Source organism: Chroicocephalus ridibundus, chromosome 5 (genome assembly GCF_963924245.1).
Source record: "Chroicocephalus ridibundus chromosome 5, bChrRid1.1, whole genome shotgun sequence".
In the NCBI taxonomy this organism is placed as follows: domain Eukaryota; kingdom Metazoa; phylum Chordata; class Aves; order Charadriiformes; family Laridae; genus Chroicocephalus; species Chroicocephalus ridibundus.
Window position 1 is genome coordinate 44,014,109 of NC_086288.1, and position 143,017 is coordinate 44,157,125.

Genomic DNA, 143,017 nt, shown 5'->3' on the forward strand with positions numbered 1-143,017 from the left:
TGCCGCCTGGGTGCTATTGCGCCGGATAGAACTACGTCCCTACGTCAAAAGCTTTGCAATTAACACGTCATTGGCACAAGCCAGGGCCTGATTTTTAAATATTCCTTTTCCAAAGATATTTGCAGCCATGAGGGACACCTGCATTTTAGATTCTCCTCTGGAATTAACACGTTAATCAATTGCTTTGATTAATCAGTCGTTTTGGGGGAAGCGAAAGCAGGCACGGCTGGTCAGGCCCGGCTCTCTCTGAAAATCTTCCGCAGCAATGGCCTTTTTTAAAATTCCTCTCCAATTTTCATTTCAAGTGACATTTTATTGGAAAGGATTTTAGCATATTACATCTCAGACTGAGTAAGTCTCTGGATATTGTTAGAAAATTAATAAAGAATGTGAACAGCTTCCTGTATGATGTGTAAGCGATAAACATTCAGAAAACCCTTCCTCCTCCCCTCTCTGCCTGTGAATTGCTCTTCTAAAAATAAAGGGTATGACAGAATTTCTGTATTGTATGACAAGAGGAGCCCTTCAGTCATTTGCAGCAGAGAAAAGCAAATGGCAAGCTTTCTCACAGATGACATTTGGAACTGTTATTAGCGCTACAACGTACGGGCTAAATTCTGCTCTCCCTCGTACCACTGCAATTAGGGGAAAATGGCACTGAAATTAAATGGGCTCTTCCTCGTACTTCCCAGGGAAAGCAAGCAAGGAACCTCGGCTTCTTGCAGCAGTATTTACTTTTTTTTTGCTGCCTCTTCTCTTCCTCACCCAGTCACCCCAGGCACGCACCCCGATACGTGATATTTTCTTAAGTCTCACTTGTAAATTATTAGGTGATGATTTTGGGGATGTGCATAAACAAGGACCTAGGATAGGCGGAGACGAGCAAATTTAATTGCATTTGTAATAGGAGATGGGTTCGGATATAAAGCAGCATTTTCTTGTCAGCATTGTAATTATTTTAAGGAATGTTTGCCTTGACGTACTTTAGTGTTCTGATTTATCTAGTGCTGAAAAATAACACCCAATTCACTGCAGAATCAACGCAGACAAAAATGAACATACACTGCCTTTTGGGAGATGTTACATTGGATACATGGCAGATAATGGCTATGAGGAGAATAAATAACACAGGAGACAAAAATTGTTATGGAGGTGCCTTTATTTTTCAGTCTACTTCAGCTTCCCTCTGCTTAATAGAGAATGAAAACTGGTGCAGTTATTTATTGTCTCACATGCAGAGAGGTGGACAGTCTGGAGCTATATTCATATGCACAGCTGGATATATTGCTTATATCAACACCAGAAAAGCTTAATTGCTTTTGAGAAGGAGCTCAGTAACTTTATGAAAGATTAAATGATGTTTTGCCTCTGAAAAACGGATCGTGAAGCTGCAGTCAATGACCCTGGAGGCTCCTCTCACTCCTCCATGCCTCTCGAGCTGTGGGGGAAAGACTGTCAGTACTGTGCCAGATCAATGATCTGCATCTTCTGCTGCTCCACCTTCAACTGTCACCTGCTCTTGCTGCTTTAGAGGAAGGGTAAGTAAATAAAATACAGCCAGACCACTGTGTTTTTAGGGGGAAACTCCTTCCTTGCCCTTGCCAACTAGCTGAAACATAAAATATCATTACAGTCAGTACTTCTACTGAATGCCTCAGGGAGACCATTACGGCTGTGACAGGGAAAATGTGGAGCTCCTCCTTCCTTCATAGCACCCAAAGGGAAGCAAGGAACGATTGCGGGGGGCCTACCAACACCCAGGCCTTTGCAGGGGTTCACCTCAACTTTTCTGCCTGCCCAGGTGGCAGAGGATCTCCCCCAAACTTGAGGCCTGTCCTTTTGCCAACCAGACTGGGAAAATGGTCCCTGACAGACCACCACAGACAGACCGCCTCTCCTGGTGGAGAGTTTTGAGTGAGCTGAACAGACTTCCCCCCCCCCCCCGCCCCGAAAATCACATCTCATTCCCCAACACTATCTCAAAATGTCTGCCACCAGATTTTACTGTACGCTCCTCACCAAGCCCCAAAGCTCTCCATGATCAGGCATCACCTCTCTGCAAGCGGGCTGGCAGAGAAGAGCAGGGGCAACGGCTCCCTGTCACGGCAAAAGCACACAGCCACCGCGCTCATTTGGAAAAAAAAACCAAAAACCCTCTCACGGACAGAAATTTCCCCTCGGTGTCCACCTAATTACAGCTCACTCGGACCCGGCGGGCGGCTGCGAGAGCCGGGAAGGAAACGTTTGGGACTGGAAGTCGGTTTGTGTGAGACTTCCCATCCGGGCACTCGCCGCCGCGCCGCCCGCCAAAACGCCAGCGCGCGCCCCCTCAGCCGCCGCTCTGCGGCGCCCGCCCCGCCCCTCCACGCCCTCCAACGGCCGCTGGCACCGCGCGCAGGGGGCGGTGCCTCCCCTCCCGACCCCCGCGCATGCGCGGGGCTGGAGCGAGTCCCTAGCGACGGGGCGGGTTGGCAGGGCGGCGGCGCGTGCGCGGCAGGGCGGGGCGGGCTCGCGCTGGCCCGCGGCGGGCGCTGTGAGGAGAAAGGGGCGCGCGCGCGCGCTATGGAGCCCCCAGAAGAGGAGGTGGGGGAAGAGGAAGAGGAGCGGGTTCCTGTGAGTACGGGGTCTGCGGAGGTGCTCGGGCAGGCGGCCTGTGGGGGTAACGTGTCAGGGAGGCGGTGGCAGCTCTGAGCAGCCCCTCAGCCCGCCTCCGGCCTTGGGGAGGGGGGTGTGGCAGGCTGGTCCAGTTGCGTTTCGTGTTCCCCTCACGGTGTGTGTGTGGAAACTGGCCTGATCTCGCCTTCTGCCCCGCGAAGGGGCTATCACTGGCTGGCTCTTCTCCCCCAGAAGGGGGGATGCAAGTGTCCTGAGCCCTCCCTGCCCATCTTCTCCTGCCCTGGAGAAAAAGGGGCCTGTAACTGGTCTGATTGCTCCTCCCCTCCTGAGATAAGCGTGTGTGTGTAATTGTCCTGTTTCCTTTGTGCTTTAGTCTGCCTTAGAAAGGGGTGGGTACAGTTGGCTTGACCGGTGCAGTTGGCTTGGTCACTAGCCCTCCTAAGAATTCATAGCCAGTGGGGCTGGAGTGGTCTCATGGACCCATTCATGCCCTGGAAAGGGCTCATACGTGGCTCTGTGTGCTTTGCTGTGTTTATATCAATGCTGGAGGTGGGAAGAGGAGATCTCTGGAGATCATGGGTATCACATCACATCCTAATACCCCCATATTCTGGAATCAATGTCTTCCTGAACTTGCCCCTTGTGAGAACATTGGTAAGCTTCCTTCCTGTAGTATTGCACTGTTCTGGCACCCAGTCTTAGCTGTCCTGGTCTTTTCATGGTGTTTTCCAGAAGTGTAAAGAGCTTGCAGCACCTGCACAAGTTTGGACTCTTGCAAACTGTTGGGAAGCATCTTTGTGCAGGGTAATTGAACAGCTGATGTTGGACACTTGGGTCTGGAGATGTTTATGGATGTCACGTTCACAGTTGTCTATTAGGAAAGGTATAAGAGGGCAATCCAAAATGAAAAGTTATAAGATGGTGATCACTCCAGAGCTCTGAAGGAACTCAGAGGCACAACAGCCAAATGGCAACCAGTGGTGGATGCCATATAAATTTTTGTAAACATTCCCTGGGAAGAATAATGGTTTGGTATATGTTTCAGTCTTATCAGGAAAAACAACAGAAACTAAAAAAAAGAATGGAAACAGCCATGTGAATAAATATGACATGTTAAAGGCAAGTCTAGCCTTAAGAACATGTGAAGATAAGAACTTACTGTAGTCTTCATTTTCCAAAAGCCTTCAGCAGAGGAACCTTAACCGTGTATTTTCAGGAAGGCTAATTTGACACAGAATAGAAGGGAAGGTTCTTGCATTACTGTGTATTCTTGTATATATTTCAGTAGAAATGAAGTTCATTTGAATGCTGATTTACAGGCAAATTTCACAGGTTAACTTTATGATTCTAAGTTGTATGTGATATTATAGACCAGTGAAGTTGCCTCCTACTTTTTGTTATACCTTCATGGTGTTCATCACAGGTCAGTTTATTTTGATCCTTCTTGTGTGTCAAATTTTGTTGTTTTATGGCGGCCATTGCTTCCTTCTCTGCATTTGTTTTGCACTGTGGTTTAATTGCTGCTCTGACAACCGGAGCTCAGCTCTGGGAGTACCAGATGGAGCTGAGCCAAGCTTGTTGCTAGTGTACTGCTGCTCTTCTGGATCAAGGGGATGCAGGTGCAGATAGACAGTAGGCCAGGCAAATCTTCTGTCTCTTGTAGTGTGGCTGCTCTTACACCTTTATTGTATGTTTCTGTTGCAAGAGATTATTTTAGCTATGACCTCAGTTGACAGAGAATAACTCTGAAAACCTATATTTGTAACTTGTAAACACGCAAGGCTGTGGTTTCATGAGTTCCATATAAATCAGAAAGCCCCACCTCACCTGTCAAAAGAAGTGACCTGTCCTGCTGTGCCCTGATTACTTCTTGTTGCCTGTGTTGTTTTGTCACATACTCCAACAGACAACAAACCAGCGCAGCTAGGCAGTGGACTGTTAACTGCAGTTAAAAATGGCTTAAGAAACATCTACTCAACTTTTATCTCAAGTTTTTTTTACTGAAGAGAGACTAGGACTGTATCTTCCATGCGAAGTGCCAGCTTATGATAATTTAAAGGCATTATGGAACTTTTGGCCTTAGTCTGTAAGAGTGAGAAGAAATTATGTAAGCAACATAGTGATACATTTTACTGTTTATGTTATTTTTTGTTTCATCAGTGAAAACACTTTGTCTGTTTCCTCTTTTAGTTTACTTTTGATTATGAGGATGACTTAGCACTGTCCTGCAAAGTTTTTGATTCTACATTTAGCTAAGCATAGCTATTACGAACAGGATCCAGTAGGATCGAGTCTTTGGTTCTCATTCTTAAATGCTGCAAATTGATAGCTACATTCCCAAAATTCCATCATTAATAAATTTTTTTTCTTTCTCCCCCCCCTTTTTTTAAAGCTAAGTCGAAACATCAAACTAAGGTACTTCTGACAGAGGTACCTTCTATTTCAATGGTAACAGTGTGGAAAAGATAAAGGAATGAGTGTTTTTGTAAAAGTCGAAGGACAGTACAATACAAATCATAGCTCCTGTAACTACGATCTAAAAAAAGCAAACAAAAATCTTAAAATCAGGTGATACTCATTGCTTTTTCAGTGTTTCAAAGCTAAGAATGTAAAGAAGTGGCTGACCTTCTCATTACATAAAAGCGTTCAGAAATGCTATTAAACGTTCATATTGCAGTTTTGATTTGGACAGCAAGCTGTTATGGGATTTTTTTGTCACAGGAATGAAAACAAGATGTCTAAGCTACCTTGTGTGAAACTAAATTTTGTCTTAATTTGCAATAAGTAGAGAAGTGGTTGATGCTTGGAGGAAAGTTAATAGTTTTGATTATTAGCTGTTAGATTGCTGAAGTGGCTGTAGCAGTGTTAACATATTGTGAATTTAGTATGTTCTTCCAATTAGAAATTTGGCTCTCATCTAGGCTCCCTCTCCCACAAGAGGTTGGCCCAGGTGATCTTTTGAGGTCCCTTCCAACTGAGCTAATCTATAATTCTGTGAAACCCAAAATAATTACTTCTGAATTAATAGAACAGGAATCCAGCTTCAGTTCCAAAGAAATGTGATAGACCTGTGGTTTCATTTAAATCTTTCTTCTCACTCTGTGTGCTTAGTAGAAGAGCTTGTGGGTGATAGGTAGTGCCTGGGGTAGTGGGGGCTTAAGAAAGTGACTACTTAGGTAAACTGGACATACCCAAGTCCATAGGGCTGGACAGGGTGTATCTGCGGATGGTGCTGGAGCTGGCTGGTGTCGCAAACGGCCTCCCTATATCAAGGCTGAGATATTTTTGATAACTAGAAAAAGATTAATGTTATGCCCCTTTTTTTTCAAGAAGGGCAGGAAAGAGGACCTGAAGAACTACTAACTAGTTAGCCTAGTCATCTGTTCAAAATCTAACTTGTGGTGTTCCTCAGGGGTCAGTCCTTGGGCTAATGCTGTGTAATGTCATCAGTGGTTACCTATGTGGATAGGATGAGTGCACTCACATCGAGTTTGTGGATGACAGAGGGTTGGAGGGAGTGGGTGATATGCTGGAGGACAGGGCTGCCATTCAGAGGGACCTTGGCAAGCTGTGTTAAATGGCCCAAAAGGAATCTCATGAGCTTTAGCTATGAAAAATGTGGAGTCTTTCTTGCTGAGAAAGAAAATCCCTGTACATCAGTACTGACTGGTGGCTCTTCAGAGAAGAGCCTGCGGACCTGGTGGACAGCAAGTTGAATGGGACTTGACAGCTTGCTCTTTGCAGCAATGAAGGCCTGCCGTGCGTTGGGCTGCATTAATGCTCCCAGAGCATAACTGATAGCTGAAGGGAACTGAATATTACCTCTTCTTGGCCACAGCTGTATCCTGTCTCCTGTTGGTAGAATCATGGGGTTGGAAGGAACCTTCAGAGATCATCTAGTCCAACCTCCCTGCGAAAGCAGGTTCACCTACAGCAGGTTGTGCAAGATTGCATTCAGGTGGGTTTTTAATATCTCCAGAGAAGGTGACTCCATAACCTCTCTGGGCAGCCTGTTCCAGTACTCTGTCACCCTCAAAGAAGTTTTTTTTTCCCATGGTCAGATGGAACTTCCTGTATTCCAGATTGTGCCCATTGCACTTTGTCCTGTCACTGGGCACCACTGAAAAGACTCAGGCCTCATCCTCTTGACATGCACCCTTTAGATATGTATAAGCATTGATAAGATCCCCTCTCAGTCTTCTCTTCTTCAGGCTAAATGGATCCAGGTCTCAGCCTTACCTCCTAATGCTCCATTTCCCAGATCATCTTTGTAGCCTTCTGGTGGACTCTCTCCAGTAGTTCTTTGTCTTTCTTGAACTGGACACAGATGTGTCCTCATCAGGGCAGAGTAGAGGGGGGACAATGACCTCCCACAACCTGCTGGCCACACTCTTTTTAATGCAGGATATCATTTGCCTTCTTGGCCACAAGGGCACATTGCTAGCCTATGATCAACTTCTTGTCTACCAGATCTCCCAGGTCCTTTTCTGCAGAGCTGCTTTCCAGCAGGTCAGCCCCTAACCTGTACTGGTGCATGGGGTTATTCCTCCCTAGGTGTAGGACCCTATGCTTGCCTTTGTCAGGTTGCTCTCCACCCAGCCCTCTAGCCTGTCCAGGTCTCACTGAATGGCAGCACAGCCTTTGGGTGTATCAGCCTCCCAGTTTTGTGTCATCAGCAAAGTTGCTGAGGGTACACTCTGTCCCCTCATCCAGGTCATTGATGAGTATGTTGAACAGGACTGGACCCAGTACTGAGCCCTGAGGAACACTGCTAGTTACAGGCCTCCAAATGGACCCTGTGCCACTGATCACAACCCTCTGAGCTCTGCCATTCAGCCGGTTCTCAGTCCACCTCGCTGTCCACTCATCTAACCCACACTTCCTACACTTACCTATGAGGATGTTACGGGAGACAGCATTCTGGGCTGCCAGGACGAGAGGTCAACAAAGTGGCCTGCATCAGGTGGAGGCCACCAAGACACTCAGGAGACTGGAGCATGTGCTGCATGAGGAGAAGCTGCAGAGGCTGGGTTTGTTTGGCCTGAGGAGGAGGAGGTTGAAGGTGAGGATCTGGCAGTGGTGCTTCCCTGCCAGAAGGAGGGCTTAGAGAAAGAAAGAGGAAGACTCTTCTTGGAGGTGCACAGTGACAGGACAAGCAGCAGTGGTGATGTTACAGTAAGGAGAAATTCTAACTGGAGACAAGGAAATCACTTTTTTTATGAAGAGGATGGTGAAGGGCAGACCAGGACCCGCAAAGGTGGTTGAATCTCCATCGTTGGAAATAGTCACAAGTTGACAGGATGAAGCCTGCGCAACCTGATCTAGCCTTGAAGTGAGCCCTGCTTCAAGCAAAAGGTTGGACTAGGTGACCTTCAGAGGTTCTGCCAACGTAAGTTACACTGTGATTACATGAATAAAACTTCTGCTTCAGGCATTAAGGTGTATTACACTAATCAGCTTTCAGATTGCTTTACAGTGCCCATGGCTGAGGTCTGACTGTGAACAGGGAGTGTGCTGTCAGCCTTGGAAGCCTTATTTTCGTAGGAAACTGAGCAAAAAATAGGCAGACTTGTTGCAGATCAGCAATGATTAATTTTCCACTTGCCGTTTTAGGACACTCCATAAAGCTATTGATGTTATGAACTTGACAGTGGAAACTATTATTTTTGAAAGATTCAAAACGATGCATTAGCAATCTTTGCAATGTCAGTGTATATTGTGTAAATATACAGGTTGCCTTTCTGTAATGCTTTTAGTGCATCCCCAACAGTTTACTGTGTCATGAATCTTCACTTGTTGTACTTGAGATCTGCTGGGCTGGTTCTGATCTCTTGTGGCCATTTGAGAGTCCAACATGGGTTGCATGAAAGTAATAAAACTGTTCTGCATTTACACAGCGCCTGATGGTACTGGTTGGTTGTGCCTTCATGCCAGGAGGGAATGGTGTGGGTCTGAAAAGTACTGCTAGCTAGCATGCCAGTCCTTATTGAAAAAACAAGGTACAGCTTAAATACTTTGTGTTTCTCACACCTGACAGCACCAAATCATTGTTACATTTTTCTGAATAATATTTTTGAAGTCAATATTATTTACTGGTATGTTCATAGATGAACTTCTAGTGCTGAACTATTTGCAGACAATGTGAATTTTGTTACTCATTTCAGTAGCTGGATTTAACTGCTAACCATTTTCATACAACTTCTGGTACTGGGCTTCTGACCGAAAAATTGTTTTTGATGTAAAAACTTATTCTGCATTTGAATGAGACTTTTTTTTTTTTTAAAACTTTGTGTTCTGACACACAAAGTAAGGTTGGTACGGACTATAAAGCCATGATAAATGAAATTGTTGGGTTATTGTGAAATGGAGTTGCATTTTATGTAGCATTAAGGGAATTCTGAATTTGCATGTAGCCTTTGAAGTGCTTTTGCATGATGATTGCTTTGCTTTTCCTTGACTGTTCATTACAAGCTGGTAATTGTGCCATGAAAGGAACGAGTAAGTATGAGACGGTGTGACCTACATTCTTTGTGTTCTAGCAAAATTGGTTCTTTAATCATCAGGGACACAGTGGTCAATTGCATGTTTTAGCAGGTAAATATGCGTCTGTTTCGCCATGTTCCTTTGTTCCTTCCTCACAGCTGGGGAAGACCTTGCCCTGCAGCAGTGGGTTGCTGACTCCAAGTGGCGTGAGGCTTGCACTGCACTGTCGTTACAGGTGATGGGAGGGAACTCGCACCTTAGCTTTCTTTGTAAGGCTTCACAGACCGGAGATAAAGTCATGCTACAGGCTAGGAAGCTTGATTTAAGTATTATTTGTGACAACCTTTTATAGCTTTTTAAAAGTTATTACCGCATAAAATTTGAATATAAACTAGTGGACAAATAAGAACAATAACTTTTTAGTATGTAGTACAAGCTGTGCAGCTATGAAGAAACCTCCAGTGAAGGGATTTCCATCATACATCCTTTGGGTCCAGTTATTCAGCAAATGTGCCTGGGGTTTGTAGTATGGGGACGTTTCTGCATCTGTATTCAAAACTAATTGTGTATATAGACAGACAAATTCATGATTGTCTGAAATATAAAATGTTGTTTATTTAATTATTCATTAATTGTGGGTTTTATATTGTATGCTTGTTTATCCACTAGGAGTAGGCAATAAAGGCACAGAAATGCAAGAATTTAGAACAAAGTATTTGAAACCACTTGAAATAAATTGTTAAGAAAATACCCAGTGTGACTTTGTTAAGGACATTTGATTTCAAACACATTTATGATCATCTTTGAGAGGCTAAGTGATCTAGTAAAAAAAAAAAAAAAATATGCAGCAAGTTTGGAAGGCATTTCAGGTACAGCTTTTGATTATTTTTCCTGGCTCATTCCTGTTAAGTGTTTTCATTGATAAATTGCATGATTAGTAGATCGTGTAGTCATTGCATGATTAGTAGAATCTAGTGAGACCTAGAAAATAAGTAGATACGGTTATGCCGGGGAAAGTGATTAATACTTTAGAAAATGGTATCGGAATCAGGAATGTTCTTGACCAAATGGGGAAAAATAAGTCCTGAAGTTTGCAGAACGAAATCCATCAAAAGCAAGTTCAGAGTGGGATCACTTCTAGCACTATTACATGATCACCTTACTTTGGTGTAAATGCTTGCTTATGTTGGAAGAGTTGGTCCTGAACTCCACTGCCTGTTTTTGCAGGGTTGATGATTTTCCAGCAGCATGTTCAGACAGATAAGGAAACTGAAACACAGATTTGTACTGAATTAAGCTGGCCATGTACCTCTGACTTTTAGGAGAGAGAAATGAGATGAAGTGTTTGGAAGAAATGATAGTGTATTTCTGAAGTTTTGGGAAGATCAGATTGTTAGAATTACTCATCTAGGGAGTCCTTTCCCATATCTCTCTAGGTCTTTTACTTTGTTATGCTGTGTTCTATTGTATGATATTTTTATTGAGACCCACTGAAAATATCCCAGTAAAGTAAGAAGAGCTAAGCCTGGATATTCAAACTTTCAATGGTTCAAAACTGAGAAATGTTCGTATTTCTTTCTATGAAATGTAGCATCAATTAAGAATGCCGAATGAATGTTGCTGTTCCTCCCATTTAAGTTAATGGCACTATGTTGTGTGGGGGTGGTTGTAGTTGTTCAGCTTTATTTTTGTCTTTTCCTCTCATTATGTATTTAGCAGCAAAAGCTAACTTTTGATCTATTAGATTTCAGGAAGAAAAACCTTGTTAAATTTTCTTCATCCGAGTTTAATTATATGGAAACCCTCAGAGATGATTATACTCGTTTAGTAAATCCTAATTTATTTCTTGCTTGCAACTGCTTTGTTATGTACCCTGGTACACACAGTGCTAATATGTGGCAGATCTCTTCCATTGCGCTGTTTCTTTAATATTGCTTTTTGGTATAAGGATTAAAAATGAAATAATGAAACAGAATGTTCTGTTGCCTGTTTCCTTTGCTTCCTTCCAGCTGCTAACCTACAAGGTCCTAGTGACTTGGCTCCCTTTTGAAAAGGAGAGATTACTTCCCTCATGGTGTTTTGTTAATGAAGTGTCAGGCTCCTTTAAAGAGCAATTCTAAATGCACAGCACAGCCTTATGTATGCACCATGAGAAGCTACAGCTGATGAGTATGTGGGCCTTAAGTCCTTCGAGCCATGGTATTTGTTATTTGAAAACACAAATCAGGCTTGGGTGCTAGCAGGAGAATCCTACTTGTGTGGGAAGTATTTGACTTCAGGAAGTGATCATCTTTCCTTAAGGTCCTTCTGTTACTTCAGTACCTCAAGCATGCTTGGCTTTTGATTCCATTTGATTTCAGAGCATAAAATTTGGATATAAGCAGTTGTGGATTTATGCAGTTGTGTAAAGCTTGCCTTTTTTTTGTTTGTTTTCTTTGAAGGAAACTTTGAAAGAGCAAATTCCAAAGAAGTCTTAGGCTTTTGTGGGAAGATTTTATGAAATGCATTGGTATAACTAATACAATTTGTGAGAATCATGGGCATGGCTCTTGTGATGTATGAGAGTTGAACGATTTAAGTAGTGGTATTAGAATGGGTAAATGTATTGGTTTCACTGAGCATTTGCTAGGTGGGCTGCTCTGAAGCTGGGGAGGTATTGCTTCTTGATTTATAGAGCTTTTTATTTATTGACTGGCTGTTTTTTCAGGATGGTTGCCTTCCTGGCAGAATCAGTCATTGGTGGTAATTTTTTCTTTCACATGAGGTTTCTTGGGTTGAACACTACTGGTGTTTCTGAGGGGCGTGTTTCAGTGGAGAATTCCTGACTAATTGTATCGCTTTTTCGGGGGTCCTGTTTCATCTCCCTTCCATCCCACCCCACACCCCAAATCAAATCTGCTTCCACTCCCACCCCCCAGTAGCACTGCAGACAGATCAATAGCTTATGGGCATTTTGATAAGAAATGTTGACAAACAGTGAGCTGGAAATCAGAACTGATAAACCTGGATGGAATTGGAAGACTAACAATGAGTGTTTCTTGCTTTTCCGTCATTGTATTTTTGCCTGCTTGCTTAAACAAAAAAGAATCACAGAATCTTCAGAGTTGGAAGGGACCTCTAGAGATCATCTAGTCCAACTCCCCTGCTAGAGCAGGATTGCCTAAAGCACATCCCTCAGGGCTGCATCCAGGCAGGTCTTGAAAGTCTCCAGAGAAGGGGACTCCACAACCTCCCTGGGCAGCCTGTTCCAGTGCTCTGTCACCCTCACCGTAAAGAAGTTTTTCCGTGTATTTGAGCGGAACTTCCTATGTTCCAACTTGTGCCCATTGCCCCTCGTCCTGTCACTGGGAACCATTGAAAAGCGTCTGGCACCATCCTCCTTCAACCCACCCTTTAGATACTTGTATGCCATAATAAGGTCTCCCCCCAGCCTTCTCTTCTCCAGGCTAGAGAGTCCCAGCTCTTTCAGCCTTTCCTCATAAGGGAGATGCTCTAGTCCCTCAATCATCTTAGTTGCCCTTTGCTGGACTCGCTCCAGCAGTTCGCTGTCCCTCTTGAACTGGGGAGCCCAAAACTGGACGCGGTATTCCAGTTGTGGCCTCACCAGTGCAGGGTAGAGAGGGAGAATGACCTCCTCTGACCTACTGGCCACACTCTTCCCTATGCAGCCCAGGATTCCATTGGCCTTTTTGGCAACAAGGGCACATTGTTGGCTCATGGATAATTTACTGTCCACCAGGACCCCCAGATATTTCTCCTCAGAACTACTTCCCAGCAGGTCCACCACTAACCTATACTGGTGCTTAGCATTCTTCCTCCCCAGGCGCGGGACCTTGCACTTGCTTTTGTTGAACCTCATTACGTTCTTCTCTGCCCAGCTCTCCAGCCTGTCCAGGTCATGCTGGATGGCAGCACGGCCCTCTGGAGTGTCAGCCACCCCTCCCAGTTTGGTATCATCAGCAAACTTGCTGAGGATACACTGTCCCATCATCCAGGTCATTAATGAATATACTGAACAAAATTGGACCAAGTATTGACTCGTTTCTTTTTTATATGAGGGAGGTGCATGCTGCAAAATCATTTGAATTATGTTTTAACAGGAATTGACTCTCTAAATATCTTTTCTCTACAGTTCTGCCGCTTTATTCTAGTCTGCCACTTTGCAGATCACTTCCTGTGTTTATGATACTATAGCATCACTGTGACAATGACAGCAGCTATTTACATGAAATATTAATATAGGTAAAGGATATCATATTATCTATTTGTGATACTAACATTTATTTCATATCATATTTCATGTTTTCATTCATGCTTTAATCTCTTTGGCTTGTGATGCTGTAGGTGTTGTTCTTTTTGACTTTCTCTCATAATCTACAGGCAGACAGATGAAATTTTAGAGCATCAAATAAGAGATGTGCGTTATAGTCAGACTACTTGGGGAATGAGCTGTGCCGCTGACTTGCCATATTGTTGTACACTAAGTTCTCTGTGCCTAGTAAAAGGAGGATAAATATTTATCATGCATATTCTAAAGTAGTTCTATGAATCAGTGTGTTGAAACATTTTTGGGTCTTTGCATGGAAGGCACTGTGTAAGTAGTCTTAGCAATAGTAATACCACTTTGATTCCTTCCTCTTCTCAGTGACTGAGTATTTGAGCCTTTGGTTGCTCTGGATATAATTGTACTCCGAATCTTCTAGAATATTGCTATTTGTAGTAATTGCATCATAACTCATTAGCATTTCTCCACCAATTTCTTCTTGAGAAATCTCCATGTGATACATCTCTGGCTCTGTTTTCCCAAAATAAGACTGGTCGAACCTATTCCAAATTCTGATGTGAAATGAATGGGTTTTGAAAACTGTTAAGTGCCAAGGGAGCATTTGTGAGGAGGAAGTACTTGTGGGAAAGAAATTTCCACAAAGTGGAAGCTCATCTGTACTTTGTTCTTCTATATTTTTATTTTATACCCGTTTGCCCAAGACTTGCTCAAGTTAAATTTTCTGAGGAAGATTCTTGCTGACTTCATTTGATAGTGAATTGTGGTGCGTCTCTTTTTTTTTTTTTTTTTGTTTCATTCTGTAATAAAATATTTTGGTAAAAGATTAAGATATGAAGCTACAGGTAGGAGGAACCAGTTCAGATCATGTTTTTCGTGCCTTTTTTTTTTAGTGTTGTGACAATGAATATGTCACTCCAGGTGCATTGAAACTATGGAAAAATTCAAAGTTTGGCTGTAAGATTTAGTGAAATTATTATCTTGGTCGTATTTTCTTTAGGTTGCCAGTCAACTTTTTATTTATTTGTTCTGAAAGTAAGTTAATCAGTAGGTTTTGGGAACTGAAGAGTTCTCTTCATGAAAAGTGGTTCCTCTGGCATGCTGGTGGGTAGAGGGAAGTCTGTGATACAGCTCCTGTAGCATAGAAAAAAGATTTTAATTTAAGTGGATGACAGATATACAAGTAATTAAATGATTTTGAGAGGAATTGCTCACCATAGGCTAAAGAAGGTCATTTTAAAGGGAAGAATGAAGAATAACATGCACAATTCAGTTGTTTAGTCTTTTGTTCATTGTGTGCATCTTGTCATTACTCATCCATTTTAGTATGTTCTGGAATACCCACTTAATTAGCTATGCTCAACATATCTAAATAAAATCAGTACCCTTTTTTTTTAATTAGTTTTCTAATCACGGTATGGGTCCCTTACCTAATGCTATTAATTTCCAGTACCATACACTATTAATTTCCATTTGGATTAATAAAATTACCCTTTTCTGAAGATGTGTATTGTAAAACCAAAATTTCAATAATAGGCCTTAATTAAATTACCAAATGGCTACTGGAATGCTTTGCCTTCAGAGCTATTGTCACGTACACTTCAGTGCTGCTTCTTCTAGTGACTTGATTAGTGTGAACAATAGGAACTAGGGGAATGTGATAGGGATTGTGTATATGCATAGAGGCTACAATTATTATCTTTAGTGCGGATACAAAGCCCAAACAAACTTATTTTGTGCAGTGAATTAATTTGGAAGAGTAGTTTCTGCCTGGCTGAGTCCTAGTTTCATAGGTGTGATCTATGCATGATCCGTAATTAACATTTTCCTTTTGAGTGCTATAGGTTTTTTAAACTTAGGCAAAAATATTCTTGCCATTGCAATTAATTTACTTTACAGTGCTGGCCTGCATAGAAAGCTGTATCGTGTTTTTATTTCAGTGACGCTATTTTGTGGAAGGATTTAAGATGACATATGGCACTGAAATTCTGGAATTTTATGAGATAACTATGTAGAATTGAGGTTTTTGTAACTGTGCCTGAAAAATGCAGAGGTGTTGCCCCAATGATGTTCTTTAGTTTGCAGTTGGACATTTGAGTAAGTGGCTTATTTTAAAGGGGAAAAACTGGACATTTAAGGGGTAAAAGGAAAAGTCCTGAACTGGAACCTCATCTTACAAATGAAGTGGGCTGTATTTTCCAGGCAGGAAGAATTTAAGAGTTACATGGGCATAATTGGGGCTGAAACTAACTGGAGTCCGTGTGGTGCTTTGCCAGTGGGTCTTGGCAGTCCCCTGACCAAATGCTCTTTAAAGGCAAGAGAAGTTCAGCCTGTCTTCAGCTCTGCACGTTCTCAGGCTTCTTAAGGGTGAAAATAAGCTATTCACAGGAAGCTTGGATGCCTGGTAATTGGGAATTAGAGGGGAAGGCCCAAGCTCTCTCTCTGTAGATGACAATCAAGCCACTGGATGGTGATTATTACAGGTTAGTCAAAATTGAAGGGGTTTTCCTCAGTTTATCTTGGAAATTTGTAAATCCACTGTCTCTGTGGCAGAATTAATGGCTTCTTAGGAACATAAAAGATGGAGAAAGATTCATTTGTGATGGCTGTAATTTATTTTTTGTAGATGGATTGAAGATGTTGGTATGCTTTGTGTAAGAATCACAATCAACTGAGGTGCCATAAATAGTCAAGAGTGAACTCACCTTTCCTAAGTTCCAATATGGACTAGCAGTCCTGTAACAAATTAAAAAAAAACAAACAAAACAAAAACAACTTAAACTTTCATTCACATCCTTTCCAGCTTTTTGGTGCGTTAAGAAGAATGAAACAGAATTTAGGTTTCAGTTTAGCTAATCTAGTAGGTGGTATTCACATTTAAAGAAAGCAATCTCAAATGCTGAATTTTGTGTGTTTCTTTTACATTGAAACAGGTCTATGTTCTGGACTTTTCTCTAAGTTTGTGTCTGATCTCTTCTCTTAGAATGTAATTAATGTCTTTATGCAAGCTCTTATGGCTGGCTTTTTTAATGATAAAAGCTGTATTGTAGTTTCAGCTGGGATGAAGTTGACTTTCTCACTAGTGGCTGGTATAGTGCTACGTTTTGGATTTGGGATGAAAATAGTCAAGGCCTTTTCTGCTCCTCATATCGCCCTGCCAGCAAGCAGGCTGGGGTAGCACAAAAAGCTGGGAGGAGACACAGCCAGGACAGCTGACCCCAACTGACCAAAGGGATATCCCATACCATGTGACATCATGCTCAGTGTATAAAGCTGGGGGAAGAAGAAGGAAGGGGGGGGGTGTGCGTGTTTGGAGTTATGACGTTTGTCTTACCAGGTAACTGTTATACATGATGGAGCCCTGCTTTCCTGGAGATGGCTGAACACCTGACCATGGGAAGTAGTGAATGAATTTCTTGTTTTGCTTTGCTCGCATATGTGTGGCTTTTGTTTTACTTATTAAACTATCTTTATTTCAACCCACGAGTTTAGTTTTTTTTCACTTTTACTCTTCCTGTTCTCTCCCCATTCAAACTGTGGGAGTGAGTGAGTGGCTGCGTGGTTCAAGCTGATGACTGGCGTTAAACCGTGACAGGTTGCAAATGGTATGCTTAGTCCATAGAATCGCAGAATCATTGAGGTTGAAAAAGACCTTTAAGATCATCAAGTCCAACCGCTAAACTAGCACTACCAAGTCCTAAACCATGTACCTAAGTACCACATCTACATGTCTTAAATACCGCCAGGGACGGTCACTCACCCACTTCCTTGGGCAGCCTGCTCCAATGCTTGACAAGCCTTTTGTGAAGAACCTTTTCCTAATATCCAATCTGAAACCTCCCCTGGCACAACGTGAGGCCATTTCCTCTTGTCCTATTGCTTGCTACTTGGGAAAAGAGACCAGCACTCACTTTGCTACAGCCTCCTTTCAGGTAGTTGTAAAGAGTCACAATGTCTTCTCCCCTCAGCCTCCTTTTCTCCAGACTAAACCACCCCAGTTCCCTCAGCTGCTCCTTATAACACTTGTGCTCTAGACCCTTCACCAGCTTCGTTGCCCTTCTCTGGACCCACTCCAGCACCTCAATGTCTTTCTTGTAGTGACAGACCCAAAGCTGAACACAGTACTCGAGGTGTGGCCTCACCAGTGCCGAGTACAGGGGGATAATCGTTTCCCTAGTCCTTGTTGCCACACAATTTCTCATACAGGCCAGGATGCTATTGGCCTTCTTGGCCACTTGGGCACACTGCTGGCTCATATTTAGCCAGCTGTCGACCAACACCCCCAGGCCCTTTTTCACTGGGCAGCTTTCCAGCCACTCTTCCTCAAGCCTGTAGTGTTGTGTGGGGTTGCTGTGACCCAAGTGCAGGACCCATCGCTTTTTGAACCTCATACAATTGGCCTTGTCCTATCAATCCAGCCTGTTGAGATCACTCTGTAGAGCTTTCCTAATCTCAAGGAGATTGACACTCATGCCCAACTTGGTGTTGTCTGCAAACTTACTGTGGGTGCACTTGATCCCCTTGAACAGATTGTTGATGAAGATATTAAAGAAAATGGACCCCAGTACTGAGCCCTGGGGAACACCACTTGTGACCAGCTGCTGACTGGAGTTAACTCCATTCACCACAACTCTTTGGGCCCAGTCATCCAGCCAGTTTTTCAACCAGTGAAGAGTATGCTTGTCCAAGCCATAAGCAGCCAGTTTCTCCAGGAGAATGCAGTGGGAAACGGTGTCAAAGACTTTACTAAAGTCTAGATAGACAACATCCAAGTCTTTCCCTCGTCCACTAAGCGGCTCACCTTGTCATAGAATAAGATCAGTTTAGTCAAGCAGGACCTGCCTTTCATAAACCTCTGCCATTTGCTGTCTTGGAGACTAAAAATACCTCCAAGCGTAGCTTGGCTTTTAAAAAATATTATTATTAGTGAGTTAAACTGGAACTAGAGTCAACATGAGGAAGAGGATGAGGGCAAGGAGGGGTATTAAAGAGATGGGGGAGCTACATGTCCTTTTTCTGGTTGAGGCCTCATGTTATATTGCTGCGTTAATATTACCTGATGTTCTCCAGTGGTAGTCCCCACTTTTTTTTTTTAAGCTGGTAACTACTTTCCTGGAACATTTTTGTTTGGGCTGAATCTTGGTGTTCCAGAAATGTCTCTTTTTGCCATTATATACCATTGTGTTTGAACCTGGCTGTCTGTATTGTCTGGGGAAAGCTGTTACAGTCGTTGTGACCTCCAGCATGAGATATTATAGAAGAGAAATTCTGTTCTGACTGCAGAACAGCTTTCTCTGTTACCTTGTGGGGGAAAAAAATGTTACATCTGCTTTTCCAGGCTGAAGTCAAATTTAACTTCAGTTCATGCCCTCAAAGCCTGTCAGGTATTGCTAAATTATAATTTAGAAATCAACCTAGACTTGCTTTAAGATATTTACATAAGATGCCTTTTAAAATTTAGGTTACAACGTTGATACAAGTAAAAAACTTCTTTGTTAATATAATTACTTTTTAAAAAAACCCAACAACCACTGTTAATAAACCAGACAGGACAAATGCTAAACCTGACTTTGATCAAGGTGATGAGTCTTTTTGGTATTTTGTGATTTATTTAGAACTGCATATACGTGGATTGGAAATGAGAAATAAATTTCTGGCCCTCAGAAATGATTGGCTAATGTGCAGAAGCTCATGTTCACTGTTTCTTGCGATCTGAAGTGGCAAATGAACCTACCCCTTCTTGTTAAGTTTTGGAACTCTGGATTGAATTTAGGTCACTGCCTAAGTATGTTGAGGCATGTGCCTCACTTCGGGTGTTGGGGATGGCTTGAATATTTTATATATTTTGTTGTCCATTACTTAAATATATACACATGTTGAAATACCAAGAAATTATTTTCTATTTTAAAAACACATATCGTTTCTTTTAGCCTATTGCAACAACTCCACCACATTGTGGCCGGAAGGAGGAATCCTTAAGCCGCAGCAGTAGTGAAACCCAGGCATCCGTTACCAGTGGGATCTCCCTAGGAGAAGCAATACGTCAGAAAACTGCCATTAATTGGGTATTTGTACTGTGCTTTGTTTTGTTTGTGGTTGAAGGATAATTACAAGGATGAAAATAATATAAAGTGCTTTATCTGTATAATTTAGACCTCCACCTTCCCGCCCTGTAAAGATCTGTGTTTCTTGGACCTGCAGAAAAATAGGACTGTTGTGAACTTTGTCAAGTCATCTAGTCTAGTCTTGATTCAAGTGCTACAAACCTTTTTGACACGTTCAAAACTGAATCCCTAGTAGTTCAGGGATTTTTTTTTTTTTTTAACACCCCCCCCCTTCTGTTTTCTGGTTATAAACCTAGTATATTTTCCAGTGTAATGTTTTCTTCTTTGCAACACTATCTTTGATATATATGCAGTTTGTAATTAGCTCTAATCCTGGTCCTGCTACTGCCTTTAAATTACCAGATCTGTCTACTTCAAAATAGATGATTTACATGTTACCACGTGAACTAAAGCATGTCTCTGTGCTATCTAACTACTTTTAGACTTAGTTTTAATGATGTGTTCCATATGTGATGAAGGAAAACTGTACTCACATCGTGATACAGTCATAGTAGTTCTAGCTGATGGATATGCTTCCAAATATTTAATTACTCTGAGAATTTCATAAGATCACAGGTGTTTTGAAAAGACGGATTGTATAAAAAATTTTATTTCCAAATGGTTATAAGAATCTTGTGCAAAAATTATAGTTTATATAGCAAAATGCTAAAGTGAAAAGTAGCTTTTAATATGTTAGTAGTGTTTCAAAAGGCAGAAGAGCTTGCAGCTATTAAGTAGGGATAGTACTGTACCTCTGCCAATTCACTGGAACACTTAACGTATATGTAATTATAAGTTACATATGCTGATGATGGTTTCCCTTATAAGTGATAGATAGTCTTAATTCTCTACGCTGAAGACTGGTCTGTGCCTTTTCCATAATTAAAATGTATCTGTTTAATTATTTCCCCAGTAATCCCAATGCAAATTCGTTAATGAGGTATCTGAACTAAAGATGCTCTTCCCCATTTGAACATGAACTGAAAGTCTTTTTCTTAAAATATACCAAAGAGTTGACTGGGATTCTCAAGGCATTATCTGTGTGACCTCAGATTTCTGTAACTAGAGACTTCCTTTAAAGACAAACCAGAAGCTGTTCTGCTTGTTACTCCCCCAATTGTACGATGCAAACCATGTTTACTACACAGTGTCAGGAACTGAATTGGCCCAGCATCCTACTGAAGGATTTTTCTTTCTAAGTGAGAGATTTCATTCTGGTTTGTAAAAAGCCTTCTGTGGTGGCAGGATTTGGAGATGAAGCTCAGTTTCGGACAAGTGATGGAAGAGTGGGGATCAGATAATAAGCAATAACAACTTAAGCAGTAGTGAGAACTGACTGTGAACTTCATCAGTTCATAGTGCATCATAATTCTTTTACATTAAAAACTGAGTATTCGTATAGGAAATACAATTCAGAAGCAATGATTCCATTGTTTCATAACTTAGTCTTTATTTCCTTGGGAAATATGCCTTATAAAACTTTCTTGAGTTTGAGCACTTTTTTTGCCCACCTGTTCTTAGGGTATCGAGTCATGGTATCAGCTTCCAGCAGAAGTGGATGCCAGCCATTTAACTGCTGCCTCGGAGACAAAGCTTGGCCTGACTTGTGGTAGAAATGACCTGACAGAGTTCCCTACTCTGGAGGAAGGAGTGTTGCCTTCAGCAGAAGCATCTAGAAAGCAGTCTCCTGGAGATACAGCACACGGCTTACTGCTGGGTATGTTCAAAGTTGCCTTTTGTTCAACTGCTAAACAATTAGGATTTTACTTTTAAATTAATTCCTAACCTGGGTTTGACTTCTTTTAGTGAAAACTGGTGTTTAAAAATGCATTCTGTGTAATTTTATTGTCAACGCCCATCTTCAAAATGAGATAGAAGGCTTGTGTACCTTTCTTGGGTCCTTTAACAGGTGAATTGATTATCTTTGGTCTCAGGTAAAACTGTAGTCTTGTTTTCCTTTAGAATTAATAGTAAACCTGAGTAAAGTTAGAAATTTTTGGTGTTGCATCTAGGTGAGGTGATAGTTCTCTGTGTCCTCAAAATCTGTATTAATTCGTTAGTCAAAAATCTTTGTTAATTTCAAAACAGTGGATAGAATAGTAGATGTAATCGTATTGATAACACGAAAAACTGTGTGGCAAGAGTGTGTGCATGCTTGCACTCCTTTTTCATGAATTCAAACTACTGTGTACTGTTCCTGTGTTTCACTGCATCTTATAGGATTTCTTTATACACAAAGTAATCTCCGAATACAGTTTTAAAAGGTTTTCAATAGCCCTTTACAAAGGTATCTTATAAGTGTTACTGCTCTTTAATTAATCGGTATATGTATTCCTTTTCAGATAAGAGGAAAAACTGAGGCATTATAGCTAGAAGTACTGTACTACTGCAAGATTTAACCCATATAAAGGAATTTCCTTATGTAGGAAGTTAGCATAACAAAGACTACATGGAAGAGAAAGGTGGTAATTATTTACAGAATGTCTCAGTAAGTTGATGTTTACACACTTACACGGTTGTACTCACAAGCACCAGCTCTTGTTTTTATTTCCCAAGTAGTCTAGCTTGCCTGTAACATGGCAGCCTGGGATGGTGCTTTGCTGTACTCTGCTGTACTTAACAACTCACTGTTGAGCTAACAGGAAAAGGAGCTGTGTATATGAAATGCAGCAACCTTGTTGTTAATGTCCCATTGTCAGAGCACAGGACCTTCTGCTAACGAGTCCTCTCTACTGGCGCTTAACCACAAGTTTATGCACACATTCTTACTTCATTCATATCAATAGTAATGTATTTGTTACAAGTCCTTACATTTCTCTCTGGGTTTGGACAATGGCTATATTGTAATGTACCACATTAATGTGGATATTGATTCTTTCCAATATATTGGTCATCTTGGCCTCAGAATGCGTTTGCAATTGGTATGCTATCTTCAGTATTGATCATAGCGCTAAGATGTGAAAACCTGTGTGCAGTGTATTGGTATATTACAAGTGTTATCATTAACAACACAATTTGAAATACAAAAAAGCCTGCAGAGTGTTAAAAAACTAATTGTAATACAGCTGTGAGCATCCTTTAAGAATAGTATACCAGTGGTGAATAGTTAGGGTTTCTGCATCGCTTAATTATAACTTCTCATCCTTTAGCTGCTGCTTCTATTTATTGTGATTCACCAATAAGTTTGTTCCAGCCATACTAATCCCAGTGTAGCACACTTCCACATTATATAATTCTGATTAGCAAATGCACGATATGGATGGACACTGTATATGTTTCATCCTCGATATATACAAGAAGGTTGTTACTGTTTTTTCTATGTGGGGTTCAGTTTTATGATGTGATCCCCACCAGACCAGATACAGGGAAAGAACATGCATGCAGCTGTTTCCAGAATCATAGCCGAGAAAAGCGTTAACTGATAATTGGTATTTGCGTGCAAGTAGTTGTTGCTGCATTGAAGTACAGTGTTCTTCAGGTTGCTTTCATGTAGAACAGATGAATTTGTTACACCTCCATTTTTCATAAGGCGTTTTTAGCTCCATTAATACACCATTAGTGATGCATCAAGTTCTTAACTTTAGATATCCAAAGTGATTGATGGATTATTTTCGGTAATGCTAGTGGGGTTTGTGCATCTATTATTTGGCAGTCATCTTTATTTTTGACATAAAATATCCTGGGTTTTATTTCTCCTAATGACATGGTTGTATTTGTTCCATGCCTAGTACTTACACCAGTCTAGACAGTGTTGTTTTGGTCTTCCCTCCTCCCCCCAACTGTTCAGATTATTTACATTTTTGTGGCAAAACCCCCCTACTTATAGTGTTTAATATTCTATTAGTAGTCCTTATTGCTAGTGCTTGTGTTTGGGTGCCATTTATATTACTGCCAGTAATATTTTCCAGTTCTAACACCACTTCAGAAAAGCTAAGCATTTCTGTTGCTTCCTTTCACATCTAATCATTGCAGTTTAGTTAAAGATTGGTTTGAGAAGTTCCAAGATTTAATATTTCACCTTTATCCATCCTTGGTTACATTCACTTTCATCCATGTGGAGTCAGAGTATTCTGTTCTGGTGATATAGTTTTTTTAGTCCATTGGTAGTAGTACATCTTTGAAAAAGAAAACTTCTTTTTATAATGCAGCATTATTCTCTGCGTCTTAAGACACGAACCATGTTACTGATTCATTGTAATAATGTCTAATAATCCTCAAAATAATGGAAACAGAGACGCTCACTTTCTTCACTCATTGCTCTTAATCATAAGAAATATATCTGTCCTCAACAAGATAAACTTGTTTCTCTTGGAAATAAAGCCAACTTTTGTCAGATCCATTTTTCTTTTACCTTTATTTGCTCATATTTTCTTTTTGTTTTTTAACTTCAGGCTTCAGCTGTGACAATTAATCTGTAAGGAATATCTTTCACTTTTTGTAAGTGTGCATTTAACAAAACCAAAAACAGCAAAAGCAGAGCTAAGCAATGTATAGTTAACAATACTTATATGGCTGAAGTGGTTTGCTTTCTCTTCTGTGCTATCTATGGAAGATAAACCTAGACAAGACTGTTATTGATAGCTGTTTTAATTATCCAAGCTGGAATATTGTCCTTGCTTGCCTTACTTTAGTTGCGTTCTTTACATTTATTGCATTTCTGCTTCCTTATGCGTCCAAGTTACTATGCTAAACAACTGTTCACCAGACCCCCAGACATGACTGTTATCCATTGATTCCACTCTTAAATTAGCAGTTGTTGCATTTAGGTATAGATTTCTATTTTTTTTTTTTTTCAACTCTTAAATGCTAGTTGTGACATCAAATTTGATCATGCACTGTGCGTTAACTTTTGGCTTTCAAAGTGTTGTGGTTTAACCCCATCTGGCAACTAAGCACCACGTAGCTGCTCGCTCACTCCCCCCCATGGTGGGACTGGGGTGAGAATCAGAAGAGTAGAATTGAGAAAACTTGTGGGTTGAGATAAAGACAGTTTAATCAGTAAAGCAAAAGCTGCGCACATGCAAGCAAAACAGAACAAGGAATTCATTAACTACTTCCCGTTGGCAGGCAGGTGTTCAGCCATCTCCAGGAAAGCAGGGCTCCATCATGCATAATGGTTCCTTGGTAAGACAAATGTCATCACTCTGAACGTCCCCCCCTTCCTCCTTCTTCCCCCAGCTTTATAAACTGCTCATGACATCACATGGTATGGGATATCCCTTTGGTCAGTTGGGGTCAGCTGTCCTGGCTGTGTCTCCTCCCAGCTTTGTGGGTGCCCTCCACCTCCATGTTGGCCCGTATGAGAAGATGAAAAGTCCTGGATGCCGTAGCAACAACTAAAATATTAGTCTGTTATCAACATTATTCTCATGCTAAATCCAAACCACAGCAGTATACCATCTGCTAGTAAGAACATTAACTCTATCCCAGCCGAAACCGGGATGCAAAGTTATCTCTGTCTTGATTTCAATTGAATTGTTAATTTTTCCTGTGCAAACATTTGTGTATGTATATTGTAACTTACTGTTATGTCATTTGTTAACTGCTTCTTACCTGATGATAAAGCCTGTTTTTCTTTACTTTTATGACACTCCACCTAGACTCCTTTTATGCATATACTTTCATACACTTCCTTGGAAACGCATAACTTAACAATGCTGTTACTAAGCCCAAAGTATTTCTTTTTGTATTGATATCCCTTAGAGGATCACTCTGGAAAATCAAATATTACCCCCTCCCATTAGATTATTATATTTGTGACTCACTTTTCCAGGATGTTACTGAAATTGCTGAATAAAGATGCTTCTAAGGCTGGTTTCACAACGTCATTGTGCTAGGTTTTTCCACAAACAAAATTATTATGGGGAAATAACATGATTGCTTGTGATATTTTAAAATAAACCTGTGTTGCATCCAGTTAACTGCAAGTTCAACTTGCAATTTGCTATTCCTATAACAACTGGCGTAATCTTACTTGTTGGTTTTTGTTTGTTCTGAAGTTAAGCTTAAGGGGATGGAGTTGAAATTGCCTTGGGAATAGCCTGGTAAACATTCATGGCAGCTCCTGAGGGTTTTATGAGTTTAGCTATTATTACCATTTGCTCATTTTCATCAGTTTGTGGTTATTTTGATAATGCTTTGATCCATCCTTTGTGAAGGAGCCTGTAAGAGGAGAGAGAACATCTGTCTGGTGGATCTGTATCCAGAGGTTCTGAACCCCTCTGAGGCTCAAGGTTCCATGCCTTCCACTGTAGGTCTCGCACTGATGGCTGCAACTATTCTTTGTGTTTCGTGGTATGCTTTCTTCGGAGATCGAACTCGGTTTTGGTAACTTGGATTATCTGGTTCAAAAAATTGCTGTTTCTCTGCTTGAACCTTTTGTTTACTTGTTCAGGGGTTCTCTGCTACACGGTTCTCTGTCAGCTTTATGGTGGTGAATATACATGGATTTCTATGAGGGAAAACAAGACAGAAGATGACTTCTATCTGTAAAGGCAGAATCTGGGATTAGGTTAGTTTTTGTAGAGGTAATACATCTGCTGAAGAAACTTTTAAAATCCTGTGTATGATACAAAAGCATTAAAGGAAAGACCAGTGCTTTTTTTGGTTTCTTAGAAACTTCAGGTACTTTACTGGAAATCCCAAATGTTTGCCAATATAGACTTAATATGTTGCTTTAGTCTACACTGAACACTAAGCACTGTCCCTTGCTGCCATGAGGCTTTTTTTTTTTTTTTTTTTTTTAAGACAATGTGTTAGGAAGATGAAGTGAGATTCTATTCTGGCATAACAACACAGGCAGACAAAGCTTGGTACGGCTGAATCAATTGCTGGTTGCTGTGGATTTGGAGCTACTTCTGAGATGTTTTTGCAGAAGTTTTCTCCTTTATGAAATAAAAAGCACTCTTGACTGCCTCGTCTTTGGGCCTATGGACAGCTTTGTAATTAAAAGCCATGTGTACATCACGGTGAGTTGCTGTCTGGCTGCATTTGGTTAATACTGAATATTTTGTTTTACCATATAGGAAATTCTGGTTTAAGACAGATATTAAAAAGTGGAAGGACATGGCAGGTTAGGCATGCTTTGTTTTTGCTTACATCTTCTATATAGAATTGTTGTATTTAGTATATTTTATAGCATTTTGTCAACATTATTGTGGTTTGCAGAACTGGAATCCATTTTGTCAAGAAAAATTTCCTGATATTTGTCAAGGTTTGTGTTTTAAATGCAACTGGAATTAAAGAGAAAGCATAAGGTTTTTTAATAAGATGCAAAGCTATAAGAATTCTGTATAGTGCTGGTATTTTATTTGTTGTTCTCTAGTGAGTGTGCCAGTAGCTACAGCCTTTTTTTATATGCACTTAAATTTCCAGATATGGGAGGAAAGGTGAGAGGGAAGCGAGAAACATAAGCTGTAATACTAATCTATTCCTTCTTCTCTTCAAAAAGTGTTTTGAATTTCATTTGGGGAGAAGGGGGGGGAACTCACAATGACAGTTGTATTGCAATTGCTCCTGCTACATTGTGGAACAGATTGATAAAGCCAAGAAGGTTTTGTTTTTGTTTTGCCTTCCTTTTTTATCTTCCACAAATGGCAATTTGACTCTGGCATTCAGAATTGTCAGCAGGCTGTAAGATAAAGTAGCACACCCAGCTTTGCTTGTTCAGTGAATTCAACTGTGAGGAAGCTTTTGACCTTCAGAGTGACAGCGGGAAGAATTACTGTTTTGACACAAGATGCTCGAAGAGTGTTGTACTGACGTCACTTGCTGCTTTAAGCATCGAGCACCTGCTTCTCTGCCTGAAAACCTAGGTTATGTCTGAGTGTAATGAGCCCCTAAATCACTGTAAGCATCCAAAATATGATAGTGATGATCTTTCTGCCTCCTGCAGAAAATAAGTTACTGAAAACATTAGAGTTCATGTGCTGTAAGATTAGAAAACGTTCAAAAAGGCCAGATGAGGGGGAACATGTGACATGGCTGGAGTTACATTTTATATATATGAAAAAATTAGTTTTGTAGCCCAGTTAAATGTTATCTATTGCACTCCATAAGAATGCTTTTACAGGTCATCTCTGCAGGCTGCTGCAGGGGGAAAGCTGGAAGAGAGGGTTTCTACTGAGGATGTGGCTGCAGTGAATGTCAACTATTCTCATTCCTCCTTTTTTTTTTTTTTTCTCTTTTTCTGTTCCCTTTTTTCCTCACTCTTCTTTCGTGGCCTTGTCAGTCATCTGCTGCTTCAAGTCAGTGATCACCACCACAGTTCCTCTGACTGGAAACCTCTGGGGAAGGCAGGGTACTGTCAGCCTAAGGCAGATTTCTGCTACATGGCAGAACCAGAACGTTCTTTGGAGAACTCAGGGGAGCAAGACTGCCTGAAATGGAAGCTAGTCTAAGGATGTAGATTTGCAATATATTTAGTCAGCTAAAGACTGCTACTGAAAAGGAAGGGTCTGGCTTTTCCTCGTCCTGCATACTTATTCCTGCTGCATCCTCTCTGCTAAACCCACTGTGTGAATTGGTGCAATCAGATGAGCTCGCTGTTCAGACTGAAATGTAATGATAGGGTTGGAAAATGGAAATGGTTACATTTCAGCTGGATCAGAATTCTCTTGCCTGTGCAAAAAAAGGAGGGGGAAACACATCTCTGGGCTGGAGCGGAGAGATTAGGGCTATCCCTTCTCCTGAGGTGTAGTCATACAGCTTCAAGTGGAGATGGAGAACTCAGGGGCTCTTGTTCAGGACTACATCTACGAGGCTGAGGAGGGAGGGAAGAGAGAACTGAAGTAAGACTTGTGTGTGCTGTTCACATAACTGTTGAAGCCATTAATGATCTATCTAAACTGCCTTACACATTCTGTAGAGAGACAGACATTTTGTAGAGAGACAGTTAAGTTGTCATATTGTGTCAATGCACTTGGAAGTGTCTTATTTGTCACCTAGGTTTGCATAGCTTCAGTGTTTTACATTGGATTCTTGTTATATAGTATCTGAACTGAAATGCTGTTAATGACCACATTTCTGTTGCATACGTACATACAAATGTAATCAAGTCACTCTTTTCTTTGATTACACTAAACAGATTTAGTTGTAGGAGGCTCTTGTGATGAGGCATGTTGCTTCATCTTTTAGACGTTTTCTCTGATCCTCCTGTGATAGTTATGTCATCAGATGTTATGGTCATCAGAAAACTGCGAATTCTGTTTCAACAGTAGTTTCAGTACAAGATTGGAAAGAATAGTCCTTGTTACTACTTATTCATTATTCTTGCTTTTACATATGTATGAAAAATTTGCTTGCCGTTTTGGATACAGTATTTCACTGGCCTCCTGTCAGTGGTTTGTTCGCCATGACCCTAAGTCCTCCTCCAAGTTGTTGCTTTCTGAGGTAGTCCTTGACTCTGTTAGATTTGCTTAGGTGCTTCTTTCCCACTCCTACCCAACGTATTGCTGGACTTCAGTTATACCAAAACTTGTATCCTTTGCCATGCTGTGATGACAGGTGACCCAGACTGCCCTGTATCAATGGTCTGTGCAGTGAGATATATATTATTGGCAAATATCTTCCTCATCTGTGTGCCTTCTCTGTAAGAACTTAGGGGTTTCTGAAGTTTCAAATAGGGCAGGGACAAGAACAGCTCTTGAAGGGGTTCACTAGGTGCAGTGAGGATTTCCTGTTTATAATTCTTGGAGAATGCTAAGTCATTCTTCATCTGTTTGTGTGCTGGGTTGACTTTCTTGGTACAAATGTTGAGTGGTACTTAAATTTTTGTTGATATAATTTATCTTTAAAGCATTGATTTATCAGCCAAATGTTGTGACTTACGTTGTGAGTGTGTGTATGTATGTGTGTATACACATTTATTTTATCAATACATGTGTAGATGCATTAAAAAAAAAAATGTATGGCAAGATCTATTTTTGACAGCATTTGACAGCTTTTTTACCCAATTATTTTTGGTTCCCTCCCTCAGTCTTTTGTTTCTTCATTTACAAAGACAGCACACCCAGTCTTCATTGTTCAGCAAAGCTCTATCTTTAATTACTCCTGATTTTCAATTTAACATTTAGCTTGAAAACACGTTTTCACTCAAAGTGAAGAAGTTAAGCTGAAAATCAGGAAAACTTATTTTCCTCTTGTATGAATAAAAATGAGCTGCCAGTTCTGAAAACATGAAGTGTATCATGATGTGAGATGACAAGTCTAATTCAATAACTGCAATTACTATTGCCTTTCTTCACTAATATAATTTTAAATGTAAAACAAGACTTGGGAGGAAAAAAAGTACATCTAACATAGTTTAGATTCCAACTTGCTTAATGTTTCTTAAAATACATATTTTTGCATCTTTAATGCAATTCTGTATCCAAGCTAACTATGGTCAATCTAGTCAGTATTTTCAAGTATAATAACAAAAAATTGAGTACACTAAACAGAATAAATGTTTGAGCAAATGCATTGTAAATACTGTCTACTCCCATATAGTGGTTGTGAATAGGGCATCTAATGTGCAAGCTGTGTTCCGTTTTGTCAGTACCTGCCACTGAAAGCAAACCTCTTTGTTTTCTGTAAGTACATTTTAAATAAGTGCTACGGAGATTAGAGTGAATTAGATCAGTCCCTGTTCTGTGATTTTTAATCATGATTCAAATTGTGATTAAAATCACATAAATACCAATCAGTCTGGTACATTACACCACAATTTTGGCTGTGCCCTATAATGTAATAGAGCCCTGAGGCACTGTTATGTTATAAATGAGACATCCCTGACCTTGTTCCTTATTTTCTTAGCTGATGCTCCCTCTATGCTGATGCTGCCAGCCTTGAGTTTTCTCCTTTACTTTTTTTTACACTTCCATGTGTGTTGTAATTTTTTTCATCCAGCTTTGCACAGATGCTCACCAGTCTACATTGGAGCCTCTTCTGAATGCCCTCTTTTGTCAAGTTGCTTAGGAGTTGCTTAGCTATTCATACCTATTTTATTAAGATGCATATCATCTCCTTTCCTATAGACTTCCAAGAAAGCAGATGGCTTTTTTTACTTTTCATTCATGTTTGGTATTGCAGATAGTTAAGACAAGAGTGAAATGGAGTGGTGACCAGTGCAATGCATTTATGTAACAAAGTAAGGTAGAGAGTGTAGCTTTAAAGAGGTAATGGCTGCTAGAAAAACAAAGATTCCACTTAAGTTGATGTAGCATGTTTGTGCCATCTGTCCTACAGATGCTAAAGTATAAATTCGGCTTCCTCTAGGAGACATTAGGCTGGCCATGTGGTGGAGACAGCTGCTGAGATAGAAGGGAATCTTTGAAACTGTATAGCAATCATATTATTATTTTTCTAGCTGCTGATGGGGTGGGACTAGGGGGCGTCCAAATTTTGAGCCAGTTTTGCTGTGTGCTGTAGAATTACTTCTATCCATATAATTATCCTCTCACTACATAGTGTTCTAAAGTAATTAAAAAAATGATAATTGGAAGCATTAAATTAAAAATGAATCAGAAAGGTCATCTTGTGGTTCAATACCACTCATCAGCTGATGTAATACAGGCTGTAGAAAGCCTCAGGATAAAGCTGACGTAATGTAAACTTGTTTCTTTGTATGTAATGGCCATCTCATCTGATGATTATGCTTCTGTATAGAATATAGCTTGTCTGAGGTGGTTGAAAACTAATGAACCTAAATTAAATGAATGTGAATTCTGGTTCTGAAAGCCACACTCTTGATGACAAATAGCTTTTTTGCTTTAAAAACCCCCAACTTATTAAAGTATAGGGATTTTTTTTTTTTGCATCAAAATGTGTATGTAGTGATTTACACTTATCAGATACCAGCTTATAGTTGTTTTTATTGTTGTGTTATAAAACATTTCTGTTTGATTTTGTAAGCAGTGAACTGAAAAAAGAAGTGACAACTACCTCAGAGAACAAAGAAATACATGACAGAAACTAAAATTTATTGATACAGTAGTAGACAGTGGTACTAGTATAATTGTGATCACTGTTTTATTATACTTGCAGAAAAAAATCTGCATCTTTTGCTATAATAAAAATTTATGGAAAAATCGAGACTGGGGAAGACATCAGTGGGGATTCTTGGTTTTTAAAGAAGTAAATGGTGATCTGGATAGAAGCCCTGTGGATGTTTTCTGACATGTATAGACTGTGTGGAAATCACGAGGAGAGATGCTGACTAGTGAGTGGAAAAGGACACGGATGTGTGCAAAAAGAATTTTAAGAGGCTAAGTTAGAGATGTCAGTGTCAAGTAGCATTTTGACATTGGCGAGAAGAAACCTGAATTTCATAAGCGATAAGAAAGTTGAATTTAATACATGAAGGAACATGCTTCAGCAGAGGATTTAAATGATGGGATTACATAATTTTCACTGCAGTTGGCATGTTTTTTAATTTTGAAGGCTGTATTAGTTGGCAGGGCAGTTTAAAGAGGGATTGCCTGGCATGCTTTTATTACTGTGTTATTGTTATTTTTAACAGATATTCAGGACAGTCAGTTCTCTCCCTGTCTTCCACTGCTGATGTATTCAACACAAGGTCAAAGATTTTCAGATGAGACGCTTCTCCAGCAGTCAGAAATGGATTTTATTCCCTTAAGGTAGGATAAAGTTACCTGGTGTCATGACAGAACACAAGTCTGAGTGTCACTTTTCCTGAGTGGCCATGAGTTGTCCTATATTTGATAACTAAATAATTACAGTTTTATGCTCACAGAAATAAGACAAAGGTGTAGTTTACTCTTTGTTTGTTTTGTATAGAGAGAAGGCATTGTCAGAGTTCTACTCATCTTCTTATGTTGCCTTCAAAAGAGTTTGAACAAGGGAAAACTGGAACAAGCCTCTTCTGAATTTATCATCCTTAATGTACCTGAAGAAAATGGGAAAATGAGGAACTCTACCCTCTCAGACATCTTTTTAGTTTTCTTAGACTCTGAAATAAACTTCATGAAATTTTGGGGACAAAAATCACATACAACTTGTAGTTACAGTAGTAAATGCATGCATATACATGTAATAATATTGTGTTTTGTATATACTGGAATAATATATGTTATGTGTAATTTAAAATACATATTTTTATATAAAGTTTGAATACATAAAGGAATAACTATTTCAGTAGAAGTCTTTGTCCAAGCCTTCATTTCGAGGTGTGACAGATGATTCCTTTTGTGCAACGAAGGCAAGAAATCCTCTGCCCTTCATTAAAAAGAGAAAAAAGGAAGTGTACATATAAACACACATACTTACCGTTTTGTTGTTGTTTAGGCTTCCTTGTACTTTTTTTGGTGTGTGACGGGAGACAGATTTGTTTCCTAGTGTGATACACTGTGACTTCATTTTGTGGATCAAAACTTAGTTCCACCAGAGCTGGTGATCTACTTTCATAAAGTTATATTACTTGGTGTTTGATCGTTTTCATATAAAATAACTATTAATTCAAAATCCACAATAAAAATATTAGAAGTTTATAGGAATTTATTGCTTGTGTTCCTCTGAGACCCTGGCTTATTTTATATCCTTTAAAGAAATAATTGATGTAATGAAACTGAAATAGGTGATTTATATTAAAAAAAGAAAAACCACATGGAAATTTATATGTGTGTAAGCAGCTCCTATATTTTATTTAATTAATAAACATCCTGTTAGTAAAAAATACTTCAGTCCTAATTTGATTGAAAAATATTGACCTACTAAGTAGGAACTAATATTATTTTAAAACCTTTATTTTATAGGGCAGTGGGGCTTTTTGATGTTGTTTGAACTTTCTACACTTCTTCACATTTTGGCCTGTTTAGAGGGTGTATTTATGTCTGTGTTGCTAAACCCCAGTTAGTTTTTGAGTGAGGTTCTACTTCTGCCTCTTATATTAAAGCAGAGAATATGGACGTTGAAATAAAAAATACAATCAGAAATTTACTTACTTTTCTCGTCTCTTGTAGAGGAGTCCCTGATGTTTCTGGTGCATCTGAGGAGCACACAAAGCCTTTGCACATCCATGAAGCTATGTCACTGACAGATGCAGAATCTCCCTCCAATGCACCCGGTGACTGCTTGACTTTGTCCCAGCATCCTCTTTCATTCAGACATGTGGAACCTTGTGATGCCGGCTGTAGTGGGTGGTTGTCTCAGCAAACTTCTTTTTCTGGACAACTACTGGTGAACAAGGGGGCAAATGAAGACTGTAAGAATTATACCAATGAGAAGGCATTTATTCCCCAAACAAGTGACGATTTAGCAAACTCCGCTTCAAAGGTGATGCTAACCAAGGCAGATAGACTGAACCAAATGGAAACTTCTCTTGCAAAGCAGACCTGTAGTACGTCTATAAAAGACGAACGTTTCTCCCGCAACGGCGACATACCAGCTACTGTTTTTGAGCTTTCAGAGGAAGACAAAGGGTTACTGAGGCATGATGAGCTCTCATCTTCAGAAAACTCCTCTTGTAAAACAGCACTGACTAAGAATTCAGAAAAAAGGGAAAGAGAGATGCCAAAGGAAAAGGTAAAAATGTCTGAGAGTGAGTCAGAAGGGTGCTTGAGGCAGCTGGAGAAGCTGGAAAAAGAAAAGAAGGTTCATGAGCTTGATTTGTCTCATAACTTACATGATGATTTGAGGAAAGACTTTTTACAAAAGAATTGTAAAAATTCAGATGCACAAGATGTTTTTTCTGCAAAGGCTTCTGAAATAGCTGAACTGTTGAAGGAACAGGGAGAGGATTTAAATGGCTCTGAAAGCTTGAAGTTGGTTCAAGCTGTTGCTGAGGAAATCCAGGGAGCTTTCCTGGATCATCAGCAGAAACAACTGTCTCCTGCAGTGAGATTTGAGAAAGAGGAGTTTATCCCTATTGTGACAAGCACCAGTGATTGTGCACCTAAACAACTGGTTGTGACTGACATGGAAGCTCCTTCTTCATGCCGTGAGGATGCCGCAGTGGAAGTAGAACCTGGAGTAAGCAGGAGTGAATTAACTAGTTCAGATTTTTCCATAGAAAGGGGACATAAAATTACAGGCATTTCCCCTTCCTTTAATCTTGTAGGTGATGGCTCATTTTCTGTACACTTCACTCATCCAAACTATCAGTCTACTCCAGGGATACTACTAAAGAAAAATGTTAAGGCAGAAGAACTTGGTGTCCTTGTCATCAAATCAGATATTCAGGCCTCTCCTTCATGCTTAAATGAAGAAACTTCAGGGAAGTCATCTGCAAGTACACCTGTATCTCCTGAGAAACAACATTCACTCCAATGTGCTCAGAAAGAAAACAATGAATGTTTTGAGTCCTTGCAATTCAAATTTTCCCACACTGGAAGAATTCAGTCACTCCCATCACTTAGTTTCACGGAGAAGGTAGGGGCTTGGAATATGAGCCAGCCAGAGGAGATATCTGATGCATTGACCTTATGTGCCCCAGGTGGAGTTTCTCCTGAAAGGAAAGCCTACAGTGCTATTGCCAGTTCTTCAAACAATATTTTGTCAATACAAAAAAGTGGTAGAGACCCCAAAGATTATGTTGCTGCTTCCTCTAGAGAGACAGGTTCCCTGGGAAGTTTGCATTTTCATAATAAAAACATACTGCTTATGCACCTTCTTAATAGATCTCAGTCTGACAACACAGTTAATGTTTCCAGTAGGAACATGTCCTTGGTTGAAGTTATTCTGCCAGCAAACTCAACAGAGGCAGTGCAGCCTCTAGAAGAAAAAAGTAATGTTTTAGGAGTGTCTGAAAATAGTTTACGAGGCTCCATGATACAGAAGTTTACAGCTGAGATTGTTTCTGGTTCTAGTGCTGAAGATGCAGAAAGTAATAGTACAGGACAAAGTTCAGACCCAAATATTTTTGTTTCTGTTGAAGGAGTGACTCAGCTCCTTCCAGAGGATGCAAACTCTCCAACTGATGACCAGAAGTATTGTGATGCTCTTGAAAATCTTCCTACTGGCCATGTTAGCATGGGCAATTTTAATGATATTTCCCCAGATAGTTTGAATCTTCCTGTTAGTTCTGGGGAAAGTATCCAGGGGGACTTGGGCTCTTCTGGGTGCTCTTCAGTGGTTTCCAGGCACTTCTTCACCAGTGCAAAAGATAACTTCATCACCGTTGGAGCAACTTCTTTAGAAACTCCAGAGAAAGAAGAGCTTAATATTGAAGAAAGGATCCCAGTAAGTTCGTTTCTAACAAAAATTTGTAACCCTTTTTTACCTTCTGATTACGAAGAGATCAGAGTACACTTGGCTGTCATAGAGTGAGTAGGACAGAAGTGCAGAAAGTATCACAGGAACGAGACACTAGCATACTTATAGTTTGTTTGTGATATCCAGTAATGTCCAGAACCTGACACGCCATAGTTCATCTTCTAGAAATACAAGCAAATAAGTGTTTTATGTAAGCCTAAAAAAAAAAAACTTAAAGGATCTTTTATAAATTATTCTAAGTTAAACTCTGATTTCAGAGTTTTCCTATTTTATTTAATCCTCTGTTCTTCTAGGAGACTCTGGTAGGGTCTAAATCACTACAGACTAAATGAAATGGTTTTACGCTGATCCGTGCTACTGGTGAATTTCATCCATGGTATTACTTCAGCTTACCTTAAATACAGAGGTGGAAGAAATAACTTTTAGGTAATATTTAGCATGGGCAAAGAAAAGGTTGGATATGAGGAAGATTTTTTTTGTTGTTTTTTCCATGTATAGATGATAATGTCATGGTAACAGAATGCAAGAGAAATGTAAAGATTGGTGGCTAATGGTTGTGGAACATAAAGGACATAAGAACAGGACATAGTGGGTGATAAAAAGTGAAATCTGTTTAAGAGACTTGTAAATAAATTGATTGTAGCTCTTTTAGCAGAGCACTGATAAGCCATTTCTGATCTTCCAGATTCTTTCAAAAGATCAGGTTATAATTATCCAAACATGAGGTTGAGACTCAACTGCTGACTAAGGAAATGCTAGGCTGCAGAAGAGAGAGATGAACTTCACACACCCACGGATCTGCAATAATAGCAAAACCAACACAGAACTCCTTGGCAAATCAAATTGCTTTTTTTCCTATAAATACTCTTACAGCTTGTTCACTTTATTTCAGTATCTAAGGCATACATTCTTGATTCTTTGTATATTGCCCATAAAGGATGTTCGAAGCCTCGGCATACCTTTACTCCTTTATATCTTATTTGGCTAATGCAGATTTCTTTCCTCCCTTCCCCATTTCAGGATGGTTGGTGAGAGTGGAGGGCAGATTGTGGCAGCCATGTTAACTATACTAATAGCTGTTGAGTGTTAGAGAAAATTAAATGCAGATTTATGTTAATGATAAACATGTAATTATCTTCTGAGTAAGTGGCTGTTCCTCTCACAAGATGACTCCTATAATCATTAGGTCTTTGGAACTGTGTTTTAGAAGCACTCTTCTCTGAGTTGTCTCTGCAAATACGTGTTGAAACAAATATAAATATTGTAGGGAGGATATTTTAAATTCAATTCATGAGAAATAAAGGTTGTCTGTTACCTCCTTTTATGACTATAATTAGGTGTGTTCTCCAGCCCTAGTTCTGAGGAATTCTGCTCTCATAAATCACTGACAAGGTAAAGGAAATTAGGCCACATATATGTGTATTAATATGTAGGTTTATAATAAAATCATAGGAAATAGAATTGGCTAAGATCCATAAGGTAACTTATTTCATTTTGTTGGCTAGTTTAGGACGTAGTACAGATGAATTTAAATTAACTTGCCCCTACAGGTGACTAAGTCAAGGCAGATTTGTTGGTGGTTTTTTTTTTTTTTTCTGGCATATAATGTCTGGATGTAAACTTAGATGCTCTGATAAAAGGGAAGAAATTACTTTCTCAGGAGATCCTAGATGGCCTTTGGTAGGCTCTTACCTCCACAAGACTCTTCCAGCTTTCAAAATGTATTAATATAGGGAATGACGTTGTTTGTGTCTGAATTGACAATCTCCTGGATGTTGCACAGAGAGAGTTGGTCTCGTCCTCATAACATTTTTCTCTGGTATATTGCAGACTTCTAGGGTTTGGGTATGATTTTTGTTTGGCTTCTCTAAACTAACTGCTTTGTTTAATGTTAATGAAGTTATACTTGAATAGCAACTTATGTATATGGCATACAAAGAGTGCTTGTGTGTATTTGTTCCATACTTATGGAAAAGGGGAAAAGACATGCATTTTATGCCATCTTTACTAAGAAGGGGTTATTGCTTTAGCTGCGCTAGTAAAACTAAGTCTTTGTTCTACATAGAATTTGTATACTTGAGTATCCTGTATTTTATAGACTTAAACCAGTGCAGTAGGTTGTATCCAGACGTGGTTTCATAGCCAGAGAGCTTTTGAGGTACTGCTGAAATTTGTTCATTGCACGCTAGGCCACTGGGTATATAGGCAATTATATATTAGACTACCTGTGTTTCTTCATAAAACTATCACCAGCAGAAGGCGATTCTACCCCTTGGCCAGTGCAAGTTTATTTCTTACAGCAATGTCACTAAAACTGTTTCATGACGTTTTTTAACCAGCTCTAACAAAAGGATTCCCAACTATTTGCCTTGAAGACTAGCCCATAATGAACTTGTCCTTAAGAGTGAGAAACTTTCCTGCTGCCTAGCTTGAAATTCAAAGTCTGATAATGTTCTCCGTGCAGCAATCATTTAGGGAGGAAAAAGGTTTTTAAACCAAACCTTTTTGTTCTCCTTCCAGCTGGCAAATGTCATTTTAAACAGGTGAGGCTGAAGCTTATTAATCTCCTCTGAAGTATCAGATTTCTTGTTTATACAGTGTAGAGAGCATGCATTTGAGTAAAAAGACTGTAAGCAGTCGGCTTCCATTGTTTCTGGATCCTGTGGAAAGGGCTGGGCACTGGTTTAGTGGTAGCGGGCTACTGCCAGTTGCAGTCTTTGGTACGTGATGAAGGAAAGGTCAGAAAAGCACTGGAGGAAAAAACTGTTGGTGAGTGCAAGCACAAGTGCTATCACTGCCAGAACAGTCCTTGCAACTTATTTCTGAATTGCTGCCAAAGATAAATTAATGAGGAATAGATGGCAGGATATGTCAGTTGTTCTGCTGGGCTGCATGTGGTTTGTGAAGTGCCCATTGCGTAGGCCTAATCATACTAGCAAGAAAAAAGGCTTGTCACTCATGGCCCAAAGAACAGAATAAGCTGGAGATGTTGTCTTATGTGACTGCTTTAGTGCTTTGGGTGAACTGTTAGTGTGAGTTGAACATGAATGAGACTCAAGATGGTTTAAAACAAGTTGTTTGTGTTTAAGGTGACATGGAAACCATGTGCAGCTTCATAATCCATTGACATTCTGTAAGACTGCCATATGTGTTATGTTACTTTTTTCTTGTTTTGCCAGATATATCTTCGCAACCTTGGCATTGATCAGTCACCTGGAACTATACTGACACCGTTTATACCCCGAGGACCGATCAGGGAAGTTGAATTTTCCCCTTCAGAGCTTAGAACGCTGAAGGACTCCACTGACACGCTAACGAGGACTGCTCCACAGCCACAAGGTATGGGAAAGGATGACCTTGTGTTGTGCAAGCCTTAGAGAGCACAGAACTGCGGACTCACCTGTGAAGTTGCTCTTGGCCTGGTAGTGCTAAGTGTGTTTCTTCTCATGTATCTCTATTTCATTCATATGAGTTGATCTCCTCCCATCTCAAATGTGAGATACTTGGCCTTGGAAAAGTCAGCATTAAAATGTTTGAAAACATGGCTTCTCAGTAAGGAGTCAGGGCTACATGGCACCTTCTAGCCAGTGCAGTGGCATTTTGTCTTTTGTTTTTCTTTATTTCTCTTGTCACAAGAGTTCTTAAGAAGGAAATGTTTTGTATCTGAAGATTAAAGAAATGTTACCAGATTTTTTTCTTCCTGTGAGAGAAATAACTCTTGGTTTCTATTTCTTTCTGAGACTTCTTGGTGTGTTCAGTGTGACAGAAACTCAAATGCATTTTATAACTGACACAATCAGTTCATAAATCCATCCATCTCAATATATAAAAGAAAATAATCAATATGACCTTAACAAGTTTGAGTCATTTCTATGTGAAGAACAGAGTGTGCTCAGTTAGGGTTAAGATCCTTTTGTGACATGCCCATGTAGCATGTCATTAAAATGTGAAAATGTGCATTGCAACTACTTTTCCTTAGCATATTTTGGCATTTGCTTCTTGTACCCAGTGGGGAAGAGCAGATCTGAAGTCTCTTCACAAGAAGTACCTGTCTAACCCTTTGAATATCTGTGACTTTGAGAATCCTGCACTGACCTGTCTTTCTAAACAGAAGTGATAAAGTACCTCTCTTCTTATGCCAGTTGAGCTTGCTTATTTTCTTTTATTATTTTTTCCTCCTTTAAGCATTGTGGGAGACTTGGCAACTGAAACAACTTTGCAATTGGTACAGGGGTGGAGTTCTTCTCAGCAGAGGTATTATTCAGCTGGGCTCTGGACAGCTTAATGTACTTGAAAATATCAATGGTTGTGCCATGAAACGAAATTGCGTTTGAAACAAACAGAATTGCTGTTGGCAGGCATGCTTGGGAGCTGGCTTTTCACTTTTGTGTGTACCTGCCAGCATGGATTTAAGAGCAGCATTTGCACTTAAGTTTGGCCTCTTTTTTTTTTTTTTTTTTAAAGTAATAATTTGTTATATATCCAAATGCTAAAAGTCCGTCTTGTCTGCTTTTGGAGCTTTCTAACCAGTAGTGGGAAACAAGCTTATCCATAGAGTGTACTTTGCATTTTTCCAAAAGGATATTTTGGAAATACTGCCCCACAGCCCTCCTGTTTTTTGCAGTGATACTTTTATAATCCACGTGTTCATTTGGACACTCAAGTACCACTATGTCATTTATCTAAGAATATTGATTTAAAATCTAGTTTAAGCATTTATTTAAAAGGAAGTTATTTAAGTCAAGTTCTGTAGTTTCCTTGATATTTATGCAAAATTGTCCAAGGGATTTCTTTCAGTAGACAATTGTCATGGAAGTCTTAGTTCAAGTCTCATTCTAAAAACAGTTTCCTAAATGTTTTCTAATATTTGGATTCTTCACTCCCTTTACACACCCTCCAGTACAAGAAAAAGTAGTCTTTACTGATGCAGCTGTTTTCTGGAGCCTCAAGCTTAATGAATCTTCTGTTTCTTTGTAGGTGAATTGCCACCAGCAGTTGAAATTACACAAACAAGTTTTAATTTGGACACTTCCACTCTCAGTATATCTATATCAATGAATTCAGAAGTTGGCGCTGATATTCTGTCACCCTGTGAACTCTCTCCCCGCTTTTCAAGATCTTTGGGAGACAAATCATTGAGTCAGTGCAAAATGTCATGCCACCAACTGGAGATAACTGCTCCACTTCCCACACAACGGGAGGCAAAGTGTTCAGCTGTCTCCAGACTAGCTGAACCAAACCAGCAGCAGCAGACTGCTGGTTCACCTGGCTGCTGTTCTGACAGAGAGAGTCCCATGCTTGTTGCAAAAAGTGTTCAGGATCTGCTAGCTCAAAATGAGTCAAAAGATGTAATTAGCAGCCTGCAGAGATGGACTGCTGGCTCTTTGGCTGGAGTTAAAAATGAAATGGAAGTTTACAGAGGATCACGAACTTCAAGTGTAGGTAGTAAGAGAAATAAGGGTCAAGAAAGTGATTCTTTGATTGGATCTGGTGCATTGCGAGAAATACATAAGCTTTTGGCAGAGGATATAGCTGTCACTCGGTGTGATCCTGTCCTTTCCACTGCTTCTTCTAGAGAAACTGGTAAGTCTTCCCCAGCGCCGATAAGAAAGGAGGATGGCCCCGAAGGTTCCACGTTAGTGAAAGACAGTGTCCCCCACTTTCAGAAGATATGTTCATGGGATGAGACTATGACTCAAAGAAGTAAGCAAGAAGAGGGGGTGGTAATAAAGCCTCTGAAGTACAGCACATGCGATTTAAGATGGGAAAATTCTTATGAAGTCGATTTGCGTAATAGTGAAGAGATGATGAAGGAAACGACCAAAGAGTTTAGGACAGGAAAATCTGTAGGAAGGTCTGAGCCAGAAGGGTGTAGCAGCGTAACTACAGACAGAAATCAACCTGGTTTTGTGGGTCTTGCACAAAGCAATGGAAGTAGTGAAGTCAGCACTGGAAGAACTTCAGAGTTGAGAAATTCTTCTTCATCAGAGCATCTAGGCAGTGTCACCAATGTCCCAGCAGGCTTCCAGGGCATGTTGTCTAAAGCTAGTGTAGCTGGAAGCAAGGCAGGAGGTTTGCAAGAGAGTGATGACAGTAGCAGTGGAGATTCACTAGCTGCCCATATCAGAAACCTTCTGGGGCATCCATTTTCCTCAGAGCCTCTAGGCAGTGTCACCGATGTCGCAGGAGGCTTCCAGAGCATATTGTCTAAAGCTGGTGCAGCCAGAGGCAAGGCAGGAGGTATGCAAGAGAGCGATGGCAGTAGCAGTGGAGGTTCACTAGCTGCCAGTGTCAAAAAACAGAAAAATGGCTCGCCTGTGATACATGCAACACAAATTCTGAAGAGTGCAGATGAAGAGGAGACGAAAGCACGAGGTAATAAAATGTCTCAGTTGTGTTTTATCAGGTGTTATGTTAGAATGGCAAATATTTATGTTTAAGGGATTGCTTTGAAATTACTTTGAAATGATGAGGTGTGGATGTTAAGAGAACCCAAATCTGTTCCCCTGATTTTGAAGGTGGTTTATATTATATTATTAATGATAAATTTTAATGGGACAGGGCTTAAATGATCAATGTTTTTTAGTCATCTTATGTAGTATGATAGAATGGGGTAGAATTGGACTTTCCCAGTTTGAATACCTTCTTTAGCCTAACATTGACATGAGAAAGTGTTTTGTCCACATAGCTATTAGGCATGTGCCAGGTTAAGAATTTGGGAAAGGATTGTGTGAAAGAGCGTTGACTTGAGTCTCAGACTGTAAAGGTGCCAGAACCGGGTAATGGGTCCTGGATCCATCTTTCCAAAGAAATGTTCAGAAGGTTCATTTTAAGTTGTATTTCTGGTCAGTCTGTCAGCTCTGCTATTTGATAATGCTCTTTATCATGGTAGCTAGAAATGGGTAGCAAAGTTTTGATTTTTAAGTTATAAAACTGTTACCATACATGATGTGAGAAAATGGAAAGGAAACTGCTTTCTGTTTTATGTTCTTTGTATAGCATGGGTGAAGCTAAAACTGGCCAGCCGATCTCAGGAATCTCTGTCAGACTGGAATGAAGAGGACCAACAAAGACTAGAGGAAATAAAGGCAGAACTGCTTCTGAGTGCCAAGAAATCTGCACTAGCCAAGGTACAAAACAGACAAGACAAACCAGCTGCTCTGGAGAAAATTTTTGAAGCGGGGGATGAATGCTGCTGTCTTACCTGTGATCTTCAAAAATATTTCAGGAATGTAATTCATTTTAAGATTGGTGGCTAGACAGGGAGAGGGGGATGCAAACTAATGAGAGCTGTGTTTAGTAGAGACACTTGTTTCAGTTTAGTCAGTTCCTACATATGTTTTAGAACCAGCCACAGCACATGCTGTTGTGTTGTGTTTTTTTTTTTTTTTTTGGTTTTGTTTTGTTTTTCCTCAGACTGTAGTTAGTTATCTTGGGTGAGGGGGGGTGGTTTGGGGATGTAGGGGGCTGGCACACAACTGAAGATAATCTGAAGGAAAGTAGGAAGGACAGAGATGTGGTCAGTGATGATGTGATGAAAGAATTGGTGTTAATTGTGGTGAGAAAGTGCATGCAGCTTATGATTCTTACCAAGCCAATTAACTTCTGCTTTTCACAAAATATTTATGTAAGTGCTGATTGTGCCTTATAAACTCCTCCTTCTTCCGTGGAAGGAGTTTACTGTACAGTGCAATATTGTCTAGGTGATAGGAGTGTGTTGTGTTACTTCCCATGTGTTCTGAAATGTTTACAAAGGAGTGTGATGCTTATCTTTGAAAGGATGCCTCAGGGAAGAAGGGAGTAAATTGTTCCTTCTTTATGTTGACTTTATCAAAGGTAATGGCTTCAAGTGTGAGGAAGTGTCTTATTAGAAAAGAAACTCCTTAACGGTAAGGATGAGGAGAGGAAGATTATGGAGTGTTAATCATGGTATGTTTTTAGGAAGAGCTTGGGCGTATGTTGGTAAAGAATCATCTAAGTGTAGTTAATGCTGATTTGGGGCAGGGATATAGGCTAGATGAGCTTTCAGTCTCTTACAGCTCTATTTTTCTGTGAAAACTTGTCATCGAATTGTTGGGATGTTTTTTATATCTCCTTTGGAACATTTCTAGTTCATATATTAACATATAGTATATCTGAATTGGAATTTGTCTAAACAAGAGTGTGTTACCTTCAGTTTGACTTTAAATATCCATTTTCAGCATTCGTCTAATTATGTCATGATTCCTAGGGGCTGTCTGTGTGTCCCAAGGTAGGGCATTATTCATAGAGAGTATTTTGAACAAAAAAAAACAGACTGGAAGAACATGGAGGTGTTTGTATAACATGAGTAGTGGATGGATGATGTATTCATGTGTGCAGGTTAGAGACCCAGAATCGGTGGGAGAGAGGCTGGATAATTAGGCAGAGCTAAGGACTGGGGCAGTTTCTGAGGAGAATGTAGAAAATTTGCAGTTGAAAGTAGAGTCATAATCCATCCTAAATTTGGTGTTTCAGATAAATGCCCTTAGCTTAAGTAATATATCTTCCTTTTTTTTTTTTCTTTTCTCTTTGTAGACTGTCTGCCTCCCAGGAAAAGCAGTGGTTTTGTTTGTTTGCTTGCTTGTTTTAATTGAAAGACTTGCATCAGCAAGAATGAAGAATAGTGTTTTAAGAGTAGTCTGTGTTTGTGTTTATAGTTTCTTGGGCATGAACAGTGTTGGTAGTACAGTCATCAGCTTCCAAAACACATCAGACTAAGCTTCTCGATTATTCACATATTGATGTAATCTTTGACCGAGGAGCCTAAAAAAAACCCCCAACATGTTAAGTTTTATTTATTTTTAGAAATTCAGACAATTCTTAAAAAGTAAAATAACCCCAAAAGACGAATACATATTTTGCTTCAGTCTGTTTGATCAAGACTAGATGCCCTGAAGCCATTTTTTTTCCCAGCTTTTAGATTTTGTTGCATCTCAGCTTTGTCCCTAACATTAACTTGTTACAGACTGTAACCAAGTACTTTACCTTTATATAACTCAGTGTCAGCTATAAATTTTATCCCAATTTAGAGTAAGAAAAAATTAGTCACTTTTGCAAACCAAGACTCCAAGAACTTGCTTTAAGTCAACCACAGCACTTTCTGCTTTGATCTTGAAACAATTTTTGCTCTACAGTGGCTTTAGTTTGAGATTAAAAATAGTTTTGAATTTGCAGAATGAAGGCGGCTGGGTTTTTTTGGTTATACTTAAGGTAAATGTATTTTTTTTCTCCAAGAAAAACAATATGTCACCGAAAAATACAGGATGTTGAAAACTATTTAACTGAAAAAAACGCAGCCAGTTCTATTGCTGACAAAATAATCTACTCTGAATTAAATGGAAACTGTTCTGTAAGATACCTGTTGAATTTATAGAGCAAAGCTGGCAATACACTGACTTAAAAAGAACGGAACAAAGATTATGAAAAGATATTTTCCTTCTCCTAAACTTTAAAGACTGAGAAAGACAAACTGTTCCTAGCACTCATGCAAACAATTCTTTCGTCAGACCGTCATCTTTATTTTAGTGCTTCTGATGCAGACTTATGATGAGTGTTCTTTTGAGAAACTTTAGACTCTGCATCTCATTTTTATAGGTGACAGCTCAAGAAATATAATTTACCACTGTGATATTTTATAGTTTCTCACAGGAAGCATGTGAACCTTCTCCTTAAAAAAAAAAAGACAATGCAACGAAGGAGCAGGACAGCTCGGGAGAGTTCTTGTCAGTGATATTTTAATTCTAAAGATTGTTCCATTTTTTGAGATAGTCAAGTATCTGTTTGATAGCTGTTTGTCAGTGGTGATGTGTTAACAGACGCTCTAAAAAAGAAGCATCATAATGATTTCTCAAGTTCTAGTTGAGCAGAGTGTTTAAGGAGGTGATTGGGACATATGCACATAAATGGGCTCCAAACATGTACTCAAGTGCTAAGCTGAATAGTGGCCCAAAAATGGGAACATTCAAGATGAAAAGTTAATGTTGAAGAGGTATCTCTAATAACAAGCTGTGCTCATGAGTGTAACTCCGAATTTTATTTTCTTTGTTTTATCTTCTGTAAAATTGACAAACCTTGCGTAGTGAATCTGTTTTCTGTACCCTCAATTCATGGAGTCTTCTTGGTGATTTTATAGCTCTTCCATTACACAAGGAGAGAAACACTCTATTCACACTATTATGTTTTATAATAAACACTAAATCTTGGCAGAAATGCGTAGGAGTAGATGGCAAACACGGGACTTTTGACATTAAGGGTTTTTAGTTTAAATTTCATACTAACTCCACTTGATACTGGCTCTTCCTAAAGGTCTTAACTGGGAAGAGAAAGTGCAAGTCATTGGGCTTCTTTAGCAGGAAAAGGTGACAAAGGCTGCAGATTTATTAACTGCACGCGCATAAGAAAAGTCACGTTTCAGATCATCCAGAGTTGGGTCTTGTGAAATTTATGATAAGATGATGGCACTCTTTTATAAACTTTTTTGTGATGAAGGGAGGCAGAGAGTTGCCAAGACATTTCTAAAGATGGGCTACTGTTTGAGTAATTCCTACGTCTGTGGCCATACTGGAGTGGCTGTAGAGATCTGTTTTTTGCCTGAGCAGGTAAGTTGGTGGTAGAGTACTTATTCTTTTGATAGACTTGAGGAGTTTAATCCTAGGATGTGTGATGCTCCTCAGTTATAAAGAGCCACAGAATGACATGAAGGTTGTTGGGATTTTTAAGAAAAGCATATAAAAAGTCAATCCTAGGCTCCAGAAATCATCCCCGTTACTGTTGTTCCGCTGAAATCATTAGGGTCTTTCAAGAATAATTGATAATTTCAAGAATAACAAAAGCCAGTAGGCGGACTTCTGTTCTAGGAGCATTGCCTTTCAAATGGAACCACCTTCTTGTGCCATTTGTACATGTACATTTGTTTTGGTCCCCCAGTTGAGATTGAGGGTTATTGAATTGCTGTTAGATAAAAGTACAGTTTCAGCATATTAAACCTAAGAATTTCAAATTGAGGACCCCACCTGTATTTTTATGGGTGCCAAATAGCTATCTCTTGACTTATCTAAGAGCATTCCCTCTCTGTGTACTGTATTCTTCCACTATATGCTGTATTTTTCCACTCCTTGTACTTTCTCACTTTTTCAGGAAGTTCACTGAGTTGTAGCTATAAATTTGCACTGCAATCTCTTGTGGATCATATGCCACACAGATCTTTTTTGGAAGGATGACACATAACAAGCACAATAAGACATGTGAAAGGCTTGGGAAGATGAGTTTATAGCAACTTCTGTGCTTGCTTTCAGTTGTAGGAGTTGCTGTGTATTACTTCAGGCCATTGAACTGGTACGTGGTTTAGGGAAAAGATCGTCTTGGGAGCATCCCTACCCTGGCACAGGACTGCTTTGTGTTCTTGCATTCTTCTACGGTCCCTTGTTGTCCCTCATGGCTTTAGGAAACACAGGAAGCCAAATAAACTAATTTATTTGCTTAGAATAGATAAGGCCATGGAAAAATACTGCTTTGGAGTAATAATCCAGACCTTGCTGAAATAGTTTCCCGCTAATGACATCTGGGATGTAGAAAGGGTTGAAAATCTGTTGTGGAATACATGTTTATACTTTGTGACTTACACCAAAAATGTTTTTGACTGATTTTTATTTCCAAATTCCAGCTAGCTGCTGAGGATGTCACCATCCAGGGACCTGCGTTACACTTTATTAATGAAATATACTCTGCTGTTTCCACAGTTGTTCCAATCAGTAGGAGAAAATAAATACAACCTAGATTTTTAGTTTTATTTTTTAAATAAGCTTATCTGGCCCATCTCCATGACAGTACATTTATCTCAGATTTGCTCTTTGCACCTCAATGAAAGTACTGTAATTTTAATGACACATTAAAGAAGTGCAGATACTGATAAATTAATAAAATTATGTCCATGCTTAAGAAATTCTCTCTAAAGAAGGCTGGTGGCCTATAGTTTCACATATACTAACATGAGCTCTAATGATTCGGATGCTGATGAAATTGTCTTTTGTTTTGTCCATTTCCGGTGTTCACTAACCATGATGCTGCCTCTGATGCTAAACTGACCTGTGAAAAAGAATTGGGGTGAAATAATGTAAGAGGGAGCTGCTGTCTAGCATATTGTGTGAAGTGTGGTGTGGTATTTTGTGTCAGGAGTGGGACTAACTGTATGATACCTGTTCTAGTTAGTGTGCATCTAAGTGAGGGGAATCTCGGTTTATAGATAAATGTTCATTTCTCTAGAATCAATACAGCTACTTCCAAAGGCTAGTGTTTTAGTTCTTTTGTTACTGCCCCTCGTTGGAGGTGCAGTGTTAACACATCAGGTGAGTAGTTGCCTTAATTTGCTTCAGGGCAAAATCTGTTGCATTTTTCTGATCAACGCTCACAGTAATAAGCGGTAACTTAAGGTTTTCCCTGTTGTACTTGCAAGGGTTTCTCTTTGTACTCTTAGAGTAACAGGCTTTCTGCATGCATCTGGGAGTGTGATGTTTTATTCACTTGTTTGTAGTGTGATCTTTAATCTAGAGGTATTTGTAATTCTCTTCTTCCAAACTACCTTCTCTTTGCACCAGTCAGGTAAGTTGCTGCAAAAATCAACAATCAGTGTTTGGGAGCTTCCCAATGAGAAAAGTCTTGGAAGCAAAGGTCCTACCCATACCTACCTCCAGCTCAGCCTAAACCACGGCACATGTGCACAAGGAGTTGCAGAAAGTAAGGAAATGAGGATGGTGAGCCAGTCAGAGACAGAGGATCATATTTTGTTTGTCTGTCTTACTGATCTCGGTATATCTCTGCAGACCACGTATTGAACGTCCCCTGATAGTATCGGTTGTGTGTAATGAGTTGAAAGAAGAGTTTGGAATATCCAGACTTCATTGAGTATTTAAACACATTTATTTCTACGTTGTTTGGCAAGTAACTAGAGCCATTTGCTGAACCTTTCATACCTTTTATCTCTGTGTAGTATATTTAGTGTATATATGCATATGTATATATGCATAGCAAGTATATATGCTTTGTGTACAAAAGATGCGTCAAGAAATCAGGTTACATTTTGAAATGCCAGAAGAAGGTGTAGGTTCTGTAGTGAACAGGGACTGTAACCCCGGGAGTTTTCCGGTTAACTGCAGCGTGAGTAATCTGTCTCATTAATGGGCAGCTGAAGGGCAACACCATCTGATGAATATGCTTAGAGAGCAGGGTGTGGATTTATTTTGTCTGATTCTGCTGGGGGGCTATAGCACGTGTTGCTTTAATTTTATTTTCCTGGTATGATAAATTGCTGTTGATTGTTGCTGTTGGGACTTTTTTTTTTTTGATGGAATGAGGCTTGAGGTACAGGAGAAGATGAAGCAATGAGGACTGGAGGGCATGCTGAAAATGGGAATGGTTAGTAAAGTCAGGCAAAGAAACCAGGACAGAAGTTTAATATTAAAATAAATTATTAGTTTCAGTTTCCTAAATGACCATGACCACAGGCAGGTAATTTAAGGCACAACATTTTATACTGTTGTGTAAAATACATGCCAGAGATCCCTGAATATGTGTAGTCAAATATCAGAGTCCTACATAGAGTGGCTCTGTTACTGGGAGGTGGTACAGATGTGGGACAATTTGCATGGTCAGACAAAGATGTAAACGTAACTTAGTTTTAAGAAGATTTTATGAGCAAAGACAACTGACAGTGAACTTCCTTGGTTTTGGTGGGATTAGTGTCTTATCTGTTGGTAGGAATACCTTCTCTTTTTTTGCAGAAGGAGTACCTTCTCTTTTTTGTCACCAGCTTTCCAAACAAAAAAATAGTTTTTGTGGCAAACATATCCATTTTGATGGGAGAATGAAAATGATCTGCACATGACAATTGGCAAGTTTTTACAAGTTATCACTTACCTGAAAGAGAAAATTAAAGCTCTGATTGTTTTACGTCATTTTTTAATTATTGTCAGCAGTGGGTGGTGGCCATAAAAATAAAACCACTTATTACAGCTCTTGTCTGAGAGGAAAACTGGCATACTTGTTTTGGGGGAAAAGAGAAATGTCAATTATGGAAAATTAAAGCTTTTCTAATTAAATATTTTCTCATGCTTTGTAAAGAACAGCTTTCTTTGCTTCCCACTTGTTCCCATGTAGTTGTGTTCCTTTCATTTTAGTTCTGCTTCATAAACACTAGAGTTGACTCAAGTGCAAGGGAAAACCTTTTACATCAAGTTCTGTTTTATATAGTGATATTTATGGCATAGCAAAATGTCAGATGCAGAAGTATCCCTGTAACCCTAAAAATGTCACATAATGTAGCGCTTTAATAGTGTGGAGTTTGTTTGGACTCTGATCCAAACCAGAATAATTTTAGTGTGTGTCTGCTAACTGATTTCTTGGAAGTTGCCAGAACTTAACATTACATACTTGGTTAAGGTTTGAGTACTTACAACTGGAAGTAAATGTGGATTTCTGTGTTGTTTTGTTTTTCCATGGAGCTATGAAGGGATCCTTTTCATCAGTAATTTACAGATGACAAGTAGTTAAGTTGTATACAAGATCTCCTTCCTTGGAAATTTTCGAAACCTGATGGGACAAGGCCCTGAGCAGCCTGGCCCAATGTTGACATTAGCCCTACTTTGAATGAGAGGTCATACTAGAGACTTCCAGTGGTCTCTTGCAACCTAAATATTTCTGTAATTTTGTGTGGCTAATTGGCTGGCTTTTAAATTAAAAAAATTATCACTGAAGTCACAAAGCTTTAGCAGGGTGTGTTTGTCTCTCCCTACATCCTTTTGAACTTAGGTAGCGAATAAATATTCAAAAGATAGTCATTATTCCTAGTACATGATGAACTGGGTTTATGATAAATGTTCATCTGTCTGTGAAGACAACCAATAAAAGGGAACAAGGTTTTATTCTTGTTTTCTAGTGAGTGGAGTGATGTTGAGAGGTATTTACAACTTTATAGTTCAAAAAACTAAAGGCTTCTATTATAGATGTTATTGCTGCTGTTTGTTGTAGCATCAAAACCATGTTAGCTAATTTGCTGGCACTTAAAATATGACAAATTTTTAATTAGTTCCGTTAACAGATGAGTTCCAGAGAAAGCGTGTGCTCATTCATGATGACAGACTCTTGATTATCGACAGCACTAGTCTTTCTTTGAATTCTGCAATCCAGATTTTGGCAAGGGCTGGAAGTTATCCACATAACCTTTGTGAATTCTTCGGTATTTTTCAGGATTTGTGGGGATGCAGTTTGGAAGCTGCTTCTCAGTATAGCCACAATCAGGAAGAGGACGTGGAGCATTTCAAATCTTCAAGTGACAAAAGATTTCAAACTGACAGACAAACACAAGCAGTCAAGACAAAGGCACTTTTAGAGTCAAGTTTACAACAATTCGTGCCATTATGTAGAGATGGTCCATCTGATTGTTGCCTGCTGAAGGATACACAGTTTAAATCTTTGCGTACGATTCAAACACCTATTTGCAGCAAGCATCAGACAGTTGCAACTAGTCATTCTGATGCACTTGTTGAACTTCATCCACCATTGCAGATGGAGAGAGACACATATGCAATAAGGTCTGCAGCAAGAGAAGTAGTCCATTTACCAGCTCAGAAGAAGCTGTCTATGGAAAAGGATTCTGAGGAAATGGCTAAGCAAATTACTTCTATCACTTTTTCATCCCGAAAACGTTTGCAGTCACCTTTGACTTCCACGGTACTCAGCAGCAGTCTCACTAGAGACAGTCTTCATGGGATAATGCCTTTGGAAGTTGACTCTGCTAGCACTGAGGAACAGAGCCATGACAAACAACAATTGGAAAGATGTAAGACCTGTCCTCCTTCAAGTCCAATGCTTTCTGGCTCAGCATCTAATGAGATTGCTTTTACTGCTGAGAAAGACAGGTTTCATCATGTCTCTGCTGACAGTAACAGAGTTGGAGCTTATCAAGAAACAGACGGTTTGTCAGATGAGTATTCTGTAAGCATCCATGCTGATAAAAGACAGACCCTTAGTGCAAAAAATTCTCATGTTCTGCCTCAAGATGTGACTGAATTGGGCAGGCATAGTGCCAGACTTGTGGGGCTTGACTGCAATAAAACATTCAGTCAAGAAACGAATAGATTTAATGAAGCCCATTCTATAAGCTGTTACCAGCGGGACAAAAGTAGCCCACCTGGCCACATCCAGTTGTACGAGAGCTTAGAAGGTTCAGATCCAGCCGTACAAACTGATTTGCTGAAGGGCCGTATTAAGTTATTTGAAGAAGAGAAGAAAAGTCTTTCTGATGAAGTACCTCTCGTTCAGAAAGAGGATGTGAGAGAGCAAATCAGTATGTCTCACCATTCATCTGCGGACGAGATTTTATCCACCACGTCTGTATCTCCTTTGTCACCAACTAAGAAAGTACTATCTTGTGTCCACATAACTCTTTCCTCAAAGTGTAACAACTCAGACCTGCATGGTGACTTGAATACTGAAAATGAGATGAGATCATGGGATAAACCTGAAGTTAATACTCAACCAGTGTCTTTAAAAACTCCAGAAACTTTAATAGAAGCTGTTTCCACATTATCACCTGCTAACCTTATTCCAGAAGATCAAAGACCTTCATCTTTCCCAAGGCCAGTGTCTTCAGCAGATCCCTGTCTAGTGCTTTCCACTGTTACAAGCACAGCAGGGCAAGAGCTACCTCTGCAAAGCAGTGAGAGATCAGAAGTCACTGTTCTGGGTTCAGGGGGGTGTAGTCTGAAGAATATCTTCAACTCTGTAGTTCCTGCAAAGACTGAGAAAAGTACTTCTGATGCTACCACTCAGATAACAACAGAAGGTCCTGAAAAAATAACCTTTTCAGCAGAAATTTATGTTAATTCACAAGACAGTGAAAATGCTGTCCACCAATCATCTCTCCAGAAAGCACATGAACTTCCCAACAATACAACTTCATCTCGGAACAAGATTTCCTCTTTCCCAAGGCAGAATGGTGAGCAAATTAGTGTCCTATATGTTTATGTAGACTTTCCTCTATTCAAGTTTGAGATATTTATAGGTATTGAAAAAACAAAAACAAATCCAGCTTTTTTTTTTTTGTGAAAGCAACATTCTTGAGATAATTTTGATATTTGAAGTTGCTCATATGGGAAAAAACCCAACCCTTAAACTTGGACTCTGCAGTCTTGTGGGTAGGGTGTTGTATAAATACAGTTGTAGTTCAATTCAGGTTTATCTGGAAGTGAATTTGTTGGTACAAGTCTGGTTCAAGAAAACTTTCTGACATTTGTTTCTAGATAATTTCATTTGGTTTACCGCTTAGAGTTTGTCAAGAGGTATATCTAGTTACTGATTTAATCTCTAGTCAAGGTAGTACAAAAGCTAAGAAGAGAATATGCACATCAGTATTTTCTGCAGAATAAAACAGAAAATGTGGAGGCCTTTTAAATCTGTTGACGAAGGCATGTAGATGTTTTGCAGTGGTTTCCCACAGTAGTGTTTTATAGCACTGGTATGTCTACACTTGTGTAGTTTTCATGATTTTTCCTGGGCTCCAGGCTTTGTATCTCTATTTTCAAGGTGTTTAGAATGGTACGGGTTGAGAGAGCAAATTCTTTCACTATATCAGAGTGCAAAAAATATTTCATCTATCTGATTACCTCTTCTCTTTGCTATTAGAAGTCAGATAATGTTCTGGTCCAAACGTTTGCTGGAATTCTGTTGTGACACCACTGTTTTTATTGACTTGAGAGACATATCCTTGCTTAGTTAAAATTATTTCATTAAACATGGATCAACTGTGAGCTATGTGGGTATGTGAGGAGGTTTTTCTAAGTCAGTGTTTGTCACCCAACTCACAAATTTAGTATTGAATAGGTAAGTAAGCTATTTTTTCTAGCTGAGTGACAATCAACCTTCCAACCATTGAGCGCGTATTAATTAAATAATTCACACTTGCAATTTATTTTCCTAAAGAATATGCTATTTCTCCAGATTTTCCACACTGAACATCTTCAGCAGTCTCCTTGGGTCCTGATTTTTGCTTTTATCTTCAGTTGCATTAAAGGATTAAAGCCTGACTTCTGTTAATTGCTTTGCCTTCCATCCTCACAGATCAGCCCTTATTGTTGCCATACAAACCTTCTGGAAGTACTGGGATGTATTATGTTCCGTATCTAAAAGCAGGATCCAAAATTTCTCCAGTTGCGTCAGAAGCTAGCGTTGAGAGCTCTCACTCAGGTATTTGTTTATCTTAGGTCTTCCAAATGCAAAATGATGGTTGTAATTCATGGATCAAAATATACATATTTCATATGCAGAATTGTCTCAGTTGAGCTTAGGACTCTTCTGTTCTACAAGTTTAGAGAAAGCACATTGATTTTTAATAGAAAAATGTCTTTGTTCATGTTCACACTGCTTTATAACACAAAGATGTATGAGCCTGAGCAGAGATGTATGAGCAGAGACTGAAGACTATGGTTTCAATTTCTTTGATGAAGGGGATGTTAGTACTCCATTCTGGCAGTGAAAAGAAGCAAGGCTCAATGTCTTACAGCTTGATAATTATTTCTTTTCCTCTGGGAATTACTGTTCGGTTTGGATTCTTTCATATCTCTGCCAGTTCTCATTCTTTTTAGTTCCCATATTGATGTACATTCTTTATTAATTTGGTATGTGTGCATTCTGAAATACCTGCATAATACAACACACATTTCAGATAATAGCTTTCTCAATACTGAATTTCTTTCCTCCATATTAAGGGATTCCAGTGTAGAAAGCTTTTCTATAAACAATGTAATTCATAATCATAGCTTAAAATATATATTCACCTCTTCCCCACATCCTCCCATCTCCCAGGAAAAAGCTCTCCTCATTTACTGGAGGAAAGGATGCTCTGTGATTCATCAACTTCTTTTGCTTTGCCTGCTGTTATTTTTCAGTTCTCTTCTATACATAAAGAAAGCATCACATAAGCATTATAGGTCTTATTTGCAGATTGTTTTCAGTCAGAGCTTTTTGTCATCCACAGTTACTTGTAGACAAAACTAATATTACAGAGATGTCCAATTCCTGAGAGAAATGCCCCAGGGAAGTAGATTGATAGAACAGTGACAGTAAGTGACAGGTTAGTCATCATAGTCACAAATTGTGCTTGTAATTGCTTATGTATGTCTGATCATTACCTTTTTCCGGTCTGTCTGTTGTAATATGGTCAAAATGAGAGAAACAAATGTGATGCAAGTCTGTTGTTTTGCAGAAGCTATGATGCTAGGTATAAAAATGCATATGAGGCAGTGCAAGGTTCTAGAAAACATCCAGCAGAATTAAAAAATAAATTTTGTTTTGTAAACTCCCTGCTGCAGCTAGGATTCTTAGCTCACGAGTAGTAGCAGAAGAAAATTGAGTTGAATTAAATCTGCTGAATGTAACCAGCTGGTGTTGACGAAGATGATAAATCAGTTAGGGGCCATTTTAGGTTTCTAACATTAGGAGACAGCGGTATGATAGTAAGAGAGCTCTGCTGCTGTTGTCCTGCATTCTTGTTTAGAGGTTATACAGACCTACTCTAGTCATCCAGTTTTTATCCATTGCTATTCTGAGCTCGGAAAGTAGGTATTTACATCAGTCAGTGAAAATGTCTGGAGTTGTAATGTGAGCAGGAGGGAGTCTGGGCACTCCCAGGTCCTGTGTCTGGCTTCCTAGCAGACTTGTCTAATGCTTGTATTCTTCTCTGCTTGTTAGTAGAATAGGTGAAATTTATCTACCTCTCAGGGAAGAATCTTGTCACTAAAGATCATGAAAAACAATGTGGTGCAATACCTACTGCTGCTGTGTTAGTCACTAGAACTGCTCGCTAGGGATCATGATTGTTGGTTGGTGAATATACTGGTACTAATACTTGGATAATAGGCTTTCTTTCAGGCATTGTCTTTGTTGTGAAATTTCTGTATCTATTTTTTGTGCTTCCTCTTTTTACTCATGATTATTGCTCTCTTTCTCTGCAGGGTCAAATGATGCTCTTCCTCCAAGGTTTTCAACAAGCGTGCTTGGTTTAGAGGATGATAATGCTCCAGGCAGTACAGCTATCGAGCATAAAGAAGGAATCTACAGTAAGAGGGCCAAGCCCAAGGTAGCCTGGGCTGAGGAGCAAATGGTACCACTGGAAGCTTCCTCAGGTAGTTAAAGTGTGTGTTTCATTTTACATGTGTTCTCATACACACGAAAGAAAGTAGAGAAAAATAATTATGTTTCAGGATCCACAATTTTTGGTCTCATGGTATTGCTGATGGGCTGCTGAAGATGCTGGATTTGACTCATTTTTCTCTTCCCCATCTTTCTGCCCAAACACTTGGATATTAGTATTTGCTAGAATTCCAGTGGCCCCAGTGCCTATTGGAGCCTTTGTAAGATTTTTTTTTTTTTTTTTTTTTTGGGTTTGATGGGGTTTGGGGTTTTTCTTGTTTGTTTTTCTAAAGCATTCTTTGTGAAGTGCAAAGTCTCCTTTACGTGTTCAAGGGATGCCTGTGTAGAAAATGACAGAAATCCCTTGGTAAATAAAAGCAGGTGGGATGACTCTGTATATTGGGTTGGCGTTGTGTTCCTGCCCACAAATACACTTGTGTCTTGTGGTGTCATGTAAAGTATCTCTGTAATGTTGGTATGTAACTGAATTTTAATTTGATTTGACTGATGACTCTCTCTTCCTCCCCTCCATTAACCTTCTTGGATGGTACTCCTGAGGGATGAAGGTCAGGATTTTATACTATAATAGCCTACTTTAAGGGTTTATTTGCTGAGAATGATGACAAAATGAAATTACGCTATGCTTGCTGATGATTTTGACACTGTTTCTCATGACAGTAGCTAAAATTAGTCCTGATGGACACTCCTTTCGTACAAAACCTCATTTTGTGAGGTTAATAAACTTCCTCGAGACTGAGTAGGCATAAGGATTTTTGTTGTGTTTGAGAAATGCATCTTGTTCCTGGACAGAAGTAACTGTAAGCAGAAAATCGCTGAGTGGTTGCCATCTCTCATAAATGCAGCTATTAATTCCTCAGAGAAGTTGTTTATTGCACGGTACAGTATTTTGCAATATGTGCTATATTACACAAAGAGTGAGCAAGTTGCAAGGAGGTAATATCATTATGTCTGTTAATGAGGGATGGGACGTGAAACATATGAAAACAGCCTAATGGATTTTGAATTAGAGTGTTCCTGCTCTCTTCTAGGTATTCGCATACATAGGGTTTTGGGGAGCCTATTTATTTTTCTTAGTATCACATAAACTTGTTACATGGAGACTAACGAAATGGATTTTTATGGACTACCTCAGTGTGATGATTGTTGTCCTTTTTAAGCAGGCAGCTCAATATGCCCAGGGTCAGGTCACCCCACAGAGCTGTGCTGATGTATTGCTGGGGATTCCTTCTGATGATTTTAATTCTTCACTCTAGAAGGGGCTTTCTGTGAAGCTTTTCTCTTCAGAATGGAGAGATTTTGGTATTTCCATTAGGTAACTTTTATTTCCAGGAGATAATTTAAGATGATTGCATAAGACGCACTGGACTTCATTATTTTATCTTCATTTTACTTTTTCAATAAGTGTACATAGGACCAATAGTTGAATTAGTGCAACAATGAAGACAATGTTGTCTTAACCTAGTTTTTCTAATGGAAGAAATAATTCGCTGTGAGCATTTATAAAATGCAAGAATATGGAAACACGTAAGTGGAGTAAGACAGAAAAATGTTTCTCTTCATTCACCGTGGGTAAATTGAAAGAAGAATGCTGGGTCACGGTGGTAGAGCTACAGAAGGAGCGCGTGTATAGAAGTGAGGTCTCTGAACAAGAATCTACAGTAACAAAATATGTCGGAGCAGAAATCAGCGGATACCTTGTTTTTCCAAATAGCCTGGATAAAAATGGAAGGGGAACATAAGTGCTACTGTAAAATTATCTAATAGTATTTTTCTGTAGCTGTGATGGTCTAAAGACACAGGCAAGAAAAGAACCGTAAGTAGAAATAATCTTTTATGAGACCAGCCAGTACAGTTGGAAATTTAAGCAAGCTTTCTGAAGAAAGACTTGCATGTCTAAAATCTTCTCTGACTTCTTCGACTGTATTTTTAGATGGTCTAATAAAAGATTACCTCTACCCACAGAGCTTGTCTAGAGCTTAAAATTATGCAAGTTATGTATTTTTTAAAAAAAGTTTCTCTATATAAACTTATTTTTATTTTTTGCCTGTTTGCATTCCTTCCATTTTGTTGGTAACTTTTTAAAAACACAGAAATAGCAAAAATTCTGCATAGTATTCCCAAGCCTGATCTCATTTGTCAGGAGGATGTGGAGGAATCCTCTTGCATGAGTATATAAACACTGACCTTGTATGGAAAGACAAATTCCTCCAATTTCAGAGTTAGTGAGACTGAGTCTGCTCATGCTGTTCATGATCTTGACATCACACTGAACGTGTCTCTGTGTTGGGAAGGGAAGAGATGTATAAAATCTAAGGAAAACAAGTGACTAAATAAAAGTAAAGTTGATGAGGCAGTATTGACAGTATGAATTCATGCAATTGTAACCCTTCCTGAGCTTATCTTGCATTACTTGTTCCCACGTGGAATTGAGGTTTTATAAAAACATAGCTTGTGATTCTTGATGAGGTGGGAAGGTATTTTCCTCCTTGGTTGTGGGACTTGCCACCCTTTTGCTGAATCAGTGGCAAAGTGTGCTCAAATGAATAAAGGAAGACCTTATTTCCAGTTCTGTCTTCATCAGTAGATCACAATCATGGAAACAAGACTGTTTGAAACAAAACAAAAATACAAACAAAAAAAACAAACTTGGCAGGAATGTTGGAGAGCTAGAGAAGAGCTGGTATGAGTGTGATTCCTGCCATTAATGGAGCTTGATAGGCATTTGCTGACAGCTCTCCATTACCTAGTCACTGATGTTACCATTAGTAAGTGGACCATTCTTTTTTTGTATTAGCTATTTATATTAAAGCTATTACTATTCTATAAGGCATCTTTAAATGATACGCTTGGCTAAAATGGCATAGAACATCTTGGGGTAAGAATAGGGACCTGGGAAATCCTTCTGGCACTAGTATCTATAATTTCTCCTTTCTGCGTTCATGGTTCATTATATAATTCAGTCCATTATACAAAGAACATAACAAGAAACACATTTTTACTTTCTAAAATTTGATTATTTTTTTAACAGTATATTGCAAAGGACTTTAAAATTATTTTGAAGTATATTCCTGCTAGTGCATGCTGCATGCATACTTGACGTATGTCTATTACAAATGAGTTTATAATTGGATTTCTGCATATAGTCCTTTGTAATTTCAGATAGTAGCATGTTCTGGGGGGATTTCACTGCCGCTTTGAATTAAAATCTGTCATCTAAGCTTGAAAGCAAAGCAGGGCTAAATCTTGATATGCTATCGGAGATGGTTCTAGGAGCTGTACGGAAAGTGGTATTGGTTGTCTTATATATAGCGCTGTTCTGAGTTAGTTAGGAGAAGATGTTAAGGCATAGCGTCAGGGGACATTTGTACTCCCTGGGCATTTGTCTGAGAAGAGGCAAAATGAGTTGTGGCTTCTATCATGAGTTTCCATAAATATAAATAAAGGTTCAGTCCAAATTTTGGTCTGGAGCCTAGTTACCTGTGGTGTATCTAGATTCCTCCTTCAGATTCAGTTGGATATAATATTCCCTTGGATTCTGTGTTGCAAACAATAGAAAATATTATTTGTATACTTTTAATAATGCCAAAACTTCATTTCTAAGTTTGCTGCATTTTGGGTACAATGATTCCTGCTTTTAATCCCTTGAAGTGATTGGAAAGTGTTAAGATGAAAATCATCCTGGTAAAGATTTGCGGTTTGCTACTTGCTTCCCTGTAAAGAAACAAAAATTTAAAGTTTTTTCGTCTCTTCTAGAACACACGCATCATTCGAAGTCTGTAAAAACCACTCATTCGGTCTTCAAATCTGCACAGTTCTACCTTCATCATCCAATGCCCATGTGTGAGAGCTACTTCCTGTCTAACAGCGAGCTGTCAGAAGACAGTTCTGGTATTGGACATGCTAGACCTTCCTCAAGGGCTATCTTGCAGAATCGGAAGAAAGTACATTGTCATCGACGTGTTTTCTCTGTTTGTCATAAAAAAGATAGTGAAAATGAATTCTTTCCACTCACTGCAGAAGCAGATTACAGCAAGAATGAAGATCTAAATGTTAGCACATCTTTGGGGAATGAAACGTCAGGGAAGGACCTACTTCAACATGGCAGAAGAGAAGCAGAACAAAAGGCAGCTAGAAATTATCCTTTGCCATGTAGCCAAACAACTTGCCTCAATGAGACTGTGGAGAAAGACCTGTCACCGAGAAACAGAACCCACTCCAGTGGTAGCTTAGATGAACTCTGGGTTAAGTTTTTGGAATGCCAGAAGAGACACCAGCACCATGATTTTAGGAGTAATGGTGAGCTGTCCCTTGTTGAACGCCTCGATAGATTGGCCAGGGTCCTCCAGAATCCCATTAAGCATACACTAATAACAACAAAATCTGAAAAGAACATTTCTGAAAGGGAAATTAAGGGAAGAGGGCAGAAGAAAATAAGACTGCCAGAAAAGAGCGTGTCTGAAAGTACATTAGAGCCTAATGCAACACATGTTGAAGAAAGACCACGTATCACCCATGATAAAAATAGCCTTGTTGAGCTCAGGAAAAATAGGCCAGGAGAGAAGACTGTCTGCCACATGAATAAAATTTTGGAGCACCAGCAGTGCTTGGAAACTCCTAGTGACACTTCCTCAGAGACAAGGCTTAGTGGAGATCATAGTACCACGATCAGTTCTACCACCTCAGAATCAGATGCTGTGACCCAAACAGAGATGGAAACTGCTACTCAGACTGAGGTGAGCAGTTCCATTTCCACCATTGACACAGCCAGGCTGATCAGGGCTTTTGGGCATGAAAGAGTGCGGGTGTCACCAAGACTCTCCCAGCTTTATTGTACCATCAACCACCAGAAAATTCGCTCTGAAAAGTGGAACAAGGGAAGTGGCAAAGCAGTGGGTGTAGAATATCCAAAGGTTACTTCTGAGAGACACAGGAAAAGGAAAGAGATCCAGGTATGTGGCCAGTTAGACCAAAAGACAAGTTTAACTAATATTTATAGGAGCTCTTAAACTGCTGTACAATAGTAGAGTTTGTTATTTGGAGAATCATCTAAAATTTCACAGTGTGTTGTTTACAAGGTATGCTTCTGTCTTTGATTTAAGTAGCTCAAACAAGTCCTCTGCCTTTCCAGGAATAAGGATGGCTTAAAAAAGATTTTTATTAATATTTTTATTTATAATGCTTATTTAAAGGTAAAATGAAATTGTCATAAACTTTGCAACATTAGGACCGTTAATATTAATTAATATTAATTCTGACCATCTAACAATGAAATTAGGATCCAACATTTCTTGCATGGTTGCAGTATTTAGAAGATTATTTTATTCCATATTCCACTCATAAGACTAATCTTTCAATATCTGGACCGTAAAAACATCATCAGGTCTTTTGCCTGTTAAAATCACCCACGAGATAACTGATTGCAGTAATACTTATATGAGAGTAAAGACTCACTATTCCCGGTGCTTGATGTTGCATTGAACACTTATGGCTTTAGAAAGTAGTGTCTTTTATCTGCTGATGTAGTGTTCTTTTTTAAAAATACATATAGACACATGACCCATCTCAAATAAGGAGTGAGAGAGTGAGAGAAAATTGATGGCAAAATGGCAAACTTAATTTTAAAATCCAAAGTTTGGTAATTTCTGTGATGCTTGGCAGAACAGAATTCAAGAAGTGTTTTGTTTTTATTTTAGTTGCAAATATCTGGTTTAGAGACAGATATTTGCTTTATAGCATAAGCCCTACTCCTAGAGAGACTACTGTACAAATCTTTCAGGCGAGTGCTGGATTTTGTAGCTCAGTTTTTTATGAGAGCCTATTGTCAGCTCTGCTTCCAGAAAACTTGGTTACAGCTTTTTTTATTTATAGATGCTGAACGCATCCCAGAAGGCTTTTATCTATTCCAGTTTCTGTTATTTCTAAAGCACTCTTCAAGCTGCCATCTGGTAGCAGGTACAAAGCTAAAGGTTGCGCTGTTCAGCTGCTGAAGGGCTTTGAAAGCACTGAACTGAATATTCTAGTCCAAATAGGAATATGCATGTCAATATTCAGTATTGAATGGCTGCTTAAACTTATTTCTGTGGGCTGATATGCATGTGCATGTAAATGGGTTATCTTGGTTTTTTTTCCTTACTTTATACTGTCTTCCTTTTTGCTGAGCACATATTCAAATTTGCTTCTGTTCTCTGAAAGAAGATACATATCTACTACATCTGTCTAGTGCAGTCTACTAGAGTTGAAATAGTTTTATGAAACTAAAAACCAGTTCTTGCCACTATGCATGAGAGTAAAAATTGCCTCCTTTTAATGTTGAAATGAAATTGCTTTGCATTGAAGTAGTGATAGCAGAGGTTCAATAAAAAGGTAATAAAAAAGCCTCTGTTCATTTCCATTGTGGCTGGCGTTATGAGTTACTAATAGGATACTAATTGCTATGATCCAGGAAAAAAAATAATCTGTTTCATAATTAAAAATTAAATTCAGCAGAGTTGCAGAGATTGGTCTGTGCCGCACTGTTGGATTTGAAGCCTGGGGAAACACTGTCAGTTAATTGCTGTTAATAAAGCACTAACCTTCTTTCTGTTGTATATAACCAAAAAGCTTGTGGACTAGATGCATTACACTTACAGAGTATATTCCTTTTTAAATGGCTGTAAAGTTATAACATGTCATAAATTTAGATTAGTTTATTGTAACAAAGTTGTGCTGCTTACATTCCTGCAGCTGGAACTTCTATTTGCGTAAATGGTGAAGAGGTGAAATTAGTGTTTTGCCTAAGCCATGATCTTGCCACGTGTCTCCTTTTTCTTGTTTTTATTGAGTTTAGTTTTCTCCACCTGGAGAACTTTGTGTGATGAGGATCACAGGGTGAGAGAATTTCCCATGTTTTGAAAGGACTTTGCTTTTCCATGCCAGTGGTACAGAACTGGAGTTCAATGTGAATTTATAAAGCAACCTGTTAATCTTTCAAGACAGTTTGTCCCTCCAGCAAATGCAGCAACCTTTTAAAGGCTTTTGGGTAGGAATGTAGGATTCGGTTTAGATGTTTATTCTTCCTCTTTCCAAAGCAGAAATATTTCACAGACTTTGCGGTCTTCCGTGAAAGTACAGCTAACAGATGATCTTGCCCCACAGCAAAGGGTTATTATAAGTCTGTCTTGGCAGGCCACATCGTCTCAGGAACTTTGGACAAACGAATTGGAGGATGCTCATCACTGTACAGAATCTGATCACAGACAGGCTCTTGCCTCCAAAAACCGCACACTCTTCTCACTAGAACAGGGTGCAGAAAGTGCATTGGGGCGTGAGGATAAAGTCAAGGCTGACTGTTGCGTGGCACAGCAATAAGAGACACTGATCAGCCTGTGATAAATATCTAAATAATAATAGAATCAAGGTACAAGTAAAGAGTGATGACTATAACTTTTTTTGCTGTTTAAAACCTACTTTCTGTTCATTTTGCTTAGTATTTCAGGAATTTCTGTTGCCTTTCTTGGTTTTTTTTTTTTTTTTTTTTTTTCCTAGAAGGCCATCTCCCTTTCATTGGATTCAGCTTCTGCAAGCAGCAGTTCTTGGGGACCAAGCTCTGCTCTTAGTAACAAGCGACGGACACGTATGCTAAACAAAGGTATCCAAGCAGGTGAGCTGTTGAATTCCAGACTTGTCTGTGTTTGCTTCTGCCTTTCATCTCTTTGGAAACTGTTCTCCAAAGTCTGTTGTGTGTTTCTGGTGATGGGTATGTACACGCAACGTTCTTCAAATTCACTTTGAATGCTTTTAGAGAAAGATGTTATGTTCTAATTAAAATGAGCCATTTCATTTCCTTTCTTGGTCTGCTTGAGTAGTACCCAGTTTTATCACTTACTTACAAGTTTATTAACCTAAGCTTCTGATCCATTTCAATAATAAAGGTGGACTAATGGTATTTTTTATATATTTTTTTCTCCGCAAGACATCTGTTACTTGCAGAATACATTTTGTAGGCATATGCTGTTTCAGAAGGCAACTGCAGTGTTTCATATTCTTCTTGGTAATATTTAGGATGTTATATTCTATTTAAAACATAAGCTGATCCTGGACTAGTGCAGTTCTGCATTTGGGTTTTTCTGGTGGCAATTATCAGTTTCTTCATTGCTGTCATTTACACGCCAAGTTGCCATTATAAGATTAAGTAATGGCTTTGTTTTATTCATCAGACATATCAATTATTTATTTATTCCTGTTTTTTTTTTTCCCGTGTGCAAGTGGATTGAATCACAAAAGTATTTTCATGGCTTGTTTTCAAGATCATGTTATGACTTTTTGAATGTTAGTTGACATCTTCCACTTTATATGTTTCTGTTAAATATTTGTAGTGCTGTGAGCAAACCAATCCTCTATAGCTAAAACATTATTTTGTATGGGATGCACTGCGTAAGCTAACAGGTCTAGAAAAACGTGCAGTTCCATTGTCCAAAAGGTAAAGCTGTATGCTGACCTGCCGTTGTGTCTTTCAGCAGCAGATTTGAAGTTGACTCTTTACACAGTCAACTCAGGTCCCCATCAAGGGGCATAGCTGGTTCAAGTTCAGTTCCCATCCCCATATGTATATATGCTTGCTTTGCTTGGGGTGCTTGCTTTACACCACTTGAATTTTACTCAGATTATTGTATAGTAACAATTTTGAGTCACTGTAAACCCTCCTTGAATTGGAAGTGGGAATATAAAAGATTTTCCTTTTGGAAGATGGGAGTAAAGAAAGTGATCCTTCACCTTCGAAGTTAAAATTGAGGGTTACCCCCTGAACTACGCATGTCACACGTGCTGATGTTGAAGTACTTCCAGCTGCTCTGGAATAAGATGTTACTGCTTTGTTTTCAACTACAGGAGACTTGGAGATTGTGAACAGCGCAACTAAGAAAAACACTCGAGATGTTGGTGTGACTTTTCCTACCCCAAGATCTAGTCAGCCAAATCAGTGGCCCCAGGAACCCTGGCATTGTGTTGATGGTATTTTTGGAGAGTCAGATGGCACGGTCACAGATCATCAGGCAGCAGGAAGCAAGGATAAGCAGAAGGGACAGCCAGGCAATTTTTCTGTGGAGAAAAGGGTGAAAAGGAACAGGCTGCATTTACCACAAGGTCAGTCCAAAATACACTTTCTCTGTAGACCAGAAAAGCTCTATGTCTCAACAGCAACTAGCAAAATATGTGAGGAGGATTTGCTAGGACGCAGAGTAATACACTAGTACAGTCAGTTCTTATTCTGTTTTTAATCAATGAATTTTAAACAAAAACACTATGTCAAGTGAGCTTTCTAGCGTTTTATTATGATGGCATTTTCAACCAAGCAACCTAGACAGCAAAGGTAGTAAGTAGAAAGCAAGGAATAATACAAGAAAGGATGAATGAGATGGGAATCACGTAGACACTTAATTTTGATTTTTCAAGGTATAAAAGGTTCTGTTAAGCTCTGTGTAACTGGTCACCGTAAGCTGTATTTACTGTTTCATGTACTGAGGCTTCAAAGAACAAGTATTTCTTTGGGAATGCTTGAGGGAAGATTGTGGTACCAGAAGAACTAGACTTGTCTCCCTCTTTTAGCTAAAGTTGCATTTTTGGGCTGATGGTGTAGCCTCTTGACTGATGGTTTATTTTGAGTTGTGCTTTGTTTTGTTTTTTTTTTTTTCCAAATTTCCTGTCAGTCTTCATAATATCGTGATCAAATGTTTAAAAATGTTTTCTTTAGGCATCATTGTTGTTGTAGGGACAAATCATTCTCTCTCATACTGGTTTAATTTAGAAAATTTAGAATATCTGTTCGCAGTACTAGGTGATGTATTCGAATCCCTTTATGTATGTAAACTGTGACTAATCTAATTCTTGTATACATATTTAAAATTTAGAAGATGTAAAACATTTGATCTTCAAAAACATCTATTAAAAATATAGGGCTTAGAACAGCACAGAGGTTCCTTAAAAATGTGTAATTGCTGATAAGTATTCTTTCTATAGAGAGAGAAACTTGCAAACTAAGCTATTTTGTGCCTTTTTAAAAGTGTGGTTTGATAAAGATTTGCTGGTTTTTTGACACTTGGCAAAGGAATTATTTTGAAACTGCCAAAGGTGTCTGCTATGGAGTCCCATCTTATTAAACTGAAGTGAGTATTTATTGCAGTGTTAGGCCACTGATTGTGTTTAGGTAAGGCTGTGAGACATAGATGGAAAATAGGCACGTGTGTTGTCTACATATCTTAATTATCTTTTGTGGCCTTTTTAACAGGAATGTCATGGTTTGTCCAAGCAGAAGACTTGAAATCTGAATCTAGGAAGGAAAACCATTCCAATTCCTTTTCTGGTCCTGGTCCCTCTTGGTTTGAACCATTGACCAGCACAAAGCCTTGGAGAGAGCCTCTCCGAGAGAAGAACTGGCAAGAGCAGCAGCACAGCAACGTGATTCAGCCAGCAGTTCTGGAAAGAGATGCTGAGAACAGGTCCTTACGACCGTTTGTGAAGCTTACGCTACAGGTAAAGGCACTCTGTGCTATAAGGCTGCTGGGATCTCAGTAGGATTTCAGGAGTAATGCTGAATCTTGTGGGAACACATTTTCTTCCTTTTTTTGTTTTGTTTTATTTTTTTCTTTTGTTATTTCACCTTTATAATCAGTGGAAGTCAACATGTTACAGACCACTCCTACTTAACAAAAAAGTTAAAAAATAAATAAATAGCAAAACCAAGAAAACCAATGAATTTCTTAGTCCTGTTTGGTTGTGTTAATCTGGCTTTCCACAATATGCTAATCTGTTTGAATTGACCTGATATTTTAGGGCTTAAATAATTTTTCTTTAGGAACTAGAGAGAAAGTAGCTGACATAATGTCAAGTCATACTTGCTTCCATGTAAAAATAATACTCTGTGATGTACATAGTAAGTGATTAAATGAGCTTTAATTCATATAGTGCTAACACTGTATGTGTGTGTATATACATACACATGCGTACATGGTGTACACTTCAGATCAAGTGTGATCACTCGATATCTGTGGAAAAATACAGATGGTAGTGTACAGAAATATTTTTGAAAAAGTTTGTCCACAGCAAGTGAAATCCAAATTAGGAGGTGCTAATTTAGGTGCACTTCAGAAGTTTCTTTAAGTTCAGTTGCATCTGCTCATGTTCTCAGAGACTGCTCTGTGATGGAAATTGAAGTGTGGCAAACCAGAGGTAGTAGGAGATCGCTTTTAAAATTCCACTTCTGATCCAAAATGAATTGCTAATGTTGATGTGCCCCCCGATTTATACCACAGGAGGCTGTAATAAGTTACAGAATCTTCTATGGGCTCAACTTTGTGGACTTTGCTATGCTTTTTTTGAGAAAAGATTTGTGTCCCTTTTGCTAATTATTTTAGCTTTTTTTTTTTCTTTCTTTTTGGCCAGTTAGTCTTCTATTTGTTGACATATAGCTTGTTAAACAAGATCTCTGAGTATCTACCCAGCATTAAGGCTACAACATTTTGTATGTGATACCAAATACTACTTTGGGATTTTTTTTTTCCCATGCTTCGGTAATGGTGTTAGATATCTTGATTATTCCCTTCCAGCCCTCGGGAGACAGTCTGGCCACTTCACACTTTGCTTTGTGTCATCCCATTTCAGGAGGCTCTTGCGGTGCATCGCCCTGATTTCATCTCCCGCTCTAGAGAGCGTGTGAAGCATCTGAAGCTTGTAATGGAGGAAAGGAGGGTACAGAGCGTACTGCAGTCCGAACGAGAAGAGCTATTTAATCCTCCGGAGAAGAGAAAGGGCTACAGGAATGCAAGTCACATGCTGTCTGACAGAGGTACCTTCATGGTTCTGCTTTTTATGTTCTATAGGAATTAATGATTTTCCACATTATACTTAAGGGTGTATTTTCAATAAAAACATTACAATTATTTAACGTTATTGTGTATAAGAATCCATAACTTAAAAAGGACTCACTGCAGTAATATTCTTTGTGAGAAGTAGACTTTTCATTCTCTTATCTCAAAATTTTCCATTTAGGTTTTCTGATTAGAGAAAAGAGAAGAACAATTCCAAAGAGTGAAATGGTTCAAAGATCTAAACGGTAAGGTTAAGAAAATCTTGTTTCAGGTAGATAAGTGACCTGAGTAAATGGGTAGGAAAAATGAATGAATTGTATCTGCAGTCAAAGAATTCAGCTTTTTCAGTGCAAGATGCAGGCACCTTATCAGAGGGAGAAAGCACCTATATAAGAAATCCAAGAAACAAGATCATTTTTAAAAAATTATTTCTGTAACTAAATCTGAGTGTTCTGCTGCAGTATCTGCCGTCCAGGCACTACATCAGACTGTGCAAGTACTGGATCCCAAAAGAAGCAGAAATGTAGGGTGTGGGCCACTGGAGTGTCTGTATCGTTTTAAACATTAACAAACTAGGTAACTGGTGTGGGAAGTAAGGCATTGTTTCACCAAATGAAAGTAGCTTAATATAAGAAATAACTACTCTCAAAGGAATATGGAAGCTTTTACCCTTGATGAAAACCACCTTATGATAGACTTTGCCTTATTTTTGATTCAAGTAATTCATATATAAAGTGCACACTAGCAGTGTAGTAAACATTTTGAATGCCTGTGCTACAGAGAGAGCATGTGAAGATGTAATAAAAAAATGGAGTCTATTGCAGCTGTATTCTGAAATGGTAGTGGGGTCAAGGGGAGGTGGTTTGGAAGAGTACTAGTTGAGAAACAGCATAAATATTTGAATAAGACTCATGAAGTCATCTCTGATAACCTGTAAAATTACATAAAAATACAATGATACTGTAAGTTATTTCAGAGTCAAAACAGAGATCAAGAGTATACTCTGAGGCAAAGGATATTTAAGTAGTTGGGATTTCAGCATATATGTAAGTGCTTTGTTGCACTGAAGTTTTGGAATGTACATGCTATATTGAGGGAAGGGTTTGTGCTATGTGAAAGGGGCAATGCTGTGGGCCGGGACTGTTTCACAGCATCTTAATGGGTAGTCGCAATGGGATGGAGAGCATCTCAATGGATTTACAGGTGACACCAAACTGGGAGGACCAGTCAGTATGCTGGAGAGTAGGTCTGCAGTTTCTAGAGATCTCTGCAGGCTGGGGGAAAGGGCCAAGAGCAATCTCATGAAGTTCAACAATGATAAATACAAAGTCTCTCCTTGGGACAAACACACCCCCCTCCTGCCAAGGACACCCCACTTGGCAGTGTCTGAGGACAGATTGTCCGGGGAGTGGCCCTTCTGGAAATGGTCTTGGGGGCCTGACAGCTGGTGAACAGCAGATTGAACACGAGTTGTCAGTATGCTCTTGCAGGGATGAAGGCCAGCTACTCACTGCAGGGAAGTGGGTATTACCTCTGCTTGGCACTGATGGGGCCACAGCTGGAACCTCTCTCCTGTTCTGAGCTGTCACTACAAGAGAGAGGCCTGCCTCTGGTGGAGGCCACCAAGACACTCAGGAGACTGGAGCATGTGCTGCATGAGGAGAAGCTGCAGAGGCTGGGTTTGTTTGGCCTGAGGAGGAGGAGGCTGAAGGTGAGGATCTGGCAGTGGTGCTTCCCTGCCAGAAGGAGGGCTTAGAGAAAGAAAGAGGAAGACTCTTCTTGGAGGTGCACAGTGACAGGACAAGCAGCAGTGGTGATGTTACAGTAAGGAGAAATTCTAACTGGAGACAAGGAAATCACTTTTTTTATGAAGAGGATGGTGAAGGGCTGGACCGGGACCCGCAAAGGTGGTTGAATCTCCATTGTTGGAAATAGTCACAAGTTGACAGGATGAAGCCTGAGCAACCTGATCTAGCCTTGAAGTGAGCCCTTCTTCAAGCAAAAGGTTGGACTAGGTGACCTCTGGAGGTCCTTGCCAGCCTAAGTCACACTGTGATTCCACAAAATATCTACTGGAATATGCAATATACAGAAGAAACCCCTTGATATATGTGCTGGGAGAGTTCAAAAAGAATGTTTTATTTCAATAGCTTTTGGCATCTGGGAGTATTTTTAGAGCATTAATAGACAGGTGGCAGAAGTGGTACATAGGGTAAATATGTCAGTTCCCCAAGGAAAGCATCTCCACGTGTTTTAGCTGGAGTAGAGGGTTTGGGTCACTTGGATGGTGAGGTTGATGTATCTGAACTCATGTATTTTCAGAAACTCTGATTTCCTAGTAACCAAAGTCAACACGACTTCTGTGGAGACTGATCTGGGCAGTCACACTTGGTGACTTTTTTTTATTCTTGCTGCTTTCATACTGCAGCTCTCAGTTGGAGCTGAGAAGTAATTTATTCTGTACCATTCTTTTGAAATCCACACCTATAATGAGTGCAGAAGCTTTTTCTTTTTCTCCGAGGATATAAATGGAATTTCTCATGGTGAGTTAGCTAGAGGTAATGAAAACAATTTTCAAGGAATTTACCCTGCAATTCTGCATTGCTCACTTCATGTTCTAAACATCTTTAGGGTGGGATGATTTGTGAAGGGTAAATCTTGATCTTTTGTTGAGGGGAGCCCTAGAATGTCAAAAGGCTTTAGAGAGTGGTGAGATGGTATCAAAGCAAAACCCCAAATCTTGGTGGTATCCCTGCCCCCATCCAGTGGCACATGCACGGACCTAGCATCCTCTGCTGCCTTCCAGCAAAGCATGAGAGGAATAAAATAAACATCAAGAGGTGAATTATTTCCTCTTTTCTGTAGTGGTAATATGCGTAGTGACATTTTTAGAAAAGATGATCTCCTAAGAGCAGCTGCAGAGTAGAAAAATAGGGATACACAGGAAGGTAGGTTACTGAAAGAAGTGCAGTTGCCAATTTTTTTTTTTACTACTTTTTTTTGGTGTTGGATGTGTATTTGCTTGCTCATCAGTTCCACTGTGACGTCTGATGGACTGGTAAACACATTTGCTTGGGGGACAGTAGAAGCTACAAATGTATATGGCTCTCCCTAGCTGATGCTGGTGAATTAGACAGGAGATAATATTCAGTACAGAGATTTGTATTTGGTCCTTGCTTTCTTGGTTCTGGCTACTTACTTACTCATTATCGTACAGCTTCCTATTACTTTGTTTTCCAGCTAACTTCTCATCTTTCTCTCCTTTGAAATATGCAAGTGACACCTAACTTGCACTGACTAAATAGCAAATGGGTGCAAACTGATAGACATTTGCCTCCATCACTTCTCTTGCCAATCTGAAGTATTACTTGTTTTCCTGCTGGAATTAGTACCAAGAGAACTGTCAAAGATGCCCCCCCCCGCCCCCGGCTGGTGGGCTGCATTGATTTGCAATGTTCAAAATGGAGTGTGTTGTAGTACTTTCAGATAACATGAGTTGAAGGCATAGATGTCTTTAAAAATATTGAAAGTGCCAACAGTAATTATGCAAAGATATGATATTGACTTAAGAATGAAACAGTCTCTAAAAGAGTGTATTGTATCTGTAATGAGTTTGTTTGTTTGCTTTCTCTTTGCTGATTATCAAATCAGCATGTTAAGAAAGGAGCAAGATCTCTTTTGCTTTAAGTATTACATGACTGAAATTTTTGAACATCATTAATTTCCACCTCCCATAAACCTCAGTGTTTTTGAAGCTGCATATTTCTTCCTTAATGATCTTAAAGGAAGATGTGGGGAAGGCAGTGTGAGTAATACACTGCCATCCTAGATGTCAGGCCCCTCCTTTAGATGGTAGCATGTAAGACAGACTAGAATAGTGCACTGAGTCTGTACTGAGCACCAGTCACCTTCTATTCGGTTGAAAGTATCCCTTGCTGTTTGGTTCTGGTATGGGAGGAGTTCAGCACTGGAGAAGACAAAGCATTTGCCTAAACAGGGTGACACTGTTGAATGCAGAAAATACTGAAATTTTGAAAAGATGCCTAAATAGCTTAAATCAGGTTATTCTTGTGATAAAGGTATTGCTATCAATGGATAAACGTGTTACTCGGAATCAGCATAACCAGCACAGAGAAGCAGTGGGGCTATTCTGTACTGAAGATATTGAAGCTCTACCTTTTGCAGCTGGGTAATCATAGCAGCTCTATGGTCATTTTAATGTTATAAATATTGCTTTTAGGAGGTGCTGCTTGTAAGAGAAAGACATTATGGCATGTGGGAATTTCCGGTATCACAACTGCTATGTATTCCACATTTTCCGTGTGTGACACTAGTAAACCCCCAAATAAATTTTTCTATGATGTGGTTGGCTAGTAGCCTTTAACAGAATGTGAACATAAAACAGAGGATGTGGGTTTTTTTAATATCAATAACTTCCTTCCAAGTCACTATTTTTGACTTTTTGTATTTACACTTAAGGATCTATGAGCAGCTTCCAGAAGTGCAGAAGAAGCGAGAGGAAGAGAAGAGAAAAATGGAATACAACTCATATCGCCTGAAAGCACAGCTTTACAAAACGGTATGTGTTCTGGTCAAGTATTTATACTGGAACATTTTAGAATTTTTTTTCTTGAGATCAAAAGCATTATGGTAATATTTACTAAATTTTTTATTCTCTGGTATTATTTTGCAACTTCTAGGATATATCAGCATTTAATCAGGGTCAAAGCAGTCAAACTTAAAATTTGAAACAAAAAATCCTCTTACCTAACTTAAAATTCTTCCAGTACCTACACGTGACCTATGGAAAAAAGACAAGGAAGCATGGTCCTCATTAAAATACACCCAAAAGGTCTTGTGCAGAGTCTTGAGGGCAGAATAGAGGGATCACGGAGCTTAGTTAAAGATGGTATTTCATGGACAGGCTCTTTGAACTGGAGGCTGCTGGTTTTGCTCTCAAGTACCCTTGCTGTAGATGTATTTGGCTTACACAATTCACAGCTATCTTTGCAACCATGGCTAACAAAGCCTGGAGTCGTCATTCTTAATTTTACTTAGTGGAGAACTGTCAGTACTGGTGGTAACTTGTTAACTTTGGGGGCTGTGGATTTCATCGTTACGTGTTTGTTCAGCTGATAGTGTGGTCTTACCGCACTGGCACTGATCAGCCTAGGATCTCCTCTGTCTGGCAAGCTGTAGAATAAACCAGTATCCCTAAGCATGGGTATGACTAACTTTGAACCACAAACACTTGTCCAGCAGTTCAAGACCAGTTTCTGTGCTGGGACCTCACCACAAAACCAGCAGGAGAGCAAATGTGGGGTGAGGACTCCAGGATTTTGGTGAGCAGAAAAAGGAAGCAGTGGGGCCCATTTTGCTGGGCTACTCTAAGACTGTGCTGAATCCTGGCTCATTCTGCCATGAAGCAGTGAGATACCTGCAGGGAGCTGCCTCTGTCCCAGCTGAGAACTGCTGCTTGTACTCTTCTCCCTGGCAGTCCCAAGTTGTGCAACATGTGTTTAACAGACACACACAAAGCACGGGTTTAATTCATGATAGAAAGATTGAAGAACCCTGTGCTAGAGACTTGCCTGGGTTAAGCACAATATGTAACAAAGAAGAGAATCTTCTGTCCTTATGCTCTCCTGTGTGCACACATCTAATTATCTAGTATTTCTGTGTAACAAGCAGTATCACAATGATGTGACAAATGTCCTGATAAAACAGAGGAGGCCCATTTGTCCCCCCTGAAAAGTGCATCTCCAAAACTGACCAGTGAAGCATTTTTTGAGCTGTTCTAGGCATCCATATGCTTAAGCTTTCTCTTAAGACTTAATAAGAACTGAAAGATGAGAAACAGCAGTTTGTAATGCAAACACTGAGGTTCTAACCTGACTTACCTTCTCCCACTTTAACTAACCTGCATGCCATAACACGTAGCCTTCCAGAGAACTCTGGCAGCAGGCAATAAACTGCATTATAAGCCTCAGTGGTTTAAGGACATGCATTAAAAATTAAAACTCTCTCTTTTTTTTTTTTTTTTTTTTTTTCCCCCCCCCCCCCCCCTCTGGATCTTAAGGTTGCACTTCAGTTTTAGCATTGCAACTCTTTCCTGGCTAAGTTGTCCTACCAGAGCTGGAATAATGAGTTTAGCTATTTGTTGGGAACATCAGTAATTGGATTTTAAAAGTCAGGGTTCATAACACAATGCATTATTCAGAATACCTTCCTAATCTGATTGTAGGTACTTAACACTAGAATTACTTGAATTTGATTATATGCTTTTGCAGGGTATATTCAGGACATATTTTTTTCACTGGTCTGACAATCTCAGATGCCGGTACAGTAAGGTCTTAAGAGTTAACGAATGCTGGCAGTTGTTGACTTGAAGTAGGATTGTCAGCTGGAAGCAGAGAGAAGATCAGATCAGAAGTTTTGTATATAAATGTGGTTTTGATTGGAAGAGGGATGATGATTCATTGCAGTCAATATTGTAATCTTTTTGTCTTCCTTGATGATGCAGAATAGCTGTAGTGAGTAGCTGTAAATACAGTGAATGGTTTGTTTAGAATTTGGTTAATATGTTGCTGAGAGCATCAGTTTCTAAGGGGATCTGATTATGCATGAAAAAAAGAGCCACAGATTTTGTGGAATGACTCCAAAGATGACATAGAGTATTAGGAGAAGATGGCTGGTACAAAAGCTAGACGAAAAACGTATGTAATGTAGGGTTATATAATTTAAATGATCTGTAGCACTGTATCTCTCATAGTGAAAAGTTTGTGAACTGCTGATGTAGAACAGCAGATCAATACTCTGGAATAGATCTGACTCTTATTTTAATTGCAGTCACCTAGAGGAGTCTTGTTGTGCCTTACACAAACCTAGCAGGGGACAGTTCCTTCCAAGACTGTTTGACATGTATCCAGGCAAAGCTCGGGAAAGGAGAGGGAGGCAAACAGTCAAGTGCCCTGCTCGAGTTTGTGTGGGTTAATGGTGGAGCCAGGCATAGTACTCGTATTCTCTGACTCCCAGGTCAGTGCTTAGTGGCATGACCTGTCCCTAATGAAACTTCTTTGTCCTTCATTTTTTGTACTTTGACTGGCTGCCACTGGACATCTTGATGCGGAAAGCATGTACTCGTGCCCCAACCACTCCAGAGTGCAGCGTAGTAGGTTAAACTGTTGGTGAAAGTGTCTGCTGAGGCATCCTGTTCTGGAATGTCTGAGGCTTATGCTTATATTTTCTTGTCTGACTTTCTGCTGTGCAAATGTTAATACCTGGCAGAGGAGCACTAAGGAAACAGCTGGGCAAGTGGGGATGTCTGAAACTGCCAGGCCAGTTTGCTTAGTGAAGGAGAGTCTGAGCACTTACTTTCTCCCAGCACCTGTGCCTGAACACTTTATTGTAATAGTGAAGTGTGCTTATAGCCTAAGTTTATTACATTTCAGCCATGAGGTAATATGGTGCTGGGACACTGGTTGCTTCTATTTCTGTCACTGACGCCAAAGGAATAGACATGTAAAAGTAAAACTAGGCATACACCTCACTAAAAGCAGTACAGCTGGCTCTGAGGATGGGATTATCTGGCAGTACAGTGTTCATACCACTTCTACAGGGCGTTGAGGGCTCACAGGTTAAGGGTGATTAAAATTTGGGAAAGGAAGCAATGAATTAAACATGTATACACACTCATATCTGTATGTACATGAACATGGACAAGTGTTGTTTGATGAAGCATCCTCACATCAGAATTTAAAGGTATGTTAGCTATAGCTGCATATTGATGTAATTTCTGGGACAATGCTTCTGAATTAAAATGAACACCAGCTTCTTAGTAATGTATTGTGAGTAGAAAACAAACAAAATTGTATGTTCCAGTATGAGCAATGACAGCTACTATGTGGGACACACTGCTCTCTGCAGGCAGTGTGTGTCTCCTCATTAGCTGTAGGGAACCAAGGATAATGATCTTAGTGTCCAGGTTGAGGGATGAGATGAAACTGAGTTTATTTGGCTCAAAATAAGTCTCCAAATTAGTGAATATATATAGACAAAATTTGCTTACATTTTGTAAAGTACAAGTGAAAATATTAATACAGGACACCTGGGAAGTAAGGGCTGTCAGTGCTTGTTTTAAGGCATTTATGTGCTGCAGTGGAAAGTGAGGAGAGAATGAAATAACAGTTTTGTTAGCATCGAGTGAGGATGGGATCCTCGTGAGGAAACAGTATGGACTCATATATAACTGGAAACTTATCAAAATTCCAGTGCTTGAAATCAACTGAGGGTTTCCAGGCATTCTTAATTTTTTGAATTGTTAAATACTTATCTTTATTAAGATAGCAAAGTTATTTTTATCACAGATGCACATGAGTCTGGGCTGATGTTCTGTCCCAGTATCCCTTTGCTTTTGTACTTTTAATTTCAAATAGAGCATAAAATTATACCAGTCAGATAAGGGAATGGTGTGTGCCCTTTAATTTTGAAAACTGTTTAATCGAGACAGATTTCTGGTCTGATGACAGTATAAATCAGAATTCTTTGAACCCCAGTGAAGTGAAAATTAATTTTATGAGTTTATCGGATACAAATTTGTCCTATTACCAAGGCTTTTCCATTAGACATAGTAGTTGGTAATTTTTGTAAATAGGGAGCATGGGAGAGACCTTAAAGCTTAAAAGGCTAAAGCGGGTAGCAAAGTTATTAATTTATGTTCTTCCCTCTACCCCTTAAAATTAAAAACGATAGTAGCATTCAGGAACACTAAACACCATTTCATTTATAGATGGGACATGTCCTTTAGAGCCTGTGGAAGATAGGGGCCACAAGGTGTCACTACCTCATAGGAAAAAGCACATGCTTCTAGAGGTGTGAAACTGAATTGCACTTTGCTTGCTGCTTTACAGTAATTTTTGCTTAATGTTTGTTTTTCATCCCCTTGGCTACATTTTCCCTCCTGTCAGCAACGTGTTAGGGTTTTTTTTTGTTTTGTAGTCACTTCTGGAAGTGGAGCAAAGAGGGGAGATAGCATCTAATTGCTAACTGGGTTTGCTTATTAGATTGCAAAAGGGCCTGTGAGCTGTAGGGACTCTTCATAGGTTTTGTGGTATGAGGCATTTTGAGCCCTTCTGAGGCTTCATAAAGTACTGGGGACAGATTCCATGCTGAGATTCACATCAGCAGCTTTGCTGCTTTTTATATTTATGTATGTAAGCAGAGTATATTCTGCGTTGGTATATACACTATATATAGTATGTGTATATACTGTATACACATATAGTGCATACTCTGTGTGTACAAAGAGCTGAGCTGTGTGTAGCATTCATCTTTGTGGTACAAAAGGTCACATCAGGTAACGGCTGTATCATTCCCGCTGCTGTTAGTAATCTATGAGGTATCCAAAGCTCTTACTTTATTGTATACTTCTATAAAGCTATGTAGTATGTATCATAGAATCACAGAATAGTTTAGGTTGGAAGAGGCCTTCAAAGGTGATCTAATCCAGCCCTGCAGCAATGAGCAGGGACAGCTTCAACTAGATCAGATTGCTGAGAGCCCATCCAACCTGACCTTGGATGTTTCCAGGGATGGGGCATCTACCACCTCTCTGGGCAGCCTGGTCCAGTGATTTGCCACACTCATTGTAAAACATTTCTTCCTTGTATCTAGTCTAAATCTACCCTCTTTTAGTTTAAAACCATTACCCCTTGTCCTATTGCAACAGTCCCCATTTTTCTTATAAGCCCCCTTTAGGTACTCAAAGCCTGCAATAAGGTTTCCCTTGAGCTTTCTCTTCTCCAGGCTGAACAACCCCAACTCTCTCAGCCTGTCCTCATAGGAGAGGTGTTCCAGCCCTCAGATCGTTTTTGTGGCCCTCCTCTGGACCACCTCCAACAGGTCCATGTCTTTCCTGTGCTGGGGGCTCCAGAGCTGGATGCAGTACTCCAGGTGGGGTCTCATCAGAGCAGAGTAGAGGGGCAGAATCACCTCCCTTGACCTGCTAGCCATGCTTGTTTTGATACAGCCCACTACTTGAGCTTGTCCAGGTCCCTCTGGATGGTATCCTGTCCCTCAGGCACGCCAGCTGCACCACTCAGCTTGGTGTCATCTGCAAACTTGCTGAGGGTGCACTCGATCCCACTGTCTATGTCATTAATGAAGATATTGAACAGTACTGGTCCCAATACGGACTCCTGAGGGACACCAGTTTTTACCGTTCTCCATCTGGACATTGAACCATTCACTGCTACCCTCTGTATGTGACCATCCAACCAGTTCCTCATCATCCAGACAGTCTGCTTATCAAATCCCTATCTCCAATTTAGAGATAAGGATGTTGTGGGGGATTGTGTCAAAGGCCTTACAGAAGTCCAGATACATGACATCTATAGCTCTTCCCTTGTCCACTGATGTAGTCACTTCATCATAGAAGGCCCCTAGGTTGGTCAGGCAGGACTTGTCCTTGGTGAAGTATGTATTCCATGCTTCAAAACACGAGTGATCTGCCAGCTGAACTAGCAGAATATGGTGTTTAATTATCTGGATTGCTCATTGCCATAAGAATGGGTCACACTAGCAGGTGCCTGGAGAAGAATACCATAACAGAGCCAGCATTAGCAGTACTTCTCAAAGATGCTCTACCAGTCTGGTGTAATTTATGTCCAAAGGGCTTTCAATCCATCTTTGGATTGGTGGCATTTTTTCTTTCATGAATTTGTCCACTTTCTTTGTGAAGTGTAAACGTCTGGTGTTTGCAGCACCGTGGGGAGGAGTTCCACAGTTTAACTGTGCAAGACCATGACTTTTCACACAAAGTATTCTGTGGGGGGGTTTGTTTTGTTTCTTTAAAATCTATTTCCAGCTATTTTATATGATGCCTCCCCAGATTAGTTTTGGAAGAGTCCGCCAATAACATTCCTTTTTCACCTGCTTCAGGTTGCTTTCATCTCTTCCCCTTCGGTCATGGCTTATCCCTCCCACTGTAGCGAAGAGCCCTAATTTATTGAGTTGTTTACTGTAGAAAAAACTTCCACTATGCTTGTTACTCTTCTCCGTAGCTCTTCCAGTTTTCCTGTGTCCTTTCATAAATGTATCGCAAACTGGAGAACATGGGACGCCCAGAAGTTTGTATTCAGCAGGTGAAGAGCGAGACATGCATCATGGTGGTTACTTGATGGAAACTGTCTGTCAGCTCATGTCAAGGTGTATTCTGACTCCTTAGACTTGTTTCTGACCATTTCCACAGCAGCCAACACAGGGACATCCTGGTGGTTTTTATACCAATGAGTGAGAAACAACTAGTCTGCTGTAGCTGTTCTAAAATACGTAAACAGCTATTTCTTAGTGTTGTATTACCCCTTGATATTCTGTTCAGAAAACTTATTAACAATATCTTCATGCTTAGCACTTTTAATTTTTAGAGGAATAATAATCATTCTCTCGCTTTGTTTTTATCTTTCAGAAAATCACCAACCGTGTCTTAGGGAGGAAAGTGCCTTGGAACTGATAAAGATCTGTTCAAACGAAGGTGTATTGTGCTTATTAAATGTGCAGCATAAAGGAGATTGTGAAGTGAAAAAACTAATGCAGTAAATACTCGTGCAGTGTATGTTTTGTGGTATTCACTTGTGTAATTTTTGTACTTATATAATCTTGCTGTATTTAAGAATCAATAATTTGATATGAATTACAGGTTTTTAAATAAATGGATGGGTTTTGTAGTGGTGTTAACACGCTTCCAAAGTAAACATAGTTTGGAAGTACTTGGTTCATAATATATTTATAACTACCTGATTGGAACAGTAGTTTTATATATTTATTTTAAATTGTTTTTAACAATTATTTTTTATTTTTTTATTTCCTATCTGAATGTAGGAAACTCACTTGTAATGTTTTGTAATGCAAAACCCCCTTAAATAAATAACATCAGATCAGTTTGTAGTAACTGTTGCAGCAAATATGAAATGTATCTTCGTTGTCAGTATGGACAACATCTGAAGAAATTGGGCCGTCATCACCTCTTACTTTACCCAACACAGAACTTAAGCTCTTACAGGGTAACTGTAGTGGCTGTTTAAACTGGACGTTATTAGTGCCTGAAAGAGTGGAGGAGTCACAACTTCACCGAGCTTTCGCTTGGTTTGCTTTCTTTCTGTATAAACCAGGAGAGTCGCATCAGAAATTTTTTATGATGTTGGGGATTTTTAAGCTTTGCCTGGGAGAGTCCCTTTCACTTCATTAGATGCTTGCATGCTGACAGGGTACTTGCTTATACATTTAACAAGCACCACAGTAGCAAAAGATGAAATACGAAGATTGTGGTTCTTTTGTGATAGAAGCCCGAAGTCTCAGTTTCGTTTGCTTATCACAATAGAGTTCATATGATGTATAAACAGGAAAAGACACCTGAGGAAAACGTAAGTGGGTGTGAAGAGTGGTTTCCTATTTTCTGTACTTAAGATGTTCATAGCAGTTAATTTCAAGGAGTGGCTGTAACGGTACACACAGTTCTATGGAGGGTGAGGCACAACTCAGAGATTGTGAGCTGTTGTGTTCACTAAGGGTTTCACAGAACTTCTTGTTTCACCCCTTGGCTTGAGCCATCCAGTGGAGGCTACAGTCCAGCTCTGCCAGTTACCCCTGGAGTTCACACTAGGGTATAACGAATCAAGTCTTCAGATGATGGGAAATAATGTAATTCCCTTGAAGGTCAGTAGACCTACACTAAATTACACTGGACAGAGATTTAGCATAGTATTTTTCAAACTGTGTCCTGTGCTGCTGGTACCGCACGCTGTTAAAGCGGCCATTATATCTTACCCCAGAGTCAAGTGTGAAAATATATGCGGGTGTTAAAGATTTATATTTTTTCTGGATGTACTCTTCTTACCAGAATAGCATGAAAAAAACCCAGCCACCAGAAAACCGTGATCTAATATGTTGGAAGGCCATATCTTGTTTGGTCTCAGAAATCTGAAGTTAAGACTGCAGGTTAAAAATAATACAGTATCACATGGCTGTGATAAATCAGCTCAGAGAGTGGCTTTATCTCTTTAGACCTTTCCATGTTTCAAAATCTGTTTTTACCTATTTGCGCCTTCCACTATCTTGTCCTTGGGATCAGTTTGGATGCAAGTTACTGCTTTGCTTTTGCTCTTCTGGGGCTAGAAAGCAGCTCTGTACGTTGCTGAAGCAGAAGGTGCTAAACCTTGCTAGTACTGGGATTTCTCATGCGATTCCCTGATATACGTATGAATAGACTTTTTCTTTGCGACAAGAAATTCAGCGGTGTTGGAGTCCTGACAAGATGTTACCTCATTGAGTGCTCACTTAAAGCCAGTTAGCTTCTTAAATATGCTTTTAAGCTTTCAACCAATGAAAAAACAAGAGTGCTTAAGGGCCCTGCTGATGCCTCAGGGGATACTTGGAAGTCTTCCTACAGCCAGATAACACAGCTGATGGTTGTTTTTATTTAAATGCCCATAGTGTTCCTGTGTGTTGCTCCCTAACAAAAGCATAGAGGCCAATAATCAAGCACATTGCGAACAGGCAGTCCATTTCAACTGGTTGGAGTACCCATTTTCCCGTAAGTAGAGTAGTACACGCTGTAAAACCTTTCAAAACAAAGGAAGAGGTGCTGCAAATTTTTTTTTTTAATGTTTTACCTCACTTAAAAATGTTCACTAACTACCGAAGTAATCTAACAGTCGCTGTCATTCTGTGAGTTGTTAGAGTTGCAGCTTGTGAGCTTTAGCGACAAGTAGCTGTAATTCCTCATTTGGTGGAAATATTGTAGCATTTTGCCTTTGCAAAGGAAGAAGTATTTGCTTCTGTTAAAAAAACTTCTGTTTGGGCACTTTAATATATCAGAATGTGTGATCTGAAGATTGTGCGTGGATGTTTTACCCTGGTCTCGAGCTGCACAAAGAGTTTGCCCTCTGGTTTATGAAGTATTGTAAAGCAAACATTCTCTTTGCTTTGCGCACAGGGGGAAGAAAAAAAAGTTTGTCAAGGAACAGTATGAGATTGTTTGACTTTTCTCCCCAGAGGATTGAGCACCTGCAATTCCAGATGAAATCGGGAGGAGCTGCAGCTTCTCAGAACCTCTGAAAATTAGGTCCCGTGTGGCCAGGTTTAAAGGAGGCAGGTCTCCTCCTCAGCCCTGTACTCTAACAGCGTTATGGTCTATCCTTCTCGATTTCTTCACGAGGGATGTATCGTCCATCCTTCTCTTGATTTCTTCACGAGGGATACTAGTGAAGCTGACTTACAGCCATTCCACTACTATTCCTTGTTGTCATCAGGTCAGATAAAGCTTGTGCTGGGTGCAAAACATCCAGTGTTTATAGTTTGATGGAAGGAGGCTGTTGACATTTGGAGTCATTGCTTCCAACACGCAAAACTTCTTTGAAAAACTCAGGAAATTGTGCTTGTCTTGTGTTGATTCTGGAGTGGAGTCATCTCTCCTTAATCCACTGCTATACAAAGACTTTTAGGGTAAATTCTGCAAGTCTTTGGAAGTTTAAAGAGGGCAGAACTATTTTTTTTTTTTTTAACCCTACAGGAGCAGGCTTTTGTTATCAGCTAATTAGAAATGGGCTTTGATCAGACTTTGCCATGCCCACCCTGCACAATGATTATTGCGTAGATGCCAAATGCATGTTTGAGTCTCACCAAAAGGCCAGTTATCATAGCTGGTATCTCAAAAACTGGGAAGGGGCAGCACGGTTGTCTGTTGAGCTGTCTCCAGAAACTGAAAGCAGCTTTGATCTAGTACTGTTGTTCATTTGTACCTTGTTCATCACCAAGTAAATAAAATGGCTGGTCTTTTGCTTCGGACTGGCTGTAGATGTGCCGTCTACAAACTGAACTTGAAGTGGGAAGAGTGAAGGATGTGGGGGTGCGGTGGACAAGGCAAGGAAACCTCAGAGAAAAGGGGTGTAAAAAAGTCACCGTATGCTTTGAAAGGTTCCTTAGTTCAAAATAAGAGGCTTGTTTGCCCTTCAGAAACACCTTCCATTTCCTCTTTTGTGATAATATTCCCTAGTTGTACCTTTTGTATTCCATCCTGGTGAACCTTTTATAATAACATGGTAAGTCCTTTGGTTCTTGATGGATGTTTTTGGAGTCCCTTCTATGGAGAACCAGTCTCAAGTTAGAGCTTTACTGCATCAGGCAGTGATGGGGGAATGTGTGAGGAGCTTGAGCAGATGCTGTTTGGCACATGTTCTCTCATCACTGGTAACTGGAAAGATCACCGTGGAAACCAATTGCAAGGATCATGTGGGGGGAAAAAAAAAAAATAGTCGAAGTGTGGAACTTCCTTGGAAAAGAAAAGGTCCCCACAGAACATAGTCGTGTTACTGTGCGTGTGTTTTGATATGCCTGGTCCAGAGTGGTTGACTCCTGGAGGACTACTTCCCTGAAGGACTTCTGCCTTTGTCGGTGGTAAATTTGTTAGTGGATGTGCCTGCAGGAGAATGCAACTGAGCGACTTTGAAGAGGAGGACGCTGAAAAGGAGATTTGCCCTGTGCAAAAGCAGGTAAGCTACTGGCTTCCGCTTATTTGTGAGAGCATCCTGGTTTATAATTCACTATAATTCACTCTTCCTGAAACAATACCCTAATAAAGAAAATACTTCCTGACTGGCTGTTCGTTAGTCCAGATCAAACTTTAATCCAGTAAAGATGATCTTAATATATTGCTTCCTTTATGCTGTGTTTATTAGTTGGCCAGCTGGGCAACTGTACTTCTGTAAAGTGTAAAAGTGTAGCATGAAGTCATTGGACATGTTCGTCGTAGGCTTGGGGAAGGAATTCAGCTGAACTGCTGTAAATGGAAAAGACACAATTCTTTCACACAAGCAAGGTTTGAAAGTCAAACTTTTATTAATATTTTTCTCCCTACATCAGCAGATAAACTGAATTCTCCAGGCCAAATTAGACCCTGCGGGAGGGTGAATGACCGCCGCATGACAAATGAAAGCCATGTTGATTAATATTCTTCTGGAAGGCACTCAAATTCCACGGTGATGAGGACAGTTGTGAGAGGTCTTGATAGGGGAGAAGGACGTGGGTTGTTTTTTTTTTTTAATACAATCTGATTTTATTCATGTACCCATGTGCTGCAGCCCTGTCTCTGTCTAGCTTTATCAGAAGCTACTTCAAACTCGTCTTCATGATGCAAAACAAAGGAGAAACTCCAGATCACTTTCCCCAAGTTGCGTTGGCTCCTTTACCCAAGTTCAATTCAGTACGTCCCATGAATCACTCTGCTCTAGGGGGCTTGCTGCTGGCTGCTGCCAAGTCTCCTTGAGTCATCTGCTGAGTAGCCAGCCCTGGCCTTCCCCTGGAGAAGAGTAAGTCTTTTGGACTGTGAGACTTGCTGGTTGTATCTGGAGCACGTAAAAAGCCAGCTACGCTCTGTGGTCTCTGGAATGCCTGTGCATGAGAAGCTGAGTTCCTGTGGCATTGTGTGCAGGTTGAATAGTCATTTTAGTGGGAGATTATGTGAAACTGGGTCTAAGGAGACTTTTTTTTGGTCTATCAAGGCACAGGTTTTTATGAATGGCATAGAGTTGTTTTACTACATCACAGTTGTCCTTGTCCTTTGCAGAAGGACCCATAACGGACAAAGACTTTGTGTGGACAATGCAGTGGTGGAAGACTCAAAGTGTAGGTTCCTGGGATATCTTTGAGCACACCTCCTGTGCTTGTGCAACTCGATGTGCTGGTTGTCTTCTTCATGACTATGAAGAACGAGTGCCTGGGAAGACAGGAGCATGCTGAAAATAGATACCAAGGGGCTCTCCCTGTCTTTAATTCCATGTTTGTGAGTGATTCCCCCGCCCCTGCTTCACATATGCTGCTCTTGGCTTACACTGGGACGCAGAAATCCCGGATCTCAGCCTCAGCTGCCACGCTGCGTGACCCAGCTGCAGATCATGGTCGGGTGCCACAGCTTCTGTAGGCTTTTGTCAGCAGAGATATCAAGTGATCGAGGCTGTAGACGGGGGAAAGAACGCCTGTTCCTTTGCACAAAACGACCTTTTATAAGCTGCTCTGGATAACCACCAGCCATTGTGATCCCCAGCCCCATGCAGGTCCATGTACTTCTCCATGGCCAATGGCTACAGTCACATTCCCTGTGCTGGTGGAAAGCAGAGAGGCTTTTGCCTTCACATAAGCTGAGACTGCGCTACTTTCAGTAGTTTGCATTGGTTGAGAAAGAGGAGGAATGAGGAAAAATATCACGTAACGTAGTAGCGGTGAAGCTATGCCACGGTGACGGGCTGCTGGGGGAAGACTGGAGCCTGTCGGCTGCCCAGGGTTTCCTTGGCTTACGGTCCCTATGCTATCCCAGCCCCTGGCTCACCCCTCTGCAGAATCCTGGCCACCAACTGCCCTTTCTTGGAAAGACGTTCGCAGCGTTCAGCAGCTCTGCACAGCCTCGTTCCTCTGGACCTAGCTGCTGATGGTTTCCTGATGGCTGAAAGCCATCATTTGAATCTCTCCTAGTTATGTGCCAGGCTGCTGATTTACAGCTGCTCTGATGAACTTCCACTGAGCTGCGTGGATCCAAGAAAGGACTGCAATGCCCTTTGTTTTTCACCGCACTTCCACAGGTTTATTCTTTGGAGTGACTTTATATTTTCCAGCGTTTGTCCTCTTGTGGAAGTGGTGGGACCTGCGCAGCCTTTCCATGGTGAGCTGAAGCAGGAGACCATCTTCAAGCTTCAGTGAGTCCTTTCTTGTGCTCTGCAGAGCTTGACCCAGAAAGGGGGGAAGATGCTTGGGAGATTTTGTGGTGAGTGTGAGGTGCTGCTAAATGGCATTAACCCACCTGAAAAAAGGCTGTATCTGAGGCTAATGGGCGCTTGAAGGTGTTGCCGAGCTGGCTGGGGAAGACTTGCTAAGACTCGCTAATGCTGTCCAGATGTTTGCATCTGCTGGTTGCATCCCAGGGCCCTGTTAACAGGACCTCAACACGTGTTTGAGTGCCAGGAGGGCTCCGACTGTGCTGCTGCCTGGGCTGTGCTATTTGGATTTGCCCTTTGTGTTGGGAAACCCCAGCAAAGTCTCCTCTCCCTTCCTCTGCTGAAATGTCACCTTGGGCAGGCTCACCCAGAGCTCCCTAGAGCACTTCGGGTAAGGGTGTCTTGCAGCTGCCTCTATTTTTAGAGTAAAATCATTTCACAAAGCTTTAATTACTGGTGTTAATCAATATTATTATTGGGGCTTCAGTAGCTATTGGTGAATCCTTGCCCTGGACTCAGGAGGAGAAGTTAGGTAACGCCAGGAGAGGACCCAAACAGGCTGAAGCAGAGCAGGGACCATGCTCTGTGTGTGTGCAGGAAGGAAAGTGAGCCGCACCCCAGCCCCAGGCTGCCCGGGTGGGGCAGTGAGCTGTGCCACCCCCCCCAACTTTGATGGGGCTGGATGCTGGCACCCATCTCCTGTTAGAAAAAAAAATAAATTAATCACAATCACAAGTGTGGCGGGTATTGAGGGCCATAGACTTGTCTCTCCTCTGTCTCACCCTGGTGGGATGGATGGAGTTATTTAATTGCCTTCCCCCCACATCCCTCTCCCTGTGCCCCCTCGCTTCTCCCCCAGGAAGGGGGTGAAGCGGCGGCGGGGAGCCCGGGAGGGGTGTGGGGGGGTCGGCGGCTGCCGTCCCGGCTGCGGCGGGATGCCCCGGCGGGGGGAGCCTGGGAGCAGCCTTCTCCTCCGGTCTGGTTTTCATTAAGCGGCCCGGCTGGGCCAAGAAACACAGCAATAAATAAAAGCGAACAATGCCGGCCCCCTCCCTCCCGCCGCCCCCTCCAGCCGCCCAGCCCAGGACGCAGCCGGGCGCCTGGGAAAGGGGGCTCCGGCCGCCGGCGAGCGGGGCCGGCCGGGGCGAGTGAATGGGGCTGGCGGGGGGAAGCCGGGCGGAGGGGAGGGGACCCGAGAGCATAAGAGGGGAAGGCAGGGCCGGCGGCGGCGAGCAGAGGCGGTGACAGCCCCGGGGAGCGCCGGCATGGCCGGGCGGGCCCCCCGCAAGCCCTGCGGCCGAGGGGGCTTGGCCGCTTTTTGGGGGAGCCGCGTCTTCTTCCTGGGGTGGCTGCTGCTGCTCCCCGGGCGGGGGGATGCTTCTGGACCGCGAGGTAAGGGGAGGGGGGCGAGCGGGAGGCGCACCCCGGGTTCCTCCCGCGGGGAAGGGGGTGCGGGTGGGGGGTACCCCGGAGCTTGCAGGGGAAGAATGGATGTGGATCTAAGGGGGGTGGTGGTGCTGGTGGGGGTGTCGCGTCCCTGGGCTCGGAGCGGGGGAGGCTGTGGGCAGCGTTCCCTCCCTCCTGCCCCATCGCCCCGCTGGGGATGTGCCCCCCAAATTCCCCCTCTCAGCGGGTCCTCCAAGCCCCATCCCAGCGCTGCCCGGGCCAGGGCGGCCGGACTCTGCACTATGACTCTATATGGTCTGGTTGGGATGGGAGGGCTGGGACCGGCCAGCCCCCCCCCGGGAGAGAGGATGGATTCAGGTCCTCACCCCACTCCGCTCCTCCAGCACCCCTAGAACGGCAGAGACCTCCCTCGTCTCCCCATCCCGAGCCTCCCTTGGGTCCCTGGGGCTGTCCCAGCTCCGGGTGGTGGCACCTTGAAAGGGAGCTGGCAGTGGCTTGTGTTTTGGGGTGAAACTTGGCTTTTACTACAATTGAGGAAATACATGATTTTCTACAGTGGTTCCTATTGCTTTTCAAATGTGTGCGGGGGGGTGGGGGGTGGGGGTGGTGTGCCAGGTTGGGTTCAGCCTCCTGTAGTCTCTCTTCTCCATCCCTAATTCCTTCCACAACCCCACCATGAAGCTGGTGTTGATGCCTCTCCATGCAAAGCACAACTTTTATTATTTTTTTTTTTTACTTTCGAGCTTTGCTGGGTTCTCTCCTGCTGCTGCAAATAAGTTTTCCAGCAACTCCAAGAGAGACCCGGGCGATCTGCGCAGCTGGGAGAGGGTGGTGGGAGCCAGAAACCTCTGTTTGGGTTAAGGAAGAAAGAAGGAGCAGGCGCTGCCCGCTTCGGCTGGAGCCTGGGCGCTGCGGGGCTCGGCTTCAGGCTCGGGCATCCCCCAAACGCGGGGCTGTCCGGCTGCAGCGCTGCAAACATCCTAAACGCCAAAGCAATGCTGTTCCCGACAGAGCGTTCCCAGAAAGGGCTGGGAATGAGTGTGTTTAAGGGAAAAAAAGAGAAGGGGGGGAGGGGGCAGTGAGAAACCGTCTCTACGCTACATTTGGATTTATTTGACTTAAATTTTTAAGGCCGTATCTCATGTTCTGATTCTCTCCGATTCCCAGCAAAAGCTATAGTCAAAACAGCGAGAAGCTTAATATAATAACCAAGAGGTTTTTACGACGTGGCCTGAAGCCCAGCCCCATAATCCCTGCAGAACGGCTGCCCCTCGTGTCCCATCCCCTCCCCAGACAGCGTGGGAGAAAGACGGGCTTTGCAGCAAGCGGGGAGAGGCAGCGTCTCCCTGTCCGTCTCCCTCCGTAGCAGTCAGCGAATTAGAAATAGGGATATTTTTTGACCCCTTTTATCTGTAACGGGAAGGCAGCAAACCCCGCTGGAGCTGCCCACCCTTCGTGGCTGGACGCAAGTCGCATCGCGGCCATGTCTCTTTTTCCCCACCAGAAAACAAGGCTTATACATGGCTGCGGGGTTGGTGGGCCTCGCTAACGCTTTTGGAGGAGGTGAGGAGAAGGAAACTGGGATCGTGCCACCACCTTATCTACAGTTATTCCTGGAATCTGATTAAATGCTATATATAATGAAAGCTGATTAAATGCCATTGCACGATAGTGCCGGGTGCGTCCCAGGGCCTTGTGGGACAGACGTGGCCGGGCTGGGGAGCTCGATCACGTTAAAACACTCGATCTGCAGTTCCCAACCAATAACTCCATCTTTTTTTTTCTTTTTACTTTTGAATAACTTCATCTTTCCTCAAGCCAAATCCCCCTAGATAGACGCAAGGAGGGAACCAAAACAAGCATATAAAATTATAAAGCCATAAGCCCTGTTATTACACTCCCTTCGTAAATAACTTCGCCCTTTGCTGGGGAAGGTTACTAGGGCCAGGCTTTCACTGACAACATTTGGCTTGGCAAGGGGGTCCACCCCTTGACATTTTTGCTAGACCTCATCCCCTCTCCGTAGCATCTTCAGATTTTATTTTTTTTTCTGTTGCTGTCCTGGCTTAAGTCACCAGTAGCTGCTCACTCTGCTGCAATCAAATATGGCCGCATTGTTTAGGAAAAAAAAAAAATCTTAGAAAGTCTGCCTGTCTCTGGTTGAGCCAAGGAATTGCTTGTACTGCTCTGCCCGGGGGAGTTGGGATGGCTCAGAGAAACCCATAATGTGCTGCAGCTATTTTAGCTCCTCTGCTCCCTGCTCGAGTCCAGCTCTGGCAGGGAAGATGATGGCTCGATTTCTGGGTGATGGAACCACGCTTCCCTGTCCCATAAATGATGACGATCAATGGTGTTAAAAGCATAAAGCCAAAAAAAACCAAACCACCAACCCAAAAGAAAGCTGTTTGTGTGATTCAGGAGAGATGGAGCAGGTGTGTGGATGCGCTGCTGCCTGCGCAGCCCCTACCCTCACCCCGGGCTGGGGTGCTCTGGGGGTGCTCCATGGGGTTTGCCTGAGCTGGTTGGTGGTGGCCAGGATGAAAGCGGGGCCGGGAAGGGGACGCCCATGTGGCAGTGGCTTCTCCAGGTGGGGTTTGAGAGGATTTAGGCTACCACTTTGGGATCTGGGTGGGCAGCAATGCTCTGGGGAGGCTTCCAGCAGCAAGGCTGGGCCAGCGATGAGGGTGCTGGGCTGGGGAGGGGGCAGTGCTTTGGCTTCATGCCATGTTCATCCCCCAGAAACTCCTAAGAGGTGCCCTGGATGTTGCCCAGAGACCCCAGCTCTCTCTCTTCCCCTCCATTTCTCTCTTGAGGTGGCTGCGGAGGAGCTGCCGCTCTCAGGGGCTTGCAAGGTCTGTTCATGCGCTCACCAGGTCTTCTTTTTCCCAGGGTCACTCTCTCATGGAGAACGGGTCACCCCACACTGGCTCCTTGGGGGCCGTACCAGACGAGCCGTCAGCCTGGATGAAAAGGTAAGGGCAGAGATGGTTCCCCTCCCCTGCACTGCGCAGCCGGGTCCTGCACCCAGAGGTCCTCATGGTGGGACTTGGATGGACATGTTGACTTTGTGGGTCCCATGAGCAGAGTGTGGAGTTTATAGGACCCATCACCCTGTTCAGGTGATGAACAAGGAAAGCAGAGGAGGCAACAGTGAGTTAATTAAATGTGATCTTAACTATTGGGTAGTAAGAAGGATGGCCAAGAGCTATAGAGTGAGTGGAGATGAGCTGGGCAGTTTGGAGACAGAGAGGGAGGTAATTCATCAGACTGAAGGTTTGGCCAGAACAGACAGACCAGCAGTATTAGCTAAAGGGAAAGTGCTGCAAGACTTAAGAGCAATATCCTTGGGATGACTGCGAAGAAGCCAGGCATGGGCTGTGGGGAGGAGAGGACATCTCTTCCCAGGGCTGCTCTGCTGGCCGTTGCACCCTCTCCACCACCCCCACTGTCTCCAGCTCTGCTTTATGAGGTGCTTGTGGTGACCCTTGCCTGGGTTTGGCACCTTGCCGGGCTCTGGGGTCAACTGGCTCCGCAGCTGCCCATCGGCCGCAGCAGCTGGTCCTCGTACTCAGCAGCTGGGAGAGTCTCAGGGGCTATGGTCTCCTACGGGGCAGATCAAATCGCTTCCCCGCAGAACAAGCACCAATGTGGATGGTTGTCAGAAACCGTTGTGTTTTGGGGACTGAGCAGATTCGCTGCTGAGAAGACCTTCTCTGGTGGCATCTCACTGGAGTGGGGGCTGAGGACGCAGCTTTGAGGTGCCTCCAAGTGAGACCTCCTTCATCCAGGCAGGAGATACTGCGGGGGGGAGTCAGCCCAGCTTCCCAGCAGTGAAAGCAAAGAGGGGATTTGTGCTGCCCTGCCTCCTCGGAGCAGTATCACTCCCATCGGTACTGGCTGCTGGGAATCATGTTTCTCCGGTAGCTGAAATAACCCATCGTGTTGGGGATGCTGTGGTCAGCCTGTAGAAATGTCCCCTCCCTTCCTAGCAGCCCCGTATTGTCTATATTTAAGTTGGATGGCAGTCGAGACGGGGAATGCGTGGCAGTGGGAGGATTATTTATACTCTCACTAATACCCCGCTGCCCAAAATTGTGCTGGGTGGGTGCAAATCGTGGACACGCGTCGGGTTTCGATATTCACCAGGGGACCCTGGGGGCAGTAGGACTGGGATGGCCATCGGCTGGGGACAGGGTGGCTGGGTAGGTCCCAGTGTGTTTCCTGGCATCTGCTCTGCCTCCGCTGGCTCCAGCCAGCCCGAAACAAGGAGGCTCCTGTTCCTTGGAGTGGGGGGAAGGCAGGGAGAGGGAGGGTGGTCGCAGCCGGGAGTGGGGAGGCTTTGTGGGGGAAAGATGGTGGTAACCAGACAAAGGATGGGGTAGGAGAGAGCGGGCTCCCCGCTTGCAGACAGAGCCCCGAACCGGCCCTTTTTGCCCTGGTACTGCTGACGTGTGTATTTTTAGGATCGATTTAGCCCGTCCCATCCCCGCCCTGCCTCCTCCTGCCCTCCAGCAGAGATCCTGGAAATAAATACGGCTGTGTGGTTGCTGCCAGCCCACTCTGTTTGTCCAGGCATGGCTGGCTTTCGGGGTGGGTGCCTGCAAGGACACAGCATCCGAGTGTGTGAAATGATGGGTTCAAGCGTGGTGACCGCCCCGAGGCTCCTCCGTCCCTTCTCCTCCGGGTGCTACTCCTCTGCGCAGCGGGTGGGATGCTGAGGGGTGGCCTGTGCCACAGTCCCAGGGGACATCACTGCGTCTCCTTTCCCTCTTCCCAGAGGAGCTAGATGGAGCCGGTGGGAAGAGGAGGAGGATGGTGGTGGTGGCCCTGTGGTCCCATCGTGTGCGGGCTGGCACGGCACTGGGCGGGCTGGACCCTGCCTCCCCCCTCTACACCCTCCTCTCTCCTATTGTTTGGGGCTGAACTCCCCGCGGGCTCGACGGCTCCCTGCACACATGGAAGCGATTTTGGAGAGGCCGAGGAGGAGGTCGTGGGGACCCTGATTGCAAACAGCTCCCTCGTCACCGCTGGCTTGGGGTGGGATCCTGCCCCGCTGCTGCCGGCATCCTCCTCCTCCCACTCCTTCCTCCCGGCTCAGGTCACGGAGCAAAGGCTGCCAGAGCTGACTGTGGGCTTTTCCAGTCCTTTGGGGCTGGAAATGGAGGTTGTGCCCAGCATGCTGGCCCAGGTGTTCCACCAGTATCCAGCTACGAAGCACGGGAGTCCCCCGTCCCCACCCTGGGGACCAACAGAGCCTGTTGTGCTGCCTGTGGTGTTCCCTGCCTTATTTCTTTCCCTTTGGAATTGCCTTTTCCCAAGCATGGTTTCTTGCTGCAATGGTTTTAAACTGAAAGAGCGTAGGTTTAGATTGGATGTAAGGAAGAAATATTTTACACTGAGGGTGGTGAGATACTGGACCAGGTTGCCCAGAGAAGTTGTGGATGCCCCATCCCTGGAAGTTTTCAAGGCCAGGCTGGATGGGGCTTGGAGCAACCTGGTCTAGTGGCAGCTGCCCTGCCCTTGACTTTGAAGGTCCCTTCTGAGCCAAACCATTCTGTGATTCTATGATTCTATTAATCACAAGGTCTGAGGAACATCGAGGCAGAAGAGCCCCTCGATCTTCCTCTGGGTCTCTTCTGGCACCCTATCCCTGTATGGGAACGCATCTTGGCACCGATGAAGCATCCTTCCACTCACTGCTACCCTGACACTGCGGAATCATCTGCTGGGTCCCTGGAGCAACCAGTGTCTCCCGGTCCTGGGGGTGGGACGTGGCTGTCCCCTCACCCTTGCTGATGAACACTTGGAGCATTCCCTCTGGCCGTGGTCGGGGCTGTCGTCCCCTGGCCCTGCAGTGTGGGCCCCTCCCCTGAGAGCATCACATCCATGAGGGGTCACAGCCCTGCTCCCGGAGGAGGAAGGGAGGAGAAGGACCACCAGGTGTCGAGGACACGCACTCCTGCAATCTGTTTCCTGCAGGGAAGCCCTTTTCCCTTGGCAACGTGTGGCAGGACTGAGCAAAGTCCCTGAGCCAAGTTTGCTTCAAAACAGCCAAAATCCTGCCTCTGTCTCCAGGGCCTGTACTACCCTGGTTCCTTCAACTGCCCTGGAGCTGGCTGCCCCCAGGATGCTTTTCCAGTGAGCGGCTGGAGCAAGAGGCTTGTCCTTGACATCTCGGATCGCGGTCCCGATGTGTGTTCAGGACAAGGCAAGGCAGTCCCCAAGCTGTGCTCTTCCAATCCTAACTGTGCTGCTGGGATCCAGCTGCCTGGGGAGGACCTGGCTCAGCCGTGATGCTCCAGCTGCAAAACCCATCACCAAATCCTCTAGGGAGCATCTCCTGGTAACTCTGAGCCCCGTCTTCCTCGTTACGTCCAGGCTTGTATGCGCTTACTTAGGCAATTGGGGCTTGTGGGACCTGCCCGAGCAGATGGCTGGGCTGTGATTTGGATGTGGCTTTTGGATTTGGGCTTAACTAGTGATTTCCCAAGGAGCTCAGTGCTCTCTGAGCCCGCTCCCGGGTGAGCCGCTCTCCTGCAGGGCAGCGGGGGATTCTCAGCAAGGGCGGAGGAGGGAGCCTGGGCGAGGAGGATGGCCAGGAGCCGTGGGGAAACAAAGATCGTCTTTGCCCTCGAAGAGCAACGCAAACCCCTTGGCCTCAGCTCCCCTGCAAACATCGCTGTGGTTTTTCTGATCAGCAGATTGAAAAAGGAAAATAGACTCGGACTCGGCCCAGCAGGTCATCTGGGTTGTTCGCAGGCTTGGTCCTGGCCAGGGCAGATTTCATCCCAGCTGCTCTTGGCCTCTCCCAGCCCAGCCCCTGGTGGGACTGGCTTTGCTGGGATGTCCTGGAGAGGGGTCACCACCTCCACATCCAGCCAGGGTCAAGGGAAGGTGGTTCCTGCAGCCTGTGGTGGAGACTTACGCATGCTTTTCATGGCCACTGGAGAAACAAGGTGGTAGCGTTTGGATGAGGGAGGAAGATGCTGGAGCCCAGGATGATGCTGGTGCCTGGGAAGGTGCCGGAGCCCAAGAAGATGCTGGAGCCTGGGGGTGATGCTGGAGTCCAGGAAGGTGCTCATCCCTGCTCATTCATGGTGCACAATATCTTGACTGGCAGCTCTTGGGGACCCAACTGCCTGCCAGTTAGACTCAGGGCAAAATTATCAGTGTTTAATTAATGCAATAACCTTTCCTGGCCTTAGAGTTGGGTTTTTTGACTCCTACCTGTCGTGAGTGGTGCTCGCACCCTCTTTCTCCCTCATCTTACTCCTTGCTATTTATTTCTCCAGGGGCTGAGCTGGTTTCAGCCCATCACAGCTGAAACCAGGATCCGTCCCTGGCTCCCCACTGCCTCTACACGTGCTCTCTGGGGAAACTGAGGCATGGGGAAGGGGACAGCTTGCTATGTACCACCTCGCGGGGGTTGGATGCAGACCCCATTAGCAGTGGTTTGTTTTCCAGCCTTTGGCAGCCTGGGAGACAGGACGGTGCGTGAACGGGGAGCTGTGAATGCAGGGATAACCCTGCACACACACATGTCCCTTTAAGACGGCAGCTGGGAAAGAGCATTTTGCCAGTAAAGGCCCTTAAGTCGAGGCAGGGAGTAATTGCTGGGGAATTCAAAACCGGGAAGGAGCGGCAGGGACTTGGGGAGGGGGAGGAGGAGATGGGCTGTGGGGAGAGGGTGTTAGGGAGATCAGAGACGGGGAGAAACAGGCTTGAAAAAAGGGAGGGCGAAGAGGGGGGAAAGAAGGGAAATGGCAAGAAAAATGTACAGACCATGTTTGGCCAGGGAGTGATGTTTGTATAAGATCATGTTCTAAAAATACAGCCCGTTCCCACCATCGCCGAAGGAGGGGAGCCCTCTGCCCCGGCTTCCTCCTCCCGGCATCACACAGGGCCCCTCGCTGGGAGCGGGGACCGTGGCTGTGCCGTGCTCGTGCTCGTGCCAAAGGGGCTCACTGGGAAGTGGCAGGCCCTTGTAACCGGCTTGCTTTGCTGTTTGGTTTGGGGTATTTTTTGGTTTATTTTATTTTTTTAAGTGCTGTGTCTGGTCTCCTTTTTTGGAGCTGGGAAGATGGTGTTGGAGGCAGAGGGGGGGCTCGGCTGGCCCCACTCCATCACCGTGTCCCCATGCTGTTATGGGCTGGGGTGTCTGGCACCTCCCTGTCCTTGGGAAATGGGGCCATAAGGGCTCAGACCCATGTGTCTCCTTGGAGCCAGAAGCATCCATGTAGCCAATTTGAGCAGCGTAATGGGGTCCCTCCATCCCTGGAGCTCAATTTGGGGTGGCCTGTAAGGAACACCCATCTTGGGAGCACAAACCTCGTGTCCTGGGGTGCAGCAGCGGTGGTACTCGGCTGTCCTGCACCAAAACGCTTTGTCCTGTGATGCTGCCCCTTAAAAGCAGGATGGTCCCCAGGAGGGTGGCCCTGGGGCTGCCAGGCTGGAGGTCCCCCAGTGTCCCCGGTGCCCAGGATGCGGGGTAGGGATCAGGGTGCAAAGCCTTGCTGGCCATCTTTATAGGATGAGAGGGGACAGCGGGATTTGGCTTCTGTTTTAGCCCAAGCTGTGAATCGCCCAACTTTACCCCCGCCCCGCTGCATTCCTAGTGACCGGCTGCAAAACCCTGTGATGCTAAGAGCAGCCGAAGCCAGAGCCTTGCGGGGAAGGCTCCTTCCTCTCCCCGTTCCCTCCAGAGCTGGAAGAACCTTGCCAGCTCATGGCCAGGGTGCCGGAGCCCTGCGGCAGATCCCGAGCACGGGGCTGAGGGCTGTCAGCCTGCTGGGCTCCCTGCATCCGTCATGGATGGGGAGGGACTGAGCGAGGGAGACAGAGCCAGACACGCCGGCTGGGCCGTAAACAGGGCGAAGCTTTTAGTGTCTCCAGTGCTGGAGCTGGGGAAGGGATGTGGGGACATCGGAGGAGGGCTGCACGTGTGGGCTCCAGTCCATCCTGTCACGTGCAAACGAGCCGTGCTGGTGTGGATCCCTGCGTAGGGTTCCCATTTAATGCCCTCCAAAGTGAGGGAGCGTGTAAAACCGCCGGCATCCTGGGGAAGCTGAGTCAATCATTTCCTCTTGCTGCCCTACGATATTTTTAACGGTGCAGTTATCCGGTGCCTGGGCGGTTGCTATTTATTTCCGTACCCTGCAGGGGTGCATGCAGGTGCCGACCCACCCAAGAACCAGCCTCTGCAAGATCCAGCTCAGGATCTCTGGTGGGGTGAAGCTGCAGTGGGACAGAGCACCCAGAGACTCCATTTGGGATGCTCAGGGCACTGCTCCCGATCCTGTATCCCATATCGGTTCTCTCTTGCTGCCTTTTTCTGGGGGAGCTGCCAGCAGATTTGGGATTTGCTTTCTCACCCCCTCTCTTGTGGGGTGAATCCCAGTGTGAATCCTCTTTTATCTGCTGCTATTCATGGGAAACCAAGAGGAGGGTTTATTTCTCACCTTCCATGGGCTTGTGGCAGGGGATGGAGTAGGTGGAACAGATCCATGGAGGAGAGGCTGGGATGTGCCGTGAGCTGGGGAGCAAAGGAAGGTGCTGGGGACAGGGATGGACAGAGGAGATGGTGATGGTGCTCGGTGGGAACAGCACAGGGTGCCTCGTGGTCCACTGCCATGGCTGAGCTTTTGGGAGGTGAGAGGTGGTGTAGGATGTCCCCAGCAGAGTGGCTGGGGATGTTCAGGGACCTCCTGGCCCCCATGTCCCCACTCACACCCACCCCTGCCCTGCGGCACACATTCTCTCATTGCTCCCTCTGCATTTCTGCAGTTGGAGAAGCAGCTCCTGCTTTTACAAACAGGGACGGTGCTCAAAATCCATTGCATCTGCTGCCTGTGTTGTTGTGTTGCTAACGCAGCAGTAGGTCCTACCATAATACAGGTAGGCAGTAGGATGGACAGGCACCCATCTGGCAGCATCCTGGACTCCGTTTTTTCTAATTCCATTCCTCCTTTGCTTCCTCCGTAGGTGCCGGCGCCTGCCCGAGCAAAGGTGGCGGTGATGGCTGAGGGCAGAGAGCTCGTCCTGGTGCTGGAGAGGAACCAGTAAGTGTCGGGGCTGGGGCTGGGGAAAGGGAGTTGGGTATCCCTGGCATGGTCCCACCTAGAGCAGTAGTATCCTGGCTGTCCTGTCCTGCCCACAGTGGAAGGGACGGCCCGGTGTGGCTTCCTGCCAGCTGCAGCCAATGCATCAGTTTGGGCTGAAATGCTCCTTTTTCCACTGCCCACACCCATGTTCTGCAGGAAGCAGCCTTGGCTCGATGCCACGGTGCAGGACCCAGTATGGGTGACGGTGGTGTGGGGTGCTTAGGGGATTGAGAGAGAGATGCCAGGTAGAGCGTCAGCTGGATGGGGGACTCTTGGGCTGCCATCCCGCTGGTAGGGCTAATCCTGTGAGGTCTTTGGAGGTATCTTATGGTGGGAAATGCTGACTGCTGGCAGTGGTTTGGAAACCTCTGCTGCTTTTCTGCTGGACTGATTTTGGGGTTGGAAGCCTGGCACCATTCCTGGGTGACCTTGCCATGTAGCCTCACTTGACCCTTTCCGGGACCCTTCTTTGGTTCAGCTTGGATGCAGGTGCCAGCAGCATCTGTCCCTTGTGACACTCGCCCAGCCTGGCATCCCCTTGTGCTGGGGCTGGAGCAAGGAGAGAACAATCATCTCCATCTTCTGCCCTGCTCTCCTTACCCCTCTCCCTGAGACCTTGTCCCGTTTTGGATTCAGGTCCCTCCTGGTGCCAGGTGGCCCCGTGGTGGAGCAGGGCAAAAAGCTGATCTTTGCAGGATGGGCTTCTGCTTCCACTTCTGCTTCTCACCAGCAGCTGTGGGAGGCTTGTGCCTGGCAGAGCTCTCTTCCTGATGCTGTTTGGGTACAAAAGCAGCCACCACGGTGTCTCCCAAACAACCCTGCCAGGCAGCAGGTCCCAGCGACCTGCAGAGTGGCTTTTGGTGTGCAGGAAGGAGAACTGGGGAGTTGCCATGCATGTTGTGGTTTAGGACTGTGGGCAATGGGGGGGTTGGCAGGGGGGGTTGAGAGCTCAAGTGCAAAACTTAGCCTTGTTTCTAGCTGGTGCATCAGGCCTGGAGATGTTTGTATGTCTTGTCATGACCCTAATTCTGGCTTGGTACCACTTTGCCATGCTGAAGGGATGAGTGTGGCCAGGAGGGGTGAAGAGCATCTCTGGTGGCTGTGGTGCTTCTGTCAGGGCTGGAGGAGTGTGAGGCATTACAGGATGCTGAACTCCGGATGAGGGCGCGGGGAAACAGATGGGGGGATCGGTGGCAGCAAAAGGGAGCTGAGCACTCAGGGCAGTCCATGGCACCCAGGACCATCCATGGCACCCAAAAGCATTCATGGCACATAGGACTGTCTGAGGCACCCAGGACCATCTGTGGCGCCAAGAACTGTCTTGGCACCTAGGACTTCCCATGGCATCAAAGAGCATCCACAGCACACAGGACCATCCACAGCACCCAAGACAGTTCATGGCACTCATGATAGTCTGTGGCACTCAAGATCATCTATGGCACCCGGGGTAGTATGTGGCATCCAAGAGCATCCGTGGCACCCAAGACATGGCACCCAAGAACTTCCATGGCACTCAGGGCCATCCATGGCATCCATAGCGCCCAATACCATCCGTGGCACCAAAGGCAGTCCACATGGCACCCAGGATAGTCCATAGCACCCAAGACTGGCTGTGCCTAGTGGTCGTGTCTACTGGGAAGACCAGTGCAGCCCAGACCATCTACACAGCTGTCTTGTGCCAGCTAACAGGACTCCTTAGCCTTGTTAGCTCGTGGGTCAGTGAGGCCATGCTAGACCTCAAATCTTCTTTCTTCTGGTACTTGGAGATGTGGTTAGCCTCCAAAACCATCCTTTGTGGTGTTTTCCAACAAGGCCTTCCCGTGTGCTGGAGGAGAATACACATCTCCTTGCCTTTCCTTTCCAGGGGGTCCTGGTGCTTGGCCTTCCCTGGAGAGGACATCCCAGTGGTCTGAGCCATGCTGGGACTCGCTGTGCCCCTGGATGGGACTCGCTGTGCCCCAAGTTGGGGGATCAGTTTAATCCTCCCTGTTCCCTCTATTCCCCAGGCATGGCATGGAGGCTTTCGCCTCTCTACTGTCTTCAGCCAACCCATCCCCATCCCTGTCCCCATCCTGCACAGGTGGTTGCCCATCTGCCCCCACACTAGCTGGACACTTGTCTTGCCAGGCTGCCTACAAGCCCCTATCCAGGATCCAGGCTGAGCTCCTGTCTCCTTTCTCCGCTATAACTGGAGTTACTGGTGCCAGGCACCCACTCACAGGCGGGCTGGGAAGGCGGGAACGTGCCCACAGCGACATTTTTGAGGCCAAGCTCATTGCAAAATAGAAACCAAGAGGCGGGAGGGCTATTCTGGAGCCGTCTGTTTGGTTTATTTTCTTCTGCTGTAGAATAAAGCCCCTGGGATGGGGCCAAACCCCACAAATCGAGGGCCAAGCTGTCAGCAGGGGTAAACCAGCCCTGCTTTGTCCTTCTTTGGGTGGCCAAGACCCCTGTATGCACACGGTCCTTCAGGGGACCTGCTGTCCCCATGGTGGCTGCAAGCTCATGGTGGGGCACCCCTCACCCTGGTATCTGGGCAGAGTCATGCAGCCTTCTGCAGCGTGGGAAACCCCCATCCCTTTCTCTTCTCTCCCACCACCCATGGGTTCGTTTCAGTCTAAATCCCCCCTGTCTGCTCCCCAGGACCCCCAGCCCCACACGCTTGCTGGTTACAAGCTCAGCTCTGGCTCTTCCCTGCGACAGGAAGCAATTTGTCAGCGTGGGACGGGGCTGCGTCAGTGGTGGCCCCGGGACCAGCTTTGGTGGGAGACGGCTGGCAGCTGGGGGGGAAGCTGAGGCATGCGGGGTGCAGGCAGGGGGGTGCAGGTTTTGCTAAAAGCAGTTTGAGCTTTCTCATGATCAGCTCTGTTTTTTCAGGGACCCCCCGCCCTGTTGCTGGGGTGTTGCACCAGGTGCATCACCCTTGCTGTGCCGTGAGTGGGGCGAAGTGACATACTCAGGAGTGGAGGGGGTGGCCGTGTTGGAGACCCCAAACTTCCTGTGTCCTCGGATGGACCTTGAGATTGATCCCTTCTTCTCCCAGCAAGATGCTTCCCTCTGGGGACTTTGGTAGTCCCAAGGGAGGTTTGGTCCCTATGGAGAAGCTGTCACCCTGCCTGGCTGCTCGTCCTCGGTGGTGGCGAGGTGGTCCCTGAGCCAGGGGGTGGGTGGGCAGCGAGGTTCCTCCTGTGCAGGTCCCCTGTCCCAGACCAGCAGGACCTTCAAGCAATATGGGCAGCCCCTTCCTTTCTGAGATGCAAAGTGGCACGCTGGACTGCTATTCATGTCCCTGCTGGCCGTGGGCAACCGCTGGTCAGGGGCCAGCCCTGACGCACCGATGATGGCCGCACTGCCAGCTCCACTGTCCAAAGCTTTGCAAAGGGAGGCTGTGAAGGGGAACCATGCAGACGGCTCAGCCCTGTATAGCTGCCCAGGGCTGGGCATAAAGGCTCGGTGTCTCCCTATGCCGGGACACCCAGAGCAGCTCGAGGGTCCTCACCCCTCTTCCCTCTCCTCTCTCTGCAGGCTGCTGGCGCCGGGCTACACCGAGACACACTACGCTGCGGACGGGCAGCCCGTGACAGTGGCCCCCAACCACACGGTGGGTGCGGGGGACGGCCGTAGCTCACCGCCTTTTTTGAGGGTGCCTTGGCACTTGGGATGAAGCCAAAGCCCCACCGGGACGAGGCGCGGTGTTTTCGCTGGCAGCATCCCCGGCGCCTGTCGCGGCAGGAATGCAGCAACACGCGGCTCCTGTATCTCTTGGCCGCGATACAGCACCTCGGGAAATAAACACAGGCAGCGCCGGGCTCGAGCAGTCCTTGCTTTCCCCGACGTCCCCCCACCGGCCATTTGTCACCCTTCCAGCGAGCCGAGCCGGGCGTGGGGCTGTCTGTGTCCCTGGCTGAACCGCCGGAGCCAGCAGCCTCCTGGCTCCATCCCTCCCGTTCCCCGGTGCAGAGGGACACCACTCGCCTGGCTGGGAAATGCAAAATGAGTGTTATTTTGGGCCGTGCATGGGGGGTTTGTTGCTGCCCAGCCCTGTGCGGTGGTTTCTAACGGAGGTCTCCATCGCCTCTCTCCCAGGACCACTGCTACTACCACGGACACGTCCGGGGCTATGGCGGCTCCTGGGTCGTCCTCAGCACCTGCTCCGGAATACGGTATGGAGATGTGTGGGGCAGGGAGGGGCTTGTTGGGCTGACGAAGAGGGGGATGGATCCAGCTGCCCCCTTCCTCCCTGCAGGGACCCCCTCTGGGGACCCCCCGGAGCAGCGTGGAAGGTCCTGCAAGCCCAGTTCTAGATGTTTCGTGGGGCTGATTTTCCATCGCTCCCCTTCTCCTACCCTTCACCCGACCCCTGGGGCAGGCAGGGCAGGGAGAGGCTGTTTTTCTGGCAGCGTGAGCTGCCTTCAAGGAAATTTGTCTGTGGAGGAGGCAAGATCCCGCACCCTGCAGCGGGGACCCCAGAACTGAGCTTTGTCCTCCTGCAACCACCAGCTGCCATCCTGTGTTCGCGTGGTCTGACTGGCACGGAGGCTTTAACGCTACGGATATATTAGCTCATAGGGGTGTATAGACAAAGACATCCATCCCTTGTCTCTGCCCCCACTCTGGGTATGGACCAAGCTGAGGTGCAGCGAGTTTGTGGGGCCTCAGCAGGGGCTGTGAAAGTACCACAGGAGTCATCTGGGGCTGCTCTCCATTGCCAGGGGCCTGATAGTCCTGAGCAGCAACACCAGCTACTACTTGAAACCCCTGGGGAGCCTTGAGCCAGGCCATCATGTCATCCATCGAGCAGAGCACTTGCCCATCCGAAGTGGGACCTGTGGACACGGTGATGATTTCGGGAGCACTATTGCTGACGTTGCTTGGCTCTTCCAGACAGTCCATCAGCGGGTAAATCCATCCTGGGGTCCTTCGCTTGTGGAGGGGCAGAGGGCTGAGAGCGGGGCCATCTGTGCTCCTCCTAAATGCCTGCAGCTTGTGGTGGGGTGCCTCTCATCCTGGCATCTGGGCAGGGTTGCGCAGGCAGAGGGGACGTAAGGGGTGTTCATGGGCAGCTCACCTGGTTTGGAAGTGGGCAGGAGACCTCAAAGGGAGGATGTGTGGGTATGCTGTGCCGTACAATGTGGGATGTGATGTAAGGCGACACTGGGAGTTGCACTAAAGCTGCACAAATTTTCCTGGTCTCCTTGTACCTCAGTTTCCCCTCTTGGCCGTCCTTCCTGGGCAGCTCTGTACTGTCTGGGGAACCTGTGATGCTCAGAGCCGCAGGCTGTCCGCTCTTTCAGTCCTTCAAGTCTTGCTGTCTGTCTCGCAGGTGAAGAGAGATGCCTGGAGGACCATGAAGTACATGGAGCTGTTCATTGTTGCTGATCACACACTGGTGAGCACCACAGGGGGCAGAAACCTGGTCCCCTGCCGAAAAGCCGGGACCCTTCTCTGTCTCCCTCCCTCCCTGCTCTTCCTCTGGTGACCCTTCCCCATCCCCATCTCTCTGCAGTACAGGAACCAGAACCTCAACCTCGGCATGACCAAGCAGCGCATTGTGGAGATCGCAAACTACGTGGACAAGGTAACGGCTGGTGAGGGGGACCAGCCGCCACCTCCGTGATTCCCGGTGCATGTGAAAGACCTGAGCTGGGTGCTAGCCTGGTGGTGGCCCTCAGGGACTGTCCCCATGTCACTGGGGCTAGGAGTTTAGATGGCAGATGTGAGCATGCGGTGGAAAATGCTTTGCCACCCATCGGCTCAGCTGCAGCTGTGAAGAGGGTGCTGGTTTTTCACCCTACTGTAGCAATGGGGATCAGTGCTGGCATCCTTGACACAAGCAGGAACATGCTTAGGTGCTGTGGTGCTGTCAGCTGATGGATGGCATCGTGCCACCCTGACCGGCTCCTGTGACGACACCTGTGCCTATAGAGTTCATGCTTGCAGGTGGATTTGGGACAAGTGTGTCCCCAGGTCACCCATCTGAAACACCATGGCAGTGATATAGGATGTACAGCGAATGCCAGTCCCCATCCCCTCCATCCCTGTCCCTTCCCTGCAGTTTTACAGGTCACTGAATATCAAGGTGGCCCTGATCGGCCTGGAGGTGTGGACGGAGCGGGACCAGTGCGCCGTCACCAGCGATGCCAACGCCACGCTCTGGTCCTTCCTGCAGTGGAAGAAGGCGCTGAGGTCACGCAAGAAGCACGACAATGCCCAGCTGCTGACGTGAGCACCCCTATGGACCTGGAGATGTCGGGGCAGGGGGCTCCCAGCTCAGACCGGGGTCTCCAAGCCACCCCTGGGGTGCTAACTGCTCCTCTGTTCTCCTTTCTGTGCAGAGGGAAGACGTTCAGGGGGACAACCATCGGCATGGCCCCACTGGAGGGGATGTGCAGCGCAGATAACTCCGGAGGTGTCAGCGTGGTAAGAGGGGCATGAGGGTCCCTGCTGCTCCTCTCAGGCTGGGGGACCCCACTGCGACCCCATCTTGCTGGGGTTCTTCATGCGCCTGTAGGACCAGCCATCCCGGGTTGGTCCTGGGATGCAGCCCGAGAGTGAACAATGGTGCTGGTAGCCCTTTACACCTCTGAGATGTTGGCCAAATGCTTAGGAGGGTGGGAAGGGCTGGTTTAAAGTTCTCCTGCCCCATGTACACCCCCAGCTTCCAGATAGCAGCAGTGTTGGGATCGCCTGTGTTGCTTCTGCCCTTCATGTTGAATAGCCCCTGCTTGTTCCCTGCTTCTGCTTTCTGGTTTTGTAGGTCATCTCCAGCCCAGATAACTCTTATCCTCCTCCTGATGGGGTGATGGTGGCCCTGGTGACCTGTGGTCCCTAGACAGGGTGGTGGTGTGGGGCACTGAGGTTTTTGGTTTTTGGGATGCACCTTGCAAGGCCCCATGTTTTCAACGGTTGGCTCCTGCAAAAGAGTTTCCCAACAGTCCCATGCAGGACTTTTAGGAGACCAAACCCCACTTCTGCCATGAATCTTCCTCTATCCCTTTCTCTGTCCCTCCCACGGGATCCAGTTGCAATCCCAGGGATGTTGCAGTCCCTCCATCATCCCAACCTCATTCCCTGTTGCGGGATCACCCCTCTCCATCGCTCCCGGCTGCTGTGCTGATGCATGCCCCATCCCTCTGCAGGACCATTCGGAGCAGCCCATTGGAGCAGCCGCCACTATGGCCCACGAAATCGGCCACAATTTTGGCATGAGCCACGACAGCACGGGCTGCTGTGTGGAGGCCACCCCGGAGCAAGGTGGCTGTGTCATGGCAGCGGCCACCGGGTAAGTGTCGGTGGGGACGGGATGTGGACCCTAAGCCCCCCAGCAGGTTGTGGATGCTGTTTGGATCTGGGTGGGCTGGGGAGTGGGGATGGGGTCCTGTCCTGCAAGGCGCCGCTGTGGGTGCAGTGCCCCGTTGCAAAGGAGAACCCGGCTGGTTGCCCTCCTCCCTGTTTGCCCTGCACATCCCAATACCCTGGAGCGAGCACACCCCAGGGCCCAGGAGCCGGCAGGGCTGGTGGTCTCCGAGGGGTAGCAGAAGATAGCAGAGGGGTAGCAGCCCCATCCCAAATGAGCCAAGGATGGAAGCAAATGGATGTTATCTGCTAGACACATTACAGGAATCCAAGGCATTTCCCTGGGCTAACCCACACCTCAGCACGATGAAATTATTCTTTATTGTAAGACTGGAGGGCCAAGGGGTGCCCAGTCCCCGGCCATGCTAGCAAGTGGTGCTACTCACAGTGCTAGCACCGCACTCATATTGCGGCGCTGCGGTGGGGTGAGCTCACATCCCTCACCCCAGCCCCACTAAATCTGGCGTTGGGATGCTCCGTGGCGGCAGCCATTAACTTTCATGCCCTCTGGCATCTCTCCAGGGTTTGTTTTCCTGTGCTTTTACCCTTTGATTCAGTCCAGAGCGGTATGAAATTCAGCCGGTTGGTGACAGACACTTTCCCTTCCAAAGTCCTTCTGTTGGGTTTTCCAGCTCCTGACGATACAGTCATCCCAGATTTCCCTGCACTGCAGGAAAGCAGCTGTTCATTCCCCATTATTTGAACGCACCCGCTCTTCCAGTTGATAAATAACAGTCGAACGCCACGATGTGGTGTCAGAGAGTCCCCGGGCTTTTCCCGGCGGCACTCAGGGCTGTCAGACTGTCCTGCTGACCCCATGGTGTTTAGTCTCTGCCTGGGTGGATTGTGGTGGGGAAAAACGGGGGCTTTCCAGGGCGAGGCAGCCCCGCACTTGTTTGTTCAGTTATCCTACTAATTAAATGTCCTGCCCGCACCCTCCACAGCTGGATGCGCTGGTGCAAAACAGTAGCAGATGCTGTAGCTCAGCTGTGCCCCTGCTCAGCCCTGCAGGCAAAGCTCTCCGAGCTGACATCTCCCTGTCGTATTTCTTCCGTCTTATTTTGGCTGAAATATTTTTTCTTCACGTGGGCAGAAAACACATTTTTGACTGTGTTCAGCCTGTCCCTATTTGCACGTTCATGTACCAGCTCATGGGTATATTTATTTGCTCACCCTCCGCTTGCACAGGACTTGCAGCTTTCCCTCCAGCTCAAGAGATTTCCCCCAGGCTTCAAAATTACTTTTAGAAAAAGCCCTGTGTGTCATCTCGGAAACGAGAGGTCCTAATATGGAATAAAATGCTTTTTCACCGAGAGGAGGAAATGAAACCAGCACTGAAGGGGAGAGCTGTGCACAGCTCTTACTCTCTGCTTCCGTCTTCTTCATACATCACACAAAAACCCCCACAAACTTGTGCAAAATTACGGAAGAACCACACGCAGAGCTTTGGTAGAAAAATCACCGTTTCCCTCCAGCTCCTTACAGGAAAGGCCAGTTGGGTTGTTAGAGAAATGAACTTAGACGTTGTAGGCTCTGATTTATTTTTTTTTTCTGCTCAAGCCTTATGAATGATTTAATATAGTTTTGGGGTTTGGTTTTTTTTTTTTTTTTTTTTGTGTTTCTTTTCCATTTTTCTTTAACTTTTTAGAGGATTTTTCTCCATCTCAGCCTCAGAGGTATTTAAACAGCCCCAAAAGGGTATTTCCCATCAGCACTTCAGTGATAGCAGGCACATATTTAGCAGACATCCTGGGCAGATAGTCACTGCAGATGTGGAGACCTGCCTTGCGGTTAGGACGGAGGCATTTGCGGTGTCCCAGTTGCAGAGGACTGAGGCACAAAGGTGACACCTGCAGCAGCAATAAGCTGGCAGAGCCTGCAGGCATGGGCGCTCCCTGGGCTGCGAGGTTTAGCCGATGGGGGTCTCCAGTCTCCAAGAGGTTTCTTGCTGGAGGGCTGATGCTCTGGGGGTGGGGTATAGCAGGTCTGCTTGTCCACCCCATCCCATTCTGGAAGATATTTGGGCTTAGTGAGCTGTCCCCTGGTTGTTAGTCTGGTGTTCAGCCGTGCAAGTTAGGCTGGGAGATGTTAGCAGTCGATGCATCTGGCTGAAGGTGGCTTCTGCTCTTGGAAGGGTTTGTGCCAGTTTGCCCATGTCCTTATTTCCCAGCTCTGACTGTGGTTTTCCACCTTCTCCTGGTCCCGATCGCCCTGGTTCCCATCCCTCCCCATCTGTCCCCTGCGCAGACACCCCTTCCCTCGCGTGTTCAGCTCCTGCAGCAAGAGACAGCTGGAGAACTACTTCCAGAAGGGAGGTGGCATGTGCCTATTCAACCTGCCCGACACCAAGGACCTGGTGGTGGGACGGAAATGTGGCAACGGCTTTCTGGAGGAAGGAGAAGACTGTGATTGCGGGGAGGTGGAGGTATGGTGCTGGGTGCTGCATTGCTTTCCCGCAGAGGCTTTGGCAGCTCAGCTCAGCTGCTGGGTGGCAGGACGTGGCCCATGTGGAGAGGGGTATTTCCAAAAGAAAGGTGTTTGCTCGTCACCACAGGGGCTCCATCCCAAGGGCTCTTCCCAGTCCCACCTTCCTAAAGCCATTTAACCAGTGCCTGCCTTTCTTCTTGACTTTGCCCTAGAGTGCTCAGGTCTTCCTCATCCCTCCCTGTGACTCAGTTTTCCCGTTGCCAAAAAGAGAAAAGCAATGCTGTGATGGGTGGAGAAGGGGCTGGGGGCAGCACTGGGGAAGGGATGGACTCACTGATTGAGGTGGTGTCTTCTTCTTCTCCCTACGCAGGAGTGCACCAACCCATGCTGCAATGCACACAACTGCACGCTGAAGGCGGGGGCCCAATGTGCCCACGGTGACTGCTGTCAGAACTGCAAGGTAAGCTCCCCCCCACCATGTCCACTCACCTGCTCAGGGGCTGAGCAGGGAGATATGGCCCCCACCATTCCCTTGGGACTCGTGTGCTGCATGTCCATAAGGTCAAACCCCCCGGCTGCCAAATGAGGAGGGTTACACGTAAACTTGTATCTGCAGGACACTCTCTGCTGGCTGCTTTGTGGCTGGGGTCCAGCCCAGAAATTTGGCTTTATACCTTGACAGCCCCATATAGTCCCACAGGAAACATTATAGATGGTTTATGGCCCCAAGCTGTACTGGGGGGCAGCAGCAATGCCAGCTTGGCCCCTTTCCTGCCGCTCAGGGCTGATGTTTCTGTCTCCTCCTGCGGCAGCTAAAGGTGGCTGGAACGATCTGCAGGGAAGCAGCGGGATCCTGTGATCTCCCCGAATACTGCACGGGTGCCTCACCCTACTGCCCAGCCAATGTGTACCTGCTGGATGGCTCGTCCTGTGCCTACGGCGAGGCTTACTGCAACAACGGCATGTGCATGACCCACCACCAACAGTGCGTCCAGCTCTGGGGACCAGGTGAGTCCCACCAGCCCCAGCCCTGCCTCCTTGCCACCCCTCTCCAGAGCAGGAGCCACACTGGGGCTCAGCGCTGTGTCTGCACATGGGGTCCCTGTGGCCCCTGCTCGTGGGACTGGAGGGTGGTGGATGGAGGGGTTGTGGTGTCCCCATCCAGGGTTGGGGTCTGCGTCTGTGGGGCTGGTGTGGAGGGCTGGGGGTGCTGTGCCCACACACTCACAGGTGCCTGGTCCTCTGCTGTGTCCGTCCACCGGCTGCCTATGGCTCCCGTGCTGCATACAGCCCATGCATTACATACAGCCCCCGTGCTGCATATGTCCCCCATGCTGCGTATGATCCCCGTGCTGCACATGACTCCATAGGCTGCAGGCGACCTCCACGCTGTAGTGCAGCCCATACCCTACATATGGCTGCAGCGCTGCATACAGTGTGTACGCTGCATAGACTGTATATGGCCTTCTCACTCTAGTTTTAGCCCGTATATTGCGTATGGCCCTCGCACTGCCTACAGACTCCATTTTGCATATGGCCCATAGGTGATGTGGCTCCGATGGTGTACATAGCTTCCATAGTGTGTATGGCCAGATCCTGTGTACGGTTCCACAGTTCATATGGCTACATGCTGTATACTGCCAAAGGCTGTATACAGCCCCGACACTGCATATGGTCCCCACTCTGCATACGGCCCATAGCTCATATGCTCCATGTGGCCGTCTGCTGTGTATGGCCCCCAGCTGCGTATGACCCCATGCTGCGTAGGGCCTCCACACTACATATGGCCACCCACAGCCGCATGCTGCACCCTGCCCGTGTGCGCACTACAGTGCCCATACCCACACTGCCAACACCCCGCTCGCACCCCTGTGCACCCCTCTACTGCTCCCACCCCGTACAGGGCACACAGGTCCCCGTTTGCATAGTGGTGCTGTCACCCCCCAGGGCGAGCACCTGTGGGTGCCCCCAGAAAAGCTGCAGCAGGCACAGTGGGGAATCCTCCCCCAGGGCCAAAATCTTCTGCAAGACCCCAGAGCAAAGGGGTTTTCACCCCTCTTGTGCTGTTCGTGTCCTGGCAACTGCATCAGCAGCTCTCTGGGAGACTTTTACATAGTATTTTCTCCATGAGCATCCAGCCCTTCCTCCCGATTTTGATATTTCTCCCTGCTGGCTGCTTTCCCCATCCCATGCAGGATCTTTCCTTCCTCCCTGCAGGCGCCTGGCCAGCTCCGGACGCCTGTTTCCAGGACGTGAACATGGCCGGCAACACCTACGGCAACTGCGGCAAAGACAGCCAAGGGCGCTATGTGAAGTGTGACAAGAGGTGGGTGCAGCACTGGCACCCCTGGGTGCCCCATCTGGTCCTCCTGCACCCGCAGCCCCCAGCTGTAAAGGGACTGTCAGGGTCCTACCTCAGGCTGCTGGCATCACCCCTTGGGCCAGCTCCGTTTTGGACCTGAGGAAGCCACCAGGTCCTTCCTGGGCTCAGTCCCTGTCACTGCTGGGAGGTTGTCCCACCATGCATCATCTCCCAGCCCAGCCTGAAGAGAAGGAAAATCAAAGCAGCATCAGCAGAAGATCCTATTTAGGGAGTGTGTGCTCTTCAGTGTTCCCATTTAGACCATGGATGTTAGAGGGATCCCTGCCGGCCTGTTCCCTCCAACATTTCTCTGTGCTGTCCGTGATTTATCTAAGTCCTTTCTGAACCTGCTGAGCTTCTCCCATCACAAGCTAACATGTCTGTAAATTCAGAGGGAGATGAGCCAGCAGGCAGTGGGGCAGGGGGTGATGGGGCAGGGAGGGTGAGGTGGCTGGTACCCACATCTCCTGCACTCACCTTGGCCGTGCCCTCCTCCTAGGGATGCTATGTGTGGCAAGATCCAGTGTCAGAGCTCAGCTAAGAAGCCCCAGGGGACCAATACTGTCTCCATTGACACCACCATCCGCTTCAATGGGCGGGAGGTGAAGTGCCGAGGCACCTACATGTACACTGCGCAGGATGATGAGGAAGACCTCTCCGACCCTGGGCTGGTGATGACAGGGACAAAATGTGGAGATGGGATGGTGAGTACCTCTTCCCAAGGGTGGAGTCTCCTACAGGAGATCGTCTCCTTGGCTCTTATCCCAGCTCCAGTGTGGACATAAGCCCTTCTCTGTGTTACAGCCAGGACATGATTTCCTCCACACTTGCAGATGTTGTCCTGGTGACATCTCAACCAGAGCATGTCTAGACATCACTAGATGCTTGTGTGTGGGCCACCAAATTCTTCTCTCTGGGCTCCATGCTTCTTTACTGATTTAACACATAGTGGAGCAACCCCAACGAGAATTGCATGCCCAGGATGAGGCTTCCTCCTATGAATAAATTGTTTCCCTGGGGAAGGCTGTGTTAGGAATCAAGACAAGAGATCAAAACAGATGCTGCTAATTGAGCATTAGTTTTTTTTACAGCCCCTGCATCTCAAAGTACTTTACAGAGGGTCAGCTCAGCTGAGGAAGGGCAGAAGCCTGGTAGACAGCACAGTAGCAGGGATGCATGCCAGACAGAGCTGTATGGGGAGATATGGTCTTTGCTATTTGGCATTTTAATTGTGAGATTTTCATCCCACTTTGGGAGGGAAGGCCAAATGTTGATATTTCATGAGAAAGGATGACTGGTTTTGAAATCCAGTGTTGGGTTTTTTGGCTGGTGCCTGCCTTTTAGGGCCAGATGGAAAATGCCTTCTCCAGGAGCTGCCAGGTGGGTTGTTGAGAGGGAGAGTGGGAGTGGTGGTGGCTGGTCTTTGCTGAACCATCCTGGATTGAGGAATGGCAGAGGTTTCCTGGGCTGTGCTGAAAATTGGAGTGAAATGCATTGACCTGGCACAATACGATTTCACCAACCTGTGTTTTCCAATAGACAGCATCCTTCCAGAGGACTCTCATCTGTGAAGCCAGAAGATCGCTGTCCCCCCTCTCTTGGGTCTTTCTATAACCTTGGCTTCTTGGCTCTCTCTCAGGTTTGCAAAGATCGCCGATGCCAGAATGCCTCCCTTTTTGAGCTGGAAAAGTGTGTTTCCCAGTGCAACGGTCATGGGGTGAGTTATTGCTGGAGACCTATAGCGGGTTCCTGAGAAGAGCGCAGATTCTTAAGCAAAATCAAGTGTTTCCCACAGGGATGAGCCTTGCAACACAGTGGGCATCTGCTTGTCATAACTCTCACGTGCATGAGCTATGGGTGAGACTGCTCTGAGGTCTTTGCTTAACCGTGTCCAAGTTAGAGGAAGAAGATCATTCATGATGCAAGGACCATCTGCAAAATTTGGATCAGGGTCCAATTTGAACTGGAGAGCGTTAAGAGCTCAGAGCAGGTGCCTGTTCCCTCTGAGAGTAAAGCAAGAGTTAGAAACACAACTGGGACTGCAAAAAGGCAGGGAATTCGTTCAGTGAATAGAATGAGACACTATCGTCCAAAGCTTAAAGGCTACAAAGATTTGACCTCTGCGGAATGCAGGGCTTTGTCAGATAAGGCAACAACAATACTATGGTTTAATGGGGAAATCCCAAGGAGAAGATGTTTAACAGATTTCTGGCCTAATGCAAAGTATTAAGGGCATCAGACTTGTCTATGACAAGTGGTGTGAAAACTGGGGGTATAACATACCTGTCTTCAGTGTTTCTGCAAAGAGCAGGGCAATAAAAGTATCATCAAGAAAATATCTCTGAACATTGCAATCCCAGATTTGAAGGGCAACACAGGCAGGGTCCAAGTGATGTTTAAAGGGTGAATATTGGCAGCGGGTAAGCTCCTTTAGCCCAGACTCCTGCCATTGGGCATCTGGTCTCATCCCCACTGTACAGACCGTCGTTTCCATATGTTCCTCATGATCTCCAACCCTCCTTCTCTCTCTGCAGGTCTGCAACAGCAACAAGAACTGCCACTGCGATGCTGGCTGGGCTCCCCCCTACTGCGAGAAGCCGGGCTTGGGCGGCAGCGTGGACAGTGGCCCTGTGCAGCGTGACAGTGAGTCCCGACTCTTCGACCCGTGCCTTGTGATGCTGGTGGGGCTGGAGCGATGCCACAAAATGGGGAGATGGTGCGATAAAGCTGCTGACAGTTCTGCTCCCAAATGTGCTGGGTTAGGTCTGTTCAGGCCTGTGCCCAGCTTTTGTTGCTTGGTGGCCACCCATTTTAATCAGAAGCCACCAGATGGTACTGCTCCCTTTTTAGAGATGTGATCAGCAAAGATGTCCCTAGCCTGGGTGGCCAGGAATGGGCAGACGGGACTGACGTTTCCATTGAGTGAAGCTGGAGGCTGCTGGCTTTCCCAGCACCGCACTCACCTTTGTGCTTTCCTTGCCAGATCACGAAGCCATCTTCATAACTCTTCTGCTCGTCTTCCTGCTCTTCCTCCCGGCCCTGATGATGAGCATCTACTTTTGGTACCGACGGGAGAACTCGCTCCTGAATAAATGGATAATGGAGATGAGAAGGAGGAGCCAGGAGACATATAGGTGGGTGATGTTTCCTAAATCCCATCTCTTTTGAGGACCTAGTGAGACCCTGAAGTGTTTTCTTGCCACTGGCGGTATCCAGCCTGGTTGGAATGGTTGTGGGGGAGCTGGTGGTGCACAGGGCCTGTTTCAAACTGGTATGAGACCTGGTTGAGGTATGAACAGTTCTCTCCTGGGACAGTCTGAGGCACTCAGTTCTCCCCTGAGCAGAGGACAGGAATGGTCTGTTGGACAGGACAACCCCAGAGAGTGGTGATGAAGGTGGCCTGGTACCAAGGAGCTTTCTTGCCAACTGCTCCTAGCAGGTTGCAAAAACTGGAAGAGCTCTAAAGTAGCGCTGAATTTAGATATTCCCATTATTTCCCCTCCCAGTACAGGTACAGACACACACATACCTCAGAGCCCTTGCAATAATTTGAGAAAAAAACCCCAGAACTAAACAACCTACTTCATTACCCTCATTATCTCAAGACAGACTTGTCATCCCCGCTCACCCAGCACTACAAGACTGTCTGTTAACAATCTGTTAATGGAGACAGGATCTCGCTGACGTGCAGCATTTCAGGAGACAGCTGTTGCAAAAATATTTGCTTTATTTTGCCATCTGTGATTTATGTTTGTGATCTTTGGCAGGAGCAAAACCATCAGTCGGAAGTCAACTGCTGGTCATCCCAAAGCTGCTTTTACCTTGCGGAGCATTTCCACCTCCAGCCACGCTAATAAAGTAAGTAATAACTTGCATTCCAAGTTTGCTTTCCCTCCCTGGGACTTGATGCTTGTGGGTGATCACATCTCCCTCCAGCAACTGGTCAAGCAACTGGTACTCCATGCTGGTTTTGCGTTGTGTCTACACTGCGAGCCCTTCATCAGTAGTACACACACCTCCTAAAAGTGAGCCTGTTGAGTTCTGCCTGCTCAAAAACACCCCAGTGATTGCCAGGAGCCTTGGCCGGGAAATTGCCCATCACCATGGCAAAGCTTAGCAGGGACTCTGAAATCCCACTGATGACTTTGTGCTGGGTCTCTGGGGAGGCAGATGCTTCTGCTGCTGGTTGTGTCAGCTCAGGTGACCTTGGGATGAGTAGGCCCAGGGCTGAATTTAGGTAGAAAGCAGTGGTCTTTTTGAGCATGGCCACAATGGCTGGGATCAAGGCAGAAGGGATGATGTCTCCCGTCTCTGTAATTCAGTCTGGTGAAAATCTGGTATGGATTCACCAGAGCTGGTCCTGGTCCAGATCTTCTGAGCCCAACACCTTTCTCATCCCTGTGTGCTGTCATAGGATTAGCGAGGAGCAAATTTTTTCAGCTTTTGGGTGCGATGGTGAAAATGGTGGTCCCAGAAAGTGGAATAAATACCCAATGTTCCTTCTGCGACTCCCTAGCACACAGACCTTGAGGGGACATCTGCTTTTTAGCATCCAAGAAAATGCACCTAAGGATTTGGAAGTGTTCAAGACCAGGCTGGATGGGGCTTTGAGCAACCTGGCCTAGTGCGAGGTGTCCCTGCTGATGGCAGGGGCGTTGGAACTAGATGATCTTTAAGGTCCCTTCCAACCTAAACCATTCTATGGTTCCATGATTCTATGATTTTCTCCATACTTCTGCTTTTCTCGTCCCTGCAGGCAACACGGGCTGCATGCCCCCCCAAACCCAGTGCTCACCAGCCTGGTTCCCAGCCCGTCAACATTGTTCACCCTCTTCGCCCGACTCCCCACTCCATCCCTCCACGCCCAAGAGACCCCAAGCCTGCCAGGCCACCTCCACCAGTCAGCAAGTCACCCATGGTCCCCATCAAAACGGTCGTCTCCCAGGCTAAGATGCCACCTCCGAAGAAACCTCTTCCCTGCAGCCCCGTGAGGACTCCACTGGTGAGCTTTACTGGCTGGCTGTACTTTCCCGCCAGACTCATAGAAATTCCCTGGTTTTTGGCTGCCTGTGGCTCTTTTGGGTTGGACACTATTGAGAAACTGTCATGTCACCCTAAGAGATTAATCTGTTGCAATGGTGAAGAAAGCTCAGTAGATAATGATTAAGGTGGTTTGGGTGTTCTTATATGTTTTGAAGCATCTCAGCTCCACAGCAGGGGAGAGAGGTTTGTAGGAGGTCACTGAATGCTTCTTTGAGGATGTTGTCTCTCACCATACACTTTGTGATCCCAGGTTGTCCCAAAGCACCAGCCCCCGCGCCGGCCACTGCCTGGAAGTCCTCTTCTGGCCAAAGAACTGCCTCCTGCACATGGACAGACCCTGCTGGTCATGGTCCCTCCTACCAACTTCAAGGCATCGGGTATAAGTGCCATGAGCCACCCCACGAGGCCATTAAAGTAAGTTGAGAGAAGAGTCGAGCTACTTCTCCTGTGGGTCACATCTGGGCGGGACATTCCAAATGTCACTGTGGTGTGCTCTGGTCTGCCCCTTATGGTGTCTTCACTGTGACCTGGATTTCTCCTGCTCCTCCCCAATGTGGCTGATGTTTACAGGCCAGAGTGCTGAGGATGAGGAGAAATGCTCTGTGCTCTGGGGTATGTGGGTCTGCGCACGCTGGTGCAGTTACAGAGGTGTTCAAAGCCCATCAGCTGTGGGGGTAACTGACCTGCAGGGCATTGAGGATCTTTGGTAAGGGGCATCTGGGGACAGCACCAACAGGTAGGAAGGAAATCAGAAGACCTCCCAAGTTCTTATACCTGGGGAGCAACCGCAACCAAAGTGACCAAGGTTGGGACTTTGGGTCTTGTCGGGTCCTGATGGGTTAAGGGAGATGCCATCTTTTGGGGGTGCATATGGGCCCCCATCCCAGACCATGGAGCGGGCTGTTGGTGAGCCTCTGGGGAAAGTGGACTGAAGGGACATACGTTGATGCTGTATTTTGTCTTTCCTCCCTACAGACCGATGCCACCTCAAAGGTGAGTCACCGACACCGTGTAGGACCGTTGGGGGATGGTCTTCGCTGCTTGTGGGGCATGGTCTTTGGTTAAGCACTGGGCTAGGACCCAAGAGTCTGGGGATTAAATGTCCCCCTTTCCCAGGGGCTCTTAGATGAGCAGGACATAGGCCCTCTGGGTACCCAAACAATAGCAGGGCTTGGACACCTGTATCCAAGGGAATGGAGGACATGGGCTTTCCAGTTTGGAGCTGTGAGATTCAGTCCAAGTCCTTTACAATATCACTGCTACTTTCAACTCTCGCTGTATTGCTAAATCACCTGGAAATAGGTCAGTGGAGCCTCAGGGGATCACGCTTGCATTCGCTCCTGCTAGCCAGGTTTGTGGGCCATATCCAACCATGGAGAGAAGGCACATGCTGGACTGAAGTTGGCTTTCATCCCCAGATGGTTTGCCTTGCTAATTACTGTTTTGACCCTCTTGGACCATTTTAGGTTCCTATGTCTTTGTAGTTGCCACCACAAGGAGGCTGAATGTGCCCCAGAATTTCTCAGTGTAATTCAATCCCTGTAGCTCATCTCTTCTAGTAGATAAACCAGGCCTGTTCTGTGGTCCTGAAAGAAAATATTTGTCACATCCCAGCAGAAAAACTCAACTCCCTCTCCAGATGGTGTAGTTTTGTCCTTGCTGCCCACTGAGAGCATTCCCTGGCCGTCCTCTCTTGAAATGGAGCCCATGTAAAAAAGTGTTGACTGGTGGGGCCAAACTTGCGCCAGGGAGCAGGAGGTATCCGTGTCCTGGTCTGAATTTGTTACTTGACATGACCAACGTGGTAAGAGAGGGTCAAGGAACTGTTTTCTTTCCTAGATGGATGAGGTGAGATATTTTATGAATTCCCAGGATGGACTATAGGGTCCATATCGTGTTGGTCGATTTGGTGACGTCTCTTGGTAGTGTACAAACCACGTTTTGGCTGTTTTGGGGAATCTGAGAGCAGTAACCCCTTTGGGGACATTGTTCCTGCAGTTGGTGGGCTCACAGTTCTCACTGCTGGTTTCTACCCAGTGCCACCACCTGCTTTTGTGGGCTCTGTGTCCTATAGGGTTTTGAGGGTACGCCAAAGGAAAACACCCCAAAGGGATACAATTTGGGGTTGTATCTTTGAGAGAGGACATGGGTGACCATGACAGTCCCAGGTCCCCTCTGGTCCCGGGTTCAGCAGCTGGTCTGTCTTCCCTGGCCTTTGAAAGGGTGGTTGTGGTGGAGATGGGTGCTTGGTCTCTGCACTCAAATGAATTGTCTTCTTTCTCTTTCTTCTTGCTCTAGGCCAGTCCCGCCCATCAAAGTCCAATCAACCTCCTTCCCCTTGAAGAAGTGACAAACCAAGGACACCTTAAGCGCATCCTTCCTGAGCTGGCTCTCCTGATTTGCACTGCTGCTGGCGACAGGGGTCTTTTATTCCTCTCTTGTTTTATTTGTCTTTTGATACCAGAGGACTATTTTTATAAGAGAATATGTATTCAGCACAAAAACTGTAGTGGTGGGGGGAGGAGAGGGGAAATCGGTACCATGACAAAACTAAGGGTTGGGGTAGGCTGGCGGTGGGTTTACCATGATGGAGACTCCACCACAGCTTCTGGCATCGCTTCCTGGCCAATTTACCCCCCAGCTTTAGTTTCTTATTGACATTGCACGTGGGCTGGGATAGGGTGACTTTGGGTCAAGTGAACATCCAACACTGACGAAAGATGCTGACAACAGTGGCAGCGAAAGACGTGTAATATCCTTCTAGCTACCTCCTCCTTCTCCTCCAGGCCCCACCATCACCCACTGCCACCAGAGTTCAATGCTGGGTATTGTCTCCGGGGAGACATTTGCCATGAGAGAAAAGTGGTTTCCAGTTTGGACTCTGCCATACAGTGCTGGGACATTTCCATGAAGGATCCAAGTTCTCAGACTTCTCCTGGCCTCCTGCCTGATTGCACAAGAAAAACCAGTGACAATCCTGGGGCCATACCTGGAAGGAGAAGCTGTCTGGGAAACGGTTTAAGGTCTGAAGTGCTGGTGGCAGCTGGTTACCAGGGTGCTTTCTAGGGGCTCAGGAGCCCTCCATGAACATTGCATGTTCCCTGCTTATGGGGCAAGCCCAACAGTGGCTCTGTGAGCTGCTAACACTCTGCTGTCCAAAGGGGGAAGTAGCCACAAGCCGGGAACAGGAGCAGGAAGACCTCCTGCCTGTGTCAATGGCTTGCCCAAAGGCCTTGGCCAAGCCATTGCATTTCTCTGTGCCTCAGTTCCCCCTGTCTGTAAAACAGGGGGTAATACCTACCTCACAGGGGTGTTGTGAGGTTTAACAAACTGATGTCTTGAAAGGGCTTTACAATCCTCAGATGAAAGGTGCTGTTGACCTGCACAGTACTATACCGTGCCACTTTCGTATGACTTGACATGCGGCTCTGTCAGGGTCTGAAATGAGAACAAAGGCTTTGTACTGTCTGCTGGCTCCTCCGTCTCTTTTCTTGTTCAGATGTTCCTTGAGCCTTTAGACACCGAGGACTCTGGCTCTCCCACCACATCAGTGCAAACAGACAGCCCTGGAACCCCTTCTCTTACCCCTGAAACCTGGGATCATTTGGTCCAACTGGGTGTGAAATGTCAGCTACCCTGGCGTAGTTCCCATCTGTCCTAGGAAAAATTTTTTGAGATACGTTGAACCAATGTAAAGGTTGTTCATGATGTAGGCGCGGGGACAACCCTCAGGAAACTTCTCTGGTGTTTCATTACCCCCAGGGTTATAAAATGGGCTGCTAATCGTAGGTTGTGGTTAAGGCCACCTTAACCTAAGCTGTCCTTACTCTCTTAACATCAGACTTTGTTTCGAAGCCTTTGGTCACACACGTGGGTCTTCCCTGAAGCATCTCTGGTACCTCTGTATTTGTCTTGGTTGGTGAATATCCCAGTGGGATGTGGGATCCAGCAGCTCCTCTTACTCTGATAGCAAGTCACAAGATCACAGAGTCATTAAGTTGAAAGGGACCTCTTGAGATCATCCACAGATGACCTCCAGGGGACAGGATACATGAACTGATCCCTAAACCTTCCCAAGGTGCCACTCTTTTTAGTGATCTTCCAAGGACTTCTGACATGGTCAGACTTGAGGAAGAGCCTATGGAGCTCCTGGAGAGGGGAAACCTGGCTGCCTGCCTGTGAATGCCCTTGCTTCTACTGTCCAGTATACGTGTTAGCAGAGGGTTAAACAGTTGGAGAGGGTTTGGAGAAGTCGCTGCAATGATGGAGTGGCTGGAAAAAACTTTTCTCAATGAGTCGAGCCATTTAACTTACTGACAAAGTGACAGCTCTGCAGTCAAAAAAACACCTTACTGTGAGACCAGCAAGCGAATGATCACATCAAGCTGATGCAATGTCCTGGGGCTTGGATTCTTGCCCATTAATGCCACCTACCTGGCTATTACACTCCCTTTTGTCTCCTCCTGTTGCCAGTGGGGAGAGATGGGGAGTTCATCCTCTACAGCTATCCAAACTTCACCAGCAGTGCAGAGCTAGGACACGCACATTCGGGGGCTAAATTTGAGCTATTCAGGGTAGAAAGGAATGGACAGAAACCCCCATTTCTGATCTCAGCGATCCTGCAAAGATGTACTGGTCTAGGTGCTCTGCTCAGCAGCACAAGTACAATGAAGTTTTACACCTGTCTCAAAGACACTGTCTCTGCCTGTGAGATGTCCTTGCATGCACCAGCAGATTTTTCTTGAGGCAGACTGGCTGTGCTGTGGTGCAGAATGACCCATCACATCCGTTTTTCCCAGGCAAGAGCAGCATTGCTAAGAAAGTCCTCCCAGTCCACATACCCCCACCATCCCAGCTCCTCTGCCCTTGAGCTGCAAGCTGGCTCCTCACTGGGACCAGTGGTATATGGGGAGGTTGTAATTTAGGGATGGTGCACAATGGTCTGTTTGGTAGCTCCGTCTAACCTGAAATGGTCACAGGGAGTGCAGATGGATGATGTCCATCCTGATGCACCCACAAATGTAAGACATGGCCTACGGTCCATGGGACGGGCAGGACTTGAAGCCTGCTTAGAGAAATTCATGAATCCAGGGAGGGCTTTTGGGTGTTCAAATGACACTAGATGGCAGCAGATGACCACCAAATCCTCTGCTCAGCCTTACCTCTAAATTTCTGCTGGGAGTTCCAGGGACCAGATCCTCAAGTGCAGGTTTTCTTCTTGCTCTTTTTTCCCTGCCCCATCATTTGCAAACCCATTAAAAGTGTGACCTGGGCACAAAAGCTGCCAGGTGCCTCTGATGACTTGTTGAGCTTGAAGTCTGTCCAAATAGAGCTTTCCTCTTTATAAAGGGGTCCACAGCCAGTTTGGGTACCTTTGGAAAATGACAATAGGGGAGCTGAAAAACCACAGCCCTTCACCGTACTGTGTCTTCAGCATCGAAGGCACCTTCTTGGCTAATGGAGCCTTGCTCAGCCAGCATGTGCTTGGCGAAGGGGAAAGGGGAAAGCTCCCATGGTGGCAGTCTTGTCTCAGTCATTTCACTGAAACCTGAGGACACTGAGGTGTGCATCATGGTCCCATCTACTGCATAAAAGTCTTCCAGTCTCCCTAAGGCTTGGAGCGGTGAGTGTGGGATAGAGGATCTACCTTCAGCACCTCAACATTTCTGGGTGCTTGTCCCAGCTTTGCTGCTGTATAGGCAAACTCATACATCACATCTGTCCCTGTAGGTACTTTGAGCACCAGAGTACACTGAGTGCTGTAACCTGCTTTAGCCCATCTGCATTTTTGGCATTGGTCTCACTGTCTCTTAGGGTAAAAGAGTCCACTGTTTTACGCTGCATCTCCTGAGAGGCCGGGCCTCACTGTTTCTCCTCCTGTCAGGTGTGGTAGAACCCAAAGCAATGATTATGGAGATGTGTGCTGAAACGTTCCACCTCCAGTGAGGTCTTGAGCAAGAGCTGAGGCTGCGAGTCTCAGGCTAATGCTTCACTGGTGGTTTGAGCAGTCATTTCGCATTTCTCCAGTGGTACTTGTACTTACCATGTGACAGAGTTTGTGAGATTGAAACGAGGAAGACAAACAACTCCTGGCTAGCTCAGGAGAAAGCTCTTCTATCAAATTCAACAGCCTTACATTGTACACGCTGGATGGAGCAACCATGCTCTTAATTCCCAGCAACATCTTGGAAGACAGGATGGGCCTATTGTCTTGGTCCATCTAGTCCAATATCCAATTTCCAACAGCAAACAGATCCGGACATTTCAGAAAGCAGGTGGAGCAAAGCACCCAGCTCTTTTCAGATTTTAACGTGAAAGACACCTGATCCCTGATGGCACCTGCTCTTTGCTCTTTCCCCAAATAATTCCCCTTATGTTCTTCAGCCCTCCAGCAATGGAGAACCCACGCTGCTCCAGGGAGCATTTTCCTGTGCCTTTCTCCACATAGTACAAACATTTTCTCCAGCTTTGGTCTGATTTAACAGTCTCTGTCTTCCTGCTGCACTGAGATGCTCCAAGGCCTGTGCAAAAGAAATGGGGAAGAAGTTAATCTGGGATAACTTGGGTGAGTCATCTCCAGTGGTGTATCATTCTCTACGCAGCTGCTCTTCTCTTGCTGTGTCTCATCACCATCAGCATTCTTGCAAAGACTTCCGAGGTCCCTGCACAACAGGCACTTGTCAAACAGCAAAACTGAGAGATTGTGATCCAATCTACTATGAAATTAGTAGGGACCTCTGGGCTTTTTGGACGCTTTCATTCTTACTGGAGTTGATTAGGGGTGTGTGTGGGGGTGTTTTAACATCTCCCAGGCTTTCTTTTAACACAGTGGCCTCCTTGGATCTAAACATCTAGGTGATATGACCAGCACAGCCTCAACCCTGGAGAAAGGTCATGCCGAGCTGGTAGGGCTCATGTGGGCCTATTCTGGTCCTGGAGGTGGCCAAGGATACGTGACACCCTATGGAAACAGCTTGAATGGCAGTAGAGGGGAGGCTACAGTTGTCTTCATCGCAATGCTGGCAACTCCAGGCAGAGCTGGCCAGGACACTAGGCCTGGGTTAGGTCCTGAATTTGAGGCGGGACTGATATAGCTCACTGGGAGGAGGATACCATGCACTGTGGATGCCCGGCCCCAGAATATATGCTCCAGTATGTTAATGGCCTCACTGGGACTGGCTGCTTTTTCCTATGGAGCAGAAGCAAGCCCAGGTTGCAAAGGGACTCAGGACTGTACCTCCCTGGCCATTGCAGGGGGTTGCTGTCATCACCCATTGCACTTATGAAGAAGTTTGACCCATTGGTCTTTCATCTGTCCCACCTGTGTCCCATCCTGCCCAGTCACCCTGGAGTTCAAGAGACACAGCAAGGGGCCAGTTCCTGACCCACAGCAGCTCCATTGGCTTCTGCTTGGGCATTCCAGGGTTTTCTAAGGGATGAAGGCAGATGTGGAGGAAGGACCATGCAACACAGGGGACAGGGGAGAGTCCCCAGGGATGGAATGGCTTCCAGTGAGCTTCAGAAATAGAGGGGGTGTTTCTGGAGCATACTGGGGAAGTCAGCTTGGGACAAGAAGTGTCCTGCTTGGCTCCCTGGAGCCTGAATTTCAAAGTGCATTGAGTTTGCACCAAGGTCATTGTGGGTGTCCTGGCACCAGGCAGGCTCTGTCCTCTGGGATGTAGCACAAGGTGATTTGCTAGTGGCAAATGTAAAACCATCTTCCTCTTCCTTTTATTTTTCTCATTTAATGCTGCATCCTGGGTTGGGAGAGATGAGAGGGGTGGACGCCTGAACTGGGACCAGCTGCAGGCAGGCAAAACACTCATGGGGATACAGAACTGCAGGCAGACAGATACATGCAAGAGCCAAAGGAAAAAAAAAAGCAAAAAAAGAAAGAAAAATGGAAAAAAAAAGCAGTGAAGCAGTTAATGAAGAGGCTCCTGCAGCCAGGGTAGTTGAACCATTCATCATCTTCCAGTACCTTTTCTTTCTTTTTACTTTATTTGTCTTTGGCAGAAGGTGATTGCTCTCTCCACCCATTCCTGCCGTTCAGGGGCTGATAGCTCTCTCCTTGGAGCCAAGAATGGTCCCATTAAAAATGAAAGTATAAAGCACAGCTTGATTTTAATTCACTGCGTCAACATTTCTTTATATAGGGAGAGAATGGGAGAAATAAATTTATAGTATTATACACACACATGCTGAAGACTGGGGTCCTGTTGAGTGCTGTCACTGAAGTGTTGCTTAAAGCTGATGTCTTATCTCTCTAATTTCCAAAGATTTCTTAAAGAAGTGAGTGTCTTTCAAGTCCCAGTGCTATGAAGTACAAAGTGAGCTTGGAGAGGGAGCACTTTTGTGTCAGCGGTGTCAAAGTAGGATGCAGATCTCCCTCTCCAACTTTCCTTTCTATTTTAAATCCTTGTTCGGAGAAACAAATGAAGGAATCAGTGCAAGTTTGGGCAATGTTTGGAGCAGAGAAGACCTGCCCTGTGGCTTCATGGCATCATGGCACTTCAATGCAAAGACCCTGCTTCTGCTGTCCACTGTAGTTTGAAGAGCATCGGTGAGTGGAGACAGGGCTGAACCTGGATGTCAGAGAGCACATGCAATGTGCCTGTTTTGGTCCCAGATGCTTGGCTGAGATAATCAAACCAAACTGCTCCAGAGTAGTAAAATCAGGAAGTTGGAGAATGTAGAAATGGGGGTGGAAACACCACAGTGTGGCTTCAGATGTGCTGCTTGAGACCCAGGTGTCCAGCCCTTGTCAACAGATGAGATATATAAATGAAGGGGGAGCTGTTCTGGCCTAATTAGCAAAGATGTACCAAATTACTGCCTTGAGAAACACATTTAAGAGGGCTTTTGTAGGACAGGCTACGAGGCGCTTGCAGGGGACAATCATGACTAGTCAGGGACTGAACGGGGCTGATGGTGCACAGGAGAAAGGCTGAGTTTGCTATCTCCTCCCCAGCCCACACCTCCACTGTACTTGCCTGCAGCAAAGTACTGAAGGTCAGGATGTTGCTCACCAGCTTCCCTACTTGGACAGGGAAAGCTGGTGGGATGCTCGCCGAGGGACAGAGGGCTGTTTATTGCTATTTACTGCCGCTTCTTTGGTACCCAAAGGTGCTTTAAAGAAATAAGTATAAGATGAAATTTTGGTCATAAAGAGATAATTTTATCTTTATTGGGTTTGCATAAAAATAAAGAAGCTGTTTCAGTCCAAAGTAGCCTCCCGTGACTGAGGCACGTCATGCATTTTGCGATCCCTAGGCTTGCAGAGCAAAGAGCTTTGGTCATGTCTGTGCTTGTAGATTAAAATGTGCTTGGGAATGTTTTGGGGGTCTTGAGGCCAATGGCACAGAGCAGTCTTCATCTGTGTTATTAAATTCTCCTACCTTCAAAACAAAGTGGCCATCAGCAAACTGTCTGCTGGGATGATTCATGGGCCACGTAAGTGGCTGACCCATGCAAGAATCATATAGTGCTTTGTGCTAAGGCCAAATGTGTGACAGGAAGGACTAACAATTCAGCAGCTTGAGTTCAGTTCACTGTTCAGTTCAGAAGTACAGACACAGCTTTTGGGACTAGGCGAAGAAGGAACATATATCATCTCCGTGGCTCTCCCCAACCAAGAACAGTCCATTTTTGGCCCTCCTGCCTCTGGCTGTGGTTGGTAGAGAATGGGTGAAGACAAAAGAAGAAAGTCCTTAAGTTGTCTTAGACAGCTTTAGTGCAAAAGGACTGATCTAAGAAGTACCTCTAAATGTCTAGATGAGGAGTCTCTGGTGCCAGCATCCGCTTTTATTGTGAGAAGCCAGTTATTCCTGTCATCAGTGGTGTATATGAGGAAAAAGAAAATGTCAACACCCTTGCAAAGCCCCTTTCATTTATGAATAGTCACCTTACTATTCCCAGCTGGATCAACTTGAAACAGCTTTTGGACTAATTTTCTAGCAAGGTGTGAATTTACCCTTTTGGATTCACAGCAAGATTCTGCTAACATCAAGAAGGGCAGAAAGCACAAGGGGAAGGGCAAGGCAGATCTTACAGCTGCGGGACAGGACCTACCGTGGTAGGACTCCAGAGCCTGAGACCTGCTCTCACATGGTGGTCCCATCAAACCGCTCCTGCTGTGCAGAGGTCTCTAGCCATGGATATATGTGTTGGAACAGTACCTGAGCTGAGTACATACATCATGTCAAACATGCAGGACGGAGGTACAAATGTCATCCAGGGAACATGTGACAGGAGGTACCTGGACTCCATTGGACTTGAGGTGACTTGGCCAGAGTCCAACCTGACGAGCCATTCTGCTGGGCTTTGCTTAGTGAATCCAAAATGAGCCAGGGTTTGGATAAACGGCCTAATTTTCTCCTGCCCATAAAAATAACAGGTGGCTTTGTCAACTATTTTTTCTTCTGTTGCATTTTGTTGGGTTTCCTCCCACTGCTTGCCCTTTCCACAGAGAAAAGCCATGACTGCAAGACAAAGTTTAGTCATTCTTTGAGTTTCAAATCATTCCTGACATGATTTTTTCACCACACAGTCTCCTCAACAGTGTCTTTCCCAGGAGGGTTTTACACATGTGAAGTGAAGCTTTTGTATTGCAAGCCACTAAGGACTGAGTCGAGGTATTATTGTCCTTGTGCCTCGTCTCTGCAGGGCTCTGTTCTCGGGCACTTTATTAGCATCAGTCATGAAGTTTGGGCTTTGCATGTTTTTCGTTTTTAAACTAGCAGTGAAAATAGCTCAGTTCGCTTTGATGTTTCCTTGGATGGAGCTCTTCTTTTTTTTTTTTTTCTTCTCTTATTTTTTTTCTCTTCCCCTTTTAGAGCAGAAGCAGAAAAAAATCAATTTAAACAAGTTGCAGAAAGGTTTCAAAACAAAGTCTTAATCAAGTCAGCTTTGCCTCCGATCTTCCTCCGGCTCAGCTCTGAACCACCCCCCAAACCTGGCAGTTAATGACAAAAGAAAATCAGGAATGATACACTTTGAAATCCTTGGCACTGAGTGACATGCACAATACTTTAAAAAAACCCACCAGACAATTGGCTGGAGAACTTTCTCCATTGAACTTCAAAAAACACATTGTTTTCTGGGATGGGAAATGGCTGCTCTTCTTTTCTGCTCTGTTTTGTTAGAGAACAGGCCCTGGAGTATAGCTAAATTGAACTCTGCTGTATTTTCAGCAGGAGGTCGGGATCTTCTCCAGGACTTCCAGAGCTGAGACTGGTCCATTCCAAACATCCAGATGATTCTGTCTCTTTCAGATGCCCTCCAGCACACTGGGAATGTCCTGTGGCAGGGTTTGATGATGGAGACGCACAGGTAAAAGCAGCATGACTGCCTTTTGGATGCCCATGTGCTGGATCTCCAACGCTATTCAGACAGCAGCTTGGCATAATAAGAGCTTTCAGTCCTGCTGGCCTTTTTTTCTGTGAAATGGTCTTGCTAGTTTCACACCTGGTCTGAACTCTGCTACCTGGACCTTGCTAACCTGCAGAGATCAGAGGTCCTTGGAGGTTTTTCAAGTAGAGCTTGCAATGCTGGTGTCTCCTTGAGAGCCAAAGAATGACCATGAGGTTGCTGGTAACCACCCCAGGGCATGTCCTGCCCCTGGTGGGGATCCTCTGGTGCTGCAAAGCTCGGTGACCCTCTGGATGAGAGAAGGCACTCTCTTGGTTTGCAGAATGTGAATTTCACCCATGCCCAAGAATTGCAGAGGTACTGGTTGGAAAGTACCTCTGTCAGGTGTCTGGAGTGTCTGCTCAGAACCTTTCCTCTTTTTTCTTTCCAAGAAAAGGCTGGTGTTGATGGCTTTTAGTGTCTGATGAATCCCTGCCAGCTTCAACAAGGGAGTCTTATAAAACCTGGTCTATGCTGGAGAGACAAGTCCCATGCTGAGTAAGAGCCAGTTGCTTCTTGTAAGACTCTTAGAGGTCCATTTCAGCCCCTGTCCCCTAAGTGACAGCTATGTGCATGTGTGCCATCTGCTGTGGTCGGATTGTACTGGCTCTGTTGGTAGTAATTCACTTTTTTACCATCACAGGTCTGCAACCAACACAAGGACTCTGCTAAACTCTGACCTAGCCCCAAGACCCTGAAGATCTAGCATGTTACTAGCTTTGCTACCATCCACCTCCCAAATAACATCACATTTGAAGTCTCCATGACTCCTCCTTACAAGCACACAAAGGGGGTTATTGCATTTAGGACCCTGCTTGCTTGCTCTGCTGAAGGAAGAGGGACAAGCAGACTTTGTGCAAGACCTGATGCGAAGTGGACTCTGTACTTTCTCCTTGGTCCCTAATGACCAGCAAAACTCAGCCCGTAGTGAAAGCAGGAGACGGATGGTTTGCAGCAGAATACCAATTTTGATGATTATATGCTGCACCGACACACCATCAGAATAACGGGGGCAGCTGATGGATTTGGTAGCGCCGGGCGCTTAACGTTCTGCCTTGTTTTGTCTCCTGTCATTTCATGGTGCTAATGGCTTCTCCGTGATTTGTTAGATTACATGACCTCAAGGACACCCAGCTCCCTCCTTCTTTTCTCTTCCCTCCTTCTCTTTCCGCATGTGTGGACGTGCACTTTTGTTTTAATAGAATCTAAATGACATGTCTCTGCTTTGGACAGAGTTCAGGAAAGCCATCGCAAGGACGGCAAAACCACAAGTGTCCTATGAATGATTTCAGCTCTCCCTTGATAAGCGGGTGACCTGTTCCAGTGATGAAGCTGGGGGGCTATTGATTCAGCTCAGGGCAATTGTGCAGGTTTTTGCTGAATTGGCTTGACGTGTTGGCTGGAGATTACACCTATTTTCATGACAAGAATGAATAGCTGCTGAGCTGTTCCACCTGCCTGCTACCCAGCAGGACTGGGAATGGAGGAATTGCTCTGGGAAGAGCCAGGGTGTCAGATAAATACTTGATGCATTTCCAGTCATAGACCTTAATTCCCCATCACCAGCTCATGGGACTAGCGATGGTGCTTGGGTTGGGGAAGCCAAGGTCTTCCGAGTTTCCAGAACCAGAAATATGTCCTAGCTAAATCCTATTGTCCATGTAGGAAAAAAACCTGGGCATGCATTGTGCCACCTCACAGCCCTACCTTGCTTTTCAAGCACAGAAAAGCCTCTTGCATGGTTCAGGGGGAACCCTGCATGAGTACAGCCTGCAGGAATGGCAGAGGAGGACCTCAGTAAGGGACAGGGTCAGCCAGACACCTCGACTGTGTAGGTGCAGCAGAATGGACCCTCCGGACACACAGCACCCCTTGTGCTTGTGCCTGCCTTCAGGTCATCTCCTGCAAAGGAATCTATTAAGGGGACGGGAAATTGAGACAGGGTCTGTGATGCTCTGGAGGCTGCTATGGAATTGTCAGTCTTTGGGTCTCATTGACTGCTCTGATGAAATCACTGCACCACGTTCTCTGCTAGGATGACCGTGACAGCAAATGGTTTTGCTCTAGGACCAGTCTAAATGGGTGGGTTTATGAACCAGTGCAGAGCCGCCTCCATGTGAGACTCAAGGGCTTTTGTGCAAACCTCGGAGCTGGACCATGGTACAGACAGCTGTTCAGGGAAATCTGGCTCTTGTCCCATCCCTGCTAAGGCATCTGGCCTAGCCTCACCACACTCTTACCCAGCCCCCAAGGCTGGGAGGAATCCAGCAAACAGCTGTGCCTTTTCACTCCATTTGGGTTGACCATGAGAAAGGGTGGCTCCTTTTCTCCGGCTGCTCTGGCCAAATTCTGCCTCTTCGTCTTAAACCAAGCTGGGCCTGTCTCTTTTGGAGGAAACTGGGTAACTCAGAGTGCACATATTTGTTGGCATGGAGAGGAATCACTGTTTAGAACACATTAAAAAGACTAATGGGGACAGCCGTTATCTATTGAGGAGCTGGTGTCTCTTGAGACCAGTCATCTAGGTCTTACTTTGATGCCCTGGTGCAACTCATACGTCCTCTATGTGCTACTCCAGAAGCATGCAGGTGTCTTGCACACCTTTGGGTATCATTACCTTCAGGTAACTGAACTGAGCCTTTGGTCTCTACTGGCTGTGACAGGAGTGTAGACACCTACACTTAGATGCTGAAATTTATGTGTTCCCATCTATCAGTTAATCCCGCCTAGGGATTCAATGTGGTTATTAATAATAAGTGTCTAGCAGGGCAGGAGGGAAGTGTCTCAATTATTAGGCTTAATCAGCCTTGAAAAAAGTCATTGCTGTACTGTTGGGCACTTGTGGTGCTGGAGCTGCTTGCAGCATGTCCCAGGAGATGATGGTCCCTGCAGGTTAGCTGTGGGGGGCATTGCCTTGAGCATCTTGGCTGTGGGGAAACACAGATGAGACCTTACAGCTGGCACGGAGGCAGCAAGGGAAGGAGATGGAAAGCCCACAGCTGGGCTTTGTCTTGTCCAAGTGGGGCAGCGCATGTGCTTGAGGGGCTGGCTGGGAAGTTGCTGCCGCTGCAGCAAACAGCAGTGGTCCCACAGTGCAGACCTGCCCCGGGTGGGGAAAGCGAAAGGGTTTATGCAGAAAGCTGTGGACCAGCCCAGCCCAGCCCAGCCCCTGGGTCCCTCTCTTCCCTACAAGGTATAATCCCATTGCCTTTCCAGCAGGACTCACTTTGCTCCCGCTCCCATTTTACCCCTCACTTTGCCCCCACCCTTGCAACAGGAATTATTCCGTGGTGAATAGTTGCAGGTTGGTCTTCCCCAGCTTTGGCAGCTCAGTCACTAACAACAGCCCCCTGTGTTGGTCCCTCCTACTGCTCCTTTCTCTTTTGTCTTCAACTTCCAGATTCCTCTTAAGCTTCAAAATGGGAAGATTCTCTGTCTTTATCTGCAAGGTGAAAGGAGAGAGAAATTGTCTTCTGCCTTTGGGAAGATAAGTCACGTTGGAGTCTTCCTCTTTAGAAAACTCTTTAATGCCATTTATCAATTAATTACTAGGTTGCATTTATGCCCATTAATTCCCCCTGCTGTCTTTCATTTTTGGAAAGGTCTGTGTTGCTCAGGATCTAATTGTCTTGGTCTTTACACTGCCTTCTTTCTCATTTTCAAGTTAAGTGGATACCAGAGCCTTCTATGGCTGTTCTTTTATTTCCCCTGCAGATTTCTCTGCGCCCCCCCCCCAGCCCCGCTTCTCCTCCACCCTGGTCGTGTTCAAAGAGGATTTGACTGGGTTTGGGGGGAGTGGATTAAGTTGTGTGGCCCAAGCTTTAAATCCTAATTCCGCTCATGAATCAATTGTTGCTGGAGCCAGGAAAACATTTTCACCTGGAACTTTTTACACTGAAAGACACGCTTCCAGGTCACCTGCAACATGCTGGGGTTTTATATCAATCTTGGTTCGTTGTTTGGGTTGAAATAACCAAAGCAGGCAGTCCTGAAAAAGAAAAGCTTCAATTTACATTTTTTCCCCTCAAACAGTTTGATGTCTCCGTTTGAAACAATATTTCACTTGCTTCACTTCAACTTAAAACACAGAAGTATTTATTTTAAATGGAAAGAAGTTCCCAAGTAAACAAAATGGGCTTATTTTGTTCAAATGATTTGCTAGTGAAAAATTGAAAAGTATAGCTTTCAGATAGGTCCAAAAGAATGTTTTTCTTCAGTTCAATCATTCAATCATAGAGCTTTTCTCACCACCCCCCCCCCCCGCCCTACAGTCACCATTCCTGATGTCACTGAGAAGTGCAGAAATGCTGCCATTTAAGCCCTGTTTCTGCAGGGAAGGATTTTCTAATCCTTCTGGTGTTAACTAAGCCAGCTTTTTAGAGACCTGAGCAGGGTCCATCCCCAGGGGAAGGTGCTCAATACTGCAATTCAGCAAGAGCTTGGTGTTTCAGGATCCTTTTCCCAGGGTACCCCATGGATTTTGGAGGACATAATATTGAAAGCCAGTTAGAAGAAAATTTTTTTCTAAAATCCCCAGCTTTGGTTAGAAAGAAAAGGGATGTGATTTTGCTAATGACCCTAAATCCCTTTTTTTCTTACTGAGATACAGATACGTCTGGTGGGCACAGAGGTGTTTTTGCCACAAGCTGGTCGGGTTAAAGCCATGTGAGTTCTCCTATTGCCATGTCTCTCTGGAGATCAGGAGGAGATGAGATATGATGCAAGGAGAGGGTTTTCTTCTAGGATGTCCTCACCCAAGACCATGGGTGAGTTGTTGCTTTTGCTGTTGCCAGCAGGTCATGAACCGATTAATCATAAGTGGGGAGAAACAGACATGTCTGTTGTTACTTTCCTTCATTTTAGCCCAAAGCATGAGCTAAACCATGCTGAGTGCTCTCCAGTAATGACCCCAGGAGCCTAGACAACTCAGAGGAGGTATCAGTACCTGAAGCAGAGCAAGTTGTCCTGGCTGTCAAGTAGGTGCAGCAGTGACTGTGTCAAACCAGTAGCCTAAAACACAGGACATTGCAAGGCTGTAATCCCCCTGGCAGGTGGGTGGTCAGGCAGACATCCGTGCTGTGTCCCATAGGAGCTGTCACACCAGCCAAAGTGTGGAGATGGCTTGGGGTCTGGCCATGCTGGATTGCTGGGATCACAGGGCAGATGTCCCTGGTCTCCTTGCTGTTGTTGCTGCTGATAAGAAATGCTTCAAAAAGGGGAGGATCCAAACTCACAAGGCATGAATACAAGTGCATCTCTCAAATCAAGTGTCTGGAGCTGGGAAGCCATTGTAAGCCCTCATATCAGAGGTAGATAAGCACATCTGACCCAATTCTAGCTTTGGTTTTGCTGCTGGCATGTCTCCCTGAGGAAAACAGAGCTGGAGGGACGGGTGGGCACCACCCTGGAGTTGTGGAGAGAACCAGCCAGGCAAGCAGATGGGCTAAGAGGTCTCCCCATGCTGGTGCCTGCATGGGGAATGCATGGGGTGCCTCTCCAGGAGGCTCAGAGCGGGGAAATCGTAAACAGAGATGCTGAAAACCCAGTGAAATCTGAAAGCTAAGTATTAGTAGGATTAAGATTTACAAGTACAGAACTCCTACTTCAGAGAAGGGGAACTTTATGCCTGGGTTTTGCATACTCAAAAACATTCATGAGTGGCAGCACGTTGTTGTACCTTGCGTTGAATAGGACAGATATTTTAGAATTCACTGTTGGATGGGGTGCAACGGTCGAGCAGAGGCGAGTGATCCGGCTTAGATGGGAAGGGGTTACTAAACTGGGAGATAAGGAGATCTGTGCTAGCGTGGGGCTGGTGCCCTCATTATGTCTTCAAATTCAGGTTGAAATTGTACACAGGCCTGATGCAGACTCTTATGCCAGGGATGAGATTCATCTGAGAAGAGCAAGAAAAGCATCCTGGTGAAGCAGGATTGTGGAAGGGCTTTAAGTTACCTGTCTGTCTAATTAGTGAGTCTCATTCTCCATTTTCCGCTGAGCTTTGGTGGTACTTGAAAGCAGCTGCCGTTAATGGTGGCTTTGTGCCTGCTGCCCTCATGCACGGCCTTCAAGCAGTGGCAACCCAGGGAGAGAAGCAACTAACCTTTCTTTCTTGGTGGCTAATGACAAAAATGGGCTGTTTGAAAGCCTTCACAATTTCTGGGAGGAGATGGTGGTGGTGGGAGCAGAAAACGCAACACTCATTGCTTAGTGCTGATATCTCATCTATAAAAGACAGCGGTCGGTCATTCTTCAGGGACTGAACTGTGGGGAAAAAAACTTCCAGGAACCATTAACTCCAGAGGTGCTGCATCCCATGGCCAAAGCCAGCACCCCAGGGCCATCTCTGCAGCAATTCCCATTTGCTCCCTGCTCAAAAAAATTTGGTTTCTCACCACTCATCTGTTCTTCAAATCCTTCCATCCTGCAGGGTGAGTTATTACAGGGCAGAATATCTGTCTCCTATATTTGTGCCTCTGCTGTGGGAGGATTTATCCTCACTCATCCCAACTGGACTGTATCAAGCGATCACCACTGCACTTCCAGGTTCCTCACCAGCTTCACATTTGGTAATGGGTTCGTCCCCTACATGGGAACATGGTACTTGATGAATGAAGACACTTGGAGGACTCAAAGCTAAAGCCATCCCATAAACATCACCCTAGTGTTCTTTTTTTATTTTGAAGGAGCTGATACGATGGGGAACTAAAGCTGCTCCTTGCTTCTGCATCTCCTTGCTTAGCTCTTGTTGCACTTCCATCTCTCTGTTGCATTTGTGGAAAATTAGATCAATTTGCTAAGCTGTGGATATGGCTGCAATTGGGAGAGTTTAGCAGTCTCTCACTTCATTTGAACTGGAAAAAAACCCCAACAGTATCTCTTCCTGCTCTTACTGAAACTGGGGGGAAGTGTGAGAAAACGAGTGTTAATTGGTGACAGCTCGGTTCCTCCAGAGCGAAGAATAAAAAGTGAAGTAACCGTGGCAGCGTGTGGCCAGAGCGCCATTAACTACCCTTAATTGTCTTTGGCTTCTCATGTCAGGATGGAGAAAATGGGGTTTCTTGTTGTTTTGCAGGATGACTGAAAAATGGTGGGATGTGGTGACTCAGATAGGACCAAGTTCTGGAGGAAGTATCATGGGGAATATACATGAATTTCCTTTTATCTCCTGCTTCCACGGTGGCAGAAGAAGGGAGAAAGGCCAAGCTGATACCTGAGGGATGAGAATAAGGTGAACCTGTCTGTGGACAAGTGGGTGCAACTGGACCCTGCGATAGGTTTAGGAAGCTTCACTGAAAACCTGGACTTTTTGTGGTATGTGAAAGACAAGAAGGGATCACCTACCCCTGCAGTTTTCAACACTTTTCTTTGTGAATCCCCAATATGCTACAATAAAAAGGCAAACCCATAAGGCCCTCCCAGCTGAATCTACTTTGCTTGGTCATCTTGATCAGTTCCCTAGAAAACCCACAGGTCTCTGGGGAATCTGTAAGTTGGAAACCTCTGGAGAACACAGAGAGATGGAGAGAAACTTGCGGGGCAAATTGTGGAGGAGAAGACTAGGTGCGGAAAAAGGAGCCGCTGTTGCCATGCATTAAGCCTTAGCAAATCCCCTTTCCTAGTGGGATGACAGGAGCTTAAATAAATCACCTGGAAGACTAGAAAGAAGTGGGACTGTGTTCTGCCTTGCTCAGAGCAAGAGAGATTCATGATGCGCAGGTGGGCAAATGCTATTTACACAGCGGGTCAAGTAATCTCCATCCACCGAGGTTGGGGAGCTGCAGCTGGCAGAGGGGAAGCTTGCAGGGACTGTGGAAAAGGTCCTTTGGGGAGGGCATCAGCACAGAGATGGAGGAGAAAGTTAGTGAGGGAGGTCCTCTGCACTGGCAGAGCTCAGCCCCTGCAGAGGTGGGATGAGGAGTCAACATCCCAGCTTGCACCATCTCTTGGTGTTGTTCTCTGTGTGCATGCGAGGGTTGCGCTCTTAAGCAGTGCTAGCTGGGGGCATGACCTGCTTGTGCACAAATGCCTGACCTGGAGGGCATGAGAAGGGTGGAGAGGTACCATGTGGGGTGGTAATCAGTTTCCTGAGCCCGGGATGGTCCTACTAAGTTCATTCATCCCGCCCTATTGCAACTCCAGCTTTAGGCTGCATGTAGATCCCGACTTCACTGCCCAGAAACCCCAAAACTAGATTTAAGGGTGGCAAAGGATGGTTAGTTTCCTTAGGAAGCTGGGAAAGACCAGGTGGCGCCTTTTCCTGGTTAATGTGAGCTGCCTTCAGTCAGCCTCACCACCTGGACTTTAATTTTCTCTTCCAGACCCTCAACCAATGCTTCCTTCTTCCCTCCAGGTGGGAAGGCCAGAGAGCAAAATCCGTCCTTTGTGCTGGCCCTTTGCCATTCGTATTTTGCAGCAGCAGCTGTTGCCCACTTTACTGCACAAACCTTTGCTTGCTTTCCTCTTCTCCCCCTTCACCCTCCCCTCACTGCTCCCCCTGCCCTTCCTCCTTCTCCTCCTCCTCCTCTGGCCATTTGCCAATGCCAAGCCAGAAGCCTGACAGCCAAAGTGACATCGTAATTTTCTCCTTGGCAAGAGAACTGCAGAGGTCTGGGTTGTCTGAGGACATGCACAGCAAAAAAGGAGGGAAGGAAGTGTGGGACCTGCTTTGTAAAGCTCACAGCAATTTTGGAGGGAGGGGTCTGCCAAGGGAATGTGCTGGATTGTGGTTCCCTCTGGACTGGAAGGCAGCAGATTTGGTGATGGATGCTCATCTTTCACTGGATGATCAGTACTGCCCCTGTTTATTCTATGTCCTCCCTGGAGATGCTGCAGATGTAGCTGTGCTGGAGCCCCATGTGTGATCTCCATGGGGAGGTAGTTCATGGAGTCCTGAGGGCTCTGCTTGGATACTTCTGCAGCTTGGGGATGAGAGGCTGTCCTCTCTTCTCCAACAGTGCAAACGGGGATACAACGAGGCATGCAAGCTTCTTTTACCAGACTGCCCGCAGGCTGGGTGTGCTAACACTGCCACGATGAACTTGTTTGGGGCTGGGACTGGGACCGTGGGGCCTGCTGGGATGGCAAGAACCTCCCGTGCCACCACTCTCAGCCCATCTAGAAAAAATCATTATAATCCTCCTTGTGGGGTGGCATTCCTCTCCATTTCGTGCAGATGATACTCACTCTCCGTTAATGTCCACCTTAAATAACTTGCGGGGCGGTTCTGCAGTGTCGGCAAAGGCAGAATGTGTATGTGTGAACGGGGGTAGATGGAGCGAATGTGTAATTTGGCTTAATCTTTCCACACTCAAGGACGCAACAAAAAATCTCTCTTTGTCTATTTAGTCAAAACACAGCAACATCATTGCTCTACTGCTCAGGAACAATAAAGATGCAAATAATGTCAACATTTCCCGGGCTTTTGCCAGGCCGGTTACTGGGGAGAATATTATTGCGTCCTGATTACTCTGTATGAAATCAGCTATCAGTGCCTGTGCGTGGCTTTGCTTCTTGAGGATGCTGAACTGAACCGGAATGAAAATGAGAACCACCATCTCTGCTGCTTGGCCTCCACGCTCTGACTTATGTTTTAGCGCTGGGGGCAGGGCTGGGGTCTTTAGCAGTGCTGGGGGCAGAGAGCAGGAGCGCATGCGTGGTTTGTGTTGCGTGGCTTGTGCACGCGTGTCTGGGGGTGGAAGGGAGTCCGGTGCCTGTGCTGGTACGTGGTGCAGAGTGAAGGGAATGCAGTTAATAAATTTCCAGCCTCCTTGGCTGCACTGTGACTGAGTTAATACGCATTGTTTGTCGGGTGACCCAGGAATGCCACTTCATCCCCTTCCCCTCAGTTTCCTTCCTGGGGACGGAGAGTATCACGTGCTTCGAGATCAAAAGTAGATGGAGGCTCTCCACCTCCTTACCATGACCTGGGGACATACCTAAGGCAGGTCTGTGCTGCAGACAGCAGTAGCATAGGGATGAGGATACCGTCTACCCATTCCTGAGCGCTGGAGGAGCTTAGCTGCAGCAGGAGGAGGAGAGGATGGGATCTTAGTCTGAGAAACAGCTACGGAGCAAGCTGTAAGCATTTCTGCAAGCAGGTTTTCGTTTCACTGAAGGGGTGGGAATTTTTGGGGCCTAATTTTCCTTTTGGCAGTCCCTGGTACATGGTGTTTTTGGGACTTGAAGGAAAACAGTGGGCTGAGCTGTGATGAAATGGCTGTGTGTCACAGCCACCTCTTTTGCATGAGTATATAAGGCAATATAAGCTTAGTTGTATCTGTCCAATAAATATATATATGGACAGACAAGTATTTCTATCTGAGCAATACAGAGCCAGAGTGATGGGATAAGCAACCCGGGCAGGGGAACGTGGGTAGGGTTGGATGGGGATGCATGAGGTGGCTGGTGTGAGAGGTCAGTGAGACAGAGCTGGAAGGTCAGAAGACCTTTGAGCAAGAAAAAACAGAGCTTTTTCTGAACTCAGCGCTGACAGAAGGAGCTTGGGGCTGGGGAAAGACGACCCTGAGGGACAGGGTAACCTTAGTAAGCCAGGTTGCATTGCCAGCTCCAGCATCAATGTCTCCTGCTGAAGCGAATGAGTTGCTGCATCCCAGGAGCAGTGTGACGGTAGATTCCAGTGGCCTCTCTGTCCTGGGAGGATCCAGGAGCTGGCAGTGTTTTGTGTCAGTACAGTGACCATCAGCTCCTTCCCTCAGAAGAATTTGTTACCCACCAACAACAGCCATGAACTGCTCATCACCTGTGACGCTGAGAGCTGCATCATATGACTTTAATTACTGCTGATAGGAGGCAGTGACAGATATTTATCCAAAAAAAGAATCCATTGCTCCTGAATTAAATATTTAGCTGAAAAGTGAATGGCATCTCTGATAGAGGAGTTGAAAAAAAATTCAAGAAAAGAGGTAAAACCATGCATGGTAACCAGATATCTTGTACACGTGTGAGGTTCATATTCTAATATCTAATGTAGGAGGTTTTCTCACTGTCAGCGTGCTGCACTAGCTGCGCAGAAGGAATAATTTCCCAGTAGCATGGGCTGGTTGACAGAACTCTGGTTTCCAAACACTCTCTCCCCAGAATAGTACTGATACAAAAGTAGAATTAAACTTTCAATGGAAAGACTTGATTTTTTTGCCAAGAAATTTAGAAACCGAGTAAGATGTGCTTTTCAGTTTTACTTGGATTGAATTCTTCTCATTTTTAATTGTTGAAAAGTTGTTTTTAGGGTTGGATCTTTAAAGGTCATTTAGTCCAACCCCCCTGCAATGAGCAGGATCCTGTGTCTGCTCTTTTCCCCTTTGCTTCAGTTCATATTTCTCTCTTCCCCTTTTGGAGGAGGAATTGTATGGTAAATATTTTACCCAGTTATATCCCAAATCAATGAGTTTCAAAGGGACTCTTCAATTTGTTTGGTTTGTTTTCCTTCAGCACTGCAGGAGCTAAAGGTTGTGCTGTGGCATGTGCCTGCACCCTTGAAAGCCAGTGAAAAAGGTTCTTTAAAATCTGAATGAAAAATCAACATAGGTGCCTACATCTACTTCAAATTGAAATTTAAGCTCCTTAGGTCATTTCTGTGCCTTGGACATTATTTGCCGAGTCCTGTTAAAAACACGAAGTCTGTAGCTATCTACTTGTTATAAATCACAACTGCCCAGATGGCCCTGTTGGTGCAGCCTGTTCCATGGTGTGTTTCCAAGCTAAGATAGTTTCTACCTCCAGCATTGCTTTCTTGCCCATTCTCTAACTGCTCCAGTTTGTGCTCCAGACTCTGTTTTTCCTTCCTTCCTCTCACTCCCCAGTCCTTCACTTCAACCATTTATCTCACAGATGAAAACTTCTGAGATGCCCCTTGAAAAAAATTACAGGCTCCGAGAGTAATTTTGTTTCAGTACTGCAGTAGTGATGTCTTCAAAGACATTTAACGAATCACCTAAATGAGACCTCTTGTCCCTGCGCTCGCAATGCTCTCTTTAGTCAGGGCAGGGTTTTATCTGGCTTTTCCAGGTTTTGTGTGACTTTCAGTGATGTTTAACTCGCTGAATGCAACAGAGAAGTGTGAATGGAAAAGTGAGGGAGGTGGTTTATTTGTTTCGCTCTAAGACTGATGTCCACCCCAGAGAGGACAGCAGCTCTGGGAGAAGCACAGAAAGGGTTTGACCTTTTGTACTCGCTCCAGAGTTACCAAACTTTTCAGGATCTGGCCCCTGTCTATCCTCTCACCCATCCCTTAAATCCCTGTCCCTCTCTGAGCCTCAGGACACCTCTTCAGCCATCAATGCCTGCCACTTCCTTCACTGTCGTCAGGTGCAACTCTCATACTGCCAACCTTACCTGTTCATTTATTGCATCTCCTCTTCCTCCTCCATGCCTCCCACTACCCTATCCCTGTCATCCCCATTTCTCAAGATGTGGGCACTTCCCACCATTCAGCCTCTCTAAGATTTCCAAGGCATCTGCTCAAGGGTGGCAGATGTGATGTGGGACAAGGGGTGACTCATTGTACAGGAGATGCTGGAGGTCAGATAGGACACCCAAGACCATTTCCAATGGCATTGGATGCCTTGGGTGGGGAGTGAGGTCACATAATGCTCAGTTCAGTTGCCTAAACATTTCTACTGCTATAGAATACCCTATGGCATCTTGCCTGGCCTCCAGCTGCCCTAGGTAGGTGCCCAAATGTGCAACAAGTATTTAAGCTCCTATTTAACCACTGGAGATCTACAGAGACACTCAGCTCCCCAAAATTAGACCTCTCTGGTCAACGGAATGGTTCTCCAGGATCCCTTGACTGTGTTGACTGGGTGTCCAAAGTCTGCAGTGGGTACTCAGACCCTTGGATACCTACATGGAGACGTCTAAATCTGGGCATTGAGATCAGTGAATTAAATCCCACCTGCAGCGAGTGGAGAGTGAGCTGTACTTGACCATCAACACTCAGATCCTGAGCTGTAACTTGGCAAACCCTTTGCTTGGGCAGGAAGTGAAGAAACACCCTCCCCATCATCTCCACCTTTCATTGCAGGCCACGATGACTAACGGAGCTGGGAGTCTTCCAGAAAACTTGGACAGCAGCAAGCTCTTGCAACATGCTCGAAAACAATTGAGCTATTGTGCTTTAAAGAGGTACCACCCAGCAGTAACTGATCTTGCATGTGTTAATTTAGGATGCACTGGTTTCAGCTGGTGGGGAGCATTGGTAGTTTGCTCATGCTGAGTCACGGACCTGGACAGATCTCTGTATCTATGAAAAGTACCGTGGATTGCTTCAAGAGCCATTGGGGTGGAGAACTGGTTCCTTCAATGTCTGTAGAGCTTTCCAGCACAAAGCAGTTAAGTTATTTAAGGAGTCACTTGAGTCCAGAGGAAATATGGGTAGCTAACTCTGCATCATTCCAGGCAATGAGGGTCACTGCTGTAGAAGTCAAGACAGGTTTAGGGATACCTAGCATCAGCTCTAAGTGCAGTCCCCATTGAGGAAGAAGGTGCCTGATGTTACTGGGTCTGAAATACATACTTCAGCTTATTCAGAGTGTTATCAAACTGGAATGCTTTCCTTAAATCCTTTGCCACCACACATTTGCAATCTCTTTGGGTTCCCCTCCACCCAGCCAGCTGTTCCCTCTCATGACAAATCTTTCCTCCCTTTGCACAGGCAGTGCTGGCACAAATGCCCGCAGTGGTATGGCTACTTGCCCTCCAGCAATACTTGAGCAAAACATCCTGAAATGGATGTTCTTATCTGGCGTCTATTGTGTGCAGAAGGGAATGGATTCCTTGCCGCTAATTGCCAATGCTCTCTGCAATTTGTTGCACATTATTTCTTTTTCCTCCTCTAATTAATGATTGCTTTGTGTTCCCTCTGCTTGTTTTGTGGCTCTCACTCTTTCCCCAGCTCAGTCTTTTTGCTATTTTTTTTTCTCTGATGCTGCTTCTTCCCCTCTCCTTCCCCCCAACATCATCTGTTTGGTCTCTTGGGGGGGTCTCTTTCCAGCTAAACCGCTGCTGTTTCCGGCACACCAAGTTATTTTTTCAGATCTACTTCTCTTTTTTTTTGGTTGTTGTCCTCTTGATTGCTTTCTCCCCAACTGTTTCTTAAATGCGCCTTGCATTCTGCTTCCAGAGTGTGCAGAAATTGTCCAATCTACTCCAATTTGGACTTGGGTTTGCATTACTAGAAATTGCCCTGGGTTTTCTGGGTTGTTTTATTTTTACAGAGACTTCTAGCTGATGGTGTTTCAGATCAGGGAAGGGGCTGGCAAGTCCTGAGGGACCTTGGACAGGTAACAAAAGAGTATTCAGAGGATTGAATGTGCCATCCTTCTCCAAAACTGTGGACATGAGTAGTTGAATACGGAGTCCTTGATTCGAAAAGCACATTGACCATTTGGAAAGCATTCAGAAAAGTGCCACTAGAAAGATCCAAGTTGTGGCAAACTTGCTGTCCAGGGAAAGATATGGGTTACATGTCAGCATGGATTTCACTCTGCTCATCGTTGGAGCCAATTGCAAGACAGCTCTGAGGCAGAAATGAAGTAGATTTGGCAAGCACAATGGCTTTCACAGTTTATTAAAGCTCAGCAGTGCTCAAACTAAGCTATGATTTGGGTCAGACCTTGCTTGGGCAGCTGTGCTGAGTATGGACACAGTGAGCTCAGCTATGCCTCAAGAAAACAATCTGCAGATCTTTCAGTGGTGGCAGAAAGCCCTGGGCAAATGACTTCCACCTCCTGACCTACTTGCCTTCCCCAGGCTGTGGTTCTGCCAGGACCTGCGGATCCCCCTCCATCTGCTGTGGCTGGGTGTTTTCTTGACAGAGCCTGCTGCTGGGTGAAGAAGATTTCTCACACTTTTTTCCTGGCCTTCCTTCATCTTTCCCGGGGACACTGCCTCTCTGCTACCTCCTATTTGAGAAATGTGGGCACATGTGCTTCACCCCACAGGACCAGCAGTCCTGCCTCCCTCCCCTCTTTAGCCCCACTGAAGTGCCTGCGCAGTGCTGGCAGTTGCAGGTTTGCAATGCACTGTGGGGACTGTGGGCTGCTTTGATGGCCCCATCCAGCAGTTGGAAGTTTTTTCGGTCCAACAGCAGCAAGACAACAACCGGTGAGATCTTTGCACAACAGCCTGCTTTCCTCGTGGGAGCAAAGACGCTTTGGGGAAGCTTGGACCTCTCTTTAATCAGTGCTGGCTCTGCTGATGTTCCTCAACTCAGGATAAACCAGTCCTCCTTTCTTTGCACCTTGGCATGTTTAGCAGAAGAGAAGGCTGTCTACACCAGACACCCATATATCCTGCCTCTGAGTGTGGTTGGTAGCAGATATTGAAGGTAAAAGAAGATGACAAGTGCAAGCACACAGTGACGCTTTCCCAAAAAGGCTCTAGTAAGTCTCCAGTCACCATCAGGCAGTAGCTCAAGAAATTTCTGAGCAAAAATGTGGCTTTGATGTTTACTTCATGGAGTTTTCTTCCATGCATATGCCCTCAAATCTGTCATCAAGGACAAGGGGAGCTGCACACTCTTCAGAAACACTGCAGGAAACAGGAGCTATGGTGTACAGCCCTGACATTAGCAGATAACCAGCCTGGACTGACCTGCATCTTCCCTTCCTTCACTCATTGAGAGTCCAAAGATGTGAGAGATGAAGCAGTGAGTTGCTCCTTCACACATACAGAGTTTTGGTTGGTTTGCTGACCAGCTGGGAGCTAAAATGTGAGATGTAAATGCCCTATGCATAAAGCTTGATTTGCTTTTTGGGTGTATGGCTTTTTCTGTGACTTGTTCATGCCACTACAGATGGAGCCCAGGACATGTGGTCACACTACAAACATGTGGCTAAGCCAAGACTGGCATCTCCAGATTCCCAATCTAATGCCTTCTTGCTGTGACAGTTTGTTAGTTTGCAGGGGTACAACTCAGCCCGTGTTGATGGGCTCTAAGTCAGAAAGGGCAACTCTAAAGGCTGCCCGTGCAAAAGTCAATGCCATGTTTTAAGTAAACAGCTGTTCTGAGCTGAAGGTCCTAGGTGCTCAGCCAGCCTCCAGGAGGTATCTCCCTTCCATCTAGATGCAGTAGGCATCACTGCCATCCTTAGAAAGTCAGGTATGTCCTCCAGGTTTTATTTAATCAGTCAGAGATGATAGGACAGGGAAGCCAAGAATCCCAATTTCTCACCTGCCAATCTAAGCACCCCAATATTCAGTCCTTCTCTAGACAAAAGTTTCTTTGCACCTCTATAGCCTCCAAATCTATGTGTCAATCCTGCTGTTTGGAGATGGAGAAGATAAGGTCAAGGGTGAGGAATTGCTACCGACATCTGGGACAAGGACACAGGCATGACTCCTGGCTTGCCTGGCCACATACAGCTTCGAAAGGCAGTAACGATCATTCCTGGGGTCTGTGCTGGGGTCACAGCTTGAACTCACCCCCAGCTTGAACAAAAGCTGCAAACACTGTGTGGGTCAGGAGTCCTATTGCTGCAGTCTTCTACTTGAACTGCACAGGGAGGATTCACTTGTGAAGGGTTCAGTCAATGGTAAGTGGGAGATTTCTGAAGATGTAGGTGGCCAAGCAGTCATCTCTGACACTTTATGCTGCAGGACTGGTGTGGATGGGAAGGAGAGGTACCCCCTGGGTAACCCTTTAAACCCTTATCCTCTTATCTTCACAACCTCAGCATAAACCTGACCTTCTACCCCAGCATCTCCAGGCCTTCTATGTTTGGGGAGGAGCAAAGCTATTTCTTGTGAAGGAACACGACCACTCAGGGATGGACTTTCACCTGTGGCTTCTGCTCTGCACCCGCTAATGGAGGCCATTAGGTACCCTGCCGTACCATGGCAGTAATGGACTGTGCGAATCCAAGTGTTTCCCTGGGTAAATGTTTAGCATTCCCATCTGCTCCTTTAAAATAATGCAATTTAGCCTAATTTTTGGTGTCAAGGCATTTGGTTAGGGAAATTATATTCTGTCACCAGGGTGTCAGGCTTGTCTGGGTTTTAATAAAATTATGACACCCTGTGCAAGACGGTAAATGAGTAGTTCCCGTGTTCAAGCCCTGCCCCAGACCAGCGATTTTTCCTGCGGTCCCGGAATAAACACTAGTTGACAGTCCTGCAGGAGCAAAGCAGATTCATTGTGACTAAGAATCACCTGCCACATGGCTGGGAACAGTGGGATACAAATATGTTCCGGCATTGGCAGCAGGTCCCACTTGAACGGGTTTCTGGGAGTAAGTGGCTGGGCTACTCGGAGTGATTTATTCTTAACCCTTGCAAGGGAAGAAGAAAAAAAAAGCTTTAGGGGATGTCTGAGCTAGGAGTGGTTTCCCAAATCTCCAGTGTGAGGCAGGAAAAAAAGTGGGGAGACCTGGAAAT

The 143,017-nt window shown here is 44.8% G+C and overlaps 2 protein-coding genes across 6 annotated transcripts; both read left to right on the forward strand.

Moving 5' to 3' along the window:
* The first annotated feature begins 2,477 nt into the window (after nt 1-2,477).
* On the forward strand, nt 2,478-79,648 carry ALMS1 (ALMS1 centrosome and basal body associated protein). 5 transcript variants are annotated; one of them, XM_063335843.1, is made up of 19 exons: nt 2,478-2,613; nt 19,312-19,446; nt 21,007-21,202; nt 31,985-32,102; nt 33,444-35,661; nt 38,874-39,033; nt 40,672-42,069; nt 42,694-42,824; nt 50,956-52,705; nt 53,827-53,952; nt 55,719-55,889; nt 59,671-60,866; nt 63,442-63,556; nt 64,783-65,037; nt 66,179-66,423; nt 67,552-67,735; nt 67,939-68,002; nt 72,237-72,336; nt 79,222-79,648. In XM_063335843.1, exons 1-19 carry the CDS (start codon nt 2,563-2,565, stop codon nt 79,264-79,266), a joined length of 8,658 nt encoding a protein of 2,885 aa, XP_063191913.1. In that variant the 5' UTR covers nt 2,478-2,562; the 3' UTR covers nt 79,267-79,648. The 5 variants fall into 5 exon arrangements, with proteins under 5 accessions (XP_063191913.1, XP_063191914.1, XP_063191917.1 ...); XM_063335844.1 differs by having other exon boundaries at nt 63,445-63,556; XM_063335847.1 differs by having other exon boundaries at nt 40,672-41,277; nt 79,222-79,647.
* A 6,931-nt stretch (nt 79,649-86,579) lies between these two features.
* On the forward strand, nt 86,580-117,664 carry ADAM33 (ADAM metallopeptidase domain 33). Its single transcript, XM_063336546.1, has 24 exons — nt 86,580-86,908; nt 89,813-89,895; nt 96,905-96,981; nt 100,549-100,624; nt 101,110-101,186; nt 101,736-101,922; nt 102,347-102,412; nt 102,530-102,601; nt 103,079-103,245; nt 103,359-103,443; nt 104,163-104,305; nt 106,627-106,804; nt 107,177-107,266; nt 107,619-107,814; nt 109,024-109,132; nt 109,668-109,872; nt 110,808-110,885; nt 111,703-111,811; nt 112,152-112,302; nt 112,936-113,026; nt 113,925-114,170; nt 114,462-114,625; nt 115,187-115,204; nt 116,510-117,664. Exons 1-24 carry the CDS (start codon nt 86,782-86,784, stop codon nt 116,559-116,561), a joined length of 2,847 nt encoding a protein of 948 aa, XP_063192616.1. The 5' UTR covers nt 86,580-86,781; the 3' UTR covers nt 116,562-117,664.
* Nucleotides 117,665-143,017: the final 25,353 nt, after the last annotated feature.

Excerpts from the sequence above, each read along its gene's own strand:
- ALMS1 (XM_063335843.1), top strand. The coding sequence starts at position 2,563 with ATGGAGCCCCCAGAAGAGGAGGTGGGGGAAGAGGAAGAGGAGCGGGTT. Across the intron at positions 21,203-31,984 it reads AGCACACGGCTTACTGCTGG|ATATTCAGGACAGTCAGTTC; the intron begins GTATGTTCAAAG and ends TATTTTTAACAG. Across the intron at positions 65,038-66,178 it reads CAGGCTGCATTTACCACAAG|GAATGTCATGGTTTGTCCAA; the intron begins GTCAGTCCAAAA and ends CCTTTTTAACAG.
- ADAM33 (XM_063336546.1), top strand. The coding sequence starts at position 86,782 with ATGGCCGGGCGGGCCCCCCGCAAGCCCTGCGGCCGAGGGGGCTTGGCC. Across the intron at positions 102,413-102,529 it reads TTGTTGCTGATCACACACTG|TACAGGAACCAGAACCTCAA; the intron begins GTGAGCACCACA and ends ATCTCTCTGCAG. Across the intron at positions 111,812-112,151 it reads TGGCCCTGTGCAGCGTGACA|ATCACGAAGCCATCTTCATA; the intron begins GTGAGTCCCGAC and ends TTTCCTTGCCAG.